At 46.1% G+C, this 118,461-nt stretch overlaps 14 protein-coding genes and 2 long non-coding RNA genes across 24 annotated transcripts; 8 read left to right on the top strand and 8 right to left on the bottom strand.

Annotated features, from left to right (window-relative positions):
- Window positions 1-4,762: 4,762 nt before the first annotated feature.
- LOC100827380 (WD repeat-containing protein 44) lies at window positions 4,763-10,791 on the top strand. The gene is made up of 7 exons (XM_003569907.4): window positions 4,763-6,100; window positions 8,747-8,837; window positions 8,959-9,116; window positions 9,202-9,253; window positions 9,444-9,526; window positions 9,633-9,726; window positions 9,817-10,791. The coding sequence occupies exons 1-7, from the start codon at window positions 4,763-4,765 to the stop codon at window positions 10,389-10,391; spliced, it is 2,391 nt and encodes a 796-aa protein (XP_003569955.1). The 3' UTR covers window positions 10,392-10,791.
- Window positions 10,792-15,536: 4,745 nt separating this feature from the next.
- Window positions 15,537-25,560, top strand: LOC100827987 (RNA polymerase II C-terminal domain phosphatase-like 1). Of its 3 annotated transcripts, XM_003569910.4 has the most exons (17): window positions 15,537-16,283; window positions 17,311-17,787; window positions 18,136-18,346; window positions 18,533-18,690; window positions 18,772-18,842; window positions 19,005-19,110; window positions 19,182-19,268; window positions 20,049-20,591; window positions 20,673-20,739; window positions 21,531-21,631; window positions 21,711-21,764; window positions 22,129-22,225; window positions 22,847-23,052; window positions 23,137-23,220; window positions 23,688-23,753; window positions 24,093-24,166; window positions 24,890-25,560. In XM_003569910.4, exons 1-17 carry the CDS (start codon window positions 16,008-16,010, stop codon window positions 24,993-24,995), a joined length of 2,784 nt encoding a protein of 927 aa, XP_003569958.1. In that variant the 5' UTR covers window positions 15,537-16,007; the 3' UTR covers window positions 24,996-25,560. The 3 variants fall into 3 exon arrangements, with proteins under 3 accessions (XP_003569958.1, XP_010235762.1, XP_010235763.1); XM_010237460.3 differs by lacking the exon at window positions 19,182-19,268; XM_010237461.3 differs by lacking the exon at window positions 15,537-16,283 and having other exon boundaries at window positions 17,442-17,581.
- A 131-nt stretch (window positions 25,561-25,691) lies between these two features.
- On the bottom strand, window positions 25,692-28,961 carry LOC100824612 (putative serine/threonine-protein kinase). The gene is made up of 6 exons (XM_024460812.1): window positions 28,913-28,961; window positions 28,560-28,675; window positions 28,196-28,410; window positions 27,871-28,098; window positions 27,646-27,793; window positions 25,692-27,491 (listed from the first exon to the last, which is right to left on the bottom strand). Exons 1-6 carry the CDS (start codon window positions 28,959-28,961, stop codon window positions 27,132-27,134), a joined length of 1,116 nt encoding a protein of 371 aa, XP_024316580.1. The 3' UTR covers window positions 25,692-27,131.
- A 9,670-nt stretch (window positions 28,962-38,631) lies between these two features.
- LOC100825221 (CBS domain-containing protein CBSX5) lies at window positions 38,632-40,500 on the top strand. Its single transcript, XM_003572701.3, has 2 exons — window positions 38,632-39,202; window positions 39,328-40,500. Exons 1-2 carry the CDS (start codon window positions 38,853-38,855, stop codon window positions 40,247-40,249), a joined length of 1,272 nt encoding a protein of 423 aa, XP_003572749.1. The 5' UTR covers window positions 38,632-38,852; the 3' UTR covers window positions 40,250-40,500.
- Window positions 40,501-43,428: 2,928 nt separating this feature from the next.
- Window positions 43,429-47,657, top strand: LOC100825525 (expansin-B16). Its single transcript, XM_010237462.3, has 4 exons — window positions 43,429-43,830; window positions 44,975-45,281; window positions 45,924-46,053; window positions 47,112-47,657. The coding sequence occupies exons 1-4, from the start codon at window positions 43,638-43,640 to the stop codon at window positions 47,304-47,306; spliced, it is 825 nt and encodes a 274-aa protein (XP_010235764.1). The 5' UTR covers window positions 43,429-43,637; the 3' UTR covers window positions 47,307-47,657.
- A 991-nt stretch (window positions 47,658-48,648) lies between these two features.
- LOC100828496 (putative nuclear RNA export factor SDE5) lies at window positions 48,649-55,626 on the top strand. 4 transcript variants are annotated; one of them, XM_010237464.3, is made up of 12 exons: window positions 48,649-48,801; window positions 50,588-51,219; window positions 51,314-51,339; window positions 51,470-51,544; window positions 52,082-52,143; window positions 52,243-52,478; window positions 53,295-53,383; window positions 53,484-53,540; window positions 53,936-54,003; window positions 54,115-54,218; window positions 54,296-54,366; window positions 55,265-55,626. In XM_010237464.3, the coding sequence occupies exons 2-12, from the start codon at window positions 50,601-50,603 to the stop codon at window positions 55,367-55,369; spliced, it is 1,512 nt and encodes a 503-aa protein (XP_010235766.1). In that variant the 5' UTR covers window positions 48,649-48,801; window positions 50,588-50,600; the 3' UTR covers window positions 55,370-55,626. The 4 variants fall into 4 exon arrangements, with proteins under 4 accessions (XP_010235766.1, XP_010235768.1, XP_010235767.1 ...); XM_010237466.3 differs by having other exon boundaries at window positions 52,243-52,469; XM_010237465.3 differs by having other exon boundaries at window positions 48,652-48,801; window positions 50,591-51,219.
- On the bottom strand, window positions 55,494-59,550 carry LOC106865399 (E3 ubiquitin-protein ligase RMA1H1-like). Of its 3 annotated transcripts, XM_024460777.1 has the most exons (3): window positions 56,918-57,410; window positions 55,961-56,662; window positions 55,494-55,874 (listed from the first exon to the last, which is right to left on the bottom strand). In XM_024460777.1, exons 1-3 carry the CDS (start codon window positions 56,923-56,925, stop codon window positions 55,853-55,855), a joined length of 732 nt encoding a protein of 243 aa, XP_024316545.1. In that variant the 5' UTR covers window positions 56,926-57,410; the 3' UTR covers window positions 55,494-55,852. The 3 variants fall into 3 exon arrangements, with proteins under 3 accessions (XP_024316545.1, XP_024316544.1, XP_010235765.3); XM_024460776.1 differs by lacking the exon at window positions 56,918-57,410 and adding an exon at window positions 58,933-59,550 and having other exon boundaries at window positions 55,775-56,662; XM_010237463.3 differs by having other exon boundaries at window positions 55,775-56,662.
- LOC100829098 (elicitor-responsive protein 3) lies at window positions 57,502-66,533 on the top strand. 2 transcript variants are annotated; one of them, XM_003569913.4, is made up of 7 exons: window positions 57,506-57,694; window positions 57,888-57,936; window positions 63,569-63,754; window positions 64,161-64,226; window positions 64,785-64,911; window positions 65,185-65,299; window positions 66,213-66,533. In XM_003569913.4, the coding sequence occupies exons 3-7, from the start codon at window positions 63,688-63,690 to the stop codon at window positions 66,267-66,269; spliced, it is 432 nt and encodes a 143-aa protein (XP_003569961.1). In that variant the 5' UTR covers window positions 57,506-57,694; window positions 57,888-57,936; window positions 63,569-63,687; the 3' UTR covers window positions 66,270-66,533. The 2 variants fall into 2 exon arrangements, with proteins under 2 accessions (XP_024316546.1, XP_003569961.1); XM_024460778.1 differs by lacking the exon at window positions 63,569-63,754 and having other exon boundaries at window positions 57,502-57,694.
- Window positions 60,411-63,327, bottom strand: LOC100828796 (thioredoxin M1, chloroplastic). The gene is made up of 2 exons (XM_003569912.4): window positions 63,027-63,327; window positions 60,411-61,067 (listed from the first exon to the last, which is right to left on the bottom strand). The coding sequence occupies exons 1-2, from the start codon at window positions 63,238-63,240 to the stop codon at window positions 60,748-60,750; spliced, it is 534 nt and encodes a 177-aa protein (XP_003569960.1). The 5' UTR covers window positions 63,241-63,327; the 3' UTR covers window positions 60,411-60,747.
- LOC112271533 lies at window positions 62,502-63,020 on the bottom strand. Its single transcript, XR_002964624.1, has 2 exons — window positions 62,797-63,020; window positions 62,502-62,731 (listed from the first exon to the last, which is right to left on the bottom strand). It is a non-coding gene; the product is annotated as an uncharacterized LOC112271533 (long non-coding RNA).
- Window positions 66,534-70,423: 3,890 nt separating the features above from the next.
- Window positions 70,424-73,351, bottom strand: LOC106866531. The gene is made up of 3 exons (XM_014900967.2): window positions 72,444-73,351; window positions 71,877-71,960; window positions 70,424-70,621 (listed from the first exon to the last, which is right to left on the bottom strand). Exons 1-3 carry the CDS (start codon window positions 73,105-73,107, stop codon window positions 70,593-70,595), a joined length of 777 nt encoding a protein of 258 aa, XP_014756453.1. The 5' UTR covers window positions 73,108-73,351; the 3' UTR covers window positions 70,424-70,592.
- Window positions 73,352-74,981: 1,630 nt separating this feature from the next.
- Window positions 74,982-76,619, top strand: LOC100826150 (putative plant UBX domain-containing protein 14). Its single transcript, XM_003572704.2, has one exon. The coding sequence runs from the start codon at window positions 74,982-74,984 to the stop codon at window positions 76,518-76,520; it is 1,539 nt and encodes a 512-aa protein (XP_003572752.1). The 3' UTR covers window positions 76,521-76,619.
- A 3,771-nt stretch (window positions 76,620-80,390) lies between these two features.
- Window positions 80,391-81,663, bottom strand: LOC112271845. The gene is made up of 3 exons (XR_002965343.1): window positions 81,332-81,663; window positions 80,707-81,249; window positions 80,391-80,628 (listed from the first exon to the last, which is right to left on the bottom strand). It is a non-coding gene; the product is annotated as an uncharacterized LOC112271845 (long non-coding RNA).
- Window positions 81,664-87,565: 5,902 nt separating this feature from the next.
- LOC100827285 (L-type lectin-domain containing receptor kinase IV.1) lies at window positions 87,566-95,735 on the bottom strand. The gene is made up of 2 exons (XM_003572707.4): window positions 89,018-95,735; window positions 87,566-88,108 (listed from the first exon to the last, which is right to left on the bottom strand). Exons 1-2 carry the CDS (start codon window positions 90,960-90,962, stop codon window positions 88,092-88,094), a joined length of 1,962 nt encoding a protein of 653 aa, XP_003572755.2. The 5' UTR covers window positions 90,963-95,735; the 3' UTR covers window positions 87,566-88,091.
- Window positions 95,736-96,791: 1,056 nt separating this feature from the next.
- Window positions 96,792-99,198, bottom strand: LOC100829704 (LIM domain-containing protein PLIM2b). The gene is made up of 5 exons (XM_003569915.4): window positions 98,112-99,198; window positions 97,881-97,980; window positions 97,759-97,787; window positions 97,519-97,608; window positions 96,792-97,344 (listed from the first exon to the last, which is right to left on the bottom strand). The coding sequence occupies exons 1-5, from the start codon at window positions 98,616-98,618 to the stop codon at window positions 97,066-97,068; spliced, it is 1,005 nt and encodes a 334-aa protein (XP_003569963.2). The 5' UTR covers window positions 98,619-99,198; the 3' UTR covers window positions 96,792-97,065.
- Window positions 99,199-114,799: 15,601 nt separating this feature from the next.
- On the top strand, window positions 114,800-117,577 carry LOC100830017 (transcription factor LAF1). The gene is made up of 3 exons (XM_003569916.4): window positions 114,800-115,054; window positions 115,355-115,484; window positions 116,749-117,577. The coding sequence occupies exons 1-3, from the start codon at window positions 114,919-114,921 to the stop codon at window positions 117,401-117,403; spliced, it is 921 nt and encodes a 306-aa protein (XP_003569964.1). The 5' UTR covers window positions 114,800-114,918; the 3' UTR covers window positions 117,404-117,577.
- The last annotated feature ends 884 nt before the right edge of the window (window positions 117,578-118,461 follow it).

Consider the following 118,461-nt stretch of genomic DNA (forward strand, 5'->3'; position numbering starts at 1 on the left):
TTGAGCACGGGCCACAGGATGTTAGCTTCTGTGTTTGTGTGCTTGCGTATACTGTGTGAGCCCGAACGTCACACTCCACAAACAAAAGTCTACTGTAAACTTTTAACGGGCCCGTGGCTAGTGATGTTGACACAATCACACAATGCCGCTGATAATTAGAGCCTGACACTGCGAGTGCTGGCAAGGACATGCAACCTTTTTATTGTTGGACGCAGAGTGAACATTGACGTACGAGTGGCAAGTAATCGAAAGAGACCTAGCTGCGAGACTTGAGATCGAGGCCGGGTTTTTTAAGTTCATACGTCCGTAATTTCTTATGTTTTCCCGTAATTTTCTTCCAGTTTTACAGCCAATTATCCATGGTCGATCAGTCACCACACATGCATGTTCCTCGTTTCCCTCTTGGGACTTGAATTTTCGCCTAGCCTAGTATAGTACACGCTACTACTATCCTAATAGCTAGTACTAGCATTTTTTGACGTACGGTGCTCCGTTAGCTGGCTAGTAACGTGATCCTATGCGCGCCTATATATGGCCTATTTAGCTCTATCGCCCTTCCTCGTGTCCTCTTCTCACTTCTACTGAAGGTCGAACACTACGAATTGTTCAGGTTCCGGCAGGCGGCAGGTGTGGATAGAATCGACTTATGGAGATAAGATAATCCCTGTCCTGATATCAGGATCCTCGTGTATTCATTTCCCTCGCAAATTGCAGACGGTAGGTTGGATTGAAGTCGATTTGCAGTACGTGTGCGTGTACAGCAGAATTAATCCCATTTGTCGTAATTTGGCCTCTTCGTTCAAAACTCCTCCTGTGCACGCAAACTAAAAAGGCATCTTCAGCTAATCGGACACCTGCTTTAGGAATAATCTGATTAGCATCCTGTCCACCTGTACAATACCAATTGACGCGCAATATTGTCAGTCTTTTAATCGGTACTCCACATGGGTTAGCAAAAAGCTAGCTGAGGTGTTGCGCAGATGGAATACTTTCTGATCACATCCTAGTGACCGATCGACCAGCTAATCCTAGTTTCAGTCAGTTTATCTACTGTAAGGGGACGAGTAAATGGAAGACATGACTTGCTAAAATTTATCAGTTCAACCAGTCACTGATTCAGGTACCCGAGGATGGCTCGCTGCTAACTTTTTAAGAGAAGATCGATGGACACAACATGTACTGCTGTTCCATCGGTCTTTCTGTATCTGCGGTTCTGCGTTCGTGTGTCAGGTGCGAGTGTGGTTGTATATATGGACTAGTTAGTGCATGCATGATTGTCCTCCCTCACGTGTCAACTGGCCCTTCTTTTTGCCGGGGTCAACTCTCCTTACTTTTTAATCAGCGCTCTGTCCCGATCCAGTTCTCAGAAAGAATCGATGAAATGGTCCATTGTTAATTGGAGTACATGCGAGCTAAGTGGGACACCCCATATGCGTACGAGTACGATCGTGGACACTTTGGGAGCAAAAACTCGTTTGGTTAGTGCGGGCATCGTTACGGTTCACCCGATGGAACCGGCACGTACGTACCATACATCATACTCCATGGCGATCTGTGGGCAGATTCTCATGGATCGATGGGCATCTCGCCCGGCGCACGTCTCCCTCCATGCTTGCGAGCGACCCGACCTAGCTAAGGGTACGCAGATCGCCCAAACCCAACTGCCCACGCGAGCTCCGACAGGGGCGCATAATGGCCGGGGACCCGGCGCGCCGGATGGTGGTCCTGCCTGCGGATCCATCCATCCATCCATCGTCTACTAGGATTTGCGGCCTTTTTACGGCTTTGTGGCTTTGTTGAAAGCAAGCCCCGTGACGTGGGACGGTCGATCTATGTGCTCCTGTGCTTTTTTTGCTTATGCCCCGAAACCGCGAAACGTACGTATGCCCATCAGCTTGCGGCCACGTAGTACCGGGGTGTGCCGTGGTGGTCGGATCCAGCACGCGGCGACCGGGCAAAGCGGGGCATGTACGTACGTGTGCCGGGTGATAATCGCCGGCTTCGGCGCGCGCGCGCGTTGGGGCGTTCGGCTCCGGGCACGCTGGGCTGAGAGGTGTCGGGTCTTTCTTTTCTCGCCGTGGTCCTGAAACCCTGACGGCGTGCCGTGCATGTGGGCGTATGATGTGGTCTCTTTTGCGTGCCTCGGCGCAGCACGGCTAGCATCTCGATCCCCTCTTGCAGTACCACCTACGTCTACATGGCTACTACTCGTTTCTTTATTTTTCGGTTCGGTAAAATGCACGCGGTGTAATCAACGGTGCAGGTTCATCCATAATACTGTTGGGAGGGGATGGAGATGACCTAGTCAAGAGGGGACTACTCTACAGTACAGTGACCGTGAAAGAGGAGTATGCTTCAAGGCATGCACGCTGCAAGTGCACGCGCTGTAGATAATGCAGACAGGCAAAGGAATTGAATTCGCCCGGGCTTGGAGACTTACATTGGGATGCTTCCATCAAGAGGAGGAATTGATTTTCTTTTCTTTTTGAAACCGAACGATCGTAGTAGTTGATTCTTTGGCTTTCAGACTTCAGAGTTTGGGCGAACGTACCTTTATATTTCTTCTGCACCCTAAGGTCCAATGGCTATATGCAAACTCTCGTCTTTCATCATATCCTGCCTCGGGGAATAATAAATTCTCTCTTTATTGGTTAGGTACCCTAATCTTAGGTGGTAACCACCGAGTCAAACAAACCTTCAAGCTGGTCAATTTTGTTGCCAACAAGGCTATGAACAACATCAACACAAATCAACAAAAGCCAACGTGACAGCTCAATGAGCCAAAAAAGTCAAGCAAGACTAAACTAAAACGAAATAACCCAAGTAGGAGGGAGAAAGACCAAGAAGAAGTTAGAAAGGGGGAAGAGGGGGCTAAATGAAAAATGAGTGGATCGTACCGCAAATGTTCCACCATGAACCAATCTCTCAATATTTGGTATATATCAAACATGGACCGAATTTGAACTTCTTACTTCCCCTTTCTCCTTCCACCGAAAGTAGTCATTTTTTATAGCCCCTAACCTATAAATACATCCAACGAGTCATACTTTTATTTCATCATCACTTGAATAAACTCAAAGGGAGGACTTGTAAAAAAACTCAAAGGAGGACCTAGAGAGTTCCAAGACATGTTAGGTGCCCTAAGGTTGAGTCCGAGTACATCCCTAGCGTCGCTGAATTTTGAAATTGTGTCGGGAATTCGAGTATGACCTATCCAACTAGTTGAGCATGACACTTGTTCACGAGACAACGAGATTTATTTTTCTATTAAAAAATTTTCAACGTATCGACTTTGGCGTTCTCTAATAAGGTTGTCATATACACGGTCCAATACCATCTACACCCTAGAGCATCAACATTCCCCTAATACTCAGTAGACGTGGAAATAGTCATTTCTCAGTTAATATGGATAGTCGTTTGATCAAGATCTTCCCATCTATATTGTAGCTGCACGGATCTCATGTTCTCAGCTATGTCTCAAAATAGTTATTTGTCGATCACCTGAGATAGCAAAACCATACATTTTTTGAGTTCCCATTTTTTAATTCAAATTGCGCTTACGTCGTTATTTTCCCCTTATGATGACCACTTCCATCCTAGAGTCCCATTGAGAACAGTAAGAATAATATAAATCTTATTTAAATATTAATGTACCTAAGTTTAGTGACAGATTTTACAACTGTGATTATATTTTGGTAAATACAAATTTAATATATGTACAACAATAGCTAAATGTCTTCTATTTGACTGCACATCTAGCCCAAAAATGTTGAGAAAAAACTTAGGGAAACATATAACAACATAGCATAAAAGGCAAAACTAAAAGTTACAACAATATACATGACGATCCCATGGTCGGCTCACTTTTCCACTCCGTCGGATGTTGGCGGCGGAGAAGAGAAGGGGAGCCGAAAGGGTGACGATCAAAGCTCTCAAGGAAAAGAAGAGAGGAGAGAGAAAGGAAAGAATCAAGAGGCCCTCCTGACGATACCACTGGCCCGTAATCTTCTTTCAAACGTACAGTGAAAAAAAATCAATGCTTCAATATGTTTCTCGAAATAAAATCACTCCCATTCCAACCGGCAACCGTCTCTTCAACGGAGGTGGAGGATGAATCATTTCTTTCGTGACTTTGCCTACAGAACGGTGTCATGAAACCTCCAGCAAGCAACACGGCCCTGATGGAACGGCACAGCCTTTCGAAACGGCACGAGCCGTGCCGTTGTTACGCCGGTCGGACGGCACGAAACCTCCTCTCCTGTGTCCTCTCACTGACAGCCTGACCCCGTGGCACCCGAATTTAACTCGCCTTGTACAGGACGCTTTGCCTTGCCTTCACCGGTTGCCACCGGGGACAGTAAACAGCAGAAACCGGCAGGCAGTAACGACACCGCCCGCCACCCCTAGCGGTAGCGCAGCGCAGCGCAGGCAAAGGCCGAAGGGGGAGGGAGTGGACAATTTACCGCGACGACAGCAACGACGGCGACGCGAGCACCAACCACCCTTAAGTAAGACGAGAAGGAGGAGGAGGAGGAGGAGGAGGCAGCGGGTCGCGATTAAGCTGTCGCGCGCGGCAGGGAGTGGCGAACTGGTGGATCTAACGCCACTTGCTGCTACGACTTCACCATCCCCTTCTTCTTCGTCTCCCCTCGCCCCACGCCTCCCACCCCCTTCCTCTTCGTCTCCCCCTGTCTCGCAATTCCTCGAGCATATCGCGCGCGCGGTCTCGATCTCCGCGACGGGGACCAATGCCGGCAGCGCGATGAGCGTGGAAGACGAGATGGTGGGGGAGGAGGAGGAGGCGGAGGAGCACTTCTACGAGTCGCTCGACCGCATCCTCTCCTCCTCGGCCTCCTCCACCTCTGCCTCGGACGACGACGGCGACCACCCGCGCCGTAGACGAGGGTACGATGCCGCCGCCGCCGCGGCGGCCCTCGATCTGTGGACCTCCCAGCCGGCGCCCATCCAGGAGCGGCGGCACCGGCTGCTCCAGCTGATGGGGCTCGCCGGGGACCCTGCCCTCGCGCGATTCGAGATGGGCCGATCCGTCTCCTATGGCGCCGTGGGCCCGACGCCGGCCTCTCCCGTCACGCGGTCCAGATCGGACGGGTCCGCACCTGCCTCCACCGCGAAGCCTCCGCTGGGAGGCGGCTGTTTGCGTTCGACCTCGTCCGACGCATCTGATGCCACGCTGGAGGCGGTAGAGGAGGACCCAAGCTGCTTGATCAGAAACCTCGACGACGGCACCGAGTTCGTGGTGAGGGAGGAGTCCGGGCTCCGCGAGGTTGGTACCGGGCGGCAGCTCACTGTGGAAGAGTTCGAGCTATTCATCGGCCGCTCCCCCATCGTCCAGGAGCTCATGCGCCGCCAAAGTGTCGCCAACTCCAACTCCCACTCCAATTCCCAAAGTGGCGCCTCCACCCCCATGGAGAGGTCCAGCTCTGGCTCCAGCAATGGCGGGGCGCGATCCAGGCGGCGTAGCAGCTGGCTCCGCAGCATCCGCAGCGCAGCTGGTTCCATGGTCAACTATTCGCGTGACCGCCGAAGCGACGAGAAAGACACCCTCTCAGAGAAGGGTGGGCGCGGTTCCAGCTCGGCCACGGATGACAGCCAGGATGGTGTTTCACTCCATGGCCCAGACCGTGTGAAGGTGCGTCAATGCGGGAAGTCATATAAGGAGCTCAGTGGTCTGTTCATGAACCAGGAGATACATGGACACAAGGGGTCCATCTGGAGCATCAAGTTTAGTCCTGATGGGCGATACCTGGCAAGTGCTGGGGAGGATTGTGTGATCCATATTTGGGAGGTGTTGCAGTTCGGGAGGATGAGGGAGGAGATGGAGGTGGAAGATAATGGGACCTGCAATCCGTTTGTGAACATGACATGCAACGAGTCATCAGAGCCAGTGTTGGCATCGGTTGCTACAGAGGTTTGCCATTGGGACAAGAAGCTGCCGGCAAAGGCTCTGCGCAGTCGGAGATCGGTACACTCAGACCGGTTGATGGTGCCAGAGCATGTGTTTGCACTGTCGGAGAAGCCTGTGATAACCTTTGCAGGGCATTCAGAGGATGTGCTTGATCTCTGCTGGTCCAAATCTCAGGTAATGCTCACATTTTGTTAAATCTCCCATCAATTCCGATGTGCAAATACTATTTTTGAGTACAATCTCAGGATGCAAACTGTGCTGTAGTGTCAAATGAATGCCATGACTTGGCAGAAAGGATATATGTAATTAGAAATGATCAGGGACACCACCTCGTCTAACCTTTTCAATTTGCTATCCTGATCAGGTGTACTGAAATGCACTGGCACTAAAAAGGATAAACTAACTGGTTCAGAATTGGGCAGTTTGTTGTTGAAGCAAAAACCACTTTGTTATGTTCAAGTAATTCAAAATAAATTTGACAAAATCTGAAACATAAGCGGTTAGCGGAGCTTGGTATGTGTCGCAGTATTGATGACAACATGTGTCAGGCCTGTATATCCAGTCATGCATGCCGTCTCGTCCTGCTGTTTCTATTAACACTTGCACATTTATCACATTACAACTTAACGTATTAAATTAAGACTTAATATAGCTTCAATTACAAGGAAACCGCTAAAGCCTTAACAAATGGCATTATCTGTTACTGTTATGTAGCTATCGGTTATTTGGTTCTATCTTTATCTTTACTATTATAAAGATGACAATCGACGGCGGCATTCATCAACCCTCGAACCGCCCGCCTCTTGTTAAATCTTGTATTAACAGTTGAGAGCGGGTATAAAACTCCTGCCTCTTGTTAAATCTTGCACGAACATATAGAATGAGAGCCGGCATATGATACTATAATCTTTTAAAACATGCATGTATTATATTGTTTTATAGTTCGTAGCAACGCACGTGCCATGTGCTAGTTTACCAAAGAACTTCATTTTGAGCGACCATTTCCCCAACTTTGTACTTTATTGTTCTTTTGACTGCATGATCTGGTTGGTGGCACGTTCAGATCTCATAGACACTCCATCTCAAATTTAGAGGTGGATTGGCTAGGTATAGGGCACTGGGATGAGAGGAACGAGATAAAATTTATTTGGATAGAGAGAGACGAGAGAGGAAGCTGGTGAGGGCTTCTTCACTGCTGGGGTGTGTGAGGTGACAGCGCACTGAATTGTGGTGACCTTGCACATAGATGAAGGGGGTCACTGCTCTGAGGCTAGTGAACATGTACGGGAGGAGGGTACATTCCGTCGTATTGGATTTAGAATATGACAGATTTGTTGGGGAATGGGTTCTCTAGTTGGATGGTCTTTTGGATCCCGTGATACCTTTTTACAGTTTACTCAAACCAAACAAAAAGTATTAAATGTATTCAGGTCAGGATGTAACCAGAATACAGCATAAATGGCCAGTGTAAATGACTGAACTAGCACATCATATTGGGTCTAGAACCTGTAATTATGGAAATTGACTGGGCTGATATTGCTTTTCGTTCTCATAGTTACAAAACGGTAAGAAAGATATAATACGAGCCTGTTTTATAGCAAGAATAATTAGTCGTTGTTGTTTCAAGGTTAATCGATTTATTCGTCTCGATAATATTTTTCCCTGTTCACTAATAAATCGATTAATCAAACCCATGTTTCTATAATCAATTCGATCCCCCGGGCCAATCCGAGGACGCCTATGAAAAAAGAATTTTTGAATCTATTTGTTAAAATCTAGGTGGTGCGTAATTCTTATTTAAATAATGTAGTTAAACATCATTTCCACTGGTTACAACAATCCCCCCCTTGAAGTTGTTATTGTCAAATTTTCATCAGAAATTTATATCCATAATTTTAAAAACTGTTTGCGCTGTTTTAAGCTATGAGCATTACCTATGATGTAATGACCACCACCATCCAAAGAAGAGAAATAAAAAGATAAAGAGAATTTTCTTGGAGATAGCATCGAAGTTGCTCCCTGGTCATTCATTACATCACCCGTCAAGTTAACTCAGGTTTCTTGATCATTTATGCTTTCTTGACATCTATAAGATAGACATTTATAGTGTTAATTCTACATGGTATGCTATTTAAGGCCCTCTTTGGATCATAGGAATTTTGGAGGAAAAAATATAGGTTCTAATCCTAAGGAATAATTCCTATACATGTCCGTTGTATCATAGGATTGCACCAAAGGAATTTTACAGGACAGGAAATTTTCCTCCAGATTTTGGAGGGATCCAAGAATGAGGTCTACCTCATGGAAATTTTCCTTTGGAAGTTTCAGTTTATCTTCTCTCTATCTCTCTCCTCTATTACTCCAATTAAGCATCTAATCTCACAATTCCTCTGTTTTCCGTATGTAACATCCAAACACCTCTTTCAAGCAATTATTGTGTTTTCGAGTCCGTTGTATTCAACATGGCATGGTATTCTAATCTTACGTTTTTCCTATTGCTTTTGTTTTTTCGTCCTTAATTTGACTTTATCTTGCAGTGCAGAGTATTGTTTATTTAGTACTAATAACTAAACATTGACCATCTCACCCAAAATCATTTGCTAACTGGATTATCAACCATGCTTTCCATACTATTCACCAAATCTAATCCCTACAATAAACTGTTTTTCCATGGTGCAGAAAACCTCAATTGAAGTTAGTGCATTTCAAGCTAACTTGAAGTTTGGGGACTAATTTTTAGAGTGTGGAATTTGTAATGAGTTCATTTTAGCTAGTTACAGTTATTCCAATCCCTTACTTCATTTTTCAATTACTGTGCAGTACTTGCTTTCATCGTCAATGGATAAAACTGTACGGCTGTGGCACATGTCAAGCACTTATTGTTTGAAAACCTTCTCCCACAGTGACTATGGTAAGAACTTTGTTTTTCTGAAGATTTCTCTGTCTCTCTCTCTCTCTCTCTCTCTCCATGAGCACACACACACACCTGATTACACTGTCCTTAATTTTCTCATATCAATTTCTTTATTCAGTGACTTGTATCCAGTTCAACCCTGTTGATGATAGATACTTCATTAGTGGTTCTCTGGATGAAAAGGTTCGAATCTGGAATATACCAAAACGTGAAATTGTTGATTGGGTTGATCTACATGAAATGATCACTGCTGCCTGCTATACCCCTGATGGAAAGGTTTTACTTTATAGTTCTGCAAATGGTCAACAGGAGTTATTCGACTGTTGCATGTTTGCTAACAACTTTTTCATACTTTTTGAAGGGTGCGCTCATTGGCTCTCACAAGGGCAGTTGCTATGCATATGATACATCTGGTATATCTCTCTCTCCCTCTCTCATTTACTTGCACTGTTGTGCACTTGCATTTTTAACCCTTTTACCCTGAGGACTGGTAGTCGGCTAGTATTATCAAAGACTGCATTATACTGGTGACATCTTGTTTTATAAATTGAATTTATGTGATTTTTACCGAACTAACTTCATCTTTGTTTGTCTTCTGAGCAGATAATATGCTTTGTCACAATAAGAAAATTGATCTCCAAAATAAGAAAAAGAAATCCAGCCAGAAGAAAATCACAGGATTTCAGGTGCTTACTCTGAAGAATTAAATGTCATATTAATCATACTGCACCTGACATGATATAGTTGTCCTGTCCTGTTATGTGCTGACACTGAACAGTAGTTCCTCAATAGTTTGTCCCAGGGAGTTCTTCAAAGGTCATTGTCACATCTGCAGATTCACGAATCCGAGTTGCTGATGGTTTTGAACTACTCCACAAGTTTAAAGGTTAGCTGGACTTGGCTTATTTAGGTCCACATTGGTGCGTGGCATATCAATTCCACTTTCTTGTGATTATTAGTTACATTTTTTTTTCAGGGTTTCGGAACACAAGCAGCCAAATCTCAGCTTGTTCAGCCGCTAATGGGAGGTACATAATTTCTGCAAGTGAGGATTCGCATGTATATATCTGGAGATACAATGATGATTCCAAACCAAGCAGAAAGAAGAACATAGTCTCAGTTACAAATACCCATGAACACTTTCACTGTGAGGGTGTGACAGTTGCTGTTGCTTGGCCTTGTACCAGCGTCACAGTGACTTCTAGAGCTAACTCCAGGAAGCAAGACGACCTGGACTGTGTGTCTGGTAATAGCAATATACTTGGATCTGAACCTGCTAAAGAGGATGAGATGCCTGCTATTCAGCACCAGAGCAACAACAGCATCAGAAGCAACAATTTAAATCACAATGGTGACAGGGTATCTGCGACCTGGCCTGAAGAGCTCATGACAAAAACAAAACAGAGCCCGAAGTCCAATACTAGCCTTCCCAGTGACGAAGATCAAGCTCCAAGTCAATCGGCCTGGGGATTAGTGATTGTGACAGCAAGCCGTGATGGTCGAATCAGAACATTTCAAAACTTTGGTTTTCCTAGTATAGCATCGATCTGATTACGTGTATGATAGGCAGTGCATTTCAGGCCTGTAGTTTTGTGTACAGATAGAATGGAGATAACGGGTGAGTTGCACGGCATTGAAGGATTAAATTTCGTTACTCCTTGGTGCGCCTGCTTCAGAGTTCGGAATCTTCAACTAACATATTGTCAGGATCCAGCTTCTTTGTTATGGCATTCATTTGCCCTAAATTGTACATGAAAGTGAAGCCCTAGAAAGAGTGACGCCGTCAGCTGGTTTGAGTGAGATCTTTCTTCGTTCATTCAGAAGCTTCAACCTTGTACCATTTGGCCGTTCACCTTCCATATTTTGTTTTCCTATTATATATTCTTGTAAGGAAAAATCTCAGTGCTACAGAAAAGAGAAAATCAAAAGAATTACATATCGTTGGAAAATTCGTTGTGCTGCGTTCTCAACTTCTGCATGCTGGATTTAAGTACTCAGAACTCAGAAGTGAAAAATTGCACTCTGTTGCTTTTGACTCAATCAGGGGTCTTAACATTTTTGTTCTTTCATTCCTATCATGTTTGCATTCTTTTACGGAGTACATACTTTTTCTGATTTTAGAGCAACTCCAGCCGCGCCCTCTAAAGGCCCCCTAAATGGGGTGGGGGGCGTCGGCGCGAAAATTCAGACCAGCCGGTCTTCCCAATTTGTTATTTCACTTTTGAATTTAGACCATCCGGCGCGGCCCAAAAAGTTAGCCGGCATCCACCGGGGGGGGGGGGGGGGGAGCGGGGTGCCGGCGTCAGCGCAACGCGTTATTGCGACGGACCCGTCTTGTCAGCGACCAATTAATTGCCCCACCAGTTTCTCACTGGCCCTTCCTCGGCTCCCGAGTGGATTTTAATGGCGGTAACCCGCCGGTTGCCATGCGGCCACGTTTATCGCCGTGTTCACACGCCCGCTGATTCGCATTCCGGTGATATAAAAAGGGGCATCCACCGGCGGTAGTCGGCATTTCTCCTCTCGGCGCCTCCTCTCCTCCCTCTCGCCCTTAAACCCTCTCTCTCGCCATGGCTTCCGGCGACGAAACATGGCGCCGGGTGACGCTCACGCTCGAGGAGGCTGAGGCCCTCCACGAGCACGAGTACACGGCGCCGCCTGACTGCCGGCTGCCGACGCACCAGACTCTCAGCATCGGTGGCATCCCAACGCCGCCAGTGCCAACGGGCCCTGTCCGGACTGCCGTCGTCAACGCCCACTGGTGGCACGGGCTGACGGCGGAGGAGTGCGAGGACCCCGGGTGGAATCGCGCCAGCGGGGCGAACTGCCTTTCTTTGCCGACCGCCTCGCCGTGGACATAACCCGCTATGAGGGCCAAGGCGAGCGCCCGCCGCCGGGCCGTTTCAACATCAACGGCCGGCGCCGGTTCCAGCACGGGCGCTTCGTGGCGGCGGTGCTCGCGCACATCGCCGCTGGCGATCACCCTTGCCGTCACCGGTACGGCGGGCCAACCCACTCCCCCGGCTCCGGCTCTTCCCGCAACGCCTCCTCGCCGGCGCTGCGCATCAAGGAGGAGCCGAGGTCGTCTTCCCGCCGACGGGGGCCGGAGCCGCCTTGCGGCCATCTCCGCCTGGTCCGGCCAAAGCCAGAGCCGGAGTGGGCGCCGGCCAGGATGGCGACCCCGAGGACTTCCCGGGGCAGCGGGCGGCGGAGCGCGAGGCCAAGGAGGGCGAGGCCGAGGCGTGGAGAGCCAAGGAGGCGGTGAGGGAGGCGGCCAAGAAGAAGAAGGCGGGGAAGAGACCGGCGCCGGAGGTGAAGGGGGAGCCGATGGACATTGACTCCGACGAGGCCTACCTCGCCTACTTCAGCGCCCTCGACAACTAGGCGGGCGTTTTTTTTGAATTATGTAATGAAAAAACTTTATGTTTAACTAAATGTCATTGAGTTTAGTTAAATTTCACGTACTTCATTTAAATTTCGCCGAATTTAGCTAAATTTTGCCTTTGGGGGAGTTGGTATTGGGGGGCGCGGCTGGATCACGGCGGGCCCCTAAAAAAATCCGTCGTGGCCCCCCAGACGGCCTAAAAAATGGGTACGCCGGACGCCAAATGGGGGACGCAGCTGGAGATGCTCTTAGCACGAGAAAATCCAATGCCTGAGAACAGAAACGCCGTAGAAGTGCCCTAAAAAAAGAGAAACAAAAAAGGCAACATGATGCATTGATGCAGGCAACCTCTGTCCTCGAAGCCCTCTGGCCAGGATCGAAGGGATCAAGGGGGTGTTTGGACAATGGCTAAAGTTCAACTTACTAAAATATGAGTATTTGTGTACATATCCCACATGACAATGTCACATAGTTTAAATGCCACCAAATAAACAATCCACGACATTTATTCACTTTCCATTTTCAAGGTAGTTAGATATGCAAGCACATCAAGGGGCGACTTCTGTATGTGCCAGCTACACAATATGTGCCAATAAACGTCTATGGCACATAATAGAGTAAAATGCATCACAGGTTCCTATTCTTTTGCGAAGGTGTCAAGTAGGTTCCTAATATTTCAAAACGCACGTTTAGGTACTAATTGTTTGTTAAGTGATTCATCGCAGGTCCCTCTGGTGCGCATTTACGGCTGCATGACGTGGCTGCCATCTAGGCTTTGGCCATCTTACAGAAAACCCCCTGCGTCTCAGTCCCTTCCATTTCGCGGTTCCTGCAATTCTTCTCCCAGGCTTTGTTCTTCCCCGAGAGCAGACAATAAACCTTACACTTCGAGTGCATATATACTAGCTGTTCTATGAAGTCCTTAGTCCAAATAGTCGACCATGTGTCTACTACACATCCATCAAAGTAATCAATTTGCCCATCTACATAGATCTTGTTCATGCCAAATCCACACAAAAATCCCCCATGATTGATTTCCACAAAGAAGAGCATGTCACTTATTCCTACCAATCAAGAGGACGAAATTTATGTTACGAATCTGTTCTACTCATCATCCACTACAAGAAATCGACCAAATCGAAGAACCAACGAGATTAGAGTTGGGAATCAGAGAGATTAGGGTTGTAACCGGAGGATTTCATACCGTACCGCGGTTGCGGTGCCCTGGGCAGCCGCCGCACTGTTTCCATCTCGCCGACGAGGCGCACGACCCGCCCAGCAATCCTGCCGGAGCCGCCTGTCCCTGCCGCCGCCTCGTCTATCTCCAATGAGATGGAGAGGAGAACGAGGAGAGAGGGCCGCGAAATGAGAGGGGGATAGGTGCGCGGGGGGGGGGGGGGCTCTGTAAGATGGGCAAGCCACGTCCTCGCCTGACGTATGGGCCCAAGGGCTAGGTGGCAGCCACGTTATGGGACCTGGGATGAACGACTTAACAAACAATTAGGACCTAAATATGTGTTTTGAAAGATTAGGAACTAACTTGGCACCCTCGCGAAAGAATAGAAACCTGTGAATCTGGGATGCATTTTACTCCAGCCTTGATGAGATGGCAGCACATCGAAAGTGCAGTGCCAACTTTATTTTGACTAGGAAGGTAACATGTTATATCAAATGGTAGTTACGTCGTTAACCAAGAGAGTAAGTAGTTAGGGGATCATCAAGCCCCCACCCTGCCCAACATCGAGCGTTTAAGCATTTTCGACACAAGTGGCCTCTCAGGAGACAATGCTCAAAGGTTACACATTCTTCAAAAATTGCTACTGCCGCCCCAAAGGACCTGCCACCTTCCTTCATCACTTGGACTACCTTAGAATTGTATGAGTTTACAATCACCTGGTTGCAACCAAGGTGTCTAGCGAGTTGTAGCCAATGCAGCACACCGAACACATATGTCGATACAACATCCACAATGCGGAACTGCACGTGGCTCACTGCACTAATGAAGTAGTTGAAAGGGCATTTTTCCTCCTAAGTGTTTTGGTCTGGACTAATTGTGTTCCCGAGTGTCCATAGCTGAATAGAAGCAGCTTCTCCTTTGAAAAATAGATTGTTACGAATCTTTCGGATGTTCCAGGCAGCCAAAGCAAAAACCTCAAAGGATATGGGGCAAATTTATCTCTAATCGCAAGGAGAATCTCCACACGGTGAGCATCAACGGCCGATGAATGCCCAGCTCAATCCAGCACTTTGTACTAAATGGGCAGCATATAAAAAAGATGATCCAACTTTTCTTCTACCTCAGCATCACAAAGTACACATTTCAAATCTTCCCAATGTTAAAATGTTTCGTGCTAAGCATATTTCAAGTTCTCCTCCATCCCATATTAAGTGGCCCAAATTTTTCTAAATATGGACGTATCTATATACTAAAATACATCTATATGCATGTAGGGTTTCTTTGGATCGTAGGAATCCAAAAACATAAGAATAGAAAAAGTGTAGGATTGAAATGCCACATGCTGAAAACTACAGGAATAAAAGACATAGGAATTACTTGAAAGAAGTGTTTGGGTGATACATGGGAAAAACACAAGAATTTGGAGATTATATGGTACTTAATTGGAGCAAGAGAGGAGAGAGATAGAGAGAAGTTGCATTGAAACTTTCAAAGGAAAATTTCCAAGAGGTTAGACCTCATGCTTAGATTACTACAAAATTTGAAGGAAAACCTCCTATCCTATGGAATTCTTTTGGTGTCAATCCTATGATCCAACGGCTATGTATAGGAATTATTCCTTAGGGCTAGAACTCTCTAATTTTCCTCCAAAATTCTTTTGATCCAAAGGAGGCCGTAATATTTAGGCACCTATTATGGAACGGAGGTAGTATTAAGTCTATCATTCAATAGCAACCACGAGAAGGCTTTAATCTTCATACGAACTTTAGACATGATGCTTGATTCTTGCCATTTAGGGAAACACATAGGAAAAAGATATAGAGAATTTTCATAAAATATAAATTGGGATTGAGAACAATTGCTGGAGCACTCTTTTTATAACTTTTGAAAAACGGTTCAGATGTTAATAAAAACCATTTTAGGAGTCTCCTGAAATAGTTCCAAGATACTCTACGGGATCCGCTAACAATTAAATTCCACGCTAACCGTTCCTTATAACCTCAACCACCACTGTCCGACGCACGCGACGTGACAACCTCGAGCTCCCGTTCGAAAAAAAGAGAGAACAAATCAAACAAAAATCTCTAATAATTGCGTGGCGATAACAGCAACATATCGGCGTCCGCAGACTCCGCAGCACCCTCTCCCCACCACCAGTCCACCACCGGCAGGCCACGCGACCTACCAAATAAATCCTTCTCCTCTCCCAGATCCGTCCCCAATCCGATCAGACGCCTAGGGTTTCAACTTCCAAGTTTCTCCCCCAACCTCCCATCCTCTCCTCACGCGGCTGCCATTGACGCGTTAGCACACGAGCTCCTCCAGATCTGACCAATCCACCCCCAAATCCTCACTGACGCACCGTCAGAAACGGTGAAGAATTCGGACGCAAATCTGAAGCATCTTCGTCACTTAAGACCACACACGCATATATTTCTCCCCCTACCTGTTTCTATTTTATTTTCGTTTCGGACGCTTCATACGAACAAGATCTGCAAGCGGTTTGCAGATCCTATCTGTGTGAGAACTGAGAACCAGGCCTTTGCTTTTGGACGCACCGAACGAACTTTCGAGATCTGTTTGTTGTTTTGCTTGTTTCGAGAGAATGATCAAGTCGATGGTTTATTACGGGAACACCTCCATCGGGGAGGTGGAGTTGTGGCCCAAGGGCGAGACGAACTTGGGTGCGGCGTCTTGGGCGCGAGAGATTCGCGTGGACCGTCTTTCCCCGCCCAGCGAGCGGTGCGTGCCGCTCGTGGTGTTGCACACCGTAGCGGTTGGGGCTCGCTGCCTCGTCATGGAGTCCAGGCCGCTCAAGGCCGCCGACGAGCCACCACCGCCTCTTGTCGCCATGCACGCTGCTTGCCTCAGGGATAACAAGGTATATAAGTTTCCCTGACATAAAAAAAAGTGATCCGGATTTCAAAGCGTAAAAAGGATCAACGTGAACAGATGGAGGAATCTCTAATTATACATGGAAGGAATCTCTCTAATTTTACATTGGAAGTATAAGGAATCTGTAATTTTACATGAACACTGGTTGGAGGAATCTTTCTAATCTTACATGGACGAGTTTACCAGAACATAATCTTAACATAGTACTGTATGAATAAGTATGTTAATCTTACATGGACAAGTACCCTGGACCGGGATTTTTTGATAGGATGTGGACTTATGACAAAGAATGCCTTGATATTTGTTCATTGCTGATACCGACTCAAAGGAATCATTGTATACGATGTTCTGTGAACTTGGCTTGCTTTGAATTCAACTGTATCATCACAGAAATTGAATTTCAATTTGGCAAATTGCATTACTGAGTTCAGGGTCTTATGGCATGTGGAAAAGTGTTATTTTCTCTGATACTCATGGACTTAAAATGGATGGATGTCTTTTTTTGTCTGATACCCATGGACTTTAAATGGTTGGACATCACATCAGTTGCTAATTGCTACCATCTGTTGATCACACTAATTGAATTCGAACTTTGACTTTAAGTAGAAGTACAAGGATGTATAAACATACATATACAGTTGGTCTAACAAGTTGATTTACCATTGCTTTTGGTGCTGCTTGATTCTCACTGCAATAAACTTGGAAGAGAAGCTGCTAACTACTGATGTTTTTCATGCACCAAGATTTTTTTTTTTGATGTTTCAGTTTTGCAATGCATTTTATTCTGATTCAGTAAGCCATTTCTGTTGGTTTTTAAGTTACAGCTGTTGTTGTATTTCCATTCTTAGTTGGTGACTTAGAACCAAAGTTCTACCTTCTTTTAATTTCTTGCGCTCATGTTGCCTACGAACTTGATACCCTTTCTTCTTCATTTTCATTTTAGCAAAAAAACATTTAACACATATACTTCTATATTTAAATTATGTCTTTTCTTTGTTTGTTTGTGCTTGTAGACTGCAGTTGTTTCGCTAGGAGAGGAAGAATTGCATTTAGTGGCAATGACATCACGGAGAAACTTGATGAATCAAGCTTGTTTCTGGGGATATAAAGTGCCATTTGGTTTGTACAATTCTTGCTTGACCATGTTAAATCTTCGGTGCCTCGGTATTGTGTTTGACCTTGATGAGACATTGATTGTCGCCAATACCACACGGTCATTTGAGGACAGAATTGATTCACTTCAAAGAAAGCTGAATAATGAGACCGATCCACAGCGCATAAATGGTATGTTAGCAGAGATCAAGAGGTACCAAGATGATAAGTCTATCCTAAAGCAGTATATAGAAGGTGATCAGGTCTATGATGATGGAAAAATGTATAAAGTGCAACCTGAGATTGTTCCACCATTGTCTGATAACCGCCAATCATTGACACGTCCAGTTATAAGATTACAAGAGAAAAATATTATCTTGACAAGGATAAATCCTTCGGTATGTGATTTTACTTGAATTTGCTTGCCATATTTCAGTAAAATCACATCTTAATCTGCACTTAGATGCATGTAATTCCAGTTATGTTATGCCTAGTTTTTTTAACACATTAGGCCTGTTAAGAGTTTTATATTTGACATTTGTACTGCCTGGAATGCCATAGACCTGTTTCCGCGTGCTCTTGTTCTCTCTTTTGCTAACATGACATCAAAGTTTCTAGAGTTTGAGTACATTAAATGCTGGCAAAGCAATTAGTTTTTATCCTCAGTATGATGTACCTGCCTGATTATTGTCGTGAAAGAATCTCCAAAGCTGCTAGGCTAATGAATTTCTTTTTTTTTGGGGTAGATAAGAGATACCAGCGTTCTTGTTCGGTTAAGGCCAGCATGGGAGGATCTCCGAAGTTACTTGATTGCAAGAGGTCGCAAGCGTTTTGAGGTATATGTGTGTACAATGGCTGAGAGGGACTACGCTTTAGAAATGTGGAGATTGCTTGATCCGGACTCTAGATTGATAAACTCTGTTCAACTTAGTGACAGAATGGTGTGTGTAAAATCTGGTAAGTGAATTGTCTTGTTTCTGGACCAAGTACCTGAATAAGTTAGTACAGTATGATCTTTGAAATGCTATTGTAATCACAGGATGTGAAATGCAGCTTCAAAGGTTTCATTCTTGTTTATGCATGACTTATTATGGTTCGTTCTCGTTCCATCCTTTGAAGTTAAACCTTGTTTGTTGTCTCTAGGCTTAAGAAAGTCCTTGCTAAATGTTTTCCATGATGGATCTTGCCATCCTGGAATGGCACTCATAATTGATGACCGTCTGAAAGTTTGGGACGAGAAAGATCAATCTAGAGTTCATGTGGTTCCTGCTTTCACTCCATATTATGCACCTCAAGCAGAGGTAAAAATCATAGTAGATCTGCACCGATACAAAATCACCTTATTTTATGGTTACTAATGAATTTTTTTTTTCAACTTGTAGGCAAACTTTTCTATCCCAGTTCTGTGTGTTGCTAGAAATGTTGCATGCAATGTTAGGGGAGGTTTCTTCAAGTAAGATTGCTGTACTAATTGATATGATTTCAGTACCACTGTCATTGCATTCTCCACTATCAAACTAAGGCTACTCTAGGCTGCCATTTTCGGTTTTTTTACTTACACAGCAGCATAGGTTGTCTGGCTTCTTAACATCAAACTAAATGGTTCAATTGGCAGAGACTTTGATGAAGCCCTCTTACCAAGGATTAGTAATGTTGTTTATGAGGACGTAATACATGATATCCCATCAGCCCCAGATGTGGGCAATTATTTGATTTCAGAGGTGAGTCTGGTAAACCCTGATACGTGCATGTTTTTTTCACAACAATTAACAGTTCTACCCATCTTCATTAGGATGATAATGTTGGAGTAGTGAATGGGAATAGAGATTTGCTGGTGTTTGATGGTACGGCTGATGCTGAAGGTGAGAGGAGAATGAAGGTTGCAGTCTTCCCGCCTCTGTCTGAAATTTTGTTTGTGAATTTGTAAAATCACAAATTAATTCATTCATGAATAATTTTGGTCAGCTGCTATATTTGTCTAGTAAAAACGGTAGTGCAGTTGTTAAAAGTGTTCATGGGGAAAATCTAACTTGGCCCCTAAACTATTGGGATCATGGGGTGCTAGCTTGGATGATGATGTGTTCAACGTGGTGATCACTTTGGAAATTAAATGCACAATAATTTGGTTGCTTCCCTGCCTCTCACAACTGACCATCTCCCCCTCCTTCCCTCTCTCTCTCTCTATTGCATGCAAGGAGGCGACACCGTCTGCTGAATACTACTAGTAGTACTAGCTAGCTATGATCACCAACACCTACTTTTGCACTGCTTGCTTTAGCTAAGCAGGATCAAACAAACAGGAAAATTACATAAATTCATTTGGATAAGTGGTTCCCTTCTGTTAGCTTATATTTAAGGACACCTGGAAGCGTTATTTATGGCGGTAATGCCAATTTAGCCTGTTGTTGTTAGTGCTGCAATTTGCCAATTGATGGGTTCCATCAAGTCCACCTTGTATGAGCTCCCATAGGTGTTGTGCCTGCTGCCTAAAATTAATTTCAGCTGGAAGTACTTTGATCATGAACTGCTGGACAGTTAATAGAACCATTTTGCATCCAAATGTGAACTAAAAACTATCTGCAAATATCTTCACATGCTACTTTGCAGGAAAAATCTGTTTCTTCTGTTTTTTACTTATATCCAGCTTGACTATTTTCAGGAAGCATCTGGCGCTGGCAGTGCTTTAAATCCAATAGCAGCTAGCTTTGTGATGCCAGTAGCCCCTGGTCAAAATTTTGTTCCATCTTCAGTAGCACCATTTGCAACACCCCCTGGCATGATGCCTTTGATTAACAGTCTGGTTCCACAACCTCCATTCAGCCAACCAGTTGCTCAAGCAGGTCTCTTAGATCCACTGCAAGGTTCTCCAGCTAGAGAAGAGGGTGAAGTTCCTGAGTCTGAGTTAGATCCTGACACAAGGAGAAGGCTTCTCATATTGCAACATGGTCAAGACACAAGAGATCCTACACCTCCTCTTCCAGCAGTACCTCCTGTGCAAGTTCCAGTTCCTCCGGTGCAACCTAATGAAAACTGGTACCCTGTGGAGGATGGGATGAACCCAAATAATCTGAACAGGGGTACAACAGGATTTCCTGTAGAATCTGTAAAGCAACCGCCTCAACCATCTTACTTCCATGGTGGGGATAATAATCCCGTATCTTCTGATAGGTTTAACTATCAGAACCAGAGGTTTCCCCCTCAGGTAGGTGTTTCAGATGGAATTATTTTTATCTCTGTTTGGTAGTAAGACATTTACACCACTTGGTGAATTTGTTTGATTCAGCTAACACATGCTGAGGATGATCACATGCTTCAGAATCCTGCACCTCCAAGATTCAGATCGTTTCCTGGTACATATGTGCTCCCTTTCTGAATTTTTATGTTTGTGTTGAGGGCGATGCAGAGAATTGGGCTCTTATCATGTCTTAGCACTTGAGGTTATTATTTTTTGTGCGTGTGCATGGAATTTTCACGTTGTACTTCTCATACCCCTATATGTAATCAGTAGACCTTTGAAGCATTATGGATGTAGTAATTACTGATTAGACCTGCTAAAGACTAACTGGCTAGGGCGCATGAGGAAAGCCCAGGTTTGATAGCCATTCCTCTGCCGGTGTGGTCCGAGAGAACCAAGTCAAAGCCTAGAAAAACATTTCTCCATTTTTGTTATTTTATGAATAATATATTTGAATTATGTTCAGAATAAAACATTATTTTTCAAATTATTTTTTTGGGCTCTATCAGACTTAGCACTGTAAACTTTGGCCTTAGAATATGTGCTTGGCTGGGCCGGGCACTAACAGATCAACTAGTAACACGAACTTAATGGCAGGCAAGGCCTTGCATTTATCATTAAATCTTTTGCATATGATTTACTCAATTTTATTTTACAACAGAAATGAATAAATAGAATTTAAAGCTTGCTGCATTAACTTTTTGTTTAACACATGTTTTGGCTTGTTGTGTATTTATGTTATCTACTCTCTCCGTTCCTAAATTCTTGTCGTCGTTTAGGAACGGAGGGAGTATTTGACAATGAGTTTGTCTTGGCAATAAGGTTGATTATTCTTTAGGATGGATTGTTCTGAACTGTGTTTATGCTGTCGAGGAGAGGATCTAACAATTTGGCATATTCCATCAGGTCAGAGAAACAACCAGATTGAATCAGGACAAAACTTTGCGCGAAATGTAGGTACCTCTGTTGGAATACTAGAGGAGATTGCACCAAAGTCTGGATCGAAGGTAATTTTGAGTTATCAGTATTAATGCTCCTGATACCTTTTCTTGGCCATTCAGATTGGTGTTTCTTTTTTGTATATAGGTGGAATACAGGTCAACATTATGTGATACCACGGAACTACAGTTCTCTATTGAGGTGGGTTTGGATCTTCGGTTCATGGTTGGTATATTAAGGTTCTATTATTCATATTTGAATGAATTAGTCAAGTTTGTCACTTGAATTTAATCATTTTTAAGAGGATGAATTTTAGAAGTCTGGTCATAGCGTTGCGTAGATTCGTATAAAACATAGTTCTTTTGAGTGAGAGTAACCACTTCACCAATTGCCAAAATTTACTGTGGTATGCAATTCTCTTGACTTACCGAAGGAAAAATTCTGCTAAAGGAATCTTGTATTTTATTGTCTTTGTAGTGTTCTTGTCCATTCAGATTGGTGTTTCTTTTTTGTATCTTAAGCTTGCCTTATTTACCTTTTTTTTAATCTTTCGTGCCTCTTTCAGGTTTGGATAGTTGGAGAAAGAGTAGGCGAAGGCATTGGTGGTACAAGGAGAGAAGCACAGTGGCAAGCTGCAGAGATGTCTTTAAGAAATTTGGCTAGTAAGTTTATGTTGTGTTTCATATTGACACTAGTTTTTCCATTTTCTTGTCATGAATATAACAGTGTGTGATGTCATTGATGTTATGGCAACCGAGGGATTCATTTTAAATTTGGATTCTTTACATGTTACTCAGGGCATGCATATATATTCTACTGTTTGGAGTTGATTTTTCTCTTAGCTCCATCATATATCTTGTAACCTGTCACTGTGGGCATGTAACAAGTTACTTCCTCCGATCCATAATAAGTGTCTTGGATTTAGTTACTTCCTCAGATCGGAGGAAGTAAGTTGTACTAAATCCAAGACACTACTTTAGTACAAAATTGTACTAAATCCAAGACACTACTTTAGTACAAAATTGTACTAAATCCAAGACACTTATTATGGATCAGAGGGAGTACATCACTTACCTGATGGCGCTGGATAGTTTGTTTTCACCTTTGCACATGAATACTTTGCGATTTAATTTCTTTGGCGAACCTCTTGGTAGCGATTTCTTTCATTTATTCTATCGAAAGTGGCAGGATATCTCTAGTCCCGTTGTGCTTTGCACAACTTATGGGACAGTTTGACGTCATCGAAATGTTATACTGATTTGTTGTGTCAATTTTACTTGCAGATAAATACCTCTTGTCTGATCCAAATAAGATTACTGATGTGAATGAAAATGGTTTTGGTAGCAATCAAAACTTTTTTGGATACTCTGAAAGTAATAGGAACGATAGATTGCCAGTTGCGAGTACTTCAGAGGAATCCCGATTTATGAAAACAGGGGAGAATAATTCTAGGAAAACGGGAGGTTCTGTTGCTGCTCTTAAGGAACTTGTAAGTACACGCTTTGATTATTAGTCGTTTGACTCTCTGATCATAAAATCAGTAGTGTCTAAGATAAGTGGAAACGTATTGCAGTGCACGGTTGAGGGATACAACTTAGTTTTTCAAGCGCGGCCAAGTCCTCCAGATGGTTCAGTAAGCAAGGAAACTTATGCTCAGGTCTGTTAGCAGCTTCATTTCTTTGAGGGGTTTATCCTGATATATGTAGTTTTGACAATGCATACATTATTGTATAAAGTAAACACTTTTGTGATGTTATTTCCTGTGGAGAATGTGTGGTGTCCACTCCTTCATGAGTGTCGGATACACTTTGATAATGTGTGGCTGTATTGGTGTGGGTCTTGCCATGTAATTTTTTGTTGTGTACTGTTAAGGATGTCAGGCATTGTTTCATCTCTTGTTGCTTATTAGTTGTTGTACCGATTTACATGACTAACTGAAATCACTATTTAGTATGATTGGTTACGGTAGTACTTGTACATGCAGTAAATGGGGGGTGTCATTTTCATGTTGACATGAATCTGCAGCACGGCCTTTTTGATTCATTTAGCTGTAGAATTCAGTGTTTGAACAAACATAATGATCTTCTGGAGCATACATCAATTTCTTGACTTTTGTATTTTCAGGTAGAAGTTGGTGGGCAAACGCTTGGCAAAGGAGTTGGAATGACATGGGAAGAAGCTAAGCTTCAGGTTATACACCTCATGTTGAAGCATTTTTCCCTCTCTTTTTGATTCGGGTTATAAGTTAAGTTTTGATATTTATAGCTGTACATATGTTCCACGTTTATATTCTTGTTCCAAACAAACTGTACCATAGTCTTAGAAGTGGGGTTGACTGTTTTCAACACTTATTTTTTATGGTAAGCTTTAAGGCCGTGGGTTTCTACGATATATATGAGTGAGTATGAGCAGAAACATCAACTTTTGTTTGCATTTGAAGTGTGCATATGAGTGTGTCTTCAGCTTGGGTTTGGTTAGTTCACATGTTGTATACATGGATCAAGTTTTCACATGTTTGCCATTTTATAGGCTGCTGATGAGGCTCTTGTAACATTGAGATCCATGCTTGGTCAACTTGCTCAGAAACGGTCTGGTTCTCCCAGGTTTGTCCTTTTGCTTACTGTTTGGTTTTAGAATAAGCCCTTTTGCTTTTGATGTACTCCCTCCGATCCTAAATTGTTGTCGAAATATTACATGTATCTAGACGCTTTTTAAGAATAGATACATCTATATTTGGACAAATTTGAGTCAAGAATTTAGGATCAGAGGGAGTACATAGCTTATTGAACTTTATCTGATGTTAGATGACTTGCTGGACTTTTTTGCTTTTCCAATTTGGAAAATTCAGCTTTGCTAACTAGAAATTGCATCTATGGTCCACATTTCGTTAAATTTCGTTGCTTACAAAGTACTATGCAAGTGAAGTAACTAGAAATTGTTACCAGTTATATATTCCATTCTCTGAGCTCTGTGCCAGTGCATAACTGAGCTCAATCAAATTCCTTCCAAAGACACTTTTGGGAAGGAATAGAAGATTTAAGTCTTCATGAGCTTTGAGCGTGATTATAGTCTTATGGTAGTTGTGTGCTGACTGCTGAGGCCTAGAAAATGTAGAGGAAAGATTTGTTGCACCTTAGCTTACTCATGTAAGTAACGATCATGACATGCTCCGATCACTGTTCTGATATGGTGATTGTTGATAGAAGTAGTTTTCGCAGATTTTCTGTTAAGTGTTGGTTACATTTTCTTTCGTTGCTTAGTCTCACCTATATGCATTATGTGCTTCTTGTTTTTGTTATCTTTAAATATGCGCTATTTCTCCACAGGTCATTGGCACCCAATTTTAGTAAGCGCTTCAAGTCAGATTTCCCGCGAGCAGTGCAAAGGGCTCCATATGGTAGATATTCCAGGATCGAAGGCCATGTTCCTTGAGGGAAGTTTCACAGAAACAATCTGCCTGGGCATGATTGAAAATCCAGGATCAGAAGGTTTTCTCGAGCAGAGTTTTGCAGAAACGATGTGTCTGGACATTGGGCCTTTGAGTTAGAAGAGACCCATCATCTTTGCAGAGCAAATTCTGTGATCTGGTGAACTCCCGAGGGCTTTCTCACTGGCTACCGGAGAAAAGTGGTTTCCCAATCCAAGAAATCACGAGGAATCGTGCGGGACTTTATGCAGACCGACATGCCTGTGAATCTTCCCCCGTGGTACCTGTGGATCAGCAAATTTAAAGTATATAAATCAGGGTTGGTGCTGCCACGGTTCCGCATGGTGGAGTTGCGACAAAATCTTAACTGATCGTTGTATAAGGTTGTACATCGTGGTTGTTTTTTAGAGAGAGAAGATCCAGGTTGTAGTTGTAAGCACCCAATTGATGTTGTAGGTTGTTGTTATTGGAGTATGCACGACAGTGTAGCTGGCGACAAAATCATGAGCTTGTGATAGGAGGCATCACTGTAATTTATGTTTCTAGGTTCTATGGAGATCTATCGCAGTCGATCAAAAATCCAAAAGAGGAACAACAGACAGCAACAACCGGTCAAAACAAAGAAAAAAAGAAAGCAACTGAGAACAACCGGTCGGCAAGCAGTCACGGTGTGGCCGGGAAAAAGCTGCCGAAACGAAAGGAACACGCGCACACATATCAGCCGCCCAATAAGGGAGTACGGAGGCGATGAACGGCCATCGGTGCCCGACAGGCAAAAATAACTAAACCGGTCATCAACTCGCCCACCAAAAAAGAGCCTGGCATCCAAGCCATACATGAACTGAGCGTGAGAAATTTACGGGATTTATTAGAGAGGTTGTGTCAGAGCATTTCTAGCAGATCCCGTATATGGGCGATCGAACTCGGTTTACGGATTTGGCCAAAACAAGATCCGAATAGATACTACGGATTGGACTGGCTCGAAAAAAAAAGTTTGGGGCGCTGAAGCCCCTCCTGAGCCACATATATCTACGGCTCTGAGGGGACGGTTTCGGTATCAAATTTGAAACCCTCTGCCTCCCCCTCCGCCGCCAAAAAACTCTATCTTCCCTCCGCCTCCCCTTTGCCCATCTCCCCAAAAATGGAGTATCCTGTGAACTCCAGCTTAGGCTCGGGGTGCGTCATGGCAGACTGACGGGTTCGTCCGAAGGCCGCGAAAGCCCGCCCGTGTCCGCTCCGAGGCGGCGGCAAGCGCGGGGCCCGCCACCAAAGCAATTGGGCAGGCCTCGCCTCCTGCTTGCCGGAAACCCTAGCCTGACAAGTGGAGGTCGCTGCCCAAATCAACGAGGCGGGGAGCTCCCGCCGGGAGGACGTGGCGGGAGCCCCCTCTTCGGGATCTGCCACCGCACCGTCTCGCCATGGAGGCCGTCGAGAAGGACGAGGACACCTTCTACAACAATGCGGTCGCCGATTCCATCAAGACCACGAAGGAAGATGAGGAGCGCCGCTGGCGACAAGTATGCCGCCGACTTGTCCACCGCCCTCTGCCGGTCAGAGGATGACGTGGGAGCACGAGACGGAGATGCAGGTGTACTGCCTCTACTCCGATTTCGAGTAGGCCGGGCGGCGGCGAGAAGCCTCCCACCTCCCACGGAGGAGCAATTTTGGTTTTGTCGATGAACCACTCCTCGTAATATTAGGATGTATTAACTGTAGTTCGAAGCATGTGCGAACTGCTTATAATCGTATTTAGATCATGTGTTAATTATGAAGTTTATATGTATGAACTTGGATGCTTGTTATGAGAATCGACGCGTGAATCGTTCTCGTTATCCATTTTCAAGTTTGCGGATTGGGTTTTCAGCATTTGTTCTTCCCGACACCAAAAGGTATGTTCGCCGGTATACAAGATCTGGTAGAAATGCTCTTAGGTCTAAATATCAACGTCCCTCGATCTGCAATGAAAAGCCGCTAACTTGTCTGGTTGCGTTGAAACCTACAGACGGTCATTTCGCACACAAATCATACAGTTGTTTGTCAATTGTCAGCAATGCAATACTCCTATGATCTTACCAACTCGCAACAGTACGAATTTCGTATTGCTGATCGAGCACGTAGCTACTTGCGCGTACGCGGTACGCCTACCTGGGAACAATTTCGCTGCAAGTGACCGAGCCAGAATTTGCACTGCTAGTGGTAGGAATTGCTGCCGTCGGCCATCTCGCCCTCAACGAACCAGCTGACAAGCTCACGCCAGGACAGACTGGTTCCGCTTCCGCGCAGCCCAAATGATCAGTGGGCCGCGTCTCCAGCTTCCAGAACGTGTCGGGCCATGACAGCATCTTCACCACCTGGCTCATCGTCGGCCGGCCGGCCGGCGCCGCCTGCGTGCACGCCAGGCCTACCTTGGCGTACCTGAGCACCTCCGCCTCCGGGCAGTCGTCCTTGATGCTCGCGTCCACCATCTCCAGCAGCCTGTCCTCTTGGTACAGCAGCCATGCCTGCAATGCAATGCAAGAACAACAAAGATGGCAACCAGATCACAGATTGAGCTTGCTGGAGGGAAAATTATGGCTGTGTCATGTGTGCATCGATCGATGCAGAAGGCGTACTCCTTCCTTTTCAAAAAAGGCCGGAGGGAAAATGAAACCTGACCTGCCGGACGAGGAACGTGTCTGACGGGCCGATTGTTTGGGGGACCCTCTGCCCGCTGATGATCTCGAGAACGAGGACCCCGAAGCTGTACACGTCGGCCTTCTTCGTCAGCTGCCCGTGCACAAAGTACTCAGGCGCCAGGTAGCCACTGCAGAGGGGTAATCAAGGTTGATGTTTCAGAGACATCGACTGATCTTGGCTTAGACTTAGAAACGGCTTACCTACGTCGTTCCGACCACGCGTGTGCTGATATGAGTGATGTTATCTGGGAATAGCTTGGCCAAGCCGAAGTCTGCAATTTTCGGGACGAAATTTCTGTCTAGAAGAACGTTGCTAGCTTTGATGTCTCTGTGCACGATGCTTGGCTCGTGCTCTTCGTGGAGGAAGCTCAGCCCCCTGGCCGTGCCTATACAGATGTCCGACCTTACGCTCCATGGGAGATTTGCTGCTCCACTCGGTGAACCCAAAGCTGAAAGAGATCTAAAGCTAAGCTAAAATATGTACAGATGAGAGGAGAGTACGCTCGGAGAGGTGGAGTACGGATCAGAACTCACCTTTCAGTGCGTGATCGAGGCTGTTGTTCTCGGCGTATTCATAGACAAGGACCCTGTTTTGCTTCTGGACACAGCAGCCCAGCAACCTGACAAGGTTTGCATGCTTAGCTTCAGTGAGGCTCTCGATTTCAGTTAGGAATTCCTCTATCCCTTGTTTGGATTCAGAAGAAAGAACCTTTGCCGCAAATGCAGTGCCATCTACAAAGATACCCTGCATGTGCCACGGGAAAAAGACGGACTAAGATAAAGTAGTGCCTCTTGTTCGCATGATTCCTTGCTCGAGGAAGGGTCATAGACTCATAGTCCAGTGTTTAAAGTTTAAACGAACATGAGCCAATTCCAAGAGGTAAAATTAAATACCTTGTATACAGTTCCAAAACCGCCTCTGCCTAGCTTATTAGTGCGTTCGAAATTGTTCGTTGCTCTTTTGATCTGTTTGTAGGAGAAAAACTGGATACTTTTCGTCCTTAAAAGTCCTGTTCAGAACAAAAAAAAGAAGAAGAGAACAATCTGAGTCAGTTTTTGAATTCAAAACCTGCGAGCATGCCAACAAATTGGACAGCTAGGTCATGATTCGGATCTTCAAGCTATCATTACCAGATGTAAAGCGGTATCATAACCACCATGATCCCTAGGAAAGAGCTCACATTCTAATTAAATACTCCTACTACTTGACACGGTAAACACCGCGAAACAAAAGACATTTGGTTTACCTTTGATGTCTTCCTCGGATCTGCAAAGGCATCTCTTTATCATCGCCATATTCTTAGCTAGATCAGCATGTACCTTGGAGACTAGGAGAACTAACCTGCACACACAGGAAGGAACACAGAGAAATACACCGAAGCCAAAGATTGGATCAAGTTCTTGCAGCGGGAGGAACAAGGATTCCAGGAGAGAGCATTAAATCTGTTAAAAAATTAGGTAATTTCGATGAATATTTAATCCAGAAGGACAGTGTGTAAAACATGTAGCACATTATATCATGCAAACTAGACAAATTAAATAGCAACACACAGCAATAAAACTCATCTAATTTCACGGCATGAATAATAGAACTACTAATCAAAATCAACAAGAAAGAGCAGATTACGTACGGTGCTGTGCTCTTTTCTTGTGTTTGTTTGTTGAGGTCGGTGACGAGTCCGGTGGCGTCGATGTTCACGCCGGCAGCAGCAGCAGCCTTGACTACCTCCTGAGCAGCGGCCAGTGCCTGCGCTTGCGCCTGTGCAGCAGCAGTTGCCTGGGCTTGGAGTTGGGCAGCCTGCTGCTGTGCTTGGAGTTGTGCAGCCTGCTGCTGCTGAGCTAGAGCGGCAGCCTGAGCCGCGGGATCTCCGAGGTCGTCGGCCATTGGTGATGAAGATGCCGATGAAACAGAGACGTGAAGAAGCGAGCAGTCGCGTGAGAACGCTCCCCAAAAACCTTATCGACCGTCTCCCGGGCAGGATCTCGAAGGTCGGGGTTCCGGAGGCCTGCTCTCCCGGCGATCTGTGCACGCAATCGACGGGATGGAGTAGCAGTTGGCGGCGAAACAACGAGATTGGATTGTGGGCGTGACGGCTAGGGTTTTTGCGTCGTCCGTCCGGAGGCTGGGGTAGTCTTATTATATAGGCACGCAGGCGGACTTCGGTTCGGTTTAGGAAACCAAAACCGACTCCGCAATTATCGGGATTTGTTACGCGTCCGCAACGGATTCCGACTGTCAAAAAGATAAGCACGACCCGGGATGGCTCGAACTCGAACTCGAACTCGAACTCGATCCACGAAACGCGGCGCGCGCGCGCGTCGTGACGAGGCGAGCGGAGGAGGAGGAGGAGGAGCGCGAGTAGGGATTTCCCTTGCTCACTTGCTCAAGAGGTGAGAACCAACATTCCTTATATATCGGTCCAACTCCCCCTAAACTAGCAATGTGGGACTATTCCCACTTTCTCATCCCACTACATGAATGGGCTTTTGAGATTTTTCAGGAATTAATTTCAGATTGGGCCTTAGGCCTAACCCAAAATTCCAACAATCCCTCACAATATCTCATAAGCACATAAAATTACCGTTGATCCAAAACTCTGTTTTTGATATACCAGCGTTTCAGTGGAGACCGGTTAAGGTTGAACATCTACCTAAACAAATTGTTTCACTCACGCACAACTGAACAATGGACAAACCTTGAATTGTCAGTTTTCTGTGTTAGAGCTTCACTAAATTGTTGTCTGGTACTGGGCTGCCGAATGCTACCCCGCAGTGTGGAGCATATAAGTCATTCTCCAGGCCTTTTCATGAGCTTACTAGAGACCACCCAAATCTCATAGACTGCGACCAACAGTCAGGCTCATATAGGTGTGTTATTTAGAGACTACTCTGTACGACAGTATCTCCCTTGCAAATTAATGCAACGCGTTAGAACACATTAAGTTAAACAACCTACCATACAGTACACGAGAGTAATGCATCGTCAACGAAGTAGGATAAAGAATGTACACTCTCCTCAGTTATCCAATGACTTGTTTCCCAAGTCCTAATTCACGGGATCTCCGATCACATAGGTTGGTTTACCGCCATGGTAACTCACGTGGGTCGCAATCACATCTCCCTTGATGCAGATTCTATCACATTCCTTGATAGACCCTTTGTAAAGGGATCTGCCAGATTTTTAGCCGTTGGGATATATCCCAATCCTATTATTCCGGAGTTTCTCATTGCTCTGACAGATTTCAGACGTCTCCTGACGTGTCTTGATGACTTCATGTTATCTTTAGAACTGTTCACTTTGACTATCACAGTTTGATTGTCACAGTTCATAAGAATCGCCGGTATTGGTTTTTCAACAATCGGCAAGTCCATCAAGAGCTCACGAAGCCAGTCGGCTTTAACTGTGGATGTATCTAATGCTGAAAGTTTTGCTTCCATTGTTGATCTGGTTAAGATCGTTTGCTTGCAAGACTTCCATGAAACAACGCCCCCTCCGAGTGTGAACACATATCCACTCGTGGCCTTTAGCTCGTCAACATCAGATATCCAGTTTGAATCACTATAACCCTCAAGTACCTTGGGGTACCCAGTATAGTGTATACCATAGCCCATTGTGCCCTTTAGATAGCGCATGACCCTCTCGAGTGCATTCCAATGATCATCTCCCGGATTCTTATTGAACCGACTCAGTTTGCTCACAGCAAAAGAGATGTCAGGTCTAGTTGCGCTAGCCAAATACATGAGTGAACCAATAACCTGAGAATATCTCAGTTGGTCTCTTCCAATTCTGTGATTCTTTCGAAGTAGAACGCTTGGATCATAAGGAGTTGGAGAAGGTTTACAATCAGCATATCCGAAACGACTCAAGATCTTCTCCACATAGTGAGATTGCACCAAAGTGATCTCACCATTGTCGCCTCTCACGAGCTTGATGTTCAGAATAACATCAGCTACACCAAGGTCTTTCATGTCAAAGCACTTCGACAAGAAAGTCTTAACCTCTTCAATCACTTTGAGGTTAGTCCCAAATATTAGTATGTCATCGACATACAAGCAAAGTATAACTCCCTCTCCCCCACCATGGCGGTAGTATACACATTTGTCAGCTTCGTTTACAACAAAGCCGGCAGATGTTAAAGTTTTGTCAAACTTCTCATGCCATTGCTTAGAAGCTTGTTTCAGGCCATATAGAGACTTTAATAACTTACACACTTTGCCTTCATGACCCTTTATTACAAATCCATCTGGCTGGTTCATGTAAATTTCCTCGTCCAACTCTCCGTTAAGGAAAGCTGTCTTAACGTCCATTTGATGGACGATCAGACCATATGAGGCAGCCAGTGATAGTAATACTCTGATTGTGGTCAATCGAGCTACAGGTGAGTAAGTATCAAAGAAATCTTCACCTTCTTTCTGGGTAAAACCCTTGGCCACAAGTCGCGCCTTGTACTTCTCAATAGTACCATCAGGCCTAAGCTTTTTCTTGAATATCCACTTGCATCCTACAGGTTTGCACCCGTACGGACGGTCAACGACCTCCCACGTACCATTAGCCATGATAGAATCCATTTCACTACGAATGGCTTCCTTCCAATAGTCTGCATCCGGAGATGCAAAGGCCTCATCAATGGTTTTAGGGGTGTCATCTACAAGGTACACAATGAAATCATCACCAAAAGATTTAATAATCCTTTGTCGCTTACCCCTAAGAGGGGCTTCATTGTCATACTCCTCAGGAATCTCATCGCGTGTTTGTTCAAGATTTTCCACTGGGATGGCGGGTTCAGGAGTTACACCATGATCCTGATGTTCCTCTGAACTGACGGGTTCAGCAGGTACATCATGATCCTCTCTAGATGTGCTATGCATATCTCTCATGGGAAATATGTCCTCAAAAAATGTAGCATCCCTGGACTCCATTGTACCGACGCTCATGTCAGGTACTCCAGAATTTACAACCAAGAATCTATAGCCGACACTTCGAAATGCGTAGCCAATAAAGACACAATCAACCGTTTTTGGTCCAAGCTTACGTTTCTTGGTGATTGGCACATTGACTTTCGCCAAACAGCCCCAAGTCCGTAAGTAAGAAAGTGTGAGTCTCTTCTTTTTCCATAGCTCGTATGGGGTGACTTCTTTATCTTTTGTAGGAACACGACTTAGGACATGACACGAAGTCAATAGCGCCTCCCCCCACCATGCCTTGGATAAACCAGCAGTGTCTAACATGGCGTTGACCAAGTCAGTCAGCGTGCGGTTTTTCCTCTCAGCAACCCTGTTTGACTGGGGCGAATAGGGAGGCGTCCTCTCATGGACTATGCCATGTTCCTCACAAAATGAATTAAACTCACTGGAGAAGTATTCTCCACCGCGGTCAGACCGCAAACGTTTAATTTTCTTCTCAAGTTGATTCTCTGCTTCAGCTTTATAGATCTTAAAATAATGCAATGCTTCATCCTTTGATTTTAATAAATACACATAACAGAATCTAGTCGCATCATCAATGAAAGACATAAAGTAACGTTTTCCACCTTTGGTTAATACACCGTTCATCTCACAAAGATCAGAATGTATAAGCTTTAACGGTGCTAGGTTCCTTTCCTCAGCAGCCTTGCGAGGCTGCTTCGCTTGCACACAAGCTTGGCACTTCGAACTTTTAGCCACAATGATTTTAGGGATTAAACTCAGATTTGCTAATCGCGTCATGCAACCAAAATTAATGTGACAAAGTCGTGAATGCCAAACATTAGACTCGTTATTAATAGAATTGACGCTGTTCACGACCTTATTACAAAAATCCGAAAGGGATAAACGGAACAAACCTCCGCACTCATAACCTTTACCAATAAATTGTCCATACTTAGACACGATAACTTTATTGGACTCAAACACTAACTTAAATCCGTCCTTGCAAAGGAGGGATCCACTAACAAGATTCTTCTGAATGGAGGGCACATGCTGCACGTTCCTCAGCTGCACGATCTTTCCCGAAGTAAACTTCAGATCCACCATGCCAACACCATGAACAGAAGCATGGGCGCCGTTCCCCATCATCACTGAGGAGCTGATGGCCTGATATGAAGAAAACAAGGAAATATCAGCACAAACATGAATAGTTGCGCCTGTATCGACCCACCAATCGGTGGACTGACATACAGAAAATATAGTAAATAAATTACCATACCTGCCTGCATCTTCATTGTTGCCAATGGTCAAATTAGCAAACTTTTGCCAAATCTGTCCTCCTTTGCGCTCCTTGCAGTTACTCGCCCAATGGCCAAGTCCTCCACACACAAAGCAAGGATCCTTGTCCTTGTTGCCTCCTTTCTTTTTCTTCTTGAAAGTGGTAGTGTTCTTTGGACCAGCATTATTGAATGCCTTTCCCTTTCCCTTGTTGTTACTGTTGTTGTGGTTGTTCCTCTGAACCATGTTGGCAGTGGACGTACCCTCTTGTGTGTTGCCTTTGGGGCCAGCATCTTTTGCTCTCGCCTTCTCCTGAACATCAACAGTCCCAATCAGGTTCTCCACAGAGATTTCTTGTCTCTTGTGTTTTAGTGAAGTAGCAAAGTTCCTCCACGAGGGAGGAAGCTTGGCGATGATGCCCCCGGCGACAAACTTGTCGGGTAGTGGACACTTGAATTGCTCAAGTTCCTTAGCCATAGTCAATAACTCATGAGCTTGTTCCACTACAGATCGGTTTGCAACCACCTTATAGTCAAAGAACTGCTCCATGACGTACAGCTCACTGCCAGCGTCAGATGCGCCAAACTTGGCATCGAGCGCATCCCACAACTCTTTGGCATCCTGATAGTGCAGATAAGCATCAACGAGCTTATCTCCCAGCACACTACAGATCGCACCAACGACTACAACACAAGCCTCAACATACAACTGCTGAGAAGCAATTGTTTGAGTCTTCCCGTGTTGTACCGCCCACCATGCGCCCATAGCCACGAGCCACATATGACATTTATATTGCCACCTCTTAAAGTGCAGTCCAGTAAACACAGGTGGTTTCAATGCGACAGCAAATTGAGACATCGAAAATTGCCTACACGCATAAGGTTTTTGGATTGTTGAAAAATTAGGTAATTTCGATGAATATTTAATCCAGAAGGACAGTGTGTAAAACATGTAGCACATTATATCATGCAAACTAGACAAATTAAATAGCAACACACAGCAATAAAACTCATCTAATTTCACGGCATGAATAATAGAACTACTAATCAAAATCAACAAGAAAGAGCAGATTACGTACGGTGCTGTGCTCTTTTCTTGTGTTTGTTTGTTGAGGTCGGTGACGAGTCCGGTGGCGTCGATGTTCACGCCGGCAGCAGCAGCAGCCTTGACTACCTCCTGAGCAGCGGCCAGTGCCTGCGCTTGCGCCTGTGCAGCAGCAGTTGCCTGGGCTTGGAGTTGGGCAGCCTGCTGCTGTGCTTGGAGTTGTGCAGCCTGCTGCTGCTGAGCTAGAGCGGCAGCCTGAGCCGCGGGATCTCCGAGGTCGTCGGCCATTGGTGATGAAGATGCCGATGAAACAGAGACGTGAAGAAGCGAGCAGTCGCGTGAGAACGCTCCCCAAAAACCTTATCGACCGTCTCCCGGGCAGGATCTCGAAGGTCGGGGTTCCGGAGGCCTGCTCTCCCGGCGATCTGTGCACGCAATCGACGGGATGGAGTAGCAGTTGGCGGCGAAACAACGAGATTGGATCGTGGGCGTGACGGCTAGGGTTTTTGCGTCGTCCGTCCGGAGGCCGGGGTAGTCTTATTATATAGGCACGCATGCGGACTTCGGTTTAGGAACCCAAAACCGACTCCACAATTATCGGGATTTGTTACGCGTCCGCAACGGATTCCGACTGCGAACTCGAACTCGAACTCGATCCACGAAACGCGGCGCGCGCGCGCGTCGCGTCATGATATATTGCTCACTTGCTCACTTGCTCAAGAGGTGAGAACCAACATTCCTTATATATTGGTCCAACTCCCCCTAAACTAGCAATGTGGGACTATTCCCACTTCCTCATCCCACTACATGAATGGGTTTTTGAGATTTTTCAGGAATTAATTTCAGATTGGGCCTTAGGCCTAACCCAAAATTCCAACAAAATCCTCTCTGTTTAGAGACAAGAGAAAAGAGCCAATGAGCAGCAACCAAGGGTACCGGTGCTTGGAAAGTGGCCCGACAAACTCTTCACTGATAAGGACGGGAATTTATGGCCAAGCAGCCACGGAAATGACGAAGAACGAGGTGCAATGAACGATGCACAACAACCACGGGCACACAACGGTGTGTTGCTTGAACACCTGCGGACATGAGGTTTAGTTGTGATAACTTTTATGGTACCCTGGTACTCCCTAGAAAAGGTTAGGAGTCCCAAGCCAATCCGTCCGTCCATCTGTTAGACCTTTCGTCTATTGTGATTTGGACTTTGACGAGCGTCTCCTAATCGACCATGGACTGCACGCCGCTGCTTGATCGATCGAGTTCCATGCTCCATGTACGGGTGGACAGGACCGATCAAGGTTTGCAATCAGTGGCTTGGGCCGGCCGGCGTGCTACTCCTTGGACTAAATCTCCTAGCCATCGAAGGCAAATCTCGCCGCCTCAATATCTGCAGCCGTAATTAGCTGCGTTTATCCGGTTATCCCCTGTTAATTGACTTCGTAATAATGATTTTACCCCACAAACGACGGTACTCCCAAGTATTGATCGATGGTACTTCCCGGTTGTTACCTTGGAGTACAGGTAAAATCTGTCCGTGAGATTAGATGAAACTAACGGCTTATATTAATTTGTGGGTACTGTAAAAGTGCTCTTAGTTGTTGCTTCCGTGAAGTATCGGTGCTAATGATACCAGCAGGCGAGCCCTTCAGCTTGTGTTTGCATCCAAAAGGAGCCCGGTAGGAGGATGAGAAGGCGTCGTCCAAAAAATTGTTGAGAACCTTGGCTCAGGGCTATTGGAAGGTAGGAATCGATCAACGGTGTTTATCCATTTCATGCGTACTCTTTTCTTTTTCAAAATACAAGCAAATGTGAGTGCCAGAGGTTAACACTGGGCAAATGCACCTACTAACAATTATGCAGAGTTAGTTTAAAGACACGAAACATTGTATGTGTCATTTAACCGTCGACTCTTAATGGCAGGGAGAGTCGATAAAGACTCTACTATTGTTGATGTCCTTATCTCTCGCGAGCACATGACAATACTCAAAATACTCTGTATAGGTGTATGCACTTCTACACCGAAAGCTAACCGTTATTCCAGCTCGGTGTTTACATCAGCTCTATTTTCTTTTCTTTTTTGGGGAAACGTCTGACTTTATTGATTCAAGAAACATAGTACAGAAGGATTGACAATACTGAAACAAAAACCGACAACAAAGACCCCTGATAAAACTAAAGGTTAAATCAAGATTATTCAAAGTCAAAATCGCTAGATTCACTATCTGTATTGACATTTCTCCATGTATATGGTGATGAAACTTGCAGAAGAGCGGACACGCACAAGATAGACTAACCTCATATGTTTTGACTAGCCGCATGAGTCGCTCACCTCAAACGATGAGAATCTAAGATTGTTGAATATGTTGTGCCCAGGGGTACATCCCTTGCAAGTCAGGTTGTCGAACCATTGATTTGGCGACGCCGTCATCTGCACTTCCAGGATGCAGTCGCACGGACATAATAGCTCACAAAAGAAATACATAAACTACTGTTGCCAGACGTTTATCTGTGATTTTCCATCCTCTTGCGATCTCAAATGGCTATCGGAAACGAAGGAACCGACAAAAATCACAATTTTGACGACGCTGCTTTTTTGGCGGTAGGATTCCTCACATACATCATCAACGTTGTTCGGTTGTCGGTTTTAACCTCTGTTTGTGACGCTTTCAGACCGAATAGGCCGAACATGCGCACAGGAAAACGATCCCTTCTGTAGACAGGCCTGGTTCCAGCGCTGGGCCGAAGTGTCAAAGGCCCAAAACCTACATATAGCCGCCTCATGACTCCATTCTTCGTGCGTCCTGATTATTCCGGTGAGTTAGGCCCTGTTTGTCTGTTGACTTGGTCCAGCCAAGTTCCGTGGAAGGCGATACGCGCCTACGATCCGCAGACCAAAGAAGAGAAAAAGCATCGTGAGGCGCCACCGTCTCTCGTCTCGTAGCGATACGGCCCCTCAACCGCCACCATGTGATCTGCCATTGGCCGTTTCGATACGTACGGCACGAACACAGCTGTTCCCGCACGGCAGCACGAGTCCGGCGACGTGTTCGTAGCCCGCGGGCTTGGCGTATACGGGAAGTCTACCTCGCGCCGTTCACGGGCTTGTCTGCATCCTGGTGTGATAGCTGTGCCTCCACTCAATTTTTTCTATTTGATCGGCGTATTCGTACAATCGTACTTCAGATTCAGGCCTCACAATGTGTCATACGGGGACAGGACGCATCTTTCTCTTGACATAACGCCGTGTCTGCCGTGGCAAGATGTTGAAAATTTGAAATAAAGAGCGCGACCATGTGTGTGTTTTAAACTCACTTGCTTGTGGCGCTGTGTTCATGAGGGAAACCAACTTGAATTTGGACTGCTCTTCGACTTTTTCTTATTATTGGAAAACTGAAATAATGCTAGTCCGAGGAAGCCCAGCGTGCATGAAGAGGAACAAATTGGAGGAACACTAGTTACACGCACTAATTGGACCAGACTAGAATGTCTTGAAACCTGGAAGACGTTTTGTACTACTCGATATGTGACACCTGACCGGCCAATCGCATTACTATAGTGTTAACCATCGCCGTCCGTGTGAAAGAAAAAACATTAACCAATGTGATAGAGTTAACCTCGATTTTGATTGTCAAACTACATGCATGCAATTTGGGCAGTGGCGGAATTTAGGCCTTTCCCGTTGAGGAACAGTATTAGAGATTGATAATCTCGTTTTTTTTCAGATTGATACTGTCGCAGAGCATTCCAATCTCCTTTCAAAATTACAGCTCGCAAGCACCGTCGCATACTCGCATCTGCTCCACCTATAAATACCCCTCGCTCTGCACATTGAGCTCTGGAACAAACTATCATCAGTAACTCGCCCTGCCGCGCTCTCCCCGGCAAGGCAGCAAGTACAAAAACATTCCCCGCAATCTCCCGTCCCCTTCCGGTGGATCGTGCATAAATCTACGTGCGTCAATGGCGGCGAGCATTCTGTCCCACGTCGTCTCCGACCTCTGCATCGGGAAGCCGGCGGTGCGCGTCCTGCCGCAGTCGACGCCCATCGCGGCAGCGCTCGCCACGCTCCGCGCCGGTGCCGACCCCTTTGTCTTCGTCGACGCCGCGCTGCCCTCGGGCGCGAAGGCGCAGCAGACGACAGCCGCCACGGTGGTGTCCGTCAAGGTCAGCGTCGCGGAGATCCTGTGCTACGTGTGCGGCGACGATGGCAACCTCGGCGACCCAACGGCCGCGCTCGGCCGGCCCGTGTCCGTGCTCACGGCCGCCGTCGGCGATCACGCCGTCACCCGCCGAGTGGACGCACAGACCAGGTACGTACAAATATAGAGTCGTGATAGCCGTCGCCGTACGTAGCTAAACTTTGCTATCCACCAGCCGTACCTACTACCAAAGGACGATTTTTGGATTGAACTGTACGTTTGGTCAAACTTTGCAGCCTGCTGGACGCCATCGACGTGCTGCTAGCCAGCAACGCGCACAGCCTGGTCGTCGCGCTCCACGGCCACGCGCGCGCCGGCCGCAAGCAGAAGCACCATCATCTTCTTCTTCACAACGTCTCCTCTTCTGCCGCCGACGCCAGCTACTGCGTGCTGACGCAGGAAGACATCGTCCGGCACCTCTTCGGCTCCATCTCCCTCTTCGCGCCGGTGGCGTGTCTCACGGTCTCCTCCCTGGGACTCGTCCGCGGCCGGGACGCGGCCCACGCCGTCCACGTGGACGCCGACGCGCTCGACGCCATCCCGCTCCTGCGTAGATCCATGGCGCACTGCACCGCGGCCGTGGCGGTCGTGGCCGACGGAGACGCCCTGGTCGGGGAGATCTGCCCGGGCGTGCTCGGCGCGTGCGACGTCGAGTCCGTGTCCGCCGCGTTCGCCGCGCTCTCGGCGGGCGACGTCATGACGTACATCGACTGCTACAGCTCGCCGCCCGAGTTCCTGCTCCGCTCCATCAGGGCCCAGCTCAGGGACAGGGGGCTCCACGCCATGTGCGACCTCATGGACGCCGCGCACGACGACGACGACGTGGCATCATCTCTGCCCTTGACGCCGTCGTCGTCGTCGTCGTCATCGGCAACGTCGTCTGATGACGAGTGCTGGCCGTTGGTGGCGCGTACGAGACGCGCGAGGAGGGTGTCGTCTTCGGGGAGCTTCCGGTGGAGGTCAACGGAGGACGTGGCGGCGTGTCATGGGGGGAGCTCGCTCGTGGCCGTCATGGCCCAGGCGCTCGCCCACCGGGTCGGACACGTCTGGGTCGTCGATGAGACCAGCGGCGTGCTTGTCGGTGTCGTGAGCTGCGCCGATGTGCTTGCTCTGCTCCGCGAGCATCTCCGCCGTGAGTGCGATTCAGATGATTTCTGAATGTGATCGATCATCGTAGACAATGTTTTTTGGGGCAGTGAAAATGTATGGCTAGAGCCCGAAGTTTTTTTTTAGAGCATGCACAACTGTCTTATCTCAGGTGTGACACGTCAATTATAAAAAACAACAAAACATGTTGTACAATGGGTTATTTTTTAGTGTTATATTTTAAAATTAATGCTAAGATGAATAAAGTTAACTAATAAATGCTAAGAAAATGCAAAATCTAGTATAATGGAAAATTTGGTTTATCTTTGCCTTATCATTCTTGTAAAGAGATCATCTCTTAATTAAGAGAAGGCTTGTGATTTTTCTTTATTTCTTTCTCTCCCACGTCAGATTTTATCCTATGTGACATCGATAAGAGAAGGCTGACGTCACCACATTGCCCACGCCATTAGATGTAGAGCCCGGAGTTGGATAGCTGTTTCCGTTTCTCTCGATTTCGAATTCGAAATGACGCAAGTTTGTTTCAAAAAACTGAAAGGAAGTTCGGTCCACGAGCTATATACAATACTCTCTCCGTTCAACAAAAGATATCTTAACTTTGTCCAAATCTGAATGTATCTATACACTAAGTCATGTCTAGATACATCCAAATTTTGACAAACTTAAGACATCTTTTTTTTTATCGGGAACTTGAGACATACGAGCTAAGCTATAGAAAGTCCAGCTTTTTTTCTGCGGGATATAAAGCTATTTCGGCATCAGCCCAACAACTACTTAACATGACTCTTGGCCTATAAAAGGCCCACGTAAGTCTTTTCTGGTTTGTATTCGGCCCCTATGTAAGGGCACATAAAATCGGATCATTTATTTAGGAAGAATTAACTGGCCTTTTACTCTCAGTTCGTCAAATAGATAGTCCTTCTCACAAAAAAAGAACACAGCAAATCTAACTACCTATGCATTTAATTAATTGGTGGGCGTGCGCATGTCTTGGAACTTCTTAGAACTCGTTCGGCAACTCTTATTTCAACATTTTTGGCATGATTTTATTTGGTTTAATTTGCATTATAGATTCTAAAATCATGTTTGTCTGCCACGCGCCCATGCGGATTTGTAAAATGCGAGATAAATTCAGAGTGTCTTTTCGGGGGAAATTAGGGTTAATTATAGAAGCAATTCCATAAAGTTTCAGATTGAGTTCTTGTATCCAATTTTATGCTAGCCAACCAAGTTTATGTAGCGTCTGCTTTAAGGAAGCGACAGCACCCTCTTCGTGCTTATCTTAATTATATGGTCGTGCGTATCCGGTAGTTCTTGACGAATTTAATTGCCAAGAGAGCACTGGAGTAAGCAAAAGCAGTTCAATTGTACAACACTACCGATCAGAATTCACGCCTCCCTCTTAGCCATGCAACCATGAGTTAAAGCGAGCTGGCCTGGTATTGCAGCAATGGAGAGGCAATGCGGTACTGCAGTCCCAGAAGGTTTGAACTCTTTGGGATCGAGTCAAGAATGTGGACCGGGTTGCTGGAGAAGGGCTAAGAGCAACTCTAACCGTTACCGAATCCGAGCATCTGAAATAACCGAGTTCAGATCAACTGAATTCGAAAATTTGGTACCGTCTCTCTTCCAGTAGAACAGATACTAAATAGTAAAACCGAACAAAAGAGAAGTTTGAAACTTCGCGAAATCCCTATAAATAGGGGGTTGGTTCTTCGCAATTCACATCGCAGATCGTCGGAGTTCGTCATTCGGCCACATACGTAGTTTTACTACATCTACTAGTTCTACATTTACCAAAAATTTAGCTAAATTAGAGGAGCAAACACCCAAAAACACTCCTCGCCGGCTTCCACACCCCCCCCCCCTCCCGAATGCTTGCTTACTCATCATCCGGAAGGACAATGACCGGGAGAGCTGCCGTCACCGGAGGCTCGGGAGCGGTCGTAGGCCGCCGTGAGCTCCTCCGTGGCGAGCCAGCGCGGGTCGTCTTTGGTGATTGAGAGCTTGGAGGCCTCTTTCGCGCGCACGATGTCCTCGGGGTCGAACCCCGCCTCAGCCGACTATCTCCACTGACGAATCGGAGGAGAAAAAAGAGGAGGGCGGAGCCAATCCCGCACTGATGTGTGGTGGACGCCGCTCGAGCTCCCCTCCCTGATGGCGTTGTAGCGGCGGTCGAGCTCAGCCGCTGAGGCCGGCTCACTTCTCCCACTTGCGGGCTCCCCACCTGCAGCCAGCCTCGGACTAACGGTGCCGGAATTCTTCCTTGGCGATCCCCTCGTCCAGTGGATCCCGTTGTAAGTTACAGAGAAGCTCCCGTCGTTTTTTTCTTCAGATTCTTCGGTGGCCTGATAGCTGACGCAAGATGCAACGGGGCCAACAAAAAGTCGATCCCCTCGTCCAGTGGCTCCGCTCCATACGGCCATATTCCAGACTCCAGAGCCCCAACGGCCAAACGTACAACACGAAATGCCCGTGCCAGCACGCAGCCGCCGCGCGCCACAGGACCCCCACTTCAAAAGTACAACACGAACGCGAGTCGGGGAAGGGTGGCCGCAAAACGGTAACGGTCGGGCGAAGCAACCGCGCCGATAGGGCCGGACGTACGTACGCGCGGGCGATCGGAGCTCCCGGCCGCGCACATGGGAAGGGGGAAAAAGACGCGCAACAGGGGAGATGGTAAAACAGTGCGACTCTGCGGCCGTATCCATGATATCTTCACGACCGGTTTTGCTGCCATCCTTGATCATTGCCATCTTTTCCTTTCAGATTTGGATCCGGAGATGTTCTTCCTTTGCTTGCCGTTCTCGATCCAGAGTTCCCGACAGCTCGGAGAGGTAGCCCCGGCCGCATGTTGCGCTCCTCAGCCCTCTGAAAGTCTGAAGTACAGGGGGAAACCGAATTCGTGTGGGTTTGGGGGTGTCGTAAGTCCAGAAAATCAGAATACATGATGGCTTAAGCTGATATAAGATACTGTTATCGTTTTATGTGGCGATATATGTAATGCGTGTTTGAACCTACATATAGTCAATACGTTTAGCAGCGGAATTAAGCATTGTGAACGACAGTGAGCAAGGCAAGGCCACCGTCGATCATGTGGCAATAGTCTAGCTACGTTATAGTAACAACAACCCACAAAACGGACAAATTGGTCAGTCACGAGCTGAAGCGATCTAACCAGAGAATTTTCCTACCACTGTCCAGTGTCCACACTATAAATCCAGCCACCAGCCTAGCTAGCACCCTGCTCGTGCATTCCCATTGTCTCCACGTTCCCTTTGTGCAGAGCGCAGCTCTCTGAGCTCTGGGCATTGGGGGCTGGGGCTTCTCGAAGGCTTAAAGCTAGGTGGCCGTGACCCAGAAAGAAGCACACTGCTCTCGTACACACGAGGCTGCAATAGCTGCGTTAGCCACGGTAGAAGCGCTGCGCTCATCACAAATGGCCGGCGGCTCCGCCTGCTCAGGCTCTCCGGCTCCCTTATCGACCAGCTTTGCTCGGCTCGCTTCTCTCCTTTCTGCGGCGTCCATCTTCGTTGCCGCGGAGGCCGGGGCGGCGCACAAGGTGGTCGACCCTCAGTGGCATCAGGCCACCGCGACCTGGTACGGCAGCGCCGACGGCGACGGCAGCGATGGTAAGCCCTCCCTCATGTCTGTATCCCTGTTACTCTGGTCCAAATATATTATTGGTCACGAAATTTCAAGAGCATTACAAGTTCAGGGTTTCGCGGAGTCGTAGTACCTTGTAGAATGCATAATTGTAGGATGCATTGCGCCATTAATGGCTCAGTGTTCCTTATTTGTTTTCGATCATCTCCGTTGATGACTACACTTGCGAGTAGGAAATGTGATAATGCATTGGATCCAGCGACCCGTATAGTGTGGGTTACGTTTTCTTTCTTTTGAGAATACGCTTCTAGCCGTTGGCACATTTTGGCGCCACGTCGCCATATCCCTACAGAGGGGACACGAGGAATTCTTGCGGACCCAAGTGCACATTCCGGCACAAGTGTGTCTAGTGAAGAGGCGGACTTTAGTCTTAAACATTCGGGTATATTATTGAGGCCGGCACGCGAGCGTCGTGCTAAAGGTGCTTGCCATCAACCAGTCGATTTTTCTACAAACCAACAAGAAACTATCGGTAGTCGGTACAGATCAATTTTAGCCTACACGCGCCGCCGGTATATCTACCACCTGACAGGCTGACACAGCATAAACAGCATGCAGCTAGGAGAAAAAGTAACTGGAGAAAGAGTCAAAATTTGCACTGGCGCCTCTGTAGATGTGCAAGAAGGCGCACCTCTAAGATCTCAGTCATCTGAAAACACTGAAACTCAGTGATCAAGGCAGACACTTTCCTTGTCTTTGTCTTACCGTTAACGCATCTCACAATGAATCCGCACGCAGTTCATGTCCTTGATACAGATGTGCATAGATGCAGCCATTTGCAGTGGTCTCTGAAAGTGAACATCTATCTTATCTTACGCCACTTACTCTAGCTTTACTTCGTGGAAGACGTCCGATTGGTGTCCAATTCCCCCACACAAATGCTCTTTCGCTGTTTGTTGGCTAGTGCCGTTACTAGATCTGACCTGCCAGGATCGACGTTCCTTCTCCAAATTAACGTCTTCCTCTTCAGGACCACGGTCGATCGGTTGGTCGCACGTGCAGGCAGCCAGCCGTAAAACTCGAGTTGTAAAAGCTAGTAGCACTTAGACACTTACTAATTGTCTACATACATGCATGTGTGAACGTGGATACGTACATTAATCCATGCAGGCGGCGCGTGTGGGTACGGGACGCTGGTGGACGTGGCGCCGATGAAGGCCCGCGTGGGCGCGGTGAGCCCGGTGCTGTTCAAGGGCGGCGAGGGCTGCGGCGCGTGTTACAAGGTCAGGTGCCTCGACGCCGGCATCTGCTCGCGCCGCGCCGTCACCGTCATCGTCACCGACGAGTGCCCCGGCGGCTACTGCTCCTCGGGCCGCACGCACTTCGACCTCAGCGGCGCCGCCTTCGGCAGGCTCGCCGTCGCCGGTCACGGCGGGCAGCTGCGCAACCGAGGAGAGATCTCGGTGGTGTTCCGCAGGTACGTGAGCGCCCCTGAATTCCGATCGAGGCACAACTTGTTGCTCGACTTACCATTTCACTAAAACTTTCTTTTAGCCTCTGAAAGAGCATGCAACACTGTTACCGGCTTACAGCGCATGTTAGATTAGTGGTCAACGAACAGAGCTAGCAGACGAAAAATATGTACCGCTTACCTTCCGTCAATTTCAATACGTCTGACGGTTTAACCACTTGAACTCTGTCAAAATGTATCTGTGGCAGTACTGTATTAATTTGTCCCGGCCGGCCGCAATGGTCCCGCGTAGAGTAGAAACAAAGTTTGTCGAATGCTCAACGGCACTGTCAGATCTGACTTAGCTTTGCTACCGATCGAGGACCACGTACGGGGTTTCACCGTTCACATGCCGTGGCAGCCTCCACTAGTGGTAGGATCTTGGACAACAATTCCCCTGTCCCGACTCCCCGAGTAGTCACGCTGCACGCACGCCAGCTTCTAACATTCACTGCCTAGGAAACTCTGGTCGCATGCCAAAGCGAGCTACCGGCTTCACACTTGTCATGTTCGTTTAGTTCATACACTAGTGTGTGATGAAATAAACAGTTACAGTTTGACTGGATTAAATTGCTCATGAGTGCGGCATGCGCGCGTCTCCTTTTACAGGACGCCGTGCAAGTACCGGGGGAAGAACATCGCCTTCCGCGTGGTCGAGGGATCGACGAGCTTCTGGCTCTCGCTTCTGGTGGAGTTCGAGGACGGCGACGGCGACATTGGATCCATGCAGCTAAAGCAGGTAAACCAAAATCTCCATCTCATCATGCGCACCTTTGCATTGCCGTTGCCTTTTGGTACGATCACCACTAAAAAAAACAGACAGAATAATCGCTCTTTTTTTTGAAAGGAAATAATCGCTCTTGTCACCTACTCCTTTTTAGTGGTGGTAGACTCGCAGTAGCATGGAAATGGTACGCCAGTACAATTGGACGGTGGGTTGCTGAAAATGTAAGAGCCATGCACGAGCAGCGCAGCAGTGCGTGCATGTGACTGGATCACTCTTTCTGCAAGTGACTGGGGGACATGAAAGACGTTTCCTTGCATGGTGGATGCTTGGATATAGATAGGCACCTCCACGAGCCACAGCCCATAATTAATAAGTAGGCTTGCTGATTCTATAGCTTACATTTTGTCTTTGGAGCAAACTTCTCATCTGCGCGGTTTGTCCATTAGTGATAACTTATCTCCGTCGAATCACACATGTGTTTTGCCTAGCTAAAAATGATGAAAAGATAATAGAGTTCACTATGATGCTGTCTCCTCTTTTTTTTTTTTTTTGAAAAAGTGATGCTGTCTCCAAATAGTTCCAATATATGCATCCACGTCTAGTTACCTTCGGGCAGCAGCTAGCACTTTAGCTGACTGCCGAAATCACGTGCCCCGTTCATTCTTCCAGAAAGGCCATACCTTACCCAGCCCTATATATAGCGATGAATATGCGATGCTCGTTGCCGTGTCCCCTGCTTTTCAAATGATGCTAATTGCTATCCCTCTCAACAGAGCCTCACTCGTGGAGACTAATCAAGAAACCATCCCAAAAGTCCCATTCCACTACCACCAGCACTACCAAACATTATCTGCTTGCTAGGTATCAGATCAGTCACCATACATTCATGCACTGACTGTCTGACTGTATTCAAAATGATTTCTGAACCACGTTTGATATTCGCGATGCACCGATGCAACACAATAAAGGAGTTCATCTCAAGTATTCACCTTTTGTTTTGCTACAAACGTTTCAAGTTTTGAATTTTGCAGCTCTACTACTGATCTCAAAAACTTTCACTATGCATGCAGGCAAAGTCGGCACAGTGGCAAGACATGAAGCACATCTGGGGTGCCACCTGGAGCCTCACGCCAGGCCCACTCATTGGACCATTTTCTGTTAGGTTGACAACCCTGACTACCAAGAAGACCCTCTCCGCTCAGGACGTCATCCCAAGGAATTGGACTCCCAAGGCTACCTATACGTCTCGCCTCAACTTCATATAAAAATGACGGGTGTATGTGTAACATGTTGGCCTTGCATCAGTGGAGTCCCACGGTCTTGTTCAATTTGTCTGTGGTTGTGTGTAGTTAATTCGTTACTATGAGATAGAGGTGTTTGGGTTAGAATGTGTACCCTAAACCCTAGTAGGAAGCCCTCTCCGAACTGGAGAGAGAGCGTGATGAGTCAGCATTCACTCCGTGGTGATGTTGTTGCAGTATTGCCTATGTCTATTAGATCATGTACGTTTCTATACTCATCAATCCATTTTGTCTGTATCATTACATTGCGCCCTCTTCACTGTTGGGTTTGTTCAAAGCCAACATTGATAGTGCCGTATCTCGCACAGGCATCTACATCTATTGTTCAGCTCAGCTAATGTTTTCTTTAATTGAGCTTCAGTGGTTGTATATGAAGACATATCTGATCAGCTATTGTGGAGTCTATTGTGCGCTCCGTAGCGTTGGTTTTGGCGAACGATGTCTTGGATGTCGCACAACCTAGAGTTGCTTCAACTTGTTTGGAAGTTGTGAATAACCTAGAGTGGTGCGGCTAGGGTGCTATCTTTAAGATGATTGGCAAGAGATGAGTTTTGAGAAGAAAAGGAGGTACAAATCATACTAAATGAGAAGACATCATAACATTGGACGAGTTGTGTGTATCATGTCCGTACAAGTTGCACCTGCTAACTTTATAAGTTTGAAAAGCCGCATGATCAACTCGCCCTCTCTTGGAGCCCACACTGACTTCTTTGTCAGGGGAAGGGAGCGAGGAAAAACATGTGGATGCACAAACAAATAGATAGGGGTCACACGGGACAATGAAGGGATCGATCCTTTCGGTGGCTTCGCATTGACGCAAAACAAAAGACATATTCCTTTCACCCGAAATTAATTGTCGCCGGTTTAGTACAAAGTGGGAGTGAGAAAAATAAACATTTGGTTTTGCTATTTCTCTTGTAACAGAGAAATACAATTTCTAAGTCATCGCTAAAAACCATTTGATGTAAACATGAAGTTCATATAACTACGGCAGGTTTGATAAGATCTTGATTGGACCATACGAGTATCGACTGCGAAATAACTAATTTAGACTATCTAAGAAGTAGTCACTTTAAATGTTTTAGTTGATTAGAAAGGCATCAGGCTAGAATGCACAATCAGAGCGAACACTGGTCGATTTCGTGGCTGCGCGGCCGTGTTTGAACAACGTATCATCGCCTCTTCAAGAAAAACATCAAACATAGCTGAGCTGGATATTGCTATAGACCGGGTCCAGGGACCGCTACTCCATGGAATCAGCCAGGCCCTACTTTTACGGCACCCGAACACGAGGCTATCTGACCACCAGGTGGGTCCCTGGTCCCCACCCTTTCTCCCTCCTTAAACCCCGAGGCGTACCCGGTACCCACAGGGGACGCCAAGTCGCCAACCACAGGGGGAGAGCAGCGAGGAGTGGGCAAGCAGCGAGCGGGAGAAGGGCAGCCGTCTCCCCAAACCCGTAAGCCCCCGTCCTTCCTCAGGAACCTTCTAGGCCTCGACGGCACACTCGAACCCTAATGCGCCCTGCTTCCTTGGGCCCGCTGCTTGATTTGGGGCTTCGCCTACCCTTGGTTCCGATTGGTGGTGGGTGGTTTAGTTCTCTAGGGTTGATGTTTCGATTCTGATTGAGTTAGGGTTGATTACTTGCGTGCGATCGTCCGTGTTGTGCTGTAGGTCTTCGATTTTCGATTTTGCTTCGATATACTGGGTTTTGTTTTTTGTGCTCACCCCCGGCGATTCGGTTCGCAATTTCGGGTGTTTGCTGTGGGTTCTGTGAGCAAATTGATGCGGAGCACCGGGCACTGGAGTAGGTATCTTGTAGAAATTTCCGTTTCTAGAAGAGTCTCGAATAATTTTCCTGTAGAGGCAGGTCGAGTTTCGGCAATGCAGTTGCTTTCTGCTTCGATTTTGTCCTTGTTTTCCAAATTTAACTTAGTCTCACGGCGTTTTTTAATCAGTTCGGCTCTTGCGGGGGTATTTTTGTTGCCTTCATATGCGCTTGTTCGCTGATTCCACAAATTTACCATTTCTGTAAGTCTATTCGGCGGTTCGGCCCATTTCTGCATATAAATCTGTGATGGAGCTGTGGTTTGCGCCGTTAATTGGTTTATTCAGGCCTCCGCATATAAATCTGTGATGGAGTCATGCATATTAATCGATTATGTTCTTGCATGTTGTTGCCTTGATCCCTCAGTTGTTTGGGTAGGTTTGTTGTGGATTTGACCAGGCTGATGTTATTAGGAGCGGCAGCGCTCGAGCGGTGGTCAGAATTCACCCGTTTGGTTTATTGATTGGATTTGTTTATTTTACGTATTTGGATTCGTTTTGGTTTGTGTCGATTGTTTCTGGTGCTATCTCCAGGATTTCGGGAGGGAACAGGACTCTTTGCTGACCCTTGATCATTATGTTCCCTGTATCTGTAGGATATACCTCTGTGGATTATGATTTCCGTACAACGCCTGAACAATATTCAGTTGTGCAATATTGTTTCCTGAAATTCTTTATCATCATGATACTGTTGTGACCCTTCATGTTGTTTCTGTGCTGAGATCGTGTTGATTCATCAATGAGACAAAGATCATCAAGTTTTTTCTGTCAGCCTACTACACATGTTTTCTACTGAAATCATGATCATGACAAAACATACTACAGTTAGTGGTTTGACTCTGTTTGTATCATAAGTTTGCTGTTGCCTGCCACAAGGGAATCTGTACTGAATCATTTACAGAGGCTAGATAAATGCATGTGCGGTTGCTACAAATTATTACTATTACACCGCATAAGTTGGTTTAATGCGAGTTTGCCCTTAGGTTCCTAAATTTTATGCTGAACAACAATTATACCTCAATATGCATCAATCCAGTCAATTTCAGTCAAAAGACCGTGATACATATATCTATCATATTGACTGGGTGCATTTACATTTATTTCCTAGCAATATAAATAATAGTTTCAATGAGCGAACAGACGACCACCAACTCAGATTTTTATAAGTAAATAAGTAAAGATAACCTTGTGAGAAAGTAAAGCAGTCTTTCGGACTCCACGGAAATTGTCCTGTTCTATTGCATGGTTTTGGGGTACTTATAAATCACCAAACAAATAATTAAATTCCCACTGTGTTATGTAATTTTTTTTAAATTTCACCATTTATTTTCAATTCCTCAACAGTTTCTTTCATTGATAAATATAAGCGCTAGTTCTTTTGTTGAGTTGTTCTAAAGTATTGTACTTGCTTCTTTCAGCAGGGTCCTCACCATGGATATTCCCAGTTTACTAGCTTCAACCAGTGATGATGAGAAAAAGGCACTTAATGCATTGCTTGATGCTTTCAGTTGTGCCTTTTCACTTGAAGACATAGCTGATGCATATTGCAGAGCAAATGGTGATGTCAACAAAGCTGGGGATTTCTTGACTGAACTTTCGATGCCTCAGGGTAATGCAGTTGAGCCAAGTGTTGATACTAATTTTCCTCAGATTGGTAAGGTAGTTGAAGAAAATTATGTGGAGAACTCAAACCAAACAAGATGCCTTTCCAATATCGAGAAAGCAGCTGAAGAAGGCTATGTGGGTAATTCAAGCCAAATAAGGCCACGTGAAAAGTCCCAGAAGTCTAGTGCTTCCTTTGGCACTGTATCCAGCATGTTAGGAAAAGGATCTGCCTGTGTAACTACAGCTCCTGTCAGTAGAGCATCAGAAAAAGATAAACCTCTAAAGGTTGAACTGCCAGAATACATGCGAGAGGATCTGAAAACAGATGAATCTGATTCTGCACCGAAGAGAGAGACTTTGAATAATAGAGATGTTGAGGAGTTCCTATTTTCTATGCTTGGAGAAGGATTTAAGCTCAGTATGGAAGTGATCCGTGAGGTTCTAGGTAATCATTTCGGTGTTATACAAAGTCATTTTACCCAAGATTTTGTTGTTTCAAGCTACAAGCAATGTGCTAACTGCCAAAAATGTTTTTGCAGGCAGCTGTGGATATGATATTAAGAGGGTAATGATATATCACTTTTCTCAAGATTATCATTAGTACAGCTGGAGGGGTTTAGAGTTCTGGCCTTAGATAAGCTTCACTTATTGTATATTATCTTAATATGACAGTAGAACTGTGCTATTTTATGCAGAGCATGGATGAATTGATGTCATTCTCTCCAAAAGATCTTTGCAAAAACTCAGAAAACGGAAATATTGTGATACAAGTAAGCATCTATGAATTTCCTCCCTACTAACAGTAAATGACCTAATATGGCCTTGTATGTCCTTCGTACTTTCTGTATTGGGTGTTCTTTCTGTATAGTTGGTTAATTTTCTCGGTGCTGTTCAGCTGAAGGACTGTTTATTTGTCATGGATTAATGCACCATTACATCTTGTTTAGAGTTTATGTGCTGAAATTTTGAGAGTTTTTAGTTATTATTCCCTTTTATCATGTCAATTGAACATTCTTTCTGCTGATGCATTTTGGATAAATTGTACCTCGTATTTGTTAGACTGAAATTATCACCTAACTTGATTTGTTGGGTCAAATTAAGATGACAGTTTCGATTGGTAAATGAGTGCCCTGAATACTGTCACTTAGTGGTCTGTTCCACTGCTAGTGTATGCGTTCAGTTCCCTCTGTAGACTAAATATTTGTGGAACAAAAAAATATGATCTATTGAGCAAGGATGTGCTTTCATTGTTAAACATGCTATAAAGATTTGAATGATATCTTTCCCTTGATATATTGATTTTGCAGGATATGGCAGTTGAATCCTCTTTTTCCAAGGGAAGCTGCCTAGGATCACAAAACACACCTAGGTTATTCTCCTCTTCTTTAATTGGTTTATTCCTATCTTTCCTTCATGAATATGACATTTATTTTGCTTCATTTGTCTTCTCTTTGCGGGATGATGACAGTGGCTATTCTTTGCGAGAGGATAAACATAAACCAAGAGTGCAGATTTCTCCAGGAGAGTTGCTAGAATCAATGTTTACTGTACCTGAAAGATCTGAGGAGGAACCAAAAGGAAGACGGTATGAATTGGGTGCAAATCGAAAGAGAGTTCCAGATCGGAAACCAGTCTTAAAACCTCTTGATGATAGTCCATCATCCTCTACTGATCTTCCGGTGAAAATTATCATAGGTAGTAAAGGTATACTGTTTATGCTTGGGATTTCTTTGTTTAAAATTTAGGTTATAATCTGCACTTTTTGAGGAGTATAATGAGTAACTGAGCATAAAATCGCTTCAATATTTTTAGTTAATTCTGTAACAATGTTTTGAAGTAGAACTTACAAAATCTCAAAAGCTGTCAGATAAAATCAACTAATGTGGCTGAAAAGTTTCTTCCATTAGAAAGAGTTCTGTTCAGCAATATAGGTAATTAAATATTATGCTCTGTGTACCATTAATGCAGGCATCATCAGTATTAAGCTCTATGTCATAATGCCGCTTTACATTCACATCTTTGTACTGGATGTATGCGTTGTGATTCTGTTCACACAAAATCTGACATTGTGTCCTAGAATAAGTCATAATTAACTCCATGCTAATTAGTAATCAAGTGGGATGGACAGAATTACTGATCTAGCTTACGTGCATCATCATCTCGAACTACTCGATATATTTTGGACTTTGCAATGCCATGTGCCATGTGCATGCAACTTAAAACTATATGATTATTCTCGATGACCTATGGACTTGAATAAAGTGTTGATGGACAAAAGCTTTGCACAGTAATACTGACATTGCCAGACATATTTGCAACTGTATGTGCTGTAATATTGTTAGGTTTTTGGCTGAAATATGGTCAAAGTTAGAAAATTGGCAAGTGTCGTTTGTGTTGTATGATTCGAGAATATTACTTTAAAAACTTGTTAAAAAAACTGCTAAATGAAGTCTACGACCCATTTACTCTCTAATTCTAGGTTCAAGCTATGCATCATTTCTTTATTTTGAGTATATGCAGAACCAGTTGTGCGTGATGAGGGTGATTACCAGAACTACCGTAGGGCTGCAAAGCAGCACTGGGATATGATGAAGCAGTACTATGAGAAGGTAAGGTTGCTTCACAATGATCCTTAATATTTATTTTATTTTAGCAATGGTTGTTGTTTGTTTTTCATCTATACTGAAGATACTCTGCTGAAAATTCCAGGCGGTTGATGCTTTTCGGGAGGGCAACCAGGAAGAAGTAGAGTATCTTCTTAACGAAGTAAGTGTTACTATTCTTTTGTGGGTGATGATAATGATTGGTGAGCTCGTTGAATTATCACATAGGAAGAAAGAATTAAGAGAACATTATATATATCACTCGTATTTACCCTGTGATAATAACTCTGGTGTATTATGACCTTTATCTTATCTTTTCTAGTTGAGATAAAGGTCATAATATTACTGTTGACGGATCTGTGTTTTAGCTATTTCTAAACTCTTAACTAAAAAAGAGTAGTTTAAATTGTGCGTGAAACTATATCCTATAGAGATTGCTCTATATATGCTTGTCTGGTTAATTGCTGAGTTGATGTGATGATCATTCTGAGAGATTAACATAATCTGATGGAAGTGCTTCAATTTTTAAGTACTAAATGGATTTTTTTGGCTACTAAGGGAAAGAACTATTATAGGATGGCTCGATTATCTGATGAAAAATCTGCTGGGGAAATCACTAAGTCCATGTAAGTGCATATTTTCTGTAGTTACATTGGCTGAAATTCTTGGATTATAAGAGTTTATTATGAAATCATTGAGTGTGTATTGATGGGATCTGCTTTTCGGCCTTACTGCAGACAAGATTCAAAAAACGAGTTACGTCTTGATCTGCGCTCACAAGATGCAGCAAACGTAGCGAATCTTTTGAGACTTCATCTCAAACAGTTGGCTAACATCCCATGTAATATCATTGATGATTGACTCTTAGAGTTTCCTGCCTTCTTTTGATAGGAATAATTTGATTTACCTGAATTGCAGCTTTTGTGTACTTGAGAGTTATTATTGGCGTTGATGATGGCACTTTCAAGATGGGACAAAGGAGAAGAAAGGTCAGATTTCGAAAATGCCTCTTAACTGGTTTTTACTTTTCAATTTCCACTATGGCTGCTGCTTAGCTGCATGCATGATTCTGCACTTTTGTTCTATTTCCAAAGTACCAATATTGATAAAATTCTCTTCAGACTAATACTAGCATCTAGGTTGTATACTCTAATATGCAATGCTTTACATGATTGCTTAATTCTTTTCTCTAGTTGGGTGGTGTCTTCAAATTTCTCCCATTAGTTTCCTTGGCAATTTAGTAATCAAGCTAATGTGGCCAGATTCAGAAAACATGGCATATAGTTTCAGGAAGAATCTGAGTATTAAAAGGGACAACTTTAAATACTATAGTAGGTCGGGGTAATGTGCAGATGCTGTACATTAGTCACTGTTTATAGACAATTCATAAACCATGTTGGTGTATGCTTGTGATCATAGGAACCCTTTCTAATGCATTCATTAAGACTGAGCGGACGTGTGCCTGAAGTTTGCATATGCAGTCTTCAAGATAGTTCTTGTAGGCTGGATCTTTCTGTCGTGCTTACGAAGATAGTATTCATTTCCGTTATGCCCGAGCTAGGTCTGACAACCCATTCTGGTAGGTCATTTTAAACTTCTGGTGGAAACTCTAAGCGATGAGCCATCAAGGTGGTTTAAACATATTTCATATTTTTCATGCTGAATTATAAATTGACGGCAGAGCTCTAACGTCCTTGACCGAAGTGTGTAGCATTTTTACAAAATGACCACTTCCCAAAGTTACATTCTTATATTAATATATAGCTCATGTTGTATGTAGATTTGGATGATCACACGTGCATAAGATTATTATTTTTTGATGGAAAAAGGATAAGTTTATTGAGAAGAAATCATAGTTTTCAATTGATAAAGTTATATGATGCGCAGGTGGAGAAGTTTCTGGAGAAGAAATCAGTCCAGTGGACTGAAGATGAACTCAATCCTGGTACCATCCTCATCCCGATAAATCAGGTGAAAGACCAGCAAGTATAGGTTGGTGTTCAAAGATGGTTCGACACAAAACTGACAGGAGATGTTCACAGCTGCTAGCTATATCACTAAACGCCGTTTCAAATCTAGGCCGTTTGATTCCATTTTGGGATATGAAAGACGGAAGTTACTGACCAGTGCATTCTTTCTGTAAGCACACTACACATACATTTTGGGCTAACTGCTACATTGGTAGTGGCCAAAACATGAAGATAGATCCCTAGTTTAAATGATGATCTGGCCAAAATGTTTTAGTTACAGTCTTTGAGTTTTGGACGCTTTGTGCATTTCATAATTTCAGTGCACTAGTGTGATCTGATCTCTGAGAGTTCACATTTCTTCGACATACTCCCTTGCATCAACTGTTCCCTTCATCTTATCGCTGGACTCCACCAATTCCTGTTAACGGGGGTTTTGATCTTGGTCGGAGTAGTTTCTCACGCATGATCACAACTCTTTATCATATGGACAACTTGAAATCTTCTACTATGTACACCAAACGCTAGATCTACACAAGTTCCAGAACTTCATCAGAACAGAAGCAGGCAAAGAACTACGAACACAAGGAGGAAAAACAATATCTCACGCAGCGACCTCTCCACCTCCATGTGCTGCCTTCTCAGCCTAGGGCTCCTGTTCTCCCACGCGGCTAGGTGGTAAGGGCTCGAGTAGTACGGCGGCGGCACCTCGCCACGGGAAAACCATGTCAGCGCTGCCAAGGCCGTCCCTCCGGACGCCGAGTGCATCACGTTCATGCCGCGCCCGAGCGGTGGAGGAGGAGGGTACAAGACGTCCAACGGCGCGTCGTCGCGAGGTGGACGGGTTGACGGATCGGATTCCGTGTCCGCGTGCTGCGCGCTCCGTTGCTCGACGGCCTCCCGGTGCACGGCCGGCCGGCGCGGGATGGCCGGGCCGCATGGCCGTGGCTTTTTGGGCCGGACGCCTCCACGGCCGTAGAGCGGCACGAACGAGTCCAGCGTCAGCGCGGCCTTGCACACGGGGCACGGCTGCCTTGTCGAGACGCTTCTGTCGTCGGCGTGCCCACGGCGGCGCAGCCACTCGTAGATGCAAGGCCAGCAGTAGAGGTGGCCGCAGAGGGTCACCACTGGCTCCACCGCGAACTCCAGGCAGACGTTGCAGTCGAAGCAGCCGCCGCCGCCTGCTGTCGCCGGCAGCACGTCCCCGCTGGTTGATCTCCTCCACGAATCATTGCTGGTCGCAGCAGCTGGCTTGTCGCTAGCACCGGCCGTGCTAGCCTGATCCATTCTGATCTTGCAGCTTCGGAAGTTCGCGGCACTGCCAAAAGAACCAGATGGTCAGAATAAGTTGATTATAAATTAAGGACAGAAGAAAATGCCCGGCGAGGGAGACAGACACAGAGAGGGACAGAATCCCACTGAACAAACTCTCGCCAATCAAGACATCATCAAACCGTCGTGGAATGATCAATCCGACTAGACTAACGACTGTGGAAGCCAGGGAAGCCACGCAATCACGGAACGTGACGGACAGAGCAAGCCACGCAACAGTACATTTGTGGCGTTGCCGTACCGGTTCATGTGCAGATGCTATCAGGCGGTGACAAGGGGGGCGTCGCCAAAATCCAAAAGGGACAGGCAGGTGCTGCAACTGCGAGACAAGGAACCGCCGGATTGATTGGTCCACGGACTATTGGTAGGATATTGCTCAATCCATGTCAACAAAAATAATGGATATTGTTCAGTCTTGATCAGTCTATCCAAACTTACAGATACCGTGCTCAACAAGGTACTAGCAATACTTCAGACAAGAGGGGAAAACGTAACGTAATGAACTAAATCTGCAATCTGTGTTTATCCTCCGTAATTATAGTTTTATCCTTTACCCAACTTGGAGTATACCTAAAACACGGCTCCAAAAGTCAAGGCTTGTACACTGACAGCCTGCTCGTGGACTTGATATGGGATAAGGTCGTCAGATCACTGAAAAACTGACCTGATGGTATCCTTGTTTTCCTTAATAATCAAGAAAAGAGCAGTGTGACATAATTGACCACACAACGAATGGTAGGAAGGGGGAGGCAGATCGCACAACCTTGTCAGAAAGATATTGCTAGTTGAGGGCAATAAAAGTCGCGCTGTAATATATTTTAGGGACTCAGTTGCACATCAATTCTTTCTACAGGACAATAATCATTCAATAAAGCGTTGTGCTGACAGAACACAACAATGATGAACTAAACAATGTCAGGATCTAGACCAGAGCATATTCAGAGGCACTGGACAGAAACAAAAGACTCGTTTTCAAGCATATCTAGTGACCAGCGACGACAAGAACAAAAAACACAAGGTATTGTTTCTAACTTCTGATAGGATTGGTAAAGAATGATTAATTTAGCAAAAATAATAATTTTATTATGTCTTTGCTTCATACTCCCCCCGGGTCCATACACAAAGTCTTAGTATACACTAGTACTGTTTATATTCCTAATTATGCGCACTTCATTGACTAATTAGAGCTCGTGCACGTCGTTTTTATACAGTTGTTCAACTAGGGATTTTGTGGTATTAAGAACGCTGTTGGCATATCAGGTACGCATGATGAATAGTATGCAATGTGATGAATGAACACCTCAACAGTATCCTAATTTTCTGTAATGTCAAAAAAATTAAGTAAGTTTTAGTGGTTAAACCATCTGATATTGTCTTACTTACACGATGATAGATATGTATATGCATTCACTCTGACTCTTTGAGAGTGAGTGAGAGAGAGAGAGACTAATTGTCTAAAGTGTATTTTTTACCAGTGCCAATATGCACTATCTACCGGAGCCGGCGAAACCTGCCATGTGGCATCCACCATCAAATGCACTCACACATGACACATGTATGAATGAACAATAGTTATATAAAATGGAAAACAATGATATTGAAATTTTAGTGATATATCAACGAAATAATATATGTTACTAAAATTCCAACCAAGTATTAATGGATTTCAATGATATGCTAATAATATTGTATTATTTCATCGATATTATCATTGCCATTGCATTAAAAACATCGTTATTATTTAACTCATATATGTGTGAACTGTCAAGTTGCGGCGTATGTGGTAGGTTGGATCGGCCCTGGTAGGTAACGGCACCGGTAAAAGCGCCTATTCGGCGAGTCCATCTTATAGCAACATAAGACTTAATCTAATAAACATGAAAACTACTACACCTCAGTAAGAAATACAAGGGTAGTCGCCTCGATCAAATTCATTGACCTCGGAGCTAAGAACCAAGAAAATACTGGCCAAACTAGAAGTATGTATCCTTAGTAGAGCAATATTGCAATTTGCAAATAACAAAATCCAAACAAATAAAGAACAATGAAGCTGCAAGTCTGCAACCCTCGCACGCTCAAGAATCACCTACCTGAAAGGCTAAAAATGCAAAGTATAGCACCAAGGAAACCAGAGCAGCTAGTATAAACCCTCAACGTAGTAGAGACTGTAGAGCACTCGACGCCATCGCATAACCGGGAACTGATAAAGCAACAAGAACAGATCGAAGTAAGCAATAAGAGAGGAATCATGCTAACCTGCGGTAGCAGCTGCACCCTCTCCGGGTCTCGGGGCTAAAGGGTAAAGCTTCCGTGCAAAGCAGCCTTGGGGCGGAGCTGGGGCGGTCTATATATAGAGACCGTGCAGAGAAGAGAGGCGCCGTCGACGTCTCATCAGTGACAGCTGAGCAAAGTAACAGAAAAGACGGAGGCGTGGAAGGTGGAGCCGCGTCGCGGGGATTCAACCGAAGTGGGAAGTCGCCGGCTTCGATCCCTTGCTGGGGAAAAAGAGAGGGGACGACGGGGGGGAAATGGGAGAAAATGATAAAGCCAAAGGAAAGGGAGGGCGGTTGCTCTGTTTTTCTCCCTCCGCTTGCATATGATATGCTGCCGATGGAGATTTTTCTCTACACGGCTCCTCGCGTTCTGCAACATAATAGGGAAGAGGTGGCCTGAAACCAGTAACCTTCAGCTTGATGGTGCCCAGTGCGGCGCAGGAACCGTATTTCGTAACGGCGTGACGCGTCACGGATGATTTGGCTGGTGCGTCTCAAGCTCTCAAGCGTGGAAACCGAAAGAAAACAATGAAGTAGGCTGTACCGCTATAGAACAGACGTAGGATCATGATTCTGCTGGAGTTTTTGCTGTTACGTGGAGCCGTGGAGGGAGACCTTATCTCATCTGATCAAATACCGTGTGGTGCTCTCTTTTCCCGACTCTTCGCATAATGCCTAGATATGATTTTGTGCTCGCGTACAGAGCAGCTCGCCGTTTGCACGGAAGGCGTAGGAATAGGACTAGCGCTATCAGGCCCATCATCAGTTGCTTGCCTATGGAAGGCGAATCAGCAGCACGTACGCGTCGCGCCACACATGGCCGCGTCACGCACGCTGAGCTCCTCACGGCGCCCGTCCACGGTGCACCGCCGCATTTTCCGTTGCGCTTTACGAACTTGTTTGCGAGTTGCTGCTAGTACTACCTGCTAAAGCACTGCTAACTGCAAATGAGTGTAAGAACATTATTCTACCTAATAAAATTCCCCTATTCCATCGCAATCTTTTTTTGTAGTAGTTTTTTTTTAATATAAAGTACGGAGTACTACTGTTTTTCCTAGAAAAACTGCCTAACGTGCGTTTCAGAAACTCCATTCCCGTCAGTCCTGCGTACAACGGCCAACTGACAGTGCCTTTCTCGTAGACGTTTCCGGCTTTCCCGCGGAACTCGTCCTACACGATTGCTGTCGCCGACTATATAACCAAGATGGAAAAACTTTGGCCTTCACGCCATCAAGTTGTCGTACATCAGCTGCATGAACGAGAATCTTAGTTGACACGTAACTTTACAGAACCTCAGCTGAATGGTTCCTTTTTCTTAAACGATGTCTGATGATTGCTGCTTGCAAAGACCCAGCTCTAACAGATACAGAGTTATGCTTGAAATGCACATACAACCGAACAACATTTTGTTATCCAGAAAAGGAAAGATAAAGCTGAAGAACATCCGTTCAAAATAACACGACAATAACCTTCAGCAAGGGATTCTGATTAATTAGTTAAGCCCAACAAAATCAATGGAGATTCTGAGGACAATTGGAGATCGAATCTGATCCTGTAGGTATACATATAGTTATAGTACAGTACATACATCAGAACAATTGGAAAATGGGAATCTAACGTACACTAGAAGCAACCTTGGTTCTTTTCATTCAGAAAACCTGTCCGGCTTGAAACAAACTTATTGGAGGCTATCTCATTATTATCTACATACTACTACCAAACAGGGGTTGAATGATTATATTCATCTAGGCGGAAAGGTTGATGACTTGTTTTCCTAGAAAATGTTTGATTCGAGATTTCACGTCTCGACATATTTCTCCACACAGGTAACCAGGGTGCTCTCCGGAACAGCTCCAATCACTGTATCCTTCTTCTCACCGTTCTTGAATATCAACATGGTGGGAATGCTGCGGATGCCAAACTGGGTTGCCATGTCGGGGTTCTCGTCAGTGTTGAGCTTGTAGCATTTCAGCTTCCCTTCATACTCCTTTGAAAGTTTACCAATGACAGGATCTATCATTTTGCATGGTCCGCACCATGAAGCCCAGAACTCAACAAGAACTGGAAGCTCGCTCTCCACAACAAGTGATTGCCATGTTGACTTGTTAACATCAGAAACTGCAAAAAAAGTTAAGTTGACAGCATATTAATACTTGACACAATAATCACCTCAAAATAGCAATATCATAAAAGCTACTCCGTATTGAATGAGGTTAAACAGCTCCATGACCATGGGTACATGTAACCAAGTCATTGTATAAACATTTTACAACCATGACTAGAGATTTATTATGTGGCTTGAAAATACGATTGACCAGTTAAATTCTTCACTGGGGGAGAAATCTTTTCTAGAAATTTTGATTCCACCTTTAAATATTTATCACTTTAACATGTTCTTCAAAATATATTTGCCCAAATTGACATCATTATGTACGATATACGGTGCGTATTCCCCCATGCATGTATCAATGGACCAACAGATCTTTACAAGCAATCTCAGTGTTGGCAGTTGAACAAGTGTTTGCTCAAATATAGCTTATTACAAGTGTTTGCTCAAATATAGCTTATTACTATGTAACCTACATCTGGTGATTGCAAGAATTATGATTTGATAGAGAATTTTCAAGATTATCCACATCTTCATTAATGCATTCATGTTTTCAGGCATGACAATCGACTGTGAAATTACCAAGAAAAACTTATCATGGTCTCACCAAAAACATAACCAGCCTCTGTCATCCTACATGCAGAGAAAAACAATAATATAGTAGATTGGGAAATTGGAACATCAGATGGGGTATAGCAATCATAGTTCATAGAATTGTAATTGTACCAGATCTTTGTTTGCTGGCACCCTTGTATATTATGTACCATAATCCATAAATACACACCCAAGTACAATAGTAATTCTTACACAAGGAAACTTTTTTTGCCTGTAAGATCTCACATGATCCCAGGATGGTTTCAGGCTTTCAGCACTTCTGATACACAACCTGTCCCTACCATCTTCTTTTGAGCTCTGTAACCTGGATACCTCCCCATAAACAATTGTGTGTCTTTCCAAACAGAATCATTTTCCAGTAATATATACTCCCTCCGATCCATAATAAGTGTCGTTGATTAAGTTTGAGCATTGTCCAAGAGAAGCAAATGGTGTTGCTCATGAACTTGCTAAATCGGCACGCCTAGGAGTCCCTAGTTGCTGGTTAGAGGATCCCCCTGCCTCAATTGTGCCTTTGTAATTGAGGATGTAACTCTTATTCATGATCAATAAAGTGGTGTCTTAAAGGGAGTACTACTTACTAAGCGTAAATAAAACTTCTATTTTCCGCATATTCACCTTTGACAACATATTGTAAGATGGTTGAAAATGGCGCAATCTACTATTTTTGGCGCCATATGTAACTGTGCCAGTATCAGTATTGTTGTCATAATTATTTCCTTATAGGGTTAGGCAAAACAACGCAATGTGCTTTCAATATGTCTTACCGTAAACTTAGCACTTGTGCTTACGTGCAGAACAGGCCTACAAGGACATATATAAGCTAAGCATGCCTGAGCAAGTGATCTGCGATTTGTTCACCCATGCATTGGCCAGTACACAAATCTCCAAATAACTGTTCATATGTACATTAGCCGATGTACATATCTCCAAATAACCATATACACATCTGTTCTGCGTTCTCTCCGATGAATCCTCAACTCAACTCCATTGAGGAAACCATACATCCAGCTCCAACACCCTCAGCAGAAGTAGTAATAAAAAAACTACAGAAGTCCACCTAGCAGATCACCATCGCAGTTCCCTTAATGAAGTAGTAATAGGGCTCCCTCTCCCATCCTCCACATAGCAGATCACCATCGCAGTTCCCTTAATGAAGTAGTAATAAGGCTCCCTCTCCCATCCTCCACATAGCAGATCACCATCGCAGTTGCCTAAACGGCTAATCCCCATCGCGAGTGAGCAAGGAGTCGCGTCAATTTGTATACTACCGAGACCAGCATCATTTCACACCCAAATCGACGAATGAATTTAAGGCGAGCAGGAGACCTAGCTCCATGAATGCGCGTCTATACCTTGGATGGCGGTGTCCTGGCCCTGGGCCGCGCAAACCAGGGAGGCGCCGCGCGAGCGGGTGCAGGATCGGAGAAGGGGAGCAGCACGCGCGCGGCGGCACAGCGTAACGGCGCGAGCGAATCGAGGCCGCGGGGAGAGGGAGAAGGCGGCGACGTGAGGGGGCGAGGCGGCCGTTGCGACGGAGACGGCGACGACGTGGGAGGCCATCGGCATGGATGGGGATGGAGAGGAAGCAGGTGGTTGGGAGGACGAAAGCTGGTGTGCAGCGCAGTTTGCGCAACGGAAGAGGATGGAGCCGGTGGGGGACATGTGGCACCTTGCTGTGCTGCCGATGTGGACATGTCAGTTCCAAATCTGCATTACGGATAGAGAAAGATGGAAAAAATTCACGAGAAGAAAGACGAGGTGCTCGCCAGGTAGCCCATTATAAGAACAAGCCCAATTCCTTTCCCCAGGCCCATAATGGCACAACATGTCTAGTCGTTCCGCGTGCTGCTAGAATTTTGTTCCGGCCCACCTATAAAATTGCCCCCGTTTTCAGCCCACGACCAGGTTCCCGAGAACTGAGGGCAAACGCGTACAAAGGGTACCCCGAAACTCGGATCTCTGCATCTGCGACTCAGGGAAGACGGAAACGACGAGGAGGAGGAAGAGGAGAAGATGGTGCACGGGACGCTGGAGGTGCTGCTCATCGGGGCCAAGGGCCTCGAGAACACCGACTACCTCTGTACGTATGAATTCTTAATCTTTAGGAACCCCAGCGATTGCTTGCTTCTCGGGTTGTTCGTGCCCCCATTTGATGTAGTATTCACTAGTTTCATTCGATCGGGACATTGCCGTTTGGGCTATTAATAGCCTTGCTATTCTCCACTGATCGATCTGTTAAGCGTGCTGGATCACTGTTTCGGCCCTCTTCATTGCCTGTATTTGTACGGAAATTGTGTCGTGGATTTTTAGGCTGTTAAGCAATTAAAACAGGCGTGGAAACGCCATGCCGTCATGCGTGAAATTTTGTGTACGACGAAATGTTTGCTAAAGCTGCATTTGTTACGGAGTATAGTTGTTTTCATATCATTTTCTTGAAGATCGGTAAATATTCTTGTGATCAGTTCACTGTTGACAAATTAACGCAGGCAACATGGACCCGTACGCAGTTCTCAAATGCCGCTCGCAGGAGCAGAGGAGCAGTATTGCATCAGGTGGATATCCTCATCGATTTGGTTTCTTTTCCTTGTTTTTTTTTCTTTTTTCTGCGCTGGTAAATAGTTTGTGGCTGTAAATATCAAATAAGATTGAATAACGCATTTGCTAGTCGAGAAAATAGCACATTTTATTATCACAAATTTTTACCTTCTTTTGACAAAGATGGCAGGCTGGCTCGAAGCGACCACTGACAAGTTTCATCTAAAATTTTATAAAAGAGGAAATTAAAATGTATCTGATGCAAATCAACTGATAGTTTAACAAATTGCCACTATATCTGTACTCCCTCCAACCAGAATTACTTGTTACTGAGTTAGTACAACTTTGTACTAAATGAATCTGAGACAAGTAATATGGGTCGGAGGGAGTAGCAAGGACTAAAGAATCAAAATAGTGCCAAATCCTTGTCCTTATAGGCTAAAAAACATCCTTGTCCAAGGAATTTAAAAGACTTGCTATTACCTTACCTCACCACATCCTTTCCCAAGTGCCATACCAGTTCTCTATCCGTTATGCCGGCCGTTATGTGATGCTAAATCGCTAATGTTATGCAGGCAAAGGAAGTAACCCTGAATGGAACGAAAACTTTGTCTTCACTGTTTCTGACCAAGCTACAGAGCTCTCGGTCAAGCTTATGGACAGTGACTCAGGCACAGGGGATGACTTTGTTGGTGAAGCAACGTATGTACATCTTGCCATTCATGTCAAATTCTACAATTATTACTGTTACATCAAATTCTTCAGAATCTTTTCAGAAAATCTGTCTTGAAGTTACCGCTCTTATTTCTGGCCCGTGTATTTTTGTTGCTACTTCAAAAAGTAATGTTGCTCTCCCTAGCATACTGTTGCAGTGATGTTATATTGTTATGGACTAAAAAAAGCTTAGGTAATGAATAACAAGCTGTTTTTTTCGTTAACAAAACTTAAAATGGACAATTCAACTGTTTCTTGCAGTATTCCTCTGGAAGCAGTGTATGCGGAAGGGAGCATTCCACCAACAGTTTATAATGTTGTGAAAGATGAACACTACTGTGGAGAAATCAAAGTTGGTCTCACATTTACACCTGAGGTATATTTTACTTAATTATTCAATCTGATCTTAACTCCAATAAGTGTTGTGTAACTATAACTGTCTGTTGTTAATGACGCCAAGAGCTCCTTTTCCCTTATACGATGTGTGCATAACCTAGAAACCACTCTCATCTCGGATGGTAAGTTAGCGGGTGATACCACTCTCCAGTTGGATGCCAGGACACGTGCAACCATCTCATTCAAAGAGGAGGTGCTTACGTTCTGGCATCCATGATTCAATTGATGCAGACAACGATAAGTTCCTACATTTTAGTCCTACTTCATAACTGAAAATAGCATAGCTACATAAGCACTAATGGTGTCAAGTCATGCCATCACCGGCGAGATGTGTGGTTTGTGCAGTTTTTTTAATGATAATTGGTAGACTTGTAGTCCATTTCAGTTTTCAGATGCCATCGTACACGTCAGTGTTGGGATTCAGTTTAGCGGTGCTAATTAATGATTCCCCTGAAATGTGCATGGTGAATTATTCATGCCAGGAATTATCTGAACATATCTTGTGTTATTTGTACCTCCTTGGTTTAGTTAATGCAATTGGTATACGTAGTTGACACTCCTTTTCGACCACTTCCCATGTGTGGTTGCTCTTTGAATCCATGGTTGCGTCAGTCTCACGCATCAGTTTGCAGGCATGAAGCCTCTATGGACGGTTCTGGTATCTTCTGTTCCATACCATATGTCTATTTTCTTATTTAATAGGAAAAACAGACTGTACAAAATAAATTTTAGTTTGGTGAACACCAAACACGAAAAAATAGTTCATATGGTATAATGTTAGCCTGGACTAAAAATCACAGTAAAGTTTTGCTCTGAGAAACTTGAGGGGGTTGAGATTTAACTGAGAATTAGCAAACTGTAAAACAAATGCAATGTTGCCTTTCTGTATGCAGGATGTTCGCCAGCGTGGTCTTCCGGAGGACTTCGGTGGATGGAAACAATCGGATTGAGAAGATCCGCAACAAGCCATGCCTCGTGAAGCCTTGAGCCCTTTGAACGCCACTCAGTCAGTTTGCCTTATTTAGCCAAAATTCAGTTTGGCTTCGTCAATCATTTCGAAAGTAGTATTATTCATGAGTTTGAACTACAGATAGCTGCGATTCCTGTATTATACCTTCTTAAGTACCGGAACTAGGAATACTGTTTGTGACGCCTTCTCGAAACTATTTTCAATGCATCACTTGGTTATAGTAGCTAGAAAATTGCGTATTTTACTCTGATTTTGATTTTCTATTGCTCTTTGCTCACGTTGATTTTTTTTTTGAAACGATTTGCTCACGTTGAATAATACTTATGTGGTACAACTACTCTGGTTTATCAATGGTACTTCCTTCATCTCTTTGTCCCATGTAATATTTCGTCATTTAATATGTGACGGATGGAAGTATTTATCTTGGGTTGGTTCTTAGTAAGTTCGATTGCTCTCGGTAACTTCGAGATGAAGGAAATGGTACTCTTACAGCAGAAAACTTTTTTTGTGGTCCTCAAACAGTGGTATCGTAACAAAATGCTGCGACCATAACCTTTGGTTGGTTCTAGGCTTCTACCAGCTTGCAACGGTAAATTCGTCAGGTAGGTAAAAAGACTCCCTAAAAGAGAAACTGAGTGACCCTACTTACCTTCTTTCTGAGGGAATTGAAACTGCCAAAGCCTTTTTGCTGCCAAAAGTGTCCATGCACCATCTCCTGTGAGTCTGATCTGTGCATGGCTGTCATGTCTTTAATTCGACCTATTGACTTCAACAATTCTCTGCCCCTACCAACTTTCTTGCTGTATGTTTCTGCTCATCTTCTGAACATGCCGCATCATGGAACGTAGGAGGGGCAATTTATGGATCGCATTTTTTTTTTACCTGCTATTTTGATTGTAGTATGCTAGGCTAAGATATGTATGCTCCTCTGAACCGGAGAATATATCCCTGAACTGCAAGTTTCTAGCTGTTCATGGACACTGCACCCTGATGCATGTTGCAAATACTATTAATATTTTACGTACTAGCCTAGATATACTGAATAAATTGCTATCGCAGTGGGAAGCATTCACACCGTGACACAACACAACAAAAATATAGTCACAGTAATTTATCAAGATGAGACAGCTCAGCAAAACTTGGGCCTGCCCTGGCTCTCCATCCCTCATTTGTTTCCTGAATTCTGATCACACGAGCACCTCAAAAACCATAGCAGAAACCACAAAACCCTTCTTTCCTCAAGGGAAGGAAAATATAAGAATTAAGTGAAAACTATACCAATGCCAGAAAGACAGACAGATGACTTGCACTCTTCCATATCACCTTTCTCCTACTTAATTAAAATCACATACCAGATGCCACTGGTACAACAGAGTCTTGCGTTGCCCTGAGATCTCCACTACTTCGCCAGTAACTAATCACGAGACCGAAAACTGTGTGTGCTATATGTGCTCTTCTTTAGCACAAGGACAACAAGAAAAATGTTAAACAACAGGAAGAAAAAAAATAAAAAATAAGGCAGCAACTGCATCTGCATGCAGTCTTCGATCGGCGCCGGCGCGTACGTAAGGCACGATTGCAGCAGAGAGAGAGGCCGAGAAGGCCATGCTAGAGGCTAGTTGTGCAGCGGATTGGGGCCCTGGGGAACCATCCTCTTGGACTCACCGTACAGTACTGCTCCTCCTGCCTCGCCGTCGCCGCCGGTGCCTGACGCGGCCGGCGGCCCCGCCTGAAGCACCGTGCCCACGGTGCCGCCGTGCCTCCGCGGACGCGCCGCCGCCACTACTGCGACATCCGCCTTCAGAGCTCTGCAGCCGCAGGCACCCGTGCCCAGCTTGAGCTCACTCGCCAGCAGCAGGAGCAACAGCAGAAGCGCCACCAAGAGCAACGGGAGGCTACCGGCGGGTCGTCTCATGGCGACGGGGAGATGGAGCTAGCTAAGGGAACAGCACAGCAGAGCAGGTGGTTCGCTTAGGTGCGCGATATGAGATTTGTTGAGGAGCCGTGTGGGAAGGTAGGCGAGACGAGACCAGCTGGGGTCCTTGTTCACGATCGAGTGTGAATTTATGCTCCTGTCGAGTGAAACGAACCGGGAAACTAAGTGTGATGATAGGTTGATGACCCTGTGGAAACGAAGCAAACGTGTCCTTAATTTTCCCCTGGTTTCCCTGTGGCCACTTGTATTTACTGGATCTTCAGTAATTGTACAGTCGACAGAGTCCGTGGGGCTCAATAGTGCAGCTGAGAAACAACATTGGTGTATTGGGAATTAAATGGCTGATTCGGTTCTCTGAATTCAGACTTGAGTAGCTTTGGGCCCTAGGTTACCTATGGATGTCAAATTTTCTGGTCAAACGTAGACAGTAGGACTTCAGTGGTGGAAGAGGTCGAAGAGACGAAACATTCAGCACTACAAGTCCACACTTTGGCATCTTCTGGGTAGACTTGTGCACAGTACTGGAGGCCGGATACGCCTTTTTCGGCAAAAGAAATGAAAAAAAGTGCTGGAGGATACTGCAAGCGCACAGTGGTTCCTCAAACATACCAGTGGCATCGTCTCTTACCTGCTAGCTGCTTCCATGATGAAATGTTCAAGTGATAACCGTACTCTTCATTTAAAGTGGAGCGTGTCGTGATTTATAAGGCGAGTGGCGTAACAGTTCGCCCTAATGCGTACGACGACGGACCGCAGGTCCGCAGCGTGTTCTCTACCGATTCGTAACTGGTTGCCGCATGCTGCTCCTGTCCAATTTATGTGTTTGCCGGTTGATGCCATTAAACTTTGCGTAGTTGCAATGAGCTGTGCGTGTGTAACTGGCCGGGAGAGGGACGTCGTGCTCCTGGATGAACGCCCAGTGATTACAGAGCCCACAGTTCTGTTGGGCATCATTCGGCCAGTTAATAGCACTCGCTGATGCAGGATCCCGTTCCTTTGCAGAAGAGAAAACAACAGAGGGAGGGAGGAAACTTGGACACGTGAACGTTTCTAATTGGCAAGTCGATCGTTATCTCTGTAGAACTAGAAGTTGGAAACTAATCATGGAAAATCATACTAGGAGAAGAATACAATGACAACTGATGTGCGCCTTCCAACCGCAATATACGCAGCGCTAAGCACTTGGCTTCCGTGTACGCCGTTTGCAGGTCATCACGTTTTTTTTTCATGGTAAACAGCATAATCAGGGGGCAGCCAATCGGCAAGGGCAATTTTCCATTTATTTTTTTGAGAAACCGGAATTTTTTCATTTTTTTTGAGCGAAAACACACGGACTTTATTAATCAATCAACAAAGGAATACAAGCATTGTTTCATGGCTGAGTGACCCAGATGAAACGGCCGTGCGACAAAGACAAGGAGCCCTTAACAAGACTATGAGCATCCAAGATCGAAGATCTACCCTCATGAACAAAGGTGACATCTAAAAATTCTCTACTCCGGACAGCAATCTCCCATAAAATAGTACTATAGCTGCACCGATTACCTTCGAGGAGACCCTTTATGACGGCTTGGGCATCAGAAGCAACCTGAACCCGTTGGATATTTAAATCCTTGGCCAAGGCCAGGGCTTCGCAGCATGCAAGTGCTTCCAACGTTGGCGGATCAGTTATCCCGGGGTAGACATGAGCTGACGACCCCTGGTAGCGGCCCAACTCGTCATGGCAAACCGCCGCCGCCGCCCCTTTGTTCTGGTTCTTGGCAACACCTCCATCAACGTTGATCTTGTACATACCCGCCAGCGGGGAGAGCCAGTGGAGTGTCGTAGGGGGCGGTCCAGCCCTAGCCTGAGCTGGTGTACTAGACTGAGTGATCTAAAGCTCCGAAAAAAGCTTCTGAACAAAGCCGTGAGTAGTCATGGGACTCTGAAAAATAGACTCGTGAATTGCCTTCCGTCTCGCCGACCAGATCTGTAAGACCCTGGGACCGGAATTATACAATTTAGCCCCAAATTGCTAACCTTTGCATAATTCAAGCCTCAGGTTCTTAACCTACGATAAAAACCTCAATACATACACGCATTAATATGCTCATCGCAGGATTTTGTAACATGAATATCATTACCAAAACTTTACAGAAGAGAGTAATTACAAAGCTCATACAAGGAGCAGAATAACAAATATTTACAAAGAGAGGACACATGTCCCAACATTACATCAGTGGAAGTCGAATTATGTCCGAGTACGGACAAGAATACAGTATGGCCTGAAGAGGCTAGAAACTGGAAGGAAACCCGCCACAAGTCTCAGAACCCTGATCTGGATCTCTTGGCTAAACATTGAACTCAACGTCGTGCTCCACGAAGAAGCTAGCGGCTCACCTGTTCTGCTGGAACCTCTGAAGAAAACAACGTTGCAAAGCAACTGAGTACAAAGTACTCGCAAGACTTACGGGGAGATCTATGCTAGTATGCATCAAGTCTCAAAGGAGGGGTAAGGTGGGGTTATGCATCAGCAACAATATCTGGAGAGACACTCTAATAACAACGTATAAGTAGAGGATGAGAAACGTCTACTAAGTGAGGTGATTAACCTATTTACTAAACACCAAACAACACAATCCTCATATCACCCCCTCAACACCCTGTGAGGAAGCAATCCAAAGGACACTCACACTTAAGCAGTTTTGAGCATATCCATGAATAATCTCTAATTACTAGTCAAGTTGTTGAGATTAAGTTGGTTTAGTTCTCTATGATCAAGTAATGACCAACCAAGTCGTCCATAACCACGGACACGGCTTTCCGAAAGATTTATCCCTGCAGGGGTGCACAAATTTACCCGCCACGTTCGACCAACCCTTGATGCCGGCCTTGTGGCACACCAAAATGAGTGCTGACAGGATTGAACGACACGACGTTTCTTAGAACCACATCTTATTCAGGGAGTCACCCAACTGAGTCTAATCCGAAACGAGAGCCCGGCCGAAGCGTCGTACGGACTCAAGAGTTGCGAGGACAGCTGGTAGTGGTTCAGTGTCCGCAGAATGACCACTCCAGACTAGTGCCGCAATCCTATATGTATGCAAAGTACCAACAAATCTCCAAACACAACACCAATGTATATGCGATATGCCAAATGGAATGCCCGAACTATGTGGCCCCTGAATAAGCTGCGAAACTAGTACTAAGCCGATGGGGGTCCCCATAAACCCCACGTGACGGTTAGCGCGAAGTGTCTTGGATCGGCGAAAACGAGAACTCGGTCCTTAGGTCGGCGCAAATGGAACAAATCACCAGTGCGTTAGAACACGGCCTCCCATCGTTGCCTTGTTACAGTTTAATATCATATCACAGTTTAATAATTGCAATTTAAATACAGGAAGTAGCATGTGGATGTAGCAATTGTGGAACCCAGATATAAGGACACTAGACTCGCAACTAAGGATGACATCTAGTGACCAAGAACTAGGGCAACAAGCAAACAGGTGACATGGTATTGGGACAAGTAACAAGACATATGGCAATAAATGGAGCTGACTAATAAGCTATGCAATCCTAAAGGCATCGTGACAAGATTGAGATCGTAACTTAATGCAAGATTGAGGGAGAAGCAATAGGTAGAATCAACATGGTCAAGGAATGGCTGCTTGCCTGGAGTACTGAATTGCCCGGAATTGAGCAAGAATCCCGGAAGAAGAACACAAACGTAGTCGTCGACGACGTAGGAACCGAAGACTAACGAGGAAGAAGCAAATACACCACATGGAAAGAAGGTATAAGCATACAAGATACACATGGTAATTAATATGCGCAATCAAAGAATGACGCGTGACATAGGGATGATGCATGACATATTAAGGATTCTGAAAGTAAACCCGATATATAATACCAAGTTAAATGGAGTCCGAAAATACTACACATAACATCTATACAACTCCATATGCAAGGAATATAGTTAATGGATTAACTACACTCAACATTATAGTTGTATCATCATGCATGAGAATGACATGGATAGGTGCAACACATGATTTGACAAGAATAACACAAAGATCCGACTAGGTCGGGGCTGCACACGCCAACGACAACAAGGTACCCGCAACTATCGATGATATCGATACATACACGGCATTTCATACAACACATGCATATCATCGATCGCAACCTACGAGTCTACGCCGAAGAACGGTCGGTTCACGGGACAGTCGCTCACTATACCTTGAACTCGTCGCGACGTCGCGATGTAGACGAAGTAGCCGACATAGACGAGGTAGTCATACACGTAGTCGTCGTAGACGATGTAGTCCTCGTGGGCGAAGTAGTTGTACGGCTTCGTCTTCAAAGCGATGTGGTCTTCGCGGGCGTCGACGAAGTGCAGTAGCAAGGCGGCTCGACGCGGAGCAACGACAAGCGAACAGCAGCACACATGCACAATACAGAAGCAGTGGGGTCCACACGTCAGGTAACCAATTTTTAGAAAAAACAGAAAAGGACACAAAAGAGGCACGGGCCTGCTTCCTGGGCTTGGAGATGGGCCGAGCGGGGCTAGCGGACGAGCGCTGGCGCTGGCGGCAGAGGGCACGGCGGCGGCGAGCTCGGGCAGGAGGTCGCGGAGGCGTGGCCACGGGAGTTGGGCGGCGCGGCGCAGAGGAGCTTGACGAGCAGGGAGGCAGCACCGGCGGAGTAACAGAGGGTGGAGAAGAGGTGCGCGGTGGTTGCGGGCGACGGGGAGAGGCGGCCAGGAGCAAGGGGAGGCGCCGGGCGCGCGGGAGGAAGAGGCGCGCTGGCGACGGGGAGATGGAGGCGGCGTCGGTGTGGTGGAGAGACACGGGCAGGCGCGGCGTCGTGCGCGGTGGAGGCGGCCGGAGGAGCTTGGCGGCATGGGGAGCGAGGGCGAGCTTGGGTAGACGAGGCGAGGAGGCCACGGGAGAGGGAGAGGCGCGGCCGGGCGGCGCTCGGGGAAGCAGAGGGCGGAGCGGCCGGCGAGGTGGACGCGGGAGGAGGCGGCTCCGGCGCAGAGGGAGAAGGGCGCGAGGAGGCGCTCGGTGGAGAGGAGGCGCGCGGGAGTAAGAAGATGAAGGGGAGAAGAAGGCTGGCGGCGCAGCTTGGGAAGAAAGTAAGGAAAAAAGAAAAGAAAGGAAGGGGCTAGCTTTTTATAGGCAAAGCAAAAGTTAGGGTTTGACTTAATGGGCTTTTGGGCCAACAAAAGTCTCAAACAAAAATACAGATTTTTGAAGATTAGTTTTCCCAATAAAAATAAGAGACAAGTGGGAGGTCTAATTAAACCCGGATTTATTTTGTCAAACCAAATTAGGTCTTCTACAAAAATAATTTTAGGCTTTAGCAAACACACGAAAAAGGCAAGCACACGACAACACAAAAGAAGTGACATTTCGTGCAAACGAATAATTATTTCATGCGACATGATGCTAATGACATGGCAAAAATGAAGATGATGACATGAGCATGATAACATGATGACAACAATTAAATTACAAAACAGTTCAAAAAGGCTTAAAAGGAAAAGGGTTGCTCTCGGGCTGTTACAAGATCGCCCAAAGGGTCAATAGGATTTGCATGAATTCTGCATGAGACGTCGTGTCAATAAGATGAAACAACCACTCCCGGGCGTCAGGGCAAGAGGAAACACACATATGCTCAAACTAGCTGATCATCCGCCAAGGCCCAAACGCACTTCGCCGTTGTACAGTCCAGTAAAGAATGCCTCCAGGAATCATTAGTCGCCCGACAGATTGCACACACTGTCGTGTCCGCCATATGGCGCTGCTTAAGGACATCACCCGTGGGAATCAAACTCTGTGCTAATCTCCAAGCAAATACACGCACTTTAGAAGGCACTTTGATCTTCCACAACTAGGTCCAAGATCTCTCAGATTTCAGTGAACTCGATGATGGCCGTTTCTCAAGCCAGTCCTCACGGACTTTCTTCATCGATACCAGCAAACGATAACAAGAACGGAAACTAAATATCCCAGATTTCTCGAAATGCCATGCCCAAAAATCACCATAATTCATCGTGCTCAGCGGGATCGCGAGAATAGCCTGCGCATCCATCGGCAGAAATAGCCTCCGTACTAAATTGATGTCCCATTCATGCACGGTAGGATTAATCAACTCCGATACCTTCACCGGCGAGTCAGACCTTGCAGGCATATATGGAAGACGCCTCTCATCACGTGGTATCCAGCCATCATACTCGTTTTACCATCTCCAATATGCCTGGCAATGTCCAGCTTCAAAACATCCCGTCCCTCGATTACAGCCCGCCAAATATGAGATCGCCGCTGTCCCAAGCTAGCAAAGTAGACAGCTCGAAGAATTCTTGCGCTCAAAGTGGACGGTTGGGCCAGCACCCGCCAAGCTAGCGGCAATTTTCCATGTGTATTGCGATCTAAACAATCGGCAAATCTTCCCGACGCGCGGGTTAGCCCCCCTGCAGGCCAGGCCTGCTTCGGTCGAGGGCCCACCGGCGCAAGCAGTTCCCTTCAAAGAGGCCGGCCTATCTGAACCTGTCCATCACTTTAAGAATCGGCCCAGGCCCTCTCTGAAAAAAAGAATCGGCCCAGGCTTAACTCCTCTCGGACTCGAACTCGAGACGCAGTCACGGCCTCGCGGGAGCCAATATAAACAGCCGGCGGCCGCCGGCGGCCTGTACAGATCCCTAAGCGACCTTCGGAAAACAACCTAGAGAGCCCTAAGCGAGTCATCTGCGCGTGATCATCCGAGACGTCGAAGATGGATCAGGGCGCCGGCATCGTCGAGTCCTTCATGGAGATCACGTCGTGCGGCTCCGATTCTGTCGCCGTGAGCCACCTGTCGTCCTGCGGCTGGCGCCTCGACGACGCCATCAACCTCTACTTCTCCACCGGCCCCGCCGCCGCCGACCCGGTCGTACCGCGCGAGTCCGATCCCATCCAAGGAGGCCTCGCCGGCGCCGATGCCGACGGGGTGCGCGCTCCCATCCCCGCACGGTCCGAGACGTTGTACAACGTCAGCCAAGCCGCTGGTTCCAGTAACGCCTACACGGCCCCATCCATATGGGCCGTGGAGAGGAAGCCACCGACGGTTCAACCGGTGGATGTGGAGATGCAAGAAGCATCTATGTCTGAATCTGGAATAAAAGCCAACGTCCGGGTCGCCAACAAGGGAGAGGAACAAGTGATGGAGCGTGCCGAAGACGTTGGAACTCACCGCGGCGCGGGGGCGGAAGACGAAGCTCACGGGGCTGATGACGGCATGGAGACATCGGATCAGGAAGATGGATATGACGACTCGTCGTACGGCTACGACACGGAGGCCGAGGAAGACAGCAACGACGAGCAAGACGACGACGATTCCTACTTACAGGCGGCTGAGACAGACCACCTGGATGCGTTGGAGGGGCCGGGCCATCTGCCACGACAGCGGGCCGACAACACCAAGACGTTGGACGACCTGTTCCAACCTCCGCACAAGATCATGTTCAAGGGGAGCTTCCATGAGGCGAAGATACAAGCGGCGAGAACCGACCGGTGGCTGCTTGTCAACGTCCAGTCTCCCGGCGTGTTCACGTCGCACCTCCATAACAGGGACCTGTGGTCCAACGAGGTGGTTGTCCAGGTGATCAAGGACAACTTTGTCTTCTCGCTGATGGAGAAGCAGAGCACGGAGGGCGGCAAGGTGTGTTGCTTCTACAGGCTCGACGACGATCAGCTCCCTGCCGTGCTCGTCCTGGACCCCATCACCGGGCAGCTGCTGGACAAGTGGTGCGGCCTCGTCCAAGACCCCGGCGATTTCCTCACCAGCATTGGCAAGTACACGGAGTCCAAGCCCGGCATGCTGTCCAGACCCAAAAAGATCGTCAAGAGAGCCGCAACGCCTGAACCCACCGTGGCGCAGGAACCAGCAATAGTGCCTAAGAACCCTGTACTCCCTAGTGCACAAGAACCGGCACCGGTGCCCAAGAATGAGGCGCCCGCGGCGATGGCCGAGGACGAGCAGCCTATGGAAGGAGAGACGGTCTGCAAACTGAGGGTACGGTTCCCTAGTGGTAATACGGTCACCAAGGAGTTTGGGAGTAAGCGGAGAGTTTCGGCGCTCTTCGCCTACTGCAGATCAGTTGATCATGAGCAGAAGGGGACAGAGCAGGCCTTCCGTATCATGAGGTTTGCTGCCGGGCGAACCTTTGTGGAGCTGCGCAACGACGATGCCTCGTTTGAAGATTTGAAGCTGAATCGCGATACAGTCACGGTTGTTATGGATACTTGTGCCTTTCGAAAGAATATTACTCAGTGATTTGGTCATGTACTTAGGGCATGTACAATGGGGTGACGCAGCCTTCTCTTAGCGATGCCACATAGGATAAAATCTGATGTGAAAGAGAGAAATGAATAAAAAGCACAAGCCTTTTTTTATTTAAGAGATGATCTCTTCACAAAAATGATAAGGTAAAGATAAGTCAAATTTAACATTCTACTAGATTTCACTTTTTCTTAGCATTTATTTAGTTAATTTTATTCATCTAAACATTAATTCTAAGATGGAACACTAAGAGATAACTCATTGTACAACATGTTTTGTTGTTTTTTCTAATTGACATGGAATGTTTAAGATAAGACAGTCTTATCAACCATTTTACGTGACCTTATGTTCCGCTTAAAAAAATAATTTTTTAGTATTTAGATGTTATACGGTGATTTGTGCGTGGATCATGATTGTTTTCCTAGTACAGTAGATATCTACTACTAGTAGGTAGTAATCGGTGGTTCTTTCTCGCAAGAAAAAGTAGTCGGTGGTTCTGAAAAATCGATGGAAGTGACAGCAGCAAGGTAGTATATGCTGGAAATGAAGGGAAGAAAAGCTTCGATCCAGCAGATTTGGAGAACAGAGTCATACTCTGCTCTGCGTGACCTTAGGTGAACAACTCAACCCAATTAGAGCAGACCATCAGGAACATCTCTACACCATCGGGAGCAATACGCCTCAATAAACATAGAGTTATGTACTTCCGTCCGACTGTATCGCTGGAATTTCAATTTCTTCTTCAACTCCGACCTACGGTCGCCTTGTCGATTTCTGCATCTTCGCCTCTCCAGTGAAGTATGGACCAATTCTTTGGAACTGGGTTATCCCTCAATCTCATTTGAGTTTTGGCATCTCGAGGAGGAAATGGGAGGGGACAGAGGATAAATGAGGGAGAGAGAGATGAAATCTCGACAGAGAATTTGGTTGCCACAAATTGTTGGCGGAGGATTTCAGCGCCCTCGACTCACCAGGAGTTGGCCAAAAAACAACAAAAAATCTCGGGCTGTGAGTTGGGCTGGCCAAATTGTTGGCGTCCATCCAAGCGATGGCTAGAAGCCCCGCGCACCAATTTTTTGGCAAGGTTGGGATTGGCATAGTACTCAGCGGTCCCTTAACGCCTCTTAGATTAAGAATTTAGGCATAGGAAAATTACATGATCAAAATGGGATTGCCATCTTTAATACTAAATGATTCAAATGATGCTTAATTGTACACATGAAAAACGTAGATTTCTTACCAAGAGGTTGGAGTGGATGCAATATTTTTATGGAATATAGTGCAAGTAAATCCTACAGAAAAATTCTTGGTTTGCAATTCTTTGAATCAAAACAATCCACATAGAATTTTTTCAGAGTATTAAAATCCTCTGAAAATCTTTTAAAGTTTCTTTGAAAGTCAGAATCAAAGAAGCCCTCAGCTACAAGCGCATTTAGACACACCCCTATTTTTGTACATGTATTTCTAAAAATCTAACAAACCAGAGGTCTTGAGGTGAGACCATTGGTTCTAGATTTGCGTGCTGGGAGATGTGTGTTGCACTCTCATTCCCACGCTATTTTTTTTAATAATACATTTTTTAATCATTTTTGAAAATAATAGGCGTTTTTCAAAAATTTCAAAAATAATATGGCCTCGGCCTTGCCCAGGCCGAATGGGCCCAATCGGCCTAGGCCAGGCCGACTGGAGGCAGGCGGCGCAGAGCGGGGCCCCCGCAAGAGGCAGTCGACCTTGGTCGACTGAAGCCCAGTTGGTTTCGCTCAGGCCGACTGGATGCAGTTGGTTTCGCTGAAGCCGATTGGAAGTAATTAGGCTAATCAGCTTCGCCAAAGCTAGTTGGTTGCATGTCAATGCATACACGGCCGAGGCCCAATTTTTCTCTCGAATTCTTGCGGTTTTTTAAACTAAAAGACTTGACAACTTGAATAAATTAACATACATCGATAATGTGCTAGACAATTTTGGTGTCGATTCCTTGCGGGTTTTTTGAACTGAAAGACTTGACAATTTGGATAAATTAATATACATCGATAATGTGCTGGTTACGGAACCAAGGCACGACTAAATTAACATACATCGATAATACCGCAATTGGACAGAATTAAAGATAGAAAATACAATTGAAACACAGTACAAGCACTACTGAGTCCACTTAGGCCATTTTCTGCTCGTATCGCCACGTTCTTCTGCAGCCTTTGTCACGGCGGCCTTTTCTCTTTGCCTCTCCCTTTCTACCTCACGAGCATCCTTGCGCCTTCGTTCCTCCTCTTGCATGCGAAGCACTTTCTTCCTGTTTTTCCTCAGTGCTTCATCAAAGTAACGACGTTGTTCCTCCCTATGCTCTTTGAGCTCTCTCTCTTGCTCCTCTTTCTCCTGGGCTGCAGCTTTTGCCGCACGCTCCTCCGCGTGGAAACGCTGCCATGCACTTCGTGACCTTGTGTTAATCTCTTCCACCGCCCAATCAGGCATCTCCGTGTCAATCCAACGATACCACATGCATAGGGGCAGAGGAGACTACAAAATAGCCTAATGTTAAAAAAATTTGAATATGACACACACAACATGTTTAAGCACACCTATATGTGCTTGCCGGAGGCTTGTCGTACGGCGAAACCGGGACAGGTGGATCATGCTCATAGTTCGCACACATGAAAAACTTCATGCCCAACTTATCTGAAAAATCTGTCACCACTTTCACCTTGCATAGATTGCCGCACCAACACCCGAGATGTTCCACCCCCGGAGGCAACATCGTTTCTTTCATTTTCCTCGGCCTCTCGCCCTGGTCAGAGCAAGGCAAACTCATTGGGGGACACTGGAATATTGAAAAAAACAGTAGCGGTAAGGATGCTTGGATGACTACTGGAGATGAGGTATTTATAGGCTCTCAAACTCATTCTCCCGCCACCGTTTCCCGCCTGGTTTTCCCGCCAGCGTTTCCCCCCTCCTTTTCCCGCCACCGTTTCCCGCCTTGTTTTCCCACCACCGTTTCCCGCGTATTTGTATCTTCTGTAACTATAAAAGACCATCCATGGTATTGAAGTGTAGTCTCACCATTTCGTCTGGGAAGATGTCGTCCGGCTTCCCAGATGATCGTAGATTTTGGTCAGGTATGTCCCGGAGGCTATTGTGGTTAGCCGGTGATTTCAAGGTAGACAATAGGATAGTTTCATGGGACGAACTCATTAGTAGTGACACCCTACTAACTTAGCTGGGCCACCAATTAACACCAATTAAGAAGGTGCAGATTCCCATTGAGGACTTCTGCAGAGATACGGCAAGAACTGCTATGGTTGCACGAAAGGTGGAAGAAGCACAGTCAAGGTAAGAGTGAGTCATACCTACAATGGGCTAGAAAACATCCATTGTTATGGGTTGAAGAAGAGGAATCCGATGAAGATATCTTCATGCCAAGCAAAACGGGTAAGAGTTTCTTCATCGTCCAAGGGGAAGAGTACTGCACCGTCGAAGGGAAAGAGCACATCATCGTCCAAGGGGAAGTGTACATCATCGTCCGATGAAGATATCTTCATGCCAAGCAAAACGGGTAAGAGTTCTTCATCGTCCAAGGGGAAGAGTACTGCACCGTCGAAGGGAAAGAGCACATCATCGTCTAAGGGCAAGAGCACTTCATCTTCGTAGGGCTAGAGTTAGGTTATCTTATTTTAAGTTCTCGGTTTTAATTTCAGTCTTTCTATTGCATATGGATTTCAGTCCTACCGTTTTTTATTTGCAAATGTAACTTGAATAAGAATGCGAAAAATAGTAACACGTCTCTCTCATACATAGGTATAAATATGTCTCATACATAGGTAGAAATAAGTCTCATACATAGGTCCTACATGCAAATATCAGGCACGGCGTCTGGGACGGCGTTCCGGGGGTGCCTGTGGCGTGGTCCAGCCATACCTATGAGGTGGCACAACGTTGCGCGGAGGAATCACGGACCCATCCTCGCGATACTGTGTATCCTCCTGTGTGGGGTCTGGTGGTGGAGTATTGAACATCCAGCCGTGTTGGACAGAATAGTCCTCTTCTTGAGCGTGATCCTGCTCACTACCCCACAAGGGTTCGGACAATGACGACTGATGCCCGTAGGCTCCTGCATGTGGGAAAATACTTAGCATTAGAATTGTGTAGCAGTCATGGTAATGAACACAATAGATAGAAATATACATACCCTGTGGCTGGGTCTGTGGACAAAACTCAAAGTTCATCGTGGGACTCTGCTGGTGCTGCCACGCCGAACCTCCAGCCTGAAAAGAGGGGGGCTGCTGCTCCCACGCCGAACCTCCAGCCTGAAAAGAGGGGGGCTGCTGCTCCCATGCCGAACCTCCAGCCTGAAAAGAGGGCTGCTGCTGGTGCCAATAGTCGAAAGAAGACTACGGCTGGTGCCACGACGAACCTCCGGCCTGCTCGGAGGTGGTGGCCTGGGCGTCAACTGCTCTGGCAGACATGGACGCGGGTGGTGTCGGAGGTGCGGTGCTTCCTGCTGACGTGGCCGCTCCTGGTGCGTGGAGGGGCGCGGGGGCCGTACGGATGCCTGGTGGGGAACGACGTCCGAAGTGCGGGTGCATGTGATAGCCGCGTAAACAGAGCGTAGCTTCTCCTCCATTCGTCTTAGCCAGGACTGGTGCGGCTCCCGTGGTAGTAGAAGTGGACCGGTCGAAAGCGAGCGTCCATACGCAGCGAACTCGGCATGTAAATTCTGTGTCAACTGAGCCTGCAATTGGCACGAAGAGTATTACATATATATGGCAAAGTACGTAACAAACACATGCATTATGTTAAGAGAAAATATTTACCGCGTGCTGTCTAGAGCCTCAAGTAGACTTGCTAGTGTACATATCTTGCAAACTCGGCTCGGCTATCTCCTGGGGGTGAGAGTGTTGAATGATGCTCAATCGGCTAGCTGTCATGTACCTCTGCAAATAGCCGTTGAATAGATCGAGATCAAAGGCCTCCAATGGCCAAACCCGTGTCGTCGCAGTCTCCCACTCTGTGACGTACGTCTGAACCCTCTGCAGCCACAGAGTCTGGTTCCTGGTACTTCCCTTCTTGGTAAACCTGAGATCGCAATAGAAAGTTGAACAATTAAATTATGGACAATTCTGGACGACAATCATAAATTGTAGAACTGCACATACCTGTGGACGATCGGTGGAAGTGGATCCTCCGTCAGTGGAGGAACGACCAACTGGCGTGCCCCAAACTGCCTCATGACCCTCTGCTGGGCCATCTCCTCCACGCAGACGTCGAAGATGATCTTTGATTTTGTCATCCAGTAAGCGTAATCTCTCGTGCAGACCGTGGACATCCCGCCAGGGTATCTACGATCGATGGCATCCTGTGTGTACGGCTCCCAGACAACCGCCTCACGTTGAATGATGGGTAGCAATTCCTGACCTGATCGTGTGCAAAGCGTCTCTATAAAAAAAAGAAGTTAGCTTCATTCATGGTTTATGTAAACTAATGTATAAATTTTACATTCGACATACCTTGTTACGTGTCCAAATTGTCGCGAAAGTAGGCAGGTCGATGTGTTCTAAGTCAAACAACTCCTTCGCAGGGTTAGGGTGATCACCCGTAACATCTAATCGGCTGATAGAAAACCTCTCCCACGACCAGAGCTGCAACAATAAAGGACATCCAAGCAGGGCTGACTTGGGCGACGCAAGCTGGCAAGCATTGCACATACCTTGGTACTTAGCCGCTAAGACAGCCGAACCCCAACTTCTCTATGTGATGTCGTCACCACAAGTTGCATTCGCGATCTCCACTGCAATAGGGATGTAGCATGCGCTAATGGTGGTGACGTGGTTCTCGGTGAACATCACCTTCCCGAGAAGCCACATTATATATGCCTCAAGGCTCCGAGTGATCTGAGGCTTAGTCATTTGGGTCTCTGGATACCCAAACTTCTGAATCTGCATGCAACAAAAACCAAGTGTTAGTAAACCCATGCAAGTATATGAGGTATGCTCTTAGATATATTAACTTAAAACACATCGATCTAACTTGGTAATTGAGCAACCAATCTAGCTTAGGTCCGTGAGCCTCCGAGGTGAGTGGCCCAGCTCCGGCAAGAATACCTTGAAAACATATGGCACAAATTAACACATAGTTCCACATAGAGTACAAATTAAAACATAGGGCATAAATTAACACATACCTTGAAAACGTAGTGCCATACCCTCCTGCTAATCAGCTGATGCTTGCAACGGTCCTGTGGGATCACCCACCAATGGTAGTCCTTGCAGCATCGACACATCCTGGAGAGTAGGAGCCATCTCTCCCCAGAGAAAGTGAAACGTGTGTGTCTCAGGCCTCCATCTATCCACTAAGCAGCTCAGCAGCGAGTGGGCAATTTGTAGCCGTGTAGAGTTGAAGCCTCATCGCTCGCCCTCTACCATTTCCGCACGAGTTGCCTCGACAAGTCGTGCGAAAGGTAAAAGGCCAGCCCACTTCAAACTGCATAAATAAAATAAATAAAATGGACATGCAAGGGATGAATAAATAAAATGAACATGCAAGGGATGAATGAATAAATACCGCTGAATTTAGGCAGAGTGTATCATCCAATTTTCCTTAGGAGTGCGTGTGACAAGGGGCTCGACACTCCCAGGATGCGCCACCAATCGAGCAGCCTGATGCTTACTCTCAATCTCCGGAGATAGCAATGATAATCTCTCCATTTTGTACCTGCAACATTTATAAACATAGTTAGACATACAATACAAAGTTAAGCATAGTTAAATTGAGAGTACATATTAAAACATAGTTGAACAAAGCGTACAAATTAACACATAGTTTCTCACAGAATACAAATTAAAACATATGACATAAATTAACACATAGTTTCACATAGAGTACAAAATAAAACTTAGTTCCATATAGAGTACAAATTAACACATAGTTTCACATAGAGTACAAATTATAACATAGTTTCACACAGAGTACAAATTAAAACATATAGTACAAATTAACACATAGTTTCACATAGAGTACATATTAAGGCCATAGTCTAGTTTCTTACTCTCCCTCGTCGTCCACGTCTCCCTCTTCCACGAGCAGTAGCTTCGCCAGTACCGAAAGTTGGACAATAAGTGTCCCTATGGCCAAAATGGTTGCATAGAAAAAACATTGTAATGAAGGTCCTCCGGCTTCAGATTCATCCATATCATTTCGGATGCGCCTGGACAGGCATCTGCCTGTGCCTGTCCGCAGTAGCCCGGGGTCAGGGATGTACCGCCTTTAACCAGGGGTTACCTTGTTGAAATTTCTCCTTGCACGAAACCCTAGCATCTCACCCGTCCATGTGCTAAGCAGAGACTCTTTCAGGTAATAAGGAGACACAAATGAGATTGAGTCCATCCCTAACTGCCCGCAAGCAGCAATTACATGTGAGCAAGGAAGGTGAAGCAGCTTTGGTTTGTTGCAGGTGCACTCACACGTTGGCCACGCTTCATTTCCAATCTTCACCTCCTATGTCCTCAATTCATTTCCACAACCGAACTTGTCAGTTGGCAAGCGCACCTCAAACCTGTGTTCTTGATTACCGATGGCGACGACGGTATGAGACCTAGCTTTTTTCATCTTCTCATCCATGTACTTCATAATCTTTTCACAGTACCGTATATTTGGGTTGTTCATGATATGTATTTCAGCTCTCTGGCGTCTATCTCTGAAATACTTCACCGTGCCATGGAAAATACCCTCGACGATGGCTGCAAGTGGTAAAGCCCTATTTCCCCTTAGGAGAAAGTTGTATGTTTCTGCCAGGTTAGTAGTCATGACGCCGTACCTAGCGCCATGTGTGTCGTGCAGCAAAGACCACCGCTCCAGAGGCTCGTGCTCTATCCACTGCTGAAAGTTTTTAATCTGCCTTCCAACCCTTCTCCTAGTGCCGGGTGGGTCAAACCCTGGCAAGTCACAAAGCCCAACAGGTTCTTCCTCAGATGGTCCTGTTCCAACTGCTGTCTGTGCAGCCACTGCTGCTACATGTGCTGCTACCGCTACGTTTCATGCCGCTCTCCTCTCCCTAACATGTTTCTTCGTGAACTCATCAAGATAACCACGTATCCTAGTGTACTTCCATTGTTGGTTCTGTTTGTAGAGTTTCTTGAATAGATTCATAAGTGACTTGTTCCTGAACTGCGAGAAGAAGTTGGCCCCCAAATGTCGCATGCACCAATGACTCTGCATGTCCTGCCATGGAGTTTGTTCATCAGGCCCAGGTTTTGTCAGTGTCCTTATCGCATTGAGTATGCCTTCATGTCTGTCATGAAGGATGCACACATTCGGCTTATCATGCACAACTGCTCTCTTGAGCTGCCTGAAAACCATAACCAACTTTCAATGTTCTCACCCTCCACGAAAGCAAATGCGAGCGGAACGATTTGATTGTTGCCGTCTTGACCAATGGCGGTCAAGATCTGCCCCCTGTATTTGCCAGTGAGAAAAGTGTCATCTACGCATATCACCGGTCGACAATGATTGAAAGCTTGGACGCATACACCGAAAGTGAAGAACAGTCGTTGCGGCACCCTCACAGTTGGATACTCTGGGTGCAAGAAGTGTTGGATGTCGACATAGGTGTCTGGATTACGGGCTTGCAGTGCATGGAGGAGGCGGACAACAGAGTCGTACGAGTCGAAAAACGAACCAAATCTTTCCTCAAGAGCCCTCTGCTTAGCCCTCCAAGCCTTGCCATACGAAATGTTGTACTTAAACCTTACCCTGACCTTATGCATGATGGCCTCACTTCCATTGCTTTGCTCTCCACTATCTCCATGTAAAGCAACCGAGCAAGAAGCGTCGACGAGAGGTTACGATGGTCTTGAGGGATGCTGGGAATGACACATGTGTGCAACACCAAGTCACTCACAACCCAATCTGTGTCATACTTAGGAACATAGCCATGCACCCTCCTGGGACAATCTATTTGTTCGCACTCCATTGTCAGATATTTTTGTGAAGAGACTGTTGTTTTGAAAACCCTTTGCGTGGACATTGCCCAAGCAATTATTGCATCATGCAGATGTTTCTTGTCAGGAAATCTGGCACCCTTCGCAATGTTGTTCTGATGATATTGCCATGCAGAGTCGTGCCCATCGTTCACGGTCATAGCTGAAGAGAAGTCCTGATTCCATGATGCAGGAATCGGCACCTCCTCTTCGTCCGACTCATGAGACTCATCGTCATAAGAACTACGACCATCTGTATCTTCATCCTCCATCTGGTTCTGCAAGTGACCATCTTCTTCGTCCGCATCTGCCTCGCCAGTGTACTCATCCTCTCCTACTGCCCCGGAGCTCTAGCCTGATTCATAACCACCACCTCCAGCATTCGACACAGAGTTTGCATTGGACAAGTCATAACTTGATTCACCCTCGCCTTCAGCTGGATTGGTCTCATGAGCGACAACCTAGATTAAGGCGACAGGTGTAGTTCCCTTTTTCTCGCAACTTTCTAACCAGCGCACCCACTTTGATGTCCGGTCTATCGGCCTCAAAACCCAGAAAATATTTGAACTTGACTTGGTCCACAATGCTTGCACACAGACGGTGTATGTTTCAGGATTGAGTGCTAAACATCCTAACAACCATTCCTGCAACTGACTAAACGTCCATGTTTGAGGGGCCGTTAGATCCAACTCCACATACTTAAACTGACTCAGATCAGCTCCGTGCTCAGTTGTTAAGACAGTATCGGAACCGTAGTAAAAAACAAACTTCACTACACCGGACATCTCTGATGCCTAAAAAAATGTTTAGACGCGTCAAATACTAAGCAGTACGGCATATAAAAAATATTAAGACGCATAAAATACCAAGCAGTACGGCATATTAAAAATATTAATACGCGTCAAATACTAAACAGTATGGCATATTAGCGTCAAATACTAAACAATACGGCATAAATAAAATCTAGCCTATCAAAACATATTACTACCGGCCATACTATTTAGATGCGTCAAATACTAAGCAGTACGACATATTAAAAATATTAATACGCGTCAAATACTAAACAGTACAGCATACTAGCGTCAAATCCATACTATTTAGACGCGTCAAATACTAAGCAGTACGACAGATTTAAAATATTAATACGTGTCAAATACTAAACAGTACGGCATCAAAAAAAATCTAGCCTATCAAAACATATTACTACCGGTCATAATATTTAGACGCATCAAATACTAAGCAATACGACATTAACCGTTGTCCAAAATAATGAGCACTACCAAACGCTAAAACATACTTCTATATATATACATACACACGTATCCTCATAAACATATACATTATAGGATAAAGCTAGGATAAATATGTGAGAGATTGAGATTTACCCTTGAAACTTGTGAACGCCATCCTCGAGCAGCCTCACAGTCACCGAATGAGCATCACCACCACATCCAAACTCCTCCAAACCACCACCATTGCCCTAACTTAGCAACACGAAATTAGCTCTACATGGTTTACGAAAACAGTAGATCAATGTGTCATTGGGTGCTAAATAGCAAGGGGGATACAGTTTTGTGGGTTAAACGGGAACAAAACTCACTAATTTTGTCTAGAAACTTGGGGCATTTTTGAGGAAGAAGAAGAGGAGAAGAAGAACAGAAGGGAACGGGCAAGCAGGAGCTGGGCGCTGGGCTGCTCGGGCTGGGGAGGAAGAAAGGAAAGAGAGAAGGGAATAAAGAAAAAGGGAAAAGGAAGGGGCCCGCCACCCGGTAGGCTCCAGTCGGCCACGGCTAAGCGGAAAGGCTAGTCGGCTTGGACGGGGCCGACTGTGGCGCCAATCGGCCGCACCGAAAGTGCCCGCCTCCGGTCGGCCCGGCCCAGGCCGACTGGGCCCAATCGGCCTGGGCGAGGCCGAGGCCATATTATTTTTGAAATTTTTGAAAAACGCGTATTATTTTCAAAAATGATTAAAAAACATATTATTTTAAAAAAAATAGCCATTCCCACGGCCACACTTTCAGATATAAGAAAATTTTCAGTGTGCGGCACATGGACACTTGTATTTTCTGCATTACAATATACTTCCACTCTATGCGAAGATTCAAACCTGAATCCTGAAGAATCTCATGTAAAGTTCGGAAGCGATGAAGAAGCAGACCACGGGGTATATTAAATGTTCACATATGATGAGAGGTGTACTAAGCAAATCTCATGATGTTTTCTGTAAAGTAACTCTATACTGCGTGCATCTTCTATGTGATGTAGCGAAGAGACAATGACGTTCGCTTGCTTGACCAAATAACTTCAATAGTACACGGCGGTCGCGTTCTACTCTTCACATTCTGTATGAATCCTAGGCAATAATTGATGAAACTTGACTCTAATATCGCATTTGGCTGAGGCAACAAACATTCTATTCTGTTTATCGCATTTTCCAATCAAGTGCTAAATTCCATCGCATTTCCCAATCAAGTACGTACTAAATTCCAAAGGAGCAGTCGCCAAATCCATGAGACCATGACTCCATACATGCGTCAATATCACTTGCTGTCTCTCGCCGGTTTTTCAGAGTACAGAGTCAGTGTTTTCCTCGCCTTTTCTAAGTATCTTCCCGCTCTGACAAACAAGTAAACAAAGAGAAAATGAGGCCGCAACATGAAAATGTAGAAGAGCATGGAAACGTACAAAAAAAAAAATCATCCCTCAACTTGTCGAAAAATACACAGATGGCCCCCCAACCTTTTTTGGTATACATTCCTTCCTCCAAATGTTGAAACCAGACACCAATAGTCACTCAACCCGTTTAAAACGGTTTTGGTGCCAACCTGGTATGTTTTTTCCACCGACTTGCCACGGCCCACGTGGGCATTAGATTTCTTTTTTAATATGAGTTCATTTGTTTTTGCCTTAAAACCAAGAAAAAACTCAAATAGACCCATGCCTGCAGGAGAAAATGTGATAGTTGTTTTGTCAACACCTTCTATCTGCTGTCTAAGGTTCAGGTCTAACCAGATAGTCAACTAAACGCCAACATGCCATGCCCATGTGGCAAATCTAGGAAAAAATCATGCCACATTGGCACCAAAAACGCTTCAGACAGGTTGAGAGACCATTGGTGTCCGGTTTCGACAACTGGGGACGATAAGTATGCGATTTTTTTTAAGAAATCATTTGCGTACTTTTCGACAATTTGTGGGACAAAAATATATTTTTCTCTTTAGTTAAAAATAAGTCGACGCGCTTGAACCGTTAGATTCTAATTCAGCGACAACACGTGAGATAGGAGGAAGTGAAGATATCACTTAGATCTTAATCTAGCGGGTCCGATGCGTTGACAAAGATGAAACCTAATCTGAGATTAAAACCTTTTGCTTATGAACCAGACGCATGAGATATAGCCATACACAAAAAAAAAATGCTGTACTTCTGAAATCGAAAGTTAACTAGCATATCGCGTACAAGCCCACGAGAAAACAAATATCCATGTGCCGGATTATCTCGCTCTAGGAATGTCGGAAATATTACCAGCTATCGTGGACGGCAAAGAATGTGAGCAGGCCACCTGGTTTTGCATGAGAGCCAGCACGCCGACACTGAGCTGCGCCTCCGATAGCTCCGGGAGCGGCGTGTTGCCTTCCAGGAACTGCATGATCCGTCTAACACCCGGCCGTGCGTCGGGCAGAGGGTGCGAGCACAGCAAGCACAGTTTCAGCACGAAGCTCGCCTCTTCCACAACGAAATCGCCCCGGAGCCGCGGGTCCACGGCGTCCGTGATCGACCCGTCGCGCCAGTGCTCGAGCACCCGGTCCGCCAGCAAGATGTGCTCCCCGTGCGCGTCCTGGGCGATGGGCCGCCGCCCGCACGCGACCTCCAGCATGAAGACGCCGAAGGCGAAGACGTCGGATGCCTTGGACGCCTTGCCTGTGTGCCCGAGCTCCGGGGCCAGGTACCCCATGGTGCCCACCACACGCGTCGTGTGTGGGTCGGTGCCGTGATCGTACAGCCTCGCGAGGCCGAAATCGCCTAGCCGTGCCTTCATCCCGGCGTCCAGAAGCACGTTGCTGGCCTTGATGTCCCGGTGCAGAACCACCTGCTCCCACTCTTCGTGGAGGTAGAGTATGCTGGAGGCGACGTCTTTGATGATCCCCATCCTTCGGCTCCAGCTCAGGACCGGCATGTTGGGGTCGTAGAGGAACTTGTCGAGACTGCCGTTTGGCATGTGGTCGTAGACTAGCAGGAGCTCACGCTTCCGGCGGCAGTACCCGAGTAACTGGACGAGGTTCCGGTGCCGGATCTGGCCGATGCTGACCACCTCGGCGATGAACTCCTTCATTCCTTGCCTCGATTCATGCGACACCTTCTTCACCGCGACCTCCAGCCCGGATGCCGGAAGCACTCCTTTGTACACCCTCCCGAACCCGCCGACGCCGAGGAGCCGCGTGTCGGAGAACCCATCGGTTGCGTGGAACAGATCCTTGTACGAGAAACGGTGCGGCCCGAACGCGGTCTCCCAGTCCTCTTTAAGCTCCGCGTACTTGCGCCGCCGCCGATCGATCACGAGGATGGTGATGGCCAATGCTAACACCAGTGCCGCCGATGCTATCGGTAACAGGATCTTTAGCGTCATCGACGGCCGCTTGGGGATCGTGAAAGGCAGGGCCGGCAGCTTCGAAATGTTCAGCGCCGGGGCTGGCCCCTCCATCTTGAAGCTCCAGGCAAGCACGTAGTGGCGGCTCGCCACCACGCCGGTGGATGACGAGAAGCCGACGTAGGCTTCGTCCCCGATCACGGACGAGAGGTTCACGGTGGCGGAGAGCAGAGGCTTCTTGGGCTTGGGCAGGGCCAGGGGTGCCATGGTGACGCTGACCAGCGACGCGCGCGCGTCGAAGTCCACCCACACCTGCGCGGCATTTCGGCTCAGCAGGCTCATGTTCCTGAACGCGCCGGTGCCGTCCTCGTAGTACCCGGCGTTTTCGGCTGCCACGGACGAGAGGCCGTCCACGTCGATCCCGACGTGGTTGTCGCTCATGTCCCCGAACTCGGCGTTCACGATGGTGTCCAGCTCAATGGCCAAGAGGTGGTTGCTGGCGTTGCCGTTGTTGGCCGCGTTGGCCAGGCCCATGTACTGGCTCTGCAGCGCTTTGGAGAAGTCGTTGCTCTTGGAGACGACGAAGGCCAGCCCGGGGCTGCTGAGGTCGGCGTACTCGCTGACGATGCCGAACACGAAGGCCGTCGAGAAGGAACCGTGGAATTGCAGAGGGGAAGGGTAGAAGGCGTGGCCTTTCAGGAGAGTCGTGCCGTTGGTCAGCATTAGGAGGCCGTCTGGGGTGACCGCGGCCGTGCCGTCGAGCGAGAGGTTCGCGCCGGCGAAGCCGTCGAATGTGAACTGGTCAACGGCTGGAGCTACTGCTAGGTGATTTAGGCCATGTAGAGTCAAAAGGAGGAGCAGAGGAAGTCGCCTAAGCGGCATGGCTCCCGCACCTAATTGGAACTTTTCCTTGGCCTGACAGCCTAATGTCGTATTTCTACGAGACTACGAAGATGGCGACCACTCTACTCTTGTGACTAGAGAAACTTGTATGTTGACCTGGCTATCGCTGTACGCCTGACTAATCACTAGAGATCTCTTCTCCTGGACAATGTCTACTTGTGTGTTCTTCAAACAAATAATTATAGTAACCCTATTTTATGTCTGTTAAACCGCGTCGCATTCAATTCTAATTATGTACACAATCATTGACTTGACCCGCAGGTTGTCAACTTGCGTGGCAAATTGTCCGAGGAGTACGGAAGGCATGAAAGCTAAGTTAATCATTAGGGCATGTACAATGGTTGATACGACCTGGTTTTGAAAACCTGACCGGACCGCCGGTTGAACCGGAAAAAACCGGAACCGGAGGCCTAGCCGGTCTGTTAAGCGCACTGGACCGGACAAGGAAGTGAACCGGATTTAATCATTAGGGCATGTACAATGGTTGATACGACCTGGTTTTGAAAACCTGACCGGACCACCGGTTGAACCGGAAAAAACCGGAACCGGAGGGCTAGCCGGTCTGTTAAGCGCACTGGACCGGACAAGGAAGTGAACCGGATTTTTTCCGGTCGGCCAGCGGCTTTCATGTGAACCGGCGAAAACCGGGTCGGTTCGACCTGTTGGACCGCCGAACGGGCCTTATTTGATGGGCTTCTTCAGTGTTTGTCATGGGCCTCAGTATTTTACATTGTAAAAATAGCGCTGAGGGTGGGAATCGATCCCAGGATCGTTGGGTAAGGGACGCACGGACCTGCTCGCTAGGCAGCAAAGCTCACCGGCAACTTGTGTTTACTAACGGAGGTCCACTTTGTTATAGGTTGAACCACCGGTTGAACCGGCGAACCACCGGTCAGACCCGTGAACAGGTGAACCGGAGGCCTCGCCGGTTTGATGACCGGTCCGGTTTTCAAAACTAGGGATAAGACTGCCTTACCGTGTTTCACGTCATTTAGAAAAAACAACAAAACATGTTGTACAATGAGTTATCTCTTAGTGATCTTAGAATTAATGCTCAGATGAATAAAATTAACTTAATAAATGAAATCTGGAATCTAGCACAATGAGAAATTTGCCATATCTTTGCCTTATAATTCTTGTGAAGAGATCATCTTAAGAGAAGTCTAGTGTATTTTCTTCATTTCTCTCTCTTCCGCGCCAGATTTTATCCTATGTGGCATCGCTAAGAAAAGGCTGACGTCACCCCATTGTACACGCCCTTACAATCATGGAATCAGTAAGGAATTTTTTTTTCTTTCACGATGGAATAGGGGTTTTATTAGGTAGGAATAAATTTACGACCCGTTTTTTTATCTGATGATTGTACTCTCTATTCTTCTTAATGCAAGAGCACATTCAAATTTACATAAGAAAAAAAAAATGAAATAGTATTCTTCAAATAAACTGTGAGGAGATTTGAAATGACCGGTGATGACTCAACCTGCGGAACCAAGTTTCTAAACCCCTTCAAGTATGAGATGATCTACCCCCTCTCGAGTTTGGATCTTGACATGTCAGTCGCACAGCAACATACACGTGCACTATCCCGTTTTCCTTGAGAATTTTTATAAGACTTAAAAGAAGCTCTATGAGAAGTGTTTCTGTGCTTTCATGCAAAAAAAAAATGCACTGATTTTAAAGCAAATGAAAGGCTGTGACTAGAAGAGCAAATCCTACAACTTGTGTGAGTCTAAATATCCGTAAAAGAGTGAGCCGGCGTGCTTCCTGAAGCTTGACATTTCTAAGGCTTTCGACTCGATTTCATGGCCTTTCCTCTTGGAGCTACTGGAGGTTCCGGGCTTTGGCCCAATGTGGAGAAAATGGGTCGGGATGCTTCTCTCCTCCGCCTCCTCCCGGGTTCTCCTGAATGGCGTGCCAGGGCCTCAAATTCCCCACGCCCGCGGCCTCTGACAGGGCGACCCTCTGTCGCCAATGCTCTTCATCCTGGCGATAGACCCCCTCCACCACATCCTTTGCCGGGCTGCCGAAGTGGGGATCCTCAAGCCTTTTAGGCGGCGCGGGTTTCGGTGCGGGTCTCTCTCTACGCCGCCGCCGCCGAAATTTTCTCCAGCCCCCTAGAGGCCGATCTGCGGGTAATCCACCAGCTGATCACCCTCTTTGGTGATGCCTCGGGGATGCGCACGAACCTTGAAAATCTGAGATTTTCACCATTGGATGCGACGACGCTCAGACCGCCGCGGCCCTTGCTGCCTTCCCGACCAAGAGAGGTGCTTTCCCTTGCACGTACCTGGGGCTTCCACTCTGCCTACCAGGCTCAAAGGAGCAGCTTTCCAACCGTTGATCGACAAGGTAGGGGTGAGACTTGCTGGGTGGAAGGGCTGGCATTTTACCAGGGCGGGCCGGGTGGTTCTTGCCAGAGCCATCCTCTCGGCGATGGTCACTTACCATCTCACCGCCTTCAAAATCCCGGCAGGCATCCTGAGACAGATCAACAAACTTATTCGGGTCTTCATTTGGACGCGTTCTTGTCAGCCGGGTCAGGAGCCTTCCTCCCTCCCTCTGGTCAACTGGGCCACGGTTTGCCGCCCACGTCATTTGGGGGGGCTTGGAATTCTGGACTTGGTCCGGTTCGGTCGGGCCTTGCGACTCCGGTGGCCATGGCTCTCGTGGGCTGACCGCGACAGGCCTTGGCAGGGTCTCCCTTCCCCCTGCGGGCAGGAGGAGATGGATCTTTTCCGGGCCTTGACACGGATTCTTCTAGGCGCCGGAGAGAAGGCTTTATTCTGGCACGATGCTTGGTTGCCAGACGGCTCCACGCTCAAACTGAGGTGGCCTGGCCTCTTCGCCATCACCTCGAGGAAAAATCGAACGGTGCAGAAAGAACTAGCCAACAGAAACTGGGTTCGTGCTCTTCTACGCATCGGTACCACTCAACAACTCGCCGACTTTGTTAGCCTTTGGAGTGCCTTCAGACGATACAACTTTCGGACGCGCAAGACTCCATCTCTTGGACATGGATGCCTTCGGACTCCTACTCCGCGGCCTCTGCATACCGTATCCAATTCCATGGTTCCACCCCACCATTCGCGTCGCAGAAGATCTAGAAAGCGGACACGACGCCACGGTGCAAATTCTTCGCCTGGACGGTCACACACGGCAAGATCCTCACGGCGGACAACTTGGCCATCCGTGGGTGGCCTCACGACCCCATCTGCAGCCTCTGCCACATACATGGGGAGACGATCATCCACCTATGCAAGGATTGCAGCTTCACCACCGAGGTTTGGCGTCTCATACAGTCTTGGAGCTCCCAGACGATCACGACGACCTCATCAGCCGACAACATTAATGACCATTGGGACGCCATGATTCACGGCCTTCCCAAGAAGGAGAAGAAGGCGCTAAGCGGGAGGCTTGTCGCCACTTGGTGGGGGATTTGGAAGGAACGGAACAGACGTGTTTTCCGTTCAACGGCGCTCACTGCCTTAGGTGTGGCTTAACTAGTTTGGGAGGAGGTTCAGGGCCGCACCGTGGCAAGCTCTCGACCCGGGAGACAGTTAGCCTCCCCTCCCTCGGGTTTTTTTCCTCTCTTTTATTTTCTCCCCTCCCCTCTTCTTGGGCTCCTAGGAGCCCCCCTTTTTTACAATTTCACTCCTTCCAATCGAACGACGAAAAAGACCATCCTTTTCCTCAAAATTTTTTTTGCATAAAGACACATATCTAGCGGCTCTTGTAACAAAGAACCACGAACCCAAAAGATTTTAACTGATACCCACGACATGAATACTAATGAATAACAAACAACCCGTCAGCGGCCAGTTTGCCCAAGTTAATCGGCCGTGGCCCACGTGACATGCAAAGGAGCCGAATTTCTGGATCAAGGGCAAGGAAAATGGCTTGAGCCGAGATAGGCTCGGCTCAGGATATTCCCTCCGAGATGGGTTTCTCCTCCAAGCCCGGTGGGTGGGCCGCCGCTCCCGATCCGTTCTCTCTCTCTCTCTTCTCTCAGGCATACCCGCACAAACTCCTGCCGCCTGCACCGTGCTCGCTCTCGATGGCTCGGCCGACTGCCCCGCGCACAAGCAGCCTCCTCCCCTCCGCCTCCATGGACTAGGTGACGAGCTGGGTGTACGGGCGACGGAAAGAGTGCTGCGAGGGAGAGTGTGAGAGAGAGAGAGAGAGACGTACCGGCAGCGTCAGGGCTCGGGGGCGGCGGATCGGGCGGCGACAGGGCTCTGGGCGTGCGGATCCGGCGACGCTATGGCTCGGGGTGCGGCGGCTCTAGGGCTCGGGGGGCGGCGGCGCTAGGGCCGGGAACCGGCGTGGTCGTCCATGGCGGCGACAGCGACTGCCGGAGGCCGGGGCTCCGGCCAAGGAGGCGTCGGCAGGGACTCCATGGCGGAGGGAGGGGAGAGCTTGGGGAGGAGAGGGAGAGAGAATTAGTCTTCATGTCTTGTGTATCGTTGGTTTTTTTTTGTTAGAAGAGCCGTTACGTATGTGTTTCTCTGCAATTTACTTTCCGTAAAACCCATCTGGATACCCACAAGCCCGTAGCCCTTCAGCCTGATGCCCACGTAGTCATGGAACCACGGAGATTGGCTTCTGCTTTCTTCTCCATAGTGACATTTCTGCTCGCGCGTATTCTTTCCTCTCCACACACCCACAAGCTTCTTCTTTCTCGATGGCTGCAGCACACTGCGTCGGGCTCTTCGGCTGTGCCGAGGTGATGACCACAGCTTCAGGAGAGGTTGTGACCAAGACAGAGCACTTTCAAATTTACATAAGAAAAAAGTTATGAAGTAGTATTCTTCAAATAAACTGTGAGGAGATTTGGAATGACCGGTGATGACTCAACCAGCGGAACCACAGTTTCTAAACCCTCTTCAAGTATGAGATAATCTACCCCCTCTCGAATTTGGATCTTGACATGTCGTCGGTCGCCCGGCAGCATACATGTGCACTGTCCTGCAATTTTCGAGAAGTGCTTCTGTGCTTGCCTAAAAAAATGCACAGATTTTAAAGCAAATGAAAGGCTGTGATTAGAAGAACAAATCCTACAACTTGTGAGAGTCTAAATCCGTTAAACCCATCTCGATACCCACAAGCCCGTAGCTCTTCAGCCTGATGCCCACGCACCCACGTGGCCATGGACCCACGGAGATTGGCTTCTCCTTTCTTCTCCGTAGTGACGTTTCTGCTCGCGCGTATTCTTTCCTCTCCACACACCCACAAGCTTCTTCTTCCTCCATGGCTGCAGCACAATGCGTCGGGCTCTCCAGCTGTGGCGAGGTGATGACTACAACTTCAGGAGAGGTTGCAACCAAGACAAAGGCTGCTTGGTCCCATGGGCTCGAGTCATGGAGGCGGCACAGTTGGACGGAGAGGTAGGAACAAGGAAGGCAGCGATCTAATCGCGGTAAGCTTCTGTCTGCGTTTGTAACTACTCCAGAGAAAATCGTGGGGAAGAAAGGATCGTGCGCGTGGGCTGCCTTGACTTTGGATATGGGCCGGATCTAAGGGCCCTTGTTTAGCAATATGTTATTAAGGTAAAGTACTCACATTGCTTTGGGATTCGTGAAAAAAAAGTTTTGAGAAGCACGGAAGCACTTGCCAAGCTCTATAGCAACAGCAGGTTCACCCTCTGAAAAACCAGCAGGTTAACAGAACGGCATGTAAAAGGCCTCAAAACAGTTGTCCGGTGGTACGAATACGTAAACAGTGTAAACGAAATTGAGCTCCTATCAGTGGCACATAGTAAATTCTCATAATTAATGAAACAGAGCATCACAATTTCTTGACAAAAGGGCATATAGAAGAGATTTTTTTTGCTCATAGAATTCAATGGAAATCTTCATGCAATGGAAAGCAATACTTTTTTTGGCTATGCCAGCCAAATAGTTTCATGTCAAGGTAACAGGTGAACAGCTGATACAAGTCCAGCTTGACAAAAAATCAAGCTTTGAGAGGCAGAACAAAAACGGAAGCAGGGAAGGAAGTATTGCAATTTACTACCTGAAAATTGCGGACGTTTTTTTTATATATATTTGGTTCTTTTTTTTTTAGTTTGCTCCTAATATTTTCTCTATGTTGCGTCTTGTGGGGGCACTTCCGGCTCTTTGTCCTTGGCCTCTGCCTCCGCCTCTGCCCCTGCTGTTGCAGCTGCAGCCTCCTCGGTCTCTTTCTTTTCTTGCGCGGTCTTGATGAGGTGGTTGTAGCTGCCCTTCTCCTTGAACAGCTGGGAGAAATGGATCTTACAGTAGAGGATCCCGTTGAGCGCGGCGTACGAGGACGTTGTGAGGGTGCAGCCACCATGCGAGCACTTGAAGCAGCTCTTATGGTAGCACTCGCCTTCCAAAGTTAGCTAAACAAAACCCACTAAAAGCTTAGCAAATAAGGGCATTTGTGCTAATTGTATGTGGTTATGATTTGATCAGGTAACCATTTTTAAGATTTTCTTTGCAGGTGTTTGGCAGTTTGATAGTATCTGTCTGTCCTATTGCTACTTGCGAAGCAAAACATGACATCGTTCCTCTACCTTCTCCAATGGGTACACAGTTTTTTGGCAGGCTGCACATTTATCTTGAGTTCCAGAGAACACAGAGGATAGCTTGTTTGGAGCTTTTGCCTACAGGAAAATAATAATCAAATTCTCACTGTAAATAACATACCAATTACGACACTGAAGACAATTAAAAAATAAATATTCTCCTGATAGAAAAGGAGTATCAACGAAGAGGTTTGAGAAAGAAGCATATTCGTCGTAGTGGAACTGTACCTGATCGTTCTTGTCTGAAGATTTGCCACCTGATTAACGCAACACAAGTTCAGAACATATCCATTGCTCATTATTATACCACATTATGAAAAGCTAGCAGCGTCCTAGTTGTTTAGCATTACCTGGCGTAAATTTCTTGGAGAAGCTCCCCGTCTCCTTGAAGAGCTGCTCAAAATGGGTCTTGCAGTAGAGGACACCATCCATGGACGAGTAGTTGCACATCTAGAGGTGACCGATGCATGAATTAAAGATGAAACTCAAATAACCATCTTACAAAATCCCGATGTTACACAAATATAGCACCCCACAAGAAAGAAGGAAATATATGCGTATGACACGAATTCAAGCATTACCGAAAGGGTCCCCTTGCAGTGGCTGCACTTAAAGCATGTTTTGTGGTAGGAGATGCCGTCGGCGGAGAGGAGGTCGATGAAATGGACCGTCTTGTCGCAAGTCTTGCACTTGTCCTGCGTGCCGGTGAAAGACATGGCGACCGATCTCCGCCGGTGAAGTCTTCTTATTCGGGAGCCTCCCTCTGGTTGGTCCGGCGATTCGACGAGCCAATGTAGATGGGTGGAGGCCTTTTTCAGAGGAACGAGCGTGGCATCTCGAGAACGGGATGGAGACAAACAACGGCCGGAGCTTTTAAAAGGGCGGAGGCGTTTGGGTTTGGGAGCCAAGATAGGAGGTGCCATGAGCTCCAGACCGCACAAGACCAGGTCAAGCCAAAAGGGATGTTTAATTTTGGAAAGGGGCTCTGCTTCCTTCTCCGGTTCTCCTGCTTTCGTGGACGTGTCGTGTACTCGTGTCTGGATGAAATGCCCGTTTGATCCCGGTTGTGTGAGCCACCAACACGACATGCTGAGATGGATGTTTCCATTCCGTCGAAACTGAGGCAAGTGCTTCTGTAATTTTCCAAAAAAAGTTTGCACGAATCCTACGCGTGTCCCCCACGGTTAACCCACGTTAAGGTTCATCCCTCACACAGAAACTGCTCGTCGTTGGCTTTCACCATGGAAAGCTCCTGGAAGCTTGACAAATTTTCAAACAGGTGGTGTGCAGGAAGAAGTAGCTCCTCAGCCTAGAGCGCTGCGTCCACATGCCACTCCCTGACTCGTACGACGCCGCTCGGCCAGCAGCATCCGGTCCTCGCCAGTGCTAACGAGTAACACCACGCCTTCCGGCCAGCAGCATCAGCAACAGACCGTCGTGGTCAGGCCTCGCCCCACGGTGCGCCGCTCAAAGACAGAAAGCCTAGGTGCCCGGTGAAGCTAGACATGGGGCGCGGTGTTGGGAAGAAGCGAGGAGAGGTGAACAGCGCGCGGGATACGATAGCCCTCGAGCTAGATGCAGTACCTGCACCGATGACGCTATGGCCATGGAGAAGGGACGAAGAAAGCAGACGAAGCGCACCAGCAAACGGAAGAGTTGGTACGTGCGTGGACTGCCGCTGGATAAAAACAGGGTATTTGGGTATCGGCCCAGATGGGTAAATTGATTGCTGGGATCTGTTCTCTTAATCTCAGCCTTTTATTTGCATTATAATTGTGCAAAAACAAATCGGATTTGCTTGGTTCCAGACGACTGAATCTATATTTCTTAGTCGACTTCTGTAGACCACCGAATGGATTTGGAGATGTGTGTAGGTTTTCTTTTCTCAATTCTTTGTATGTGCTGTGTCAGCTTGTTTTTTTAAGCCGGTTATTTTTCTTTTGACCGTAATTTTTTTGGTTCTTGTTCTATTATTTTTATTTTTCTATCAACGCTCGAGCGTTTCGGGATGTATCTGTGGTTTTCTGGATTTTTGTTTGTCAGCTCTATGGGTGTTTAATTACACTTATTAATACATTACTCATTTATATTCAACTATTACGTTTTACGCCTCATCCAATACGATGTTGTTAACTTTTCTTCATTTGTCAATTCATACACACATATATAACAAATTTGCTACGGCTCAGAACAATTGGTATCAGAGCCTTGTGGTTGATCTCTTAGTAACGGGAGATCAAGGCCCATGGTTGGAAAAAAAAACTAACATCTCCAGATAACGGGGGAGCCTGTTCAGCCCGATGTGTGACGGGGGAGAATGTTGGGTTTAGTCCCACATCGGAAATTGATTGTGGAGGATCACAACATATAAGGTGGAGCAAACCTCACCTATTGGATCGGTCTTTTGGGTTGAGTTAGGCTCGAGACCTTATATGTTGTGGGCTCCTATGGACCTGGGCCGGTAAGGCATCCAACTTTTGGATCGAAGCTTGAAACCGATCTGCAGAAACACGATTTTAATGGAAGTTTCTGCAAACCCTAAAGCTCTATCTCTCGATGAAAAAAACTGGAATTTGGTGCAGCTCAACGTGCTGCGTTTTGTGTTCTCATTGCTTGCTATATATGAGGATACAAACCGCGCCCAACACGACTCCAATTAGAGTGCAACACGGCGCAACCCTGTTGGAGAAAGCTCCGGTTTAAACACACACGCACAACTGGAATTCTCCTTATACTCGGATTATCCCTTACACGGGACTCTTCTAAACTGAATCTAAAATGGAAACAGAATCATGATTAAAGTCTAACATTCACCCCCCTAAGCATGATTTGCTTACTTCACGGATTGGACACCTATCCTTCTTCTCATCTCTTCAAATTTCTGTCTTCCGAGTGACATCGTTAGGATATCAGCCAGTTGATCTTTGGTACTCACATAATTGACATCAACCTTCCCTTCTTCTACGCACTGCCGAATATAATGATACCTTGTATCAATGTGTTTGTTTCGATCATGATGAACTGGATTCTTACATAGTGAAATCGCAGATTTGTTGTCAACATGTAACACCACATGTTCAACTTCTTTGTTCATGAGATCCCCCGTCAATCTTGCCAACCATACTCCTTGACAAGCCGTTGTTCCTGCCGCTATATACTCTGTCTCACATGATGAAAGTGCCACGACCTTTTGCTTCTGGGATAATCGGCTTACAATGCTTGAGCCCACAAAATAAGCCACACCGGATGTACTTTTCCGGTCATCAACATCACCTCCCATGTCACTGTCGCTGTACCCAATTAGGCGCACCTTCTCATCACCTCCTTTCTTGTAGAAACAACCATAATGACTTGTTCCTTTCACATATCGCAGTATATATTTCACGGTAGCAAGATGTTCTGTAGTAGGAGCCTCCATGTAGCGGCTCACCATGCCCACTGAGAACGCCAAGTTCGGTCTGGTGTTCACAAGATATCGCAGGCTCCCTACCACGCTTCTATACTCTGTGGCATCAACTGTAGGTGCTTCACTTTCTTTGGAGAGTTTGAGCCTCGGTTCCATTGGAATATGAACCGGATTACAATCATCCATGCCACAGCTTGCTGAGATCTTCATCGCATATGCCTCTTGACATAGACCAATTCCATCGCTTCTTTGATGAACTTCTATTCCAAGATAATAACTCAGAAAACCCAGATCACTCATCTTAAATAGCTCATTCATCTGTAGCTTGAATTTTCCAATCTCCTTCTCATCCTCCCCGGTTATCAGAAGATCATCTACATAGACACCTACAAGGAGGCGTTTCCTTCCGGTGCCTCTCTTGTACATTGCATGTTCAAGCGAGCTTCTTTCGAACCCCAATGAGGTCAGCGTGTGATCAAGCTTAATATTCCACACCCTCGGTGCTTGCTTCAGCCCGTACAAAGCTTTGTGCAATTTCAATACTTTGTGTTCTTCCCCTTCTTGGTTATACCCCTTCGGTTGTTGCACATACACTTCTTCCTCTAGTTCTCCATTTAAGAAGGCTGATTTAACATCCATATGGTGTAACTTCCAATCTTCCTGAGCGGCAAGAGCTATGAGCAAACGAACGGATTCCATCCTTGCTACAGGGGCAAACACTTCTTCGAAGTCGACACCCTGCTGCTGCATGTACCCTTTTGCAACTAATCTTGCTTTATGCTTGATCACTTTTCCATCTGTATCTTTCTTTAGCTTGAACACCCACTTGAGGCCAATTGCTTTCTGACCCGCCGGAAGATCTACCAAACTCCATGTTGCATTCTCTTCAATGAAGCCTATCTCCTCGGCCATTGCTTTGGACCAGCTCTCTTCTTCACTTGCTTCTTCAAAAGTTGCTGGTTCCTCACTTAGGAGACATTTCCCCTTCCCGCGTTTCATCTTCACCGGTTTAGGCTTTGGAAGTTGCGGATAAAAATCCTTCAATGGCCGTAACCGAATGGGCGTCGGTGGTCGGGTCGACATAGGAGAGCGCTCGAGCGACGATCCAGGCGTGATCGTGGCTGCGTCCGAGAAGATGGACCCTCCTGCCGCTGCAGAAGGTTGTGCTTCTTCCCCCGATCCTTCTGCTGCAGGCGCTTCTGTTGCTGCAGCTTTTGTTCCTGCCGCGGCAGAGCCTCTTCCTGCCGCGGTAGAATCCTCTGTAGCAGCGCCTCTTTCTGCCGCGACAGAGGTTTCTCCTGCCGGGTAGAGCTTCCAGGTGCGGCAATGGCTCCTGCCGTGGCAGAGCCTCTTCCTGCCGCGGCAGACGATCCGTTGTGCTCTTGCGGAGTCGTAGTCGATGATGACCAACTCGATGGCGTTCCCTTCCACCATCTGAGTGTGAGTGTCCTCCTCGAGGTCTTGAAGGTGTTCTTGGCTCGTCGATGTCGGGGTGATCATGGTCGTCGCCATAATCATGACCTGCAACATGGGGTTGTTCAAAAACAACATTAAAAAATTCACCTGAGCTTGATGGCACGACACCTGCCGATCTGCTCCACTCCCATGCCTTTTCTTCCTCGAATATGACATCTCGAGTTACGACCACCTTGTTGTTGACAGGGTTATATGCACGGTAAGCCAGCAAGCCGGTCTCGTAGCCTATCATCACCATAGGCGTGCTCCGCTCAGCCAATTTTGGTGTGTGTCCGGCGATTGGTTTCACATGAGCCACACACCCGAAGGTCCGAAGATGCTCTACTGATGGTTTTCGCCCGCACCAAGCTTCATATGGCACCATGCCAACAACACTCTTCGTCGGCGCCCTATTCAACAAATACACGGCTGTTGTGACTGCCTCTCCCCAAAAACGTCCAGGCATCCCTTTGCTTTTCAGCATGCTTCTTGCCATGGCAACAACTGTTTGATTTCTTCTTTCCACCACGCCGTTCTGTTGTGGTGAATATGGGAGAAATATTGTTTCTCATGCTATTCAGTTACAGAGATATGATACATAGACTGACGACTTAATTAAATTATGATGTTCTACTTGGCCTGATGGTTAGTACCTCACTGCACTAGTGGACATTGTGAGTTTGACTCTTGGGTGTCTATTTTTTTAGTGCCCTTTTTCTTCATTTGTCTTTTTTCTTTTCTTTTTATTATTTATACATGATATTTATACATTGATGGGTCTATTTTCGTTTTTATTTTTCTCTCTCTTGATTTTCTTTGTTCTTATTTTTTCTTACTTGCGGTTCCAATTTTAAGAACGGGATTTATATATCTCGGTTGACTCCCCGTTCGATGTGACACAAAGATTTATTGCACCATCGGCCGACTAAAATTGCACGTGAAATTTTGTGTGCAAATTTGGATTTTGAAACGTGCAATTGGATATTGCCCTTCGAACGGCTAAAATTTCACGTGCAATTTTTAGAATCGAACACAAAACTTCACGTGCAATTAGAAGCGCGCATAAAATTTCACGTTCAATTTTTAGAATCATGCATAATTCTTTTAGGCATAGATACATTCATATTTGGACAAATTTGATACAACTAATATGGATCGGAGGGAGTAATATATGGCACTAATCATGAGAAGAAGAAAAGAAATATGAAAACATAATTCTGGTAGTTAGGTTCTAACGGAGGTATAGGGCCAATCAAATCCAATCTCCAAACATTTAATCAACCAGTACAAATGAAACAGGCTCGTTGACTCTGAAACGAACTGCTCCATGTTGATCCGGTTCTACCCTGCATTCCACTCATCAAGAACACTGGGACTTTGCTAAACTAATCGCATGTATAATACAACCTGGCTACAAGAATGATTAAAAAGACGGAGCATGTTTCATAGTGTTGTTGTTCTCGATAACAAATAGAGTAAGTGGTGCCAATGCTCGATGGCACAAGTGCGGGTATAAAAGTAGGGTGTGTACGCCGGCCTTATAGCGAAGGTCGCCGTACACTTGGACAAGTTGACACGTCGATATTTTTTTAATAGATTCGGTCGACTCTGCGGGTACGACTTAATCCTATGTTAGGAAAGGCTTCGAGGGGGTTGTTAGCCAGGTGCTTGGGCCGAGCGGATCTTTCCAAGTCACCTTTAGCGAGAGATTCGTCGGGGCCGCCTCGTACTTGGACCGAACGCGTCTTTCCAAGTATCGATGTTAGGATATCCTCGGAACTCTAACCCAACCCCTTCTCCTTCGAGCCCGTGCTAACCAAGGTTAGTTCGAAGTCTCGAAACTAGAGTCCCTAGAAGGCTTTCTCGAGGCCAGTCGACTTTCAGTCGAGAGCGGCGCTCGAGAGCGAACCTTAGAGAGAGCAGTCTAGCCCTTTCCCCTTGAGTTTATTAAAGTTTAGAGCGAATGATAGATACCCTCATGGGGGGTATTTATAGCCTAGGGGTTCATGACAAAAGACCATGGCTAACCTTGAGGGAGAGAGAAAAGTGGGAGCAAAATGGTAAAAGAAGTGCCTTGGTCCATAACTTTTGTGTGCATCATGTGGGAAAAAGTGAGGATTGACCATGACATTTCTTGTCTCCTACTCCAGCTCATTTTATCCTTTGACCATGGCATGAGAGGTTTAACTTGTTGACTTGTCTTCCTTTGCCACGTAAGATTGACTATGCCATGTTGGCATCTTGACTCACGCTTCGAAATGTTGACCTAGTCCTCGTCACGTAGGATTTACGACCCGACACATGTAAGGGTTTTATTTTACACATAGTGCATGAATGTACTGCTGCTTTTCTCCCATCTTTTCCTAACGAAAGTAACCTTTTTTCTGTTCATCATTTGCGCCGATTGGGAACATTTACGTCGTGCAGCAGCAGCCAGCGGTCAGCGTCATGCGGAGTACTCGTAGCTGTTATGCTTACCAACTCAGTACTAGGTAATAGAAAATCAACCAAACCGACAGCGAAATGAACACGTGGCTGAAACCCTGAAGTTCTGCTCCACGTACGTACGTCATCTCATCTGCTGAGACCGACTCTGTATCAGTCCTGGACCAAGATTAATACGTGTGGTGCCCCTGATTAACGTTGCAGTTTTTCAGTGACTTATACAGCAGCCAGCAGGTATCATTACAGCGAGATAGCAGTTCATGTGACCGTGTCTGAACATTAACCAATCATGCACATCCTGGTTACAACCAACAACACCGTGGACACAAAAGAGCAGGAGGTCAGGTCAAAGAAGCAAAGTGTAGGCAGGCGCACCACGAACGGACAGAGAGACCTGAAGGCAGAAGCAAAGCCTGCACTGGCGTTTGCTGGTCCAGGACCCGTACGATTCGGATGGCAATGCTGCATAGTGGTGTGGTGTGGTGTCCCGCTTGCTTGTCCAAGGCGGCCGCATCGTCTTCAGATGAACGTAGGGTCACGCATGTTGATCGTGCATGAATAATTGGAGCTTGGAAATATAATAATAATATCAACAAAATCGTGGTGATTGAGACGAGTTAAGCCGGCCGCCTGGGACATCATCATGCAGACGTGTACCCAATATCGGCATATCGAAGAGTGCCGGGTGCGTGGTTCAAGTGCGATATATAGCACGTAAGTCTGAAATTTATCCCTCGTTTTAGTTGTGCTTGCGCAACTGCTTCCTCCTAGATTCGTACTCATTGCATACAGGAATTCTGCAACCGGTCACTACAACGGGCCACTGAAGTTTTACGACTTGTTGTTGCAGTTCCATGAAGCCGGCAGTCGGCAATTATGCGAAGTTCAGATCCTTCTTTCTGTCTCATCTCGCCGATGCAATGTATTCCGGAATTTTGGAACTGGTTTCTTTTGTCTTTTGGCCACCATCATGTGTTTATGAAAGAAATATGTAACACATGCAAACAGTAAGAAAGCCATCCGAACTTGACAACCACCTGCTAAGGCAACTCGATCCGATGTACTTCGTATTATCTACTCCGTATCCAATAAGAGTCAGGCGATGACTTGGGGGAAGATCACACCCACACTACATGCACAACTAGCTAGCAATGTTTTCGAAAACAAATACTCCCTCTGATTCTAAATTATTGACTCAAATTTGTCAAAATATAGATGTATCTATTCTTAAAAAGCGTCTAGATACATGTAATATTTTGACAACAATTTAGGATCGGAGGGAGTAGCTAGCAATGTTACATGTAAGTTGCACGTAATGAAATCCTCTTCTAACTCACGCAAGGCGTGCATCTGCCATGTGCGCTTCAATATTTAATCGGATGTGTCTATTTCTCAAACCGCCAATTTTTAAAGTAAAAAGACTTCAAAGCTTAGTTAACATATCAAAGCATTCGATTAAGATCTTAAAGTCATATTTACTCATTCTTTTTTCACTTGCTATCGTTGGATTAAGATCTGATGGTCAAACACATTGGCTGATTTCTAACTAAAAAGCAGACAACTTTTCAATAGCAAAACCATACTTAATTATACGAGAACTTTTCTGCCGCTATTGTTGGCTAGTTAAAAAATGAATGTGTATGACTTTCGCTTGTGTACGCATGCAAGCAGCGAGCAGCGTTTTATTTTTGCATGGGAGTACTAGCTACGAAAATAAATGCCGCTACAATACGTGCGTGGTTGTTGAGTGCAACAATAAACGCAGCGGAATATCGTCGTCGGTCGAGCCTAACACATTTCTTCCTGTTTTAGGAAGGAAACTGGCGGCGACAAACGACAAATTGCTAAGCCGTTGGATTCGATGACTCCTGCTTAAACTTAATCATCTCGTGGAGTAGCTGCATGCGTTGCGTGTAAACTTGTCTCCGCGGAATTAAGAATTGCACGAGCAGACCGCAGATGCACGCCTTTTGGTATGAACCTATGAGGCTCTCCTCTCTTCGATCCCTTAGGCTGTATCAAGAGTAAAATGGACAGATGATGAAGATAGACGCGGGCTCTCATTAGGTATCATGTTATTTTGTTTATCCATGTTCATACGGACAGTCTCTAAATAGACAAATAAGGAGAAGAGTTGGAGCCTGTCCATTTCACCCGTTTCACATTTTTTTTTCAATTTTATGTATACATACATTATTTGAACATCATTAATAATTGAGAAAAATAAAAAATTTCGTCTCTCAACTTTTTGAAAAGTATTGAAATGGCCTCTTAACTTTTTTTCGTATACTTTTCATGCTCTAACTGTTTAAACCGGACAACAATGGTCCGTCTCATCCAAAGCGGTACTTAGCAAAATACCGGACAACAATTCAAATTCAGTTTGATCAACAGGAGAGCGCGGGAGAGACAGGGTAGTGGGCACGAGGGAGAAGATAAATACGAAGAAAAGAGAGGGGCAAAAGAAAGGGAATAAATTGATGACCTGGAGGACCAAAAATGAATCCCCGTTTCACCCTCATATTGGAGGAAGAAATAAGAAGAGTTTACAGTTTAGACAAATAATGAGGATTTCGGAGTTTCCATTGAATTGTATTTTGTACATGTCTCCTAAATGGAGAGGAAATGAGGGCTCCTCTTGATGAGGGCCTTAGGAAGGTGTTTTTGGAACCGCGCTAATGGGCACAAATCACGTTCGTTCGTTCGTTCGTTCTTTCTTTCTTTCTTTCTTTGTTCCATCAACATAACCTGGCCGAGGTTAGTCACAAGGACAAGATAAATACACATTCATCAATCAAGAAGCATCAATTCCAACATAGTAATCAAAGATCAAAGAATAAATATATTGAATAGAACCATCAAGATAATAATGGTTATAATCATACGTAGTACGGAGTAGCTCATATGGTCAATACTAATCTCTTTGTTCCTTTTTATAAGATGTTCTATTTTATCTAAGTCAAACTTAATTTAGATCAATTTTATAGAAAAATATATTAGTAATATGTTCAACATCAGTATTATGAACAAACATATAATGACACATTTAATAAAACTAATTTAGAGTTGTAGATGTTAGTATGTATATATCTTAAACTTGGTCTTAGGAGAAATTTAGAACATCTTATAAAAAGAAATGGAGGAAGAAGATAATAAATTGCTATCATGTTGTTTCATGTGACCAAATCAGAGAGATTGCTAGGTAGTTATTACTACAAATCTGTAACCTCGGTACAAACTACTCACCATGCTTATGTTATTATGTTGGCTAATTGAGGACTAATGGAGATTGAATCATTGCCACGATTGACATCTTCATAGGACATCATCTCATCCATTTGTAATAAGTCTAGTGACTCGCATTAGAGGGGAGAAGAAACATATGAGATGACAGACCGTCGCCACCAATCGACATCTTTATATGACCGATAGCCAAATTAATAGGGAATTGCATTTTGATATAGATAAAACAAATTTGACTACCAAACATATTGATATAGATAAATATACTATTAAAACCATTATGATTATATAAATATTGTAATATTAGTGCCACTTGATTAATATCACCACCATTGCAGTCGTTTACAATAGATTCAGTGGTATGCATAAAAAAGGTGGTGGGTTGTCGCCATCGCCATCTATTGACAGTTTTATAGAATTAGAGAAAATAAATATAAGTAGGAAGAAATATGTGATTTTAAGTGGCAAATAGCAAAGAAGCTAGAGTATTGCTGCATGCTCAAAAGTTTCCCAAAGCGTTACTTGAGGATCGTTAGGAGAGAGAGGCAACCGGGCGGCGGCTAGAGTTCCAAAATCCTCCGCCGCCGGCCCGTCCCGCCTCTAATGGCCTTCCTGGTCTCTGAGGTACAGTGGAACCTGGCCGCTCGCCGGCGAAAGGATCTCGTGTCTCTTGTTTGGGGTTTTTTAAGTGTCTGCTTCAAGATAGTGAGGGGGCGGGACATCTTGTAGTCAGAATAAGGTCAACCTGCCCCTGCCGCTTCAGTGGTGCGCCTTGAGCCGATGAAGGGCAATTGGAGTTGTGTGTCCGGCGAATCTCTTGGGATCCGGTCGTTTTATCGGGTTTCTGATGAATCCCTTAGGATCTGATCGGCTTTCGTGTGTGTTGGTGTGGTTTCATGTCTGACTCTTCCGATCTATAGTTCTCATCTTTGGTGATGGTGGTTGCTCTGGTGCACTGGTTCTCTAGGGTACAACAAGCTCTTTTTGGCAAACTTTGCCCGTCTCCGTTGATGGAGGGGCGATAATGGTGGCCCGCCTTCGGCTTGTTCCAGTGTTTGTTGCCACGTTAGGTATCCAAGGACCTGCATTTCTTATTACTTCAAGGACTCTTGGCAAAGCCGTTGAGAATTATTAATAGAGTTAAATGCACGGAAGGTCCTAAAAGTTCTCGTGTGGTGTCATCTACGTCCTAATAGTATGAAAATGCAGATTTGGGTACTAAAGTACTTTAAGTTTGCCACCGGCGGTCCTAAGCACACCGGAGCAGGTCTGACATGCGCACGTGTCCTGTTGACCCCTTTTGACCGGTCAATTAGGATTAAGAAAGGAAACTTAAATTTGCATTTTGCCCCTCAAAATCCCCCGACCCATATCGCGGCCCTCTCTGTTCTTTCTCACGAGGGCGGCTCTGATTGGGGGGGTGTTGGGGGGTGGCCGCCGGCAAGGGGTACGAGAGGGTGATGTGGTGATCAGACAGACGATCAAGGGGGTCAAAACACACACACACACCTACTAGCTTCCTGACGTTGCGGAACTCCCAGCCATGGCGCTCGCTGCAGAGGAGAAAAAGAGTGGCGGAGGGGACCAACTGAGGAAGAAGATGGGGGAGCATATCTTTTATACGGGAGAGAGGGGGTTATTGCATAAATGCGCAGCCACTTCCGACGGGAGTTTTGCCGCCAAAACCTTTGTTGCGGACGTGGCGCAAGTCAATAGGACACGTGGGCAGGCCAAACCTGCTCCGGCGTGATTAGGATCACCAGTGACACGCTTAAAATACTTTTAGGACCCAGATCTGCATTTTCATACTATTATGACCTAGATAACACCATACAAATACTCTCAGGACCTGCCGTGCATTTAACTCTTATTAATATATCGATGAACCTCTTCGGAAAAAAAAAATTAGAACTTGATATGGAACCTTTTATAACCATGCGTCCTGCCTACCGCAGCCCATACAGAGACTAGACGACCAAATCAAGACGTCCGTCCAAAAGATAAAAAAGCTACACATGTATTAATGTCGAAACATAGAGCTAAGTTGTCAACCGACAGACAAAATAATTATTAATGATTAAATTTGCATCAGGTTATGGATACGGTATTTCTGTATACTTGCGTTAGGAGTAGTTACGGTTTTAAAGAGACTGACAATACGACTCCGGTTCTGGTCATCATCTATACGCTCCGTGTAATAACACCACGTACGCTGAGACTGACACTCCACCGGGCGTCAACTTCATCGCGCCAGTCGTTCTTTGCCAACGCAGGAACGCATGCAAATATGCAATGCAGCTCTAATACATCTCCATTGGTCATTGCACAAACAATCGTTCGCGAGTCTGTTTCAGGCGCAGTTGCAGTCGCTCTTGTCTAAAGAAATTTGCGTCGAAAAAAGAAACAGATATCAACCGCATCTTTGTCCGATGTCATATATGCACGCCGAGAGGCCAGACTGCATGAGTTGTGGGCGTTTTCGCGAAATTATTTTCCACTGCATTCAATACTCATGTACACCGGTGGCAGATTTGTATATTTGCCGAGATAAGATATGCTATGATTTAAGCCGAGTTCATTTCTGCACTTGTGTCATGAGGTGTACCTTTTGTCGTTCTCCCTCGCGAAAAATAATGGGCATGCATGGCTGCAATGATATCATAAACCCAACAGCCGGCACAAGTTTTTTGTTCTGACAATGTTAAAAATAGAATCACCTGAAACGGATGCTCTGTGGTGTATTGGTGGATCGCAGAAGTCCACAACGATCCAAATTTAAGTGCCTGGTTGGCAGCTCAAAACTAATGATAATAAGGAAGGAAGCTTCCAAGTCCATTGGCTAGATATTATAGCACTATTCTGAAGTCGTTTGTACCAAAACTACCAACCACAATACTTACAAAAGTTTTCATCATCATTTCCTAATGCCGGTCTTGGAGAGGTGTAACGAACTCTTTGTACACACTTGCTCTTCACCTCGTCAGAACAGATTGGCCACTTTGCCATTGGAAACTGATACCCCTCAGTTCCTAAATACTTGTCGCTGTTTTAGTGAATACTAATCAAGGTCTTTGTACACTGTACATCGCCTGAAAATTTCCCAGTTATCCTTATTTTCTGCTTGCATAAATATATATTTAAAATAAGCTCGTATCAATAGGCGTTTGTTGTAGCGTTTAATTCAAAATGCTTGGTACAATATCTGGTCCTCCGAGGTTCCAATAAAAGTGAAGGTCTTCGGATGGCTTCTCCTCAAAAACCGTTTGAATGCTCGGTACAATCTCTTCAAGAACACCATCATTTCTTCAGACGTTTTCCCAAGATGTCTCTCTCCAGCTCCGAAACGGTTTACCGCCTATTCTTCGAGTTACAAGTAGACAGCTGATCACTTATTGTTTCAGCGTACTGTTAATTGTCAGATTTCTCTGGCGAGTGGTAACATGTTCGCATTTTTCTCTCAAAAAAGGGTAATATGTGCTCTAGGTTTAAGAATCGCTCCCATGAGTGTGTCTGATCCCTTTGGAGCCTAGTGCTCCTCTTTTCTATTTGATCAATTTAAGCTGGTGCTCTGTTGAGTTGCGGCTATACTGTGGACCAATTTACTACATATCGCAAATTTAATACTCTCTCCGTCCAACAAAAGATGTCTCGACTTTTACCAAATTTGAATGCATCTATATACTAAGTCATGTTTAGATACATCCAAATTTTGACAAACTTGAGACACTTTTTGTTGGATGAAGGGAGTACTATAAAGTAACTCCAGCCGGGTACCATTACTTCCCCTGACCCCGTGGCAATAAGAAGAGGTATATACACCCGTGGTCCAATTACGTGAGAGGTGTGAGCAAATTAGTCAAACTTCTTGAAAAATGAGGTGGACTAGTCCTAATAGTTGAGATGCGGGAGCAAAAAGGCCCAAAATAGTTCGAATGGAGACTGGCATCATCCTGAGCGTCGTCGGGCCGTTGTGTATTTTTAGAAAAGAGACCCCCACATGGAACAAATAACACGAAGTTCCCCACAACACAGGCAGAGAGATTATTTGATAAAAAGCCCCCCCCCCATGCTTGTCTCTCCTAGAAACCGCTTCGTCTCCCTCCATGTTCGTCTTGGCACCTCGACAACGACGTGATTATGTTAGTGTATAGTCTAACTGGTTCTTCACTTCTCCAGTCTGCTCATGAACATTCAACATTGAAAATGGCCACTGAATCAACTGAAAAAAGGCCAGGAACAGGGGGGTTTATGAAATCGCAAAAATATATGCAAAATTACCTTCGAGCATGCGCTTGGTCCCAGTAGGCCTCGACGGTAATGTTTGCCCAGCCACCGCCACCCTCGATGCTCCAGATGTTGCTGCCAGTATCGACTGTGGCGGCTCTGTTGCCGCCACCCATTCCCTCCAGTTTAATTCGCTCCTTCCCAAGATTAGCCCTCATGAACGGCCCCAAGACCACCTGCTTGCTCTAATGCGCAGTCGCTCTCTTGAATTCCCATCGTCGGTGGCCGTCTAGGTTCTAGGGTCCTAGCCAGACGCGTGAGAGAAGAGGAATGGGGGAGAACCTAATTGCTTTTGAGATATTCGAGACTAAATTATACCTTTAGGGGGTTATCAGCAAAAAAACTAAAGCCGACTAAACACCCACGTGTCAACTTCTGATTGGTTTGGACCTCCAATAAAACCGCATCTCAACTATTAGAACTAGTTCACCCCATTTTTCAAGAAGTTGGACTAATTTGCTCTCACCTCTCGACTATTTGAACCACAGACTTCTACGCAAAAAATATCCATGAGAATCTTCCTCGGAAAGCGGTAGACACAATAAAAAATTAGAGAGGTGGGACCACGCTACCCTGCTGACAGTGCAGCCTACATCATCGTCATGGCTCCGCTGCTCGTTTCGTCGGAGCGGCACGCACGATTTTATAAAGTTGTAATATCTGGTGGAGCCAAAAAATCATCTCCAACTTTCGTGCCCAGACATGCATGGTCACATCGCAATACACGCACAATGACACGCAGCATGCAGCTAGCTGTGAGTGAGTGCAGACCCCCTTTACCGTCCGTCTATTTAAATCCGAATTTGGTGACGTGACCAGCCCCATGCATATATGTCGCAGTTGTTAACCATTCGATACATAACACAGACACCGACTGTTAAGCGCATCTGTCGCAAGACAAAAAGAAATCACTCCTCTAGTTAGTACTGCTACTACTGATTGATCGATTAACTATTTTAGAAAACTGTTGTCGTAACTAGTAGTACCACCAGTAGTATACTGCATGCATGCACGTCTCTAGTCGAGCTTTTTCGTCGCGATTCGGCCAGCTGGGCAGCCCCATGCGCCCGGCGATGGGCACGTAACGCCGCCGCTGACCGATTTGCCCCCCCGGATCCGCGTGCCGCCGCTGGGCCGCGCACCGAACCCCGTCCACGGTCCACCGAACAGAGCAGATAAACCTTTCCCGTCCCTGGCTAGTTCCTGACAGCCAGGCACCAGGCAACGAGACGAGACCCTGCTCCGGCTCCGGACAAACCAAGACATCATACACGCATACGCCCACGAGGAACGGTGACGGCACCAGAGTACTTGGATTCGGCGCTGCACTGCACGTCTCGGCGTTGCCTACGTTTCCATTGACCCACGCTGCCGCTTCAGAGTTCAGCCGCGTCGTCGGTGCCGATTGACGCTCAAAAAACCCCTGCGGACTGCGGTGCGGTGCGGTGCGTGTGCTGCGTCGTCGGTTAAGACTTAAGACCCACCTAAACACGGACTCTGAATCGTGTTGCATGCTGGAGTACGTACGAACACGCTCGTTCATGGAAGGGCCGTGGCGCTAAAATTGCCATTTGACACGCTGTTTTTTTTGAGTGGACTGGCCTATAGCCAGCATTATGATGATGGCACCGAGCCTCGACTCTTGAAGAAGAAACTTTCAAGTGTCATCATGGAGCGTTGATTAGATATTGCTGGCCAGCAATTTGTTCCTTCGATTGGACTTTCTGTACGCTCGTGTTGAATGGAGAAAGTTCTGCTCTGCTTCTCCTTCCTCATTCTTGGCTTCTGTTACAAGCAAGTCTCTTTCTGATAACAAGGGGGAAAGGAGCAAATGAATAGTTCTGCTTTCTAGACCCTGCTTGCTTGCTGCACTTTAGGACCGAGCAAGGGGGCAAATTTTTAAAAGCAATAATTGTCGATTCAATGTTAAAACTTGTCTTACTGGTGCTGATTTTATTACCGTTGAAGTGTTGCCACTTCACCCAAGTGACGAGGCGTGTTCTTCACAGTGGTTTGGAAAACAAATGCCGGGCGAAAGCAACGGATTTGGAGCGGGCGCAACCTTCTTGTAGGCTCTTCTTCTTAAGATGCTGCGACGTCCGCGCTTTGATAAATTTGCTCCACTACTAGACTACTAATACTGTCGTGCGTTACTTATTTTCCACTTCAGAACCGATCGTAGCTGGCCTTGATTTTACTCATCACGCCTCGTAGTGTTCCCTTGACATTGTTTAAAACCTCGCCTCTCACACTATCTGTAATGTATTTCGGATATCAATGTGCACAATCACGCCTTGATTTTCTTCACAGAACGCATTAAGTTGAGAGAGAAAAGTTGAGATGATAACACGTCCTTTTTTTTTTCAAACGGGGACAAAAGAAGAAAAAAAGGCTGAAGCTTTACACCGTTCCGCTGGGCTATAAAGCTCCTACCTACTGACCCCCTGTGGAAACGCCAGAACGCTCCTCTGTCAGAAAGCTTGTAGCCGAAGCCTCTGCTTCCTCCTGTAGCCCTCTTTGCCTCCTTCCTTTCCTGCTGCGTCGTTCTTCCTGTAATGGGGTGCAAGGCGTGCGAGAAGCCCCGGCCGAATTACCGGAAGGGGCTGTGGTCGCCGGAGGAGGACCAGAAGCTCCGCGACTACATTCTCCGGCACGGCCACGGCTGCTGGAGCGCGCTTCCTGCTAAAATCGGTAAGGCCCGACACCCTCCGCCGCATCTGCATTCCTTCCAACACAAATAAGGGCGTAATTCAGGAGAATTGGGTGCATTGCGTCCAAGATTAGCTGCTCAGGCACTTGCAATTAGCGCCTGAATTTCGTTGTCCGACCGGCTCTTCTGAGTTTCTTTGTCCGTCCGGCTCGTCTGAATTGGCTATTTCCGGGGAAGGAAATCATGTGTTAAGATTTGCTCCTAGTGATTAGTTTCATCTGTTCTAGAGGAAATGCACACTGGCTCGCGCTAATCCTAATTGAAATTCTCCTGTGCCGCAGGGCTCCAGCGGAACGGCAAGAGCTGCAGGCTGCGGTGGATCAACTACCTGAGGCCGGGGCTGAAGCACGGCATGTTCTCCCCGGCGGAGGAGGAGACGGTGATGAGTCTCCACGCTGCACTCGGCAACAAGTAAGCACACCGGCAGCACGCACTGTTTACTCCTTGCACGCAAATGATTGAGACGAGAGACAATTCTCCACGTTGTGGAGATGCTTTTTTCTCTTTTCTTTTTCCCTTTCAGTTTTCGCCACAGTAGTACTCTACCTGTAGGCTGTAGCCTGTAGCCCATCATTTGGACGTGGAGGTAAATTCCCTGCACGGTACCGCTGAGCTGGCGGCTATCCGGTTCTAGAAAACGTTAATGAAGTGAAAGGAAAGAAAAGAAAAGAGAAACGGAAAAGGGAACTGGTGATGCAAGCCACCGAGACGTTTTCCGTAGTGGAGTTGATGCTGACGTTCACGCTCCACAGACGCTCCTGCGCATTCGAAATCCACGAGATTTTTCTGCCTGTCTGGGTGCACATTTGTGATTATTAAAACTGGTCTTTCCGTCCAATTTATTAGTAATATATTGGAAAAAAATTGTGGACCTCTTTAGTACAGCGCAGGAAAATAAATGTGGACAATGCTAAATTCCATACAGTACAGTTGCGTCCTAAAGCAAGTTAGCCCAAAATCATTTTCTTGAAAAACATGCTTTCCTTTTTCTCCTCATTTTTGCTACTCTATCTTCTACTACTAGCCGCCGATGATGTACTTGGATTGTGCTTTGGATCGCTCTGTCCCCCAATCTCAACTGTTTTTTAGTAAGGTTTTTGGTCCACCTTCCCTTATAAACTAGACACTAGGAGTATGAAGCATCTTTTACCTGTATGAAACTATAGAAAACACCTACCCTCTGACAATTTCTGTCAAAAACAAAAATTCTTCTAGTACTACTAATTGCTGCAGAGATGATAAGGAAGCACCGTCCTGTCGATTTTAGCTGTAGACTAGAGCGACGAGAACGTGGTGTCGACTATTTGGGCCAATCCGCGCTCGCTTGCGAGTTAATGAAAACAGCTGCCTTGACAATCCGAACTGGCACGTAGTGATCTCGCGAGAAGATTAGATTCTTTATTGGGCCTTGCAATTATGTCCCCGAGAAAAAATATCGAAGGATCGGTGGTCCACATGAATAGACTACGTACACCACGCTTGTCCCTTTCACCCAAGTGACACATTTTGTTTAAGCTACGAAAAGGGAAAAAAGAAAGGAACGCCCCCAAGTTGTCAATTGCAAAAGCTGAATTTCCCACTAACCCCCGCCGACACAAGGCAGGTCAAGTGAACTGCAAGTCAGTGACATGCTATAAACACTGGCTGTATTATTGACGCGAAACTTGCACTGCAGGTGGTCTAGGATAGCACGGCATTTACCGGGCAGGACCGACAACGAGGTCAAGAACTACTGGAACTCTTACCTGAAGAAGAGGGTCGAGAGCGGCAAGCAAGGCCCAGACGCAGCTGCACCAACCGCGGCGGACTCCGCTGCGGATTCAGACGGCTCCCAGAGCACCAACCCCACCGGGGAAACGGCTCAGGAACCCGCCAGCCGGCCGTCCAACTCCGGCTCGTCGGAGCCGCATCACGAGTCCTACTCGTCGGCCGACTCGAGCTGCCTGACAGTGACCGAGCCGCCGCCTCCTGCTCCTGCCTGCAGGCCCCACGCGCCTGTGGCTCCCAAGGTGATGTTCGCGGATTGGCTGGACATGGACTACATCAACGGTGGCCAGATGTCAGCGGCGGCACCTGGTCTGGCCGACGCTGCTGGGGTGGTTGGTGCGGCTGCAAGTGCAAGCCCAGGGGATCACCATCATCAGGCAGTCATGAGCCAGGGATCCGCGCAGGTCGATGGGCCACCCTGCAGCGTGAATGATTCCCTGCACGGGTTCGGAGACAATGGCACCTGCTGGGAGTTTCAGGAGCAGTTCGACAGCATGGATCAGATGCAGGTAGGCTCCTTCTGTGACCTGCTCTCCGTGAACGAGTTCTTCGGGCTGGACTAGAGCGCGCGCGTGGTTGAAGGAGAAGGGGATATAGGGTTTCTTGAATTCAGACATTTCGTCAGATTTAAAGGGGTGTTTGTAATGCTGCAATGTAAATTATCACCGTGTATGTAATAGAGAGGTTTATACAAAGTTCAGAGACATGAAATTGCTATTCTACTACTGCATCTGCAAGGCTGCCCACTTTGGTTTGGACAGTAGAGCACCGACAGTAAAGATGGAAAGAAAGAAGAATACTACAAGTAAGGACTACTAAAGAGTTAACATTATCTTTCCAAATCTCACTTTAGTAGACCACTGTGAAGGGCAAAGATTTCTTCCACTTTAAGAACTGCCGAGTGATGGGGCCTTCACCTTTCACGTTGGCTTTAAGCTGTAGCAGTGAACAAGTCCAACTTGTAGCAAGAAACCCATGCATTGCCTATCTTTCCTAAACAGAAAAAACCATGCATGTGCATGGTTATGACCTGTGATTATTTGCGGCCCTGGTCCAGATTATATATTGAGAAGCAGTGTCTGTTGGTACCTCTGCTTTCTTCCCCCCACACCTTTTCTCTCTTCCATTACTTTTTCGTTCATGTATTTTATCTCCACAGGCAATACGGCTGGAAGTGGATCCCACATAGTTGAACCGATGAAAGATGACCTATCTTTGACATCGCAATGTCGATGCCATCAGAGTAAAAATTTCAAACATATTCATATATCACACAAGATTGAAGAAAACTACTACTCACTCTCATCCTAAATTCTTGACTCAACTTTGTCCAAATATGAATGTATATATTCTTAAAAAGCGTCTAGATACATGTAATATTTCGACAACAATTTAGGATCGGAGTGAGTACATGGAAAAAAAATGTTGCTCTCGCCTTTAAGTCTACATATGTCGTCATTTTAAACTTGCGTGTGCAAAGGTTTTTTATCTTGTGGTATACTTGCCAAATACTATTGTGTCTCAAGGTCAATATGGTAGTCCCTCCAATCCATAATAAGCGTCTCAGATTTTGTACTGACTTAGTACAAAGTTGTATTAAATCTGACAAAGTTGTACTAAA

The sequence above is a fragment of the Brachypodium distachyon genome, chromosome 3, assembly GCF_000005505.3.
Source record: "Brachypodium distachyon strain Bd21 chromosome 3, Brachypodium_distachyon_v3.0, whole genome shotgun sequence".
NCBI classification, from domain to species: Eukaryota; Viridiplantae; Streptophyta; class Magnoliopsida; order Poales; family Poaceae; genus Brachypodium; species Brachypodium distachyon.

Excerpts from the sequence above, each read along its gene's own strand:
- LOC100827380 (XM_003569907.4), top strand. The coding sequence starts at position 4,763 with ATGAGCGTGGAAGACGAGATGGTGGGGGAGGAGGAGGAGGCGGAGGAG. Across the intron at positions 9,254-9,443 it reads CTATGCATATGATACATCTG|ATAATATGCTTTGTCACAAT; the intron begins GTATATCTCTCT and ends TCTTCTGAGCAG. Across the intron at positions 9,527-9,632 it reads AGAAAATCACAGGATTTCAG|TTTGTCCCAGGGAGTTCTTC; the intron begins GTGCTTACTCTG and ends GTTCCTCAATAG.
- LOC100827987 (XM_003569910.4), top strand. The coding sequence starts at position 16,008 with ATGATCAAGTCGATGGTTTATTACGGGAACACCTCCATCGGGGAGGTG. Across the intron at positions 19,269-20,048 it reads AAGGTGAGAGGAGAATGAAG|GAAGCATCTGGCGCTGGCAG; the intron begins GTTGCAGTCTTC and ends GACTATTTTCAG. Across the intron at positions 22,226-22,846 it reads GTCTTTAAGAAATTTGGCTA|ATAAATACCTCTTGTCTGAT; the intron begins GTAAGTTTATGT and ends TTTTACTTGCAG.
- LOC100824612 (XM_024460812.1), bottom strand. The coding sequence starts at position 28,961 with ATGGCGATGATAAAGAGATGCCTTTGCAGATCCGAGGAAGACATCAAA. Across the intron at positions 28,411-28,559 it reads GTTTTGGAACTGTATACAAG|GGTATCTTTGTAGATGGCAC; the intron begins GTATTTAATTTT and ends TGGCACATGCAG. Across the intron at positions 28,099-28,195 it reads GATCACGCACTGAAAGGTGA|TGGAGCAGCAAATCTCCCAT; the intron begins GTTCTGATCCGT and ends GGGTTCACCGAG.
- LOC100825221 (XM_003572701.3), top strand. The coding sequence starts at position 38,853 with ATGGCGGCGAGCATTCTGTCCCACGTCGTCTCCGACCTCTGCATCGGG. Across the intron at positions 39,203-39,327 it reads CGAGTGGACGCACAGACCAG|CCTGCTGGACGCCATCGACG; the intron begins GTACGTACAAAT and ends CAAACTTTGCAG.
- LOC100825525 (XM_010237462.3), top strand. The coding sequence starts at position 43,638 with ATGGCCGGCGGCTCCGCCTGCTCAGGCTCTCCGGCTCCCTTATCGACC. Across the intron at positions 45,282-45,923 it reads ATCTCGGTGGTGTTCCGCAG|GACGCCGTGCAAGTACCGGG; the intron begins GTACGTGAGCGC and ends CTCCTTTTACAG. Across the intron at positions 46,054-47,111 it reads GATCCATGCAGCTAAAGCAG|GCAAAGTCGGCACAGTGGCA; the intron begins GTAAACCAAAAT and ends CTATGCATGCAG.
- LOC100828496 (XM_010237464.3), top strand. The coding sequence starts at position 50,601 with ATGGATATTCCCAGTTTACTAGCTTCAACCAGTGATGATGAGAAAAAG. Across the intron at positions 52,144-52,242 it reads GGATCACAAAACACACCTAG|TGGCTATTCTTTGCGAGAGG; the intron begins GTTATTCTCCTC and ends GGATGATGACAG. Across the intron at positions 54,219-54,295 it reads ACAGTTGGCTAACATCCCAT|CTTTTGTGTACTTGAGAGTT; the intron begins GTAATATCATTG and ends CCTGAATTGCAG.
- LOC100828796 (XM_003569912.4), bottom strand. The coding sequence starts at position 63,240 with ATGCCGATGGCCTCCCACGTCGTCGCCGTCTCCGTCGCAACGGCCGCC. Across the intron at positions 61,068-63,026 it reads CCAGGACACCGCCATCCAAG|TTTCTGATGTTAACAAGTCA; the intron begins GTATAGACGCGC and ends CTTTTTTTGCAG.
- LOC100829098 (XM_003569913.4), top strand. The coding sequence starts at position 63,688 with ATGGTGCACGGGACGCTGGAGGTGCTGCTCATCGGGGCCAAGGGCCTC. Across the intron at positions 64,227-64,784 it reads GAGGAGCAGTATTGCATCAG|GCAAAGGAAGTAACCCTGAA; the intron begins GTGGATATCCTC and ends AATGTTATGCAG. Across the intron at positions 65,300-66,212 it reads GTCTCACATTTACACCTGAG|GATGTTCGCCAGCGTGGTCT; the intron begins GTATATTTTACT and ends TTCTGTATGCAG.
- LOC106866531 (XM_014900967.2), bottom strand. The coding sequence starts at position 73,107 with ATGCCGCCAAGCTCCTCCGGCCGCCTCCACCGCGCACGACGCCGCGCC. Across the intron at positions 71,961-72,443 it reads GACGTCGCGACGAGTTCAAG|TCTTCGGTTCCTACGTCGTC; the intron begins GTATAGTGAGCG and ends CTTCCTCGTTAG. Across the intron at positions 70,622-71,876 it reads CGGGCAATTCAGTACTCCAG|AGGTTCCAGCAGAACAGGTG; the intron begins GCAAGCAGCCAT and ends TGTTTTCTTCAG.
- LOC100826150 (XM_003572704.2), top strand. The coding sequence starts at position 74,982 with ATGGATCAGGGCGCCGGCATCGTCGAGTCCTTCATGGAGATCACGTCG.
- LOC100827285 (XM_003572707.4), bottom strand. The coding sequence starts at position 90,962 with ATGCCGCTTAGGCGACTTCCTCTGCTCCTCCTTTTGACTCTACATGGC.
- LOC100829704 (XM_003569915.4), bottom strand. The coding sequence starts at position 98,618 with ATGTCGTGTTGGTGGCTCACACAACCGGGATCAAACGGGCATTTCATC. Across the intron at positions 97,788-97,880 it reads CTCCAAGAAATTTACGCCAG|GTGGCAAATCTTCAGACAAG; the intron begins GTAATGCTAAAC and ends TGCGTTAATCAG. Across the intron at positions 97,345-97,518 it reads CTGTGTACCCATTGGAGAAG|CTAACTTTGGAAGGCGAGTG; the intron begins GTAGAGGAACGA and ends GGTTTTGTTTAG.
- LOC100830017 (XM_003569916.4), top strand. The coding sequence starts at position 114,919 with ATGGGGTGCAAGGCGTGCGAGAAGCCCCGGCCGAATTACCGGAAGGGG. Across the intron at positions 115,055-115,354 it reads CGCGCTTCCTGCTAAAATCG|GGCTCCAGCGGAACGGCAAG; the intron begins GTAAGGCCCGAC and ends CCTGTGCCGCAG. Across the intron at positions 115,485-116,748 it reads CACGCTGCACTCGGCAACAA|GTGGTCTAGGATAGCACGGC; the intron begins GTAAGCACACCG and ends CTTGCACTGCAG.